Below are 122,780 nucleotides of genomic sequence, written 5' to 3'. Positions count from 1 at the left end.
GAACTTTGTTCTGAACTTAAAATTAATTAAAAGTAACATTTAACAGATTTTATTCTCCAATTGTTGTCTAACGCTAGAAGGCTGCATCGGAAGCTACCAAGTAGGGTGATTTTTTAACGAGAAAATTAAAATAGTCTGCCAATAAAAGCTCTTTTTTATTAATTTTTCTTCCTTTTGTTCCCTGCGTGGGAGATGTTGTAGTATAAAGGGACAGCCTAATTACTGTGTTTATATATATTATCTAATAAATATATATATAAATTTATACCTACCTTGGCTATACATACTTCCGCTTATTATAGCTAATACCTGTGACAGTGCCATTTTAGGATTAACATAGTATTGGTTACACAGACTGATATCTTCGAGAACTAGTATACTATAATATAAGTATATAATATAGGAAAAACGAAAGATAAAAAAAAACTGTGGTAATTTATTTGACAATCTTTAACCCTTCCCAGAGCGTTGCACTTCAAACCAGGAGCGAGTAGGTGCAATACAAAAAAAATCTGGCCAACGCGTGCCAACTCGATTGTAATACCTCACATTACATACAAGAGTTAGAACAAGCAAAATTACCAAAGAGTGAGGCTAAATTGGAATATATTATGGTAACATGCAGGACGCGATTTAGCTTTCTTTCTCTCTCCTTCGCTAGGTCGTCCTTACCCGTTGTGTGCGGCTGGACCTTTCCTAGTAGTAGTATACAGGGACAGTTTAATATATTTTTTTAATGTTTGCTTATTTATAAAAGCACAAGAAGTTGTGTTTTTGCTTGTACTTTGTTATTTAAATGTTCGCCAATTATTTTTCGAAATGTTTTTAATCCCATATTTTCACTAATTATGTAATGTGTTAGATCGAAAGGCAGATGGAAAATATATTTTTATTTCCGTTTGAGTTATCTTTATGGAATAACATCCCCACTTCAAACATTGCGCTTACTAAATCCGGGTTTTTAGCATCTTTATAACAAATTCTATAATACGAAAATTTCAAATACAAGTTCAAGTGTGTTATCTACACCGTTTCTTTAAAACTTTGGTTTGGAGGTGATTCCTGCCCTCGAGTAACTTTGTGATAGGGCTTTAGGATTTACCGGTCTACATTGTTGCAGTTTGTTTATTATATCTCGCCTCTAATAATTAGGGACTATAAATTTATTCATAAGTAATTACTTGACACAGAATTAATTAATATATCATATGGGGTTACTGCTAAATATAGCAGGGTTCCAGCGGTACTTCCAGCAATCTCTTACCCATTCCTATTTTTAATTTTGGCTAGGTTGACCTTCATCAGACTTAACCCCCATTGCTTAAACTTACAGTTTATTGCTTAATTCACACTGTTGTATACTGTTGCAGTATATAATGACTTCAGGAAAGGTTCTTTTATTCATGATGTCTCGCCTAAATTATCATATGCTTTTAGTTAAGGCTTATACCTGCGGTATTTTCCAGGTTATCCCTAGTTACCAAGTTACTTTCTCCCCAAGAGTTCCATCCGGGTACTTTATTTATCGTTTACACCAATTATCGTAAATATAACTAAACACTTTTATTGCCTTAAAAGTAATTAGTAACTCGGATTCACTAACAAAACTTCACCCCAATTCCATTCATGATAATTTTGACAAAGTTAAAGGGTAACTAATTGTTGACTGCCTTCCAGCACATAAAATCGCTTAACTTTAAATATTGTTACCTTTCTATAATAAGCTAAAAGTAAGGAATATATTATTAGAGTTTTAAAAACGCTTTTTTTCATTTATTATTTTTGTGTATATATAAGCTTCGCATTTTTTTTTTAAGATTTTGGGTTTGCCCTACTAGTGCTTGATATTATTTATCAAAAAATACTGATATTGTGAATTCTTTAAGTAATATCTTAATATAGAAAACTTATTTAGCCGCTTGAGTTAAGCTTTTTCAGTTATTCAACATATACATACTTCCGTACCTTTTGCCTAAAATCAATTTTTATTCGTATAAGTTTTTAGTAATTTTGCAATCTAGCGTAAATAAGTAAATACCAATAAAATACCACATATTGCATCTTTATCGTTTTGCTGCTTATCCAAATTCGTATTTTTTGTGTTTTTCTTCTAGGTTTTTAGAAGGATGTACTCTTAACAATCAAACAAATTGTCCAGAACAAGAGCCTAAGAACATCTCTTCTGGTTCATCAACCTGGAGCTTACGGCAGTCGTTTCAAAGACAAATAAAAGAACTTTTTTGCTTATCCATCCTTAAAAATGATTCGCTGACTATCGAAAAGCTCCTTGATAGAGACTATCTAGGTTTTTATGAGTTTGAGTCGGAAATTCTTTGATACACATTTCATCTTTCTCAGAGCAAGCAGTTCAAATTTTTTCTGCTAACGAAAAGTATTTAACTACTCTCTGTTATAAATTTTTTAAAGAAAGAAGGTTGGCAAAGTTTATGAAAGCTGATTGAGAAACGTAAAAATAAGTTTATTTGCAGTTACTCCTTTGAATAAAATAAACTACATATGGGTTACTTTGTATTTAATAAAGCTGGGAAGAGCTCGATATTGTAAACTTTGTTACGCACCAAAGAACAACTTACTGATAGCAAGACGTAGTTTCTTAATTCATCTTGGGGCCAAAGTGGCGTGCAAAATATGTTAAGCGAATATAGTTATGTCGAATCTTAAAAACTTTTTACAATTCTTGTAACAAATAGCTTCCGAGAATTTGACTCTTTAATGTTTATATTGTTATTTAGTTAATAAAATAACCATTTAAAAAGGCGGCCACCGTGTTTTTTTAAAATCGCCTTTACTTTTCACAGAAGGCGTACGTTTAGCCTTTGGCTACTAAAAAAGTCGGATATATAAGCCCTTTCAGCCCTCCCGAAACATTAGAAGAATTCGCGTTATATAGAAAAGGCAAGACTAACTCCACAACGTCCCTATAATCTGATATACAGCTTTTTTTGCTAGTGACACATAAGTTCGTCATAAAATTACAATTATAGGCAAAGCGTCTAACTAGCATAATAATATTTTCCTTACAAAGGATTCAAGTTAACAGGGTATATAAAACTAATAATATTTGTTTAAAGGCGTGACCAAGAGAATTTACCCCTCCTAGTTTTTATTAGACACACTATAATGTAACTAATCTAATACTTCTGCGCTTATTATAAAAATTTTATTTAGTCAACTTTAATCTTTTCTTTTCTTTTTCAAGCTTCTCTCTGCCTTTTAAGGCATCTCTAAAATTGTGACGATATTTATCTTGTATGAAACTGTCTATTTCGTACCAGCTATTTTTCATATCCAGCTTTACCCTTGCAGAAATCACAAAAGTTGACATCCTCTCTGGGTTCTTGACCAATAGCGATTTATATTTATTCTCTATATAGGAAAGAGCCTTCTGTACATCATCTTTAAAATTATATAAGATAAAGTGAGTCAGAGCACATGTATCAAATAACCTCCTCCTTCATATTCGGGAAATAGATTGCTAAGCGGTTTCTTCCGGATTAAATTTTCAAACAAGTCCTTCTTGTTTAATAACAAAAATATGTGGGTTTGGGAAAAGATTTCGTTATTTAAAGTGTCTTTAAAAACATCAAGGGACTCAAGAAGCCGATTCACAGAATGATCCTCGTACAAAACAGTCTGATAGCTATTCGTAACGCAGAATACCATAATTTTATAATAAAAAAAGCAATAAATCAAGTTTTTAACCCAGCGAGGTTGACAACATATAATATAACGGAAACATCATCAAAGCAGTGGATCCACTTCCTGCGCTCGTTACGCTGCCCACCCACGTCAATTATTCTTATAATTATAAAAGGTTAGCAACAGTAATTACAATAATACAGAAATGTTCTGACGCACGTGTATTTCAATTGTAATTCCCGATGCAGGGCACAAGGAGTAGAAAAGCCCGTTGTAACGATGCCGGTTGTAATAATCCTTGCAAGAACACAATCTTCTTCTTCGGGTTCAAAATTTGGATCCACAAAGCGACACAAGTTATTAAAATAGCTATAAAAGAAGGAAAGGGTTGGTAAGCATTTTAAGGAAATAACAGCACCAAGGAATACAGGTAAGCATGAGTGAAAAATGATCAATAAGCCATAAGCCCAATTAAAACGACAATGTGGGCTTTACTGTGTATAAAAAGCTAAAGGAATCTAATAAAAAGCTCGGAATCCTAAAATTTCGCGACCGCAGAATTACTGTCAAAAGTAACTTATTTACAATTACAACGTAAACTTTTATGCAACAAGTAGCAAATATGTACAATTTCGTGAACAAAAATGTAAAATTAAAAATAAAGATACTAATAAATTACTAATCGACGCCATCTAGACACCAAAACTCGGAGCGACGCTCCAGTAGAGCTTTAACGGGTAGAGAATTCCACAATTTTTCTATAGCAGATTGTATAAACAAAGGGACTTCACATTCCTCATCTTCGAAAGAAAACTTCTGGACTACGTCCTTGCATTCTTTTAACTCGTCGTTGACTTACGTTAAAAAATAGTATAAGATTACTCTTCGTTTTTAAACCGAGAAAATAAAAAGCCAAACACTTAAATAAGCAAAAATTTTACGCTCAGGCGGGTTTTTAACGTAGCCGAATGCGTCCAAAATGGCTTGCATACTACTCACAGTGTTCCGCCTTAAATTAATGGCGAAATTTTTTTTTTCTTCTTGGGTAAAAGTTATTTTGTTTACTAATTTAAATTGTCTTAAAATAGTGCTTTTTCCAGATTCTCCAGCACCTGAAGGTGAACGTAAGATGATATGAATACGTAAAGTACGAAAGAGATAAATAGTGACTGGCCGTAAACAAAAGGTTGAAAAACTTTATACCCAATAATAGAAGCTTAAAAGAGAGCAAACTCTCAATTCGAGATTCCTCTATGAGTATATCGGCTTCAGAGAGAGTTCCTTTGGAACTTTTACATAATAATAAATCGAAAAAAGGCATGATCAAAGATTTAACTTTTTAGCACTTCATAAACCCTAAAGAAAGAAGTAACAATTTAATTATAACTTAAAAACTTGGATAATAAATTAAGTTTATAAAAAAGTCATAATAGCTTATATAATACAATAAAAATTTAAAATAACCACATAGTTCTAAAGTAAAAAATAAGTTGCTATCATCTGCATAGCACTAAGGGGCGTTAATAAACCAAAAAGCTTCTCTAAACCTATGAAAACTTGAACGGACGGAACGATAAAACGGGTATAACGCTCAACCAAATTTGGCTAACCTCAGCTAAATTGGTTAACTAATTAAAAGTGGTGCAAAATACTTATAATGACAACAAATTCCTATAAACTACCAGAAAAATAATTAAACCAATCACTACCTTTGCTTAATTTTTAACGCGCAATAAGTCTACTAAAATGTCTACTAAAATCTGCAATTATATTTTTTTAAAATTTCAATGCAATAAACTTTTATATTTTTTTTAAGTTGTTAACCCCTTATAGGTTACTGGTTATCAAGTTTGTTACTTGTCGTCTAGGTTCAATTTGCAAGAGTAGGTCTAAAGAAATTGACCTAAACGACAGGCTCGGGCTCTGAAACAAACTCTGGTAAGTTTGAGTACCATGTTCCAACGGATTAAACAGCCCAACAAGACATAAAAAAGTGGTAAATTTTTTTTTATTAGTGAACTTATAACAAATCTATTTTAAGTCCCAGGATTTTCCCCATTAAAGGGTTAAGATGGGATGTTTCTATTTAGCAAATAAAAGAGCGGACGGTAGATAAAAAGTTATAATTGAGGGAAACTAAGGAACTGACTTTATAGCTTAGAAATTATATGGAGCAAGTAGGCTTAATAAATAAGGTTATCAAAAAAAAAGCCAGAGCTGCAAAAGACCACAAGATCGTTTAAAATTTTAAGATGACTAAGGAGAGAACTTAAACTTAGAATTAGCTTATAAGTTCTTTTATACCAAAAAAATAATAGGAGCGAAACTTGGGATTACTAAATAGCTAACAGTAATTACCGCTTTAATTATCTGCCATTTAAAATTTTAGTTTCATTTGAATAACACAACTTGCAAGATCGTGCGATAAGTATCCATACACTGTAAAGCTTATGGTTTGACAAATTATTATAAAACGTTTATCAAGCAAAAAGGGTTAATATTAATTAAAAGCGCAAGTAGATTAACTTCTACAGGTTATTGGCGTTGTACCTAATAAAATTCGTTAAATACAGCATTTAGCCCATCAAAACTTTCATCTAAAAATTAAGATGTATGAAAACTTTTCTGGAATTTTTTTGTGTACATTACTTTTTGTCTCGTTAACATTTTATTTAGTAATTGTCTTCCAGGGAAAGTAGATTTTTTAACTGGGTTTACTTATAGGACAACTTAATGAAGATTGTTAGCTCCTAATATCAATAATAACATTTTTCTACTGCTATGCCGCGAAGACAGCTCTTAATAATGATAGCATGATTTATATATCTAATCTGCTTATTCATCAAGTCGGTCTTTGGCTGATCTTAAACACCCTGTTTTCGTCAACTGAAAACTTTTGTAGCCCTTCGGAGGATACAAGTCGTTTTTAAACATGATTTATACTTCTCAAAACCTGCTATCGTGGTTGCCTGACACTATTATTGGAAAACTTGATTTTTTTTTAAACTTATAGGTCTTTAACTAAAGTCTGCTTTACCATTGTGGGGGAGGTTGCTGAAAGTGAAGAGATTAAAGATCAGGTGATATTTAACTAAGTACGCAGTAAGGTCGAACCCCAGCTGGAACTGGATAAAGGAAGGAGCGCTGGAAAGTAGTGGGAAACTAGGATTTTTTTTAAATCAGTTAAATAGAAAAAAGTTAAACATGTTAATAAAAGAAAGTCAGGTTTAGAATTTTATGTAGCGTTCTTATCTTTTTTTATGGTCTTAAATCCTTTAGTACCCTCTTCGAATAATGATTTAGAACAACTTTGACCTTTTCATTACCTTCTTAGCGGGCTCACAAGCTTTGTTAGGTTTTCGTACGTAACAACTTCCGCCTTAAAATATCACCAGCAAAACTGATCATGTTATGAAATAGTATTAACATAGTTCTAATATTTTAACATATTAACGGTTCCATTACAGTTTTGTATGACCTAACCCGAAAAAAAACCGTTTCTTTTCTAACTATACTAGGCGCTGCCTTAATATTTTTCAACTTAATTTTAGTATTATACAAGCTACAGTATTGAACCGAAAAAATAATTTTTTGCAAGTTAGGTGCATCTGTTTTTAATTATTAACTTAGCAAAGCAGACAATCTTCTGTCCAATTAATTACTGTGTTTATATATAAATTAAAAAACTTGCTTATCTTTTAACATTAGAAGCGGCGTTCGATAATATTCTTGTTAAGAGCTGCATTTTAGTAATAAATCATAGAAAATGTTAAGCAAGAAATTTATTTATGCATTAGAATATTATAATTAACAACTTTTTTTTAACCTCCAAGTTGTGTAAGCTTCTAATGGACACTTGCCATTTAGTCATAGCCGAAATATATGTTGAGCCTTTTATGACTAAGTTTTAATTTTAATTAAATTTTTTTATACTTAAAAAGGCTGAAGCAGGCAATAGTAAGGTACTAATGAATCGTCTCTCAATAGATTATTTCTGCGTTCGGTAAGCTGCTCGAAAGAGTATATTCATTGCGTTCAAAGGGGATATCCGGAACAATATAGTTGGAGGGTGTCAGCTCTTATTGTTCCTCAAAGCAGCGAGTAGTTGGCACGGGCAACGGGTGAATTTTTCTAGAAACCTTACATGGTTTCCGCTTTCTTACGACTAGGGCTTGCACTTTCTTCAAAGTAGACATATATAGAATGGGGCCTGGCCTAGAGTTTAGTCAGTGCGTGATTGACGCAATCAAAATAACTGATATGTCAATGAGTAAACCTTATATAGTTGGGGAAAGTACCGGGTTACCGCGCCGGCTATGCTCAGTGGTGTACACTTGTACATCAGAGTTCGCTTTGGAGGGCATGTAAACCTAAACACTAAGATCAGAAAAGTGTGTGCTGAAAGAACAACGGTTATCTTTTGTTACATTACGTTTCCTTTTGATAAAAAGTACTTGCACTTTACTGGGTTTGCGACTTCTTTTGGACAAATAAGCTATAGAGCTGCTTTTATTTTATAAATGGTATTTCCTGGTGCTTCATAGGGACAAAAGATCGAATTACAAGCTTTTTTCAAAGGATGATGGTGTATAAACTTAATTAATGCTCTAAGTAAAGCAGTCCCCTCTAGCCCTAACTCCTATTTTAAATACACCATGAATCCAGAGTGCTTTGCATGGCTAGTGCGTCCTTCCATGACTAGTAACTATTTTCTTTGTAGTCTATTAGTGTGCTAGGCAAGTCGTCGTAAGTGGTACTCGGTTATGAGGTGAGCAACTTGTTTGCATCACTTAAAGCTAGTAGGCTATAGCTGGTAAGTTGTAGTTCCAGGCAGCATTTCCGTATGTCATGCTTGGCTTGATACACAACGTATATTAGCATCGCTTGTTTGCAACAAGATTTTTTTCCTGACACAAAGTGAGGCCGTTTTTAATTTCGCCGTTACACAGTTTACGTGAAACCGCGACAAGAGCCTATATTAATAATGAACCCCACATTATTTCGTTTCGTAACATTGCGCATTCTTATCAGTACGTACTTACAAGACTTTGATTGCTTTGTCGAAAGCAGAAGAGAGAATAACAAACCGGTAACCTTTTCACAGTGGGGGGGGGGGGTCGTGTCATTTTCGGTAGAAAATAGTAAACAGAAACACGGGTTGATTAAGACATTAAAAAATAAAAATAAGCCTGATATCAGCAGAATAAAAATATCCCCTTTGGTTATTTTCATAGTAAGAGTTAAATAAGATAGATCTCCTCTCCCCCGAAAAGAGGATGCTTACCTTAAATGGCAAGATTAACTTTAATCAGCACGCTCTACCTTCGTTTATTTAATGATATTCATATAATTCTTTTTATTTAATATACCAATCCTGTTCCTATACTCAATAATATATTTTACAAATGACCTGTAGTTCATCTTTTATCGTGAATAACGCGGTAGTTATCCGTGAGAGTGACTTCCAAATTATCAGTGAGCAGTGTAACAGAAAAATGTTATTAGTTTTGCTGCGCCATATATACATACAGTTGGAGTAGGCATTGTTACCAGCTTACCTAATACCTTGGGGGGTAAGGCCTTAATATATAGCTGGTATAGGCAATAATATAACGGAGGCATTAATAATGGATAGAACTGCACATGAGTTGGTATATGGGCGTTAGTTTGAGAAGTAGAAAACACTTCACGGTCATAGTATATATGAATAAGGTTTAATGACAAGGCGGAAAATGGCAAACTTTAGAGGTAATTACGCCTAGTGGGGCCGCTAATTTAGTACTAAGTGCATAGAGTACTCTTGTCTTTCAATTCGAGTAAGATAATAGTATGCGACTCAACGACTAATAGTTAAGTGCATCGTAGTGTAATTCGATGCATTTGCTTAGCTTGCTAGAAGGTTTGCGCCCTGCAAATCAAGTCGATCCAGCATGAAAAGTAGGATTATATCTTGTCTAACTTGAATCGAAGAGGATATTGCCGGTCAGTCGTTGATCCCGGCAGCAGACGCTTATGATATGATTGGCCGGATACACAACACCGACAGGCGTCGCTTGCTTCCACGAAAGTTTGCTTCTAACACAATAACAGGAACATCACTTAATAAAAATACAAAATTGACATTAAAAAAGTATTATTAGAACGGATATACGCATAATAACACAAAAATGTCATTTGTAACATAGTTACCTATCTTACACGAGTAAGTTCATTATTCTAAAAAATGATTAACAAATAATATTATTAATGCAAAGTAAATATACATGAATACCGTATTCACTATTCAATAAACAACATTAAAAGGTCAAAAATAATATAAAAGCAAAATAAATAACATTGATTATATTTTAAAGAAGACAAGCCAACACAGATTTTGTTAAGGAAGCCAATGATAGAATAGAGCTATAACATCTGATAAACTAACCACAAATTATTATTAACCAACAAGAACAAATTAAAAACGAAAAAGCAAAATAAATTATTGAAGAAATTATTAAGAGGGATAGACACTTTAAAAAGCATATTATTAACAGCGAATTTGAAACATCTGATATGCAACTCGAAGTTTATAAATATTGATAAACGTATCAGTCCTGCTGGCTCTTTCCTTCGCTTTTTGATGCACAACAATAAAGGATAGAAGGTGTTCACTGTCATTGGAACTTCACCTCAGGAGCTATGAAAATTAACCATCAACGTTGACCCAAAATTTTCGCCTGTTGTTACTAAGGAATACCTTGCTTTTAAAAATTGGTGGTGATGGTCCCCCAGTGCGTTCTTCGTGATTAAAAAGGGATTTGCTTTTTTCCGCATAAGTAAAAATTTTTTCAACAGAAGTCACCAGTTGACGAACAGCATTAGAGAGTACTGCAGCTGCTGGCGCAGTGAGCCTGCCGAGTTTGAAGAAGAGGAAATCGCTATCCCCAGCGTAGAAAGCAACCCGGGTATGAGGGTTGACCGGGCTATAAAAAAAAAGAAAGTCGCGCTACTATAATGCAAAAGGCTAATATGAAGGAGAAGCCTTGTGAAACCCCTTATGTTAGTAGTTTTGAGGGTGGGATCCTCAAGGTACAAAATGAGCACGTTAAAAAAGCGGTAGAGAGGGTCATTGCTCGCAATTTGTGGAGCAAGCCTTGTGCCAAAATTGGTCAAACTTTTTGTCGAAGTTAAAACCTAAAATTAAACGCAAGAGTCTCTATTCCACTCAATCAAGAAACTGCACTTAGGAAATACAAATTGGCACTTAGCCGGAAACGGCTACCACCAAAATATGCTTTCAAGCGGCCAGTAAGTGACTTCCCCTACTTTGCCAAATGCCTACAAAAACCTGATAGGCCTGACTTTTGTTAGCACGATAGAAGAAAAGGGAATTTTTTTGTTGCGTATGTAGAGGGCTTGTGAGTAAAATTTGCAGTTGTATGCCAGAGGGTGTGTTCTTCACCTAAGTTTGCTTTTGTGCACTGCGCAGTAAGGTGACTCTCGCAGCATTTAACACTTGCACTCTGCTCGAAGACCTAATAGCGTATGGGAAATAATGAGCTTGTGTTGCGAAGCTATTAAACGCAAGAGGCGGATCATCATAAAACAACCACGACCGAAAGGAAAAAAATTGCGTTGTGTCACTGGCCCAACTTAATAATCATAATACTCCTGTATATTAGCTTTCACTAAATAACATGACCTTATTAATTACAGTTATCCCTAGTGAGTAAGCAAAAAACGTTGCCTATATATAGTAAATTCTATGCTCAAGCTGTTTTTTAAACAAACCCGAATCGAACCTAAATGGGGGACTATGTTATTTTTTTAATTGGCATAAGTATTATTTTAATAATTCACTCGAAGCGATCTATGCACCAATAATCAAGGAGTTTGACCTCCGTTAAAATATATACCTTAAATAAATATAATTTGTCATATATTTCTTCTTCACTAGGAGGGTATAGAAGATGAAAACTCATATATATAACAATGGGACACCGCCACCGCTCTTAACAGGTTTTTTTGTATACCTTTAGAGAAATGTCATAAAATGCCTTTATGTTTAATATAACACAGTACTTTGGCTAGAATATATTTTTAAGAAAAGTGCGGTTATCAAGCCGACTGAGTTTAAAATATTTATTAGTTAAGGCGTGTGTATTCATATTTACAGTAATTCAAAGAAGAGTGTTTATATATTATATTAATTTTATTCTTCTTGTTTACTGAGAATTAAGTTGATATGTTGGTGGCTTTTTCTTTGCTTAAAAGTGGGTTTTCTGTGTTTTATGTTCTGTAGTAACATGCTTTTATTACGCTTTGATTATCTCGTACTCCGAATGGTTGGTTAACTGTTAAGTTTATCGACACTAGCTACTATAGTAACTACTACAATACAAAGATTACTTGAATGGTTGGTTATATATTTATTAGTAAGAGTGCTTTAGACCAGCAGCTTACAGCCCCTCAAGCTTGTAGATGATGAATAAACGAAAACCACAAGAACCTTTTTTTCTTCTCTCTTCTACGCTATATATTAATGCGTTACGAGACGTAATAATATAATATTATAAGGTATAATTTTTATTTTTAAACTGATTGAGCTTTATATATTTTACCACTGGTTAAGAATAGGACGATTGGTACTTAGAGTGGTTATATTCCCCACATTTATACCGATTCGAAGCATGTCTTACCCTTCTTCCCGAAAGCTGTAGAGGAAGGGTGGATTATTCAACCACACTTTACTTTTCTGTCTATTATGCTGTTATATTTCAAATTTTTTTGTATATTTTCATAAACCATGAGTTATAGACTTTTTCTAACTGATGGAAGTGGTTAAGATCTAAAACAGTGTAATTAAAGTTGTGATTTCCTTGCTAACAATATATTTGACATTCGGTTGAAACTTCCCCACTGATGAAGTAGATTCGACCGTGCTGAGTGGTCGATAAAAACTATCGACTAAATTCTAGGGGATATGGCAAAAAATGTACTAGATAAATAAAATAGTATATAGTGCTGGTTATATAATCAGAAAATACTTGCCTTAATTTTTCAATAACGTTTTTCTTAGTTTCTCCCTTTCTAAACGCTCTTTTAACATCAACCCTGGGGTCAGAGTGTAACTTTTTAGTTTAGACTCTTTCTTTTGCAAACCTTTTTTGGTTCTTTAGTTTTGGATAGGGTCAAATATTTTTTAAGGATTTTTTTTTGTAATTTCGTTGTGTTCTAGATTATCACTAGACAGAGTTGATATGCCACATTTATTAAGGCAGTAAATAGTACTAATAGGCGTTTTAATTTCTTATGCTCGAGGTACCTTGTCGAGGAAAGTTAGTGAATCAACTTTGGCTGTGTTATATGCATTGTCTCTGATTGTGCTTAATACAAAGTTACATTCTGAAAAAGCAAGTCTGTTAATAGACCACAATCCAGGCTTTTTGCATCCACTAATAATTTACTTATGGTAAACGTTTAAAAAAACACAAACATTATCTTCAATGTCTCTAATGGTAACTATTTATCCAGGATGAGAAGTCGTTTAATCGTCATATGCCTATAATAAAAAGTCGAATTACTGGGCCATAAACTCCCACATCCCCGCGTTCAGATACTAGAGTATGTGGATTGTGTAGGTGTGGGAGGGAGCGGGAACAATGGAAGCGTAATTCCATTAATGGATTCACAGAGGTATGGGATTCATGATTGTTAATGAGTGGCAACATTCTATGGTTTGTTAAACATTTGGTATATTAAACGATAGTTTTATGACTAATTTTTTTTCCCGATCATCTAGACCGATCTATTGCTTAAGACCAGGGGATACGGGGCCGTCAGTTAAATATTCCTCGGGGTGTCTAACCCGTAGAATTAATTACACAGGAGGAATTATTTTCTCTATTACATTAATAATTCTTACTAATGTTACTATTTCTCCTTCTCTAGAGGACATCTGAGAAACTTTTATTTATCTTTCATGGTTAACACGTTTACAGGTCTCACAACTGTCGTTGCTCCTGTCTCATTATGATTGCATATCTGTTTAGGTCTAAACTTATATTTGTCATTAAAAAAACACAATTTTTAGTAAAATCCCCACCCCTTTGCTTATTAAAAGCAGTACTTTCATGAGACTAGTACTTCCTGGTTTTCATAGTGATTGAGAGATATGAAACCTTTCAATCTTATCAGTCATTTTATTTACAGCCCAAGCAGAGGGCTATTTGCGTATATGTAATGCCTTTGCAAACTCACATCCTAGCATACGTGTTTGACTGTATGGAAAACCGTAGTTGAAATTTGATGAGTTCTTTTAATTATGCGCGAGTTGGGCTCCCTCGTGTTTTCTAACTACTTGCTTAACTGCGTCTTTGTTTCTATGTATTCTTTTCCCAATTCCTTCCCTTCTCCATCAGAATCTGAGTTTTTTAATAAGGTTTAGTTATTTTAAAAAAATCTACTTTACCAAGCATTGTGAGTTATACCATGATTTCTAGCTGCTTCTCTAGTACCGTATTTTTTTCTCAAGCAATCTTATATTTTGCTTGCTTCATCATTTGTTCGTTTACTCCCCTATTTGTCTTCGGAACATATCTTTGAGGAATAAAGAATAAATTTAGAGTTAAAACAAATTATTTATTAAAAAGTACAGGACGTAGATTCTCTCAAGATAAACTATACTATTATATATCCACTCTATGAACTAGGTACTTACTAAAAACTAGATTATTTTATCGATTATTGCGGAGATTAACCTATACCAATATATATATTTGTGTGCTAATCCTAAGATTTAAATTAATAACAGTTGTCAATAGCCACTTCGCTTACTGAGGACAAGAGGTAACATGAGCAACAAGGGACCACATGAGAAATTTTTGAGTGCGATACATTTTCTTTAATTATATTTCTCATACTAACGGCTCAGATTTTCAGTCCTCAAGAAAATGGGAAGTTTCATTAATAATATATTAAATTTCAGTCTCTTCTTATTATAATAAGTTTATTACTATGACCTCATGATTCGCGGATTAAACCTTTGAATACATTTTTTTGTGCATGTTATATTTAAGTTTTCTGACGTTAACTAGCTAACTTACAAATAAGCAAAAAGGAAATCAACTGACTCGAGTAATGACTCGAGTAAATCATTAACTATTAAAAGTATATTAATAACCTAAAAAGAGAGTTCACAGCTTACAAACTTCGTAAAAAGTTCAACAGCACCGTAAAGAGGTATGTAGCGCTTGGTATTAATTTTTAATAGTCGGTCCACTAGTGGGCGAGATGAAACCACCAGAACAACCGAACATTTTCTTATTTAGTGAAGGCGTAAGACAAGATCTCAAAGGGAAAAGACTAACTGTAATAATAATCAACCATTAAATAGCTAATCAGCCCAAAATAATTTTGGTTTATATTCGTTTCTAAAGTTACTTTTTTAATTTAATATTCTACGATCCTGTATTCTACATTATTTCGGTGCAATTTACTAAGTTAGCTAATTTATTTGTATTTAAAATTTAAAGTCTTCTACTTAAATAACTTGTTAATATTTTAACAAATGTAAAAAATTTACTCTCTCAACATGCGTGGCATACTACTATAAAGCTAATAAGTTAGCAAAGGTTTATAACAAGTGTACTTAGTGAGTGTATATAAGTTAGTGAGGGCTAAGTTGTAAAGTTGTGTATATAAGCCCGGCCAGTGGCGTGGCCCGTGATCTTCTACCGCATACTTGGAGGGTGGTCTTCTTCTTGCGTTGAGTAGGGCCGCTAGGCTAGTGAAATTAATAAACTGTAATACAAAGTTTTTGTATTACATAATCTTTATTATACCTTGTTCACTGATGAAAGAGTGTTAGTGTACTAAAATAACACAAAAACATGTTTTTTTTTCTTCATTATTTTTTTTTATAATTTTAAGTCAATCCTCAGATGGATCTGTTCCGCTTACTCTGTAATCCCCCCTTCCAGAAGGCCTAGGCTGCAAGGTATTGGAATTTAAAAGGGCGAGGTTATATACGCAACCATTAAGACCGAAAAAGAGTGTCACGACGGATGGGAATCGAAAACCCACGACATTGAGTATGCGCGTCAGTACTTTTTAACCTCTGAGCTACGACGAATCCTTAATCCCGTTTTAATGGTTTTACACGTATTTAAACCGTTTACAAGTGCTCAGCAGGTTTCCTTCAGAAAGAATTATATAAGCTGTCGCGAGGGTCTAAGAAACTTAGCAAAAAATATTGGGGCATATGTCCTTTATTTGTTCTAACATAATGGAAAACCGCTTAAAACCACCACCAGAGGGGCACCGAATGTTGCTCAAAAGGTATATATATTATTAAATTTTGTTTATAGGGAAGTAGTTGTACAAGTGGTCATTAAACCAGAAAATGAGAGTTGGCACCGATGAGAATCGGCTCCGCGGCCTTGAAATTGCACCGCAACGGTTTAATCACTTAGCTAGGGTGACAATTCAATTTCTTGGTCGAAAAATTACGTATTCATCTTTTGTTGTGTATAAAAGAGCACTAGACCACCGACTCAACACTAACCTCAACGCAAGCTCAACCACACGAGAATGCTTGTAGAATAGAATTTATGATAGAAAAGTCGAGTTAAACTTTATTATTCTTTAGCAAACTCAAACAAACGCTTATTTAAACAGCGGTTTCGTGCTATATATATAGTATTCTTTTGGATAATATCGTAAAACCCTGAGCAATCACACTAATTTTTTTACTTAATGGGGTTGTCGGAGTTTTTTAATTATACTTAAGTAAATTTTGGTTTCCTTTTTTGTTAAAACACCAGAGGTTGTGTTTATGCTTGTTCTTTGTTATATGGAAAAACTATTAAATAAATGAATAAAATATTTGTTATTCCGGTTATGTTAGGTAAAGTTTGAGTAACACGCTTATTGTTGTGTGAAATGTGGTTTAGTATATACTTATGTTTCTGGGGTGATAATTTTTTGGTTTTTATGTCGCTAGATGGTTATGGGATGATATGTTTGATTTTGTATAGGAAATTTCTAAGTTATTCTTTTACATAGTGGTATGCAATGTCTATATAGCGCAGTCTTCTATTAAGATCGTTTCCTTAAGTGACGTTGCTAAAGGGTTCGTTGTCTGTGTAAATTAGCTTTTCAACTTTTTGTTTTTAAAAAAGTTTTTTTTAATAAAGTTTTTGAGGGCTTTTACTCCGGTAATAGCTTTGCTCAAGGCTACATCTTTCATTAAAAATGTAGATTTGTGTATTCTGCTTCTGTCTACTTTTCTCTTCCATTGCACTAAGTTATACCTAATGGTGATGTGACCCATGGTTGTCCTTCTGTCGTACGTATTTACCCAAAATGAGGCTGAGTAGCATCGTATTTGCATAGGAGCCGTGGAATTGTTATCTTTTCCAAAATATATAGAGTGCCCTTTGTTGTCTACTAGGTGAACTGAGCACCCGTTTTGCTGATACTAGATGAGTATCGTCATAGTTATGTCAAAATCTCCCTAGGTGAGAGTTGGTAGAGGAGAGTTCCAGGCGTGTGAAGCCTGCAATATACCTAAACTTCATATAAAACGAGCATAGTCTCTGTTTAATTCATTGTAATCTGGGGGTTTGAGTTGGTTTTCGTTAGTAGTGGGGATTTAATTTTCTTGCAAAGTATTTATTTATTTCGTGGGCTCCGCCTATTTGTGTTATGAGGGCCCCTTGATTAATTAGTATTTCGTTAATAGTCTTCTCATGTCTGAGCCTAGAATCCCTCTCCTGTGTTCAACGGGTACTACATAGTAATCTTCCTGAAACTTGTTCATCAGATAAGATTGGTCTCCAAATAGAAACAATCATCTACGTAGGTTCCTATTATTGTTTCACGTTCGCAGAAATAGAAGACGCAGTTGTCAATGAGAGAGTGTTTAAATATGATGTTTGATGTCTTGCTCACTCCTTTAGTGCATAAATTGCAACGTTAATTTGACACACATTTTTGATTCTTTTGGTAGTGTTGCTTGAGTAGGCAACCCTTGCCGTGGGTCTAATGTATCCTTAATTAGATACATGCCTGGAAGTATATGATCGCAGAGAGAATTTTCGAGTTTTATGTGTAAGAAAGCTGTGCTTATTTCGGCTATGTGGCATATTTTTGAGCTGTGCCATAGTTATCAGTATCCGAAGTGTGTACTTTTGTCGAGAACTTAAGAATATGTTTCATGGTAGTTGATGCCTTTCTTTTGCATATTTCCCCTGGAATTGAGTTCACCTTTATGACGGTTGTCATGCATTATATGTAAGACCTACATGTTTCGGAAATCTTTTAATGTCCTGGGAGATTTCATATCGACGAATTAATGTGAAATCCTTGTGCCTCATGGTTGATTTCAGCTCCAACATAGCAGCTTTTTTAATAGTCCTCTCTATCAATGTTTTCTATAGCTTCTACATAGGTAAGTAGTGAGCTGTATTTGGCTTCTATGTCGATATCTGAGTCCTATTTAAAAAGTATGTCTGTTTTAACCTTTTTAGATTATTTAATCGGTGCTTCATTCTGCTGCGCTATTTGATAGCTAGTAGTTTCGACTCATTAGTTGACCGTTTGTCTATTTTTTTGGACTGGTGGGCTTTCGTTCTAATACTGTGTGTTTTAAATCTGATGGACTTCCTGCGGTAGTCCCTTAAAGGATGTTGAGTGGGATGATGCGGAGTCTTCGATGTTTTTGGTCTGTTCTTTTATATTTATGTGTGCTTGTGGTTTTATTAAGGGATAAAGGTCGTTAAAACTGTTTTGTTTTGTAACTGTTCTTCTTGGGTATCTTTGTTCGATCTTTCTCGTTAAGTTTTTGTCATTGTTGCCAATTTTAGTCCATCTAACTACTATTTGTTCTTTGTTATTTTCGATTGGTTCCATGACTTTTGTTTTGGTAGTGTGTAAGTTTAGCTACTATTATTTGGTGTGTTTTCCCTCTGTAAGTGTTATACTTGTGTCTAATTCTTTAATCTTGACGTCTTGGTCTATATTGCGGAATTCAGTGAATTCCTAGGCCCTTTGACCCTTTCTTGAAATTTGTGGAGCTTCGAGTTTTCTTAATTTTTCCATTTTAGCAGTTTGGTTATCGTCGAAAGTGACTTTTTTATTGTCTTCAGATCCTTGTGTTGTATAAACTGTATTTCCCGTTCTTCTTGGAGGACTTTGCTCAATTGGTTCCTCATCTTTAATTTTTATGTGGCAGGTATTTTTCAAAGCTCATAAAGTTTTGTGATTTAATTATTTTTCCCTGTTTCTAAGTTTAAGATTCTGTATTCGTCATCTGCGCTAAAATTTTGGTGTTGATAGCATAATTCCGTTTATTATACGGTCTTCTGACTCTGTGTTTTCTGTCTCGGATTGTATATTTGACTATGCATCCAAGGGGTTTGTAATGTTGAATAGGTTTCTTCTCAGGGTATCAGTTTCGTTATTACGAGGGAGTCGATTAATTATGAATACTGCGTTAGTCATCGCTTCATCCCAGTATTCAGGGCATGACCCAGATTGTTTTAGAAAATACCTTATCATAATACGGAGTGTTTGAATAGATATTGCTCTGAACATATACTAATGAGAACCCTTAAGAGCAGTTGATATTACATTTTCGACTTTATGAATTCGTTTTAAGATGTCTTCGTTAATAAATTCCGTACCATTATCAACTCTGATTGCTTTGGGGATTGATGGGTTGTTAAGTATGTACTTATTATGAGCCGATACTGTCGATACTCAGCCGTAAAGGGTGTATTTAATTTGATCTTAGGCTCTGATGAACTTAATAAATATCTGGGGTCTAGCACCTGATTTAATTATAGCGTGTCGAATGTCAAGTTTCGAGATTTTGTCCCACTGCGGTGTGTCGATGTATAGCAGTTCGCCTGGTTCCTTCTGTTTATAAGACTGATGTACTTATTAACCTTTTCCTTTTTTTATTTCATGGCGACACAAAATGTCATAACCTTGGTTCCTAAATGGTTGTAATCCAGGTATTATATATTATAGATGATTGTAGCTTGTGTCCGTATTTTACGTATTCTAGTAGGACTGTCTTGGTCGGTATGTATTTGTCGTTCAGGTTTGCGAAATTTCTCTGGTTAATTTAAAAGTTATGATTGTGTGGAACATTAATATGGTAAAGACCGTTTCTTCATCATCCCACTCATCACTGCTTGTTCGTTTATTGGGTTTATTGCGGCTGTTTTAGCGTTGATCGTGGTATACCCCCTTTCCTCCAACTTTTCGACTGATAAAAGATTGTGCTTGAAGAACTTGTCAAAGAGAGCCATGCTATGATTAACCATGATGAGTTTTCCTGCTTTCTATGCGTGCATTTTCCTCCCCCCCTTCCTTGTATAATGTTTATGATGTTGTTTTCGTCTTTAATATCGTATATTAGTTTTTCATCCTTAATAACGTGTGGATATGCAGCCGTGTCAAAAGTCTGTGTGAAAGGGCGCTGATCCTTATGTCAGAGGGGAGGGCTTAGTTAAAGGTTTAATTTTAAAGAGTTGTAATGGCTAGTGTCGTGCTGGATTCCAGGTTCACTGTCATTATTTATTAGATTTCGATGGTCTTGAAGTACTGCTGTGTTTGTGTTGTTAAAGTATGCATTTCTTCTTTTCTTTTTTTCAAGTTGTTTCACTGTGCCCTATGTTGTGGCAAAATGTGCAATGGGAAAATTTAGGCCTACAGTATTTATGATTGTGTAGGGCGATAAATATGTAACGCCTGCATGTCGTCTCTGAGTGTCCAATATTTTGACAATAGGTGCACTGTTTGTCTTTGTATTTGCATTGCTGTGGAGGATGATTTCCGTTGAATCTGAAGCATTTTGTGTTATGGCTTATTTTTTTGTGGTGCCATGATGAGGGCCAATGCGTTTCCGCTGGTGTCGCTTTTCTTTGCGTCTATTACTTCGTAGATATTTATGTTATACCTGTTTTTGGCATGAGGTAATGAGTTTAATGCATATGCATAGTCAATGTTTTCATTGTTGTTACTGTAGTGTTGTTCTAATGGTATTGAATCATACTTCTATTTTTCGCCGCTTCGATGGATTAAGGCAATCCTTTTAAGCAAATCAGTAAATTTAGGTAGGTTATTAGTCATCTCTTCCACGGTGCACTCCTCTTGAATCATGGCGGCTAGGCGGTCAAGCCTGTTGCGAATTGCTGTTTGCTTTCTTTACTTTGGGTTTGTTGCATTGCTAAGCCCCCTGGGCTTTACCATTAAAATAACTAGTGATTGACCAAATACATTCTTGACGGTTTGAACGGCTAATTCTGGTTTGGTTAGGTTCAAACCTTTTAAATCTGGTTTTCTATTGCAAAGTGGACAGCTTATCACTCTTATTCCAATCGTTGACTTCTTTAGTAGTTCGTTTTTGGGCGTGGGCTCCTCACTAAAGAAAACGTCATGCATGCCTTGTTCAGTTAAAGCTAGCTTAATATCCAAGAGCCATTCTCACAGTTGACTGCTTTCCTGCAGTATTGGCAGTTTTTATAAGAGTTCATTATTAAGTGTTTCCCACGCTCAGTGTGTTTGATAGAGGCCAACGTACTAGAATTATTGACTGAGAAACCAAGTTAAACCTTAGCAAAATTTAGCAAACTCGAATAACGCTTATTAGAATAGCGACATTCGTGCTCTATATATATAGTACTTCTTCGGACAATTTCGGGAAATCTGAGCCAATCATTTTAAATTCAATTTAAATTTTTCTCTTAAGGAGGGTGCCCGAATTAGAATTAAACTTTTCCTTTCTTGAAAAAACAAATGAGGTTGCGTTTATGATTGTTCTTTGTTATATGGAAAAGCTACCAAATATTTGACTAAATGTTTGTTAAACTGTTTCTCAGGTATCATTTCCCAGCGAAAATTTAGGGGGTTTAGGTTCTGTGTTTTCAATATTTTGTTTTTAGAGTTGTGTTTTAAACTGTGTCTTAGGTGTTTTTGTGTACTGTGTGATTGTGTTACCGCATTTAGATTGACATTTATAATAATTAAATAATACTACAGAAGAGCTCGAGCCCTTAACTGCTGCAAGGCTGAAAGGTTTTACAACCTTGTGTTCGTCTCCCTCTAGCACCTAATCGCGGGCAGATTATTAGATAAAGCTCAGATAAGGTTCCCTGTGCTTTCCTGGCATAGCAAAAATCTATATAAGGCTTCACCCCACTCTCGAACCTTTTTTTAACTAGGTTGGTTGTCCTCCATGGCCCCTGCGAATTTGTGGTTCCTCGCGTTTACAGTTTCCTTTTCACTTGTCTTTTGTTTGCCGTCAAAAGTTGAGAATGGTAGCCACTTATCAATGGCTGACTTGAAGTTTTTACAGAAGAAGCTCTATCAAGGGCCTATAACTTACAATAGACTTGAAGATTTTGATAACTTCTTACAATTATAAAAATAAATCAACTGTATGTTATTAAACTTTCTGTGAGGCCTTACCTATTTAATCTGTATACCAGAGTAACTTATTGACTAGCACTTAATGTCTAGAGGAGTATTTGAGATCCGTCTATTACCTTACTAAAATTAGACGTCTTTTACTAGTTTAGTTACCTTCCTGTTATCCGCTCAAATTATTTCAATAATATAAGTGTTTCGGGTTACGCTTGTTTTTGTTATCGTCTTCAAATTTTGGAATTATATGACACTTTATGAAACTTTTAAATTAGTAAAGACGTGATGTGTATTTTCAGGGATATACCTGACAGCAATGGAGAGAAAGGATTCGCCTTTTGGCGACGAGCAACTTTTTTTTTAAAGCTTCTTAACGTACCGTTAACGTATAACTGCTGTACAAGCCCTTTTCTTTAAAATTTAGCTCTTGTAATTTTGAAATTTAATTCTTTTTTTTATTAATAGCGCCACATATAGTATATGGAACAGTATATATTCATTTTTTTAAGTACTCACTAATTTTTAATAACCTAGTTGTTTTTAAATAATAGTTATCCACTAAAAGTAGATTATACTAACAGGTGTTCGTAGAATTGTTTTCATAAAGGGCATAGAATAGTATGTTGGGTTTATTGTGGGTTTAAGGCAAGAAGGCATATAACTGTTTCTTTTTCTACTGGTAAAACAAATAAGCAAGAGAACCACTTTGGTAAATTACTGTCTGCCTTTATAATGAAAGAATTCGTGGTCAGGATTTAAAGGTATAAGCCGCTATGGTTTAAATAATTCAAAATTGTGCTTCTAAGTAAAAGTAAAAGTAAGGAGAAGTTCAGCAAAAGATAAAATAGTTATTAAATAATAGCTGCACCCTTAAATTCTCTTTTAAAAAGACCAACATATTTTAATGCAGGTCTTCAGAAATATAGGATATACTTATATTTCTCTCAAAATAACGGAAAATTATTTAAAGTTCAGGCGCTTGAAAAATTTAAGCACTTAATGCGTTATAGTGCCGAAAGGAACGGAACTGCAAAGTGCACATAAAATACTAAGACTGGTATAACTTTTGAAATTTTTATTGTTAGGAAAGTTCTCTAATCGCTAGGTTGTTTGTAAGCTTGCAGAATATAAGAAACAATTATTTTAACAGCGTAAACATTTAGTATAAAATCTTTTTTACAGAAATAATTTTGATCTAATTTTGCAAAATAAACGAAGAAATAATCTATCTCTTGCTTCCAACAACTAGAAAACCCAAGATAAACTATGCTGTGCATGCTACTTCATTTTCTATGGTATGTTGTCTTTATACTTCACGATGTATACAGAGCGAAAACTTTTGTTATTACAACAATATTTAGATCAGCTTTTGACCAACACAGGGCTCGTACAAATTAGTTGCAGTAAAAGAGCAAAGCTACCTTATTTTGTGTTCTTTTTGGAGTAGTTGTCTCTACTACAAGGTAGTGTTATTACTTTATAACTTTAAATCCACGACCACAAACCATTTAGTGAGGAGACAGTGAGGACCTCTAAGGTGGGGGGGGGGGGTGGTGGTGGTGGCATTTGTATACAAATTTTATTCACACTTGACACTTGTTAATAGTAACAGGTAAATCCTACCGGAGTGATCATTTCTATACAAATTAAAATACGAACCCCTTCGTTCAATTTTATCTACCTTGGGCCTTGTAAGTTATATATTACATTCTCTCAGAAAACATTAGTACATGTATACTTTATATTAATGTCTAATAGAAATTATTTATTAAATACTTACAGTTAACTTTCATAGTTTACGGTAATTAAAATAATAAATCAGTGCCTTTTTTGTAAGAAGAATTTTTTTTTATAAGTTTTTATTTTTTACTTACGAGGTTTCTCATAACAATTTAAGTCTTTTTCCGTCAATATAAAATGTGTAACATGATTTTTCATTTTTTATTTTTTTGCTGTCATAATAAATTCTACTAAAAAGGTTTAAATTAACCCTTGACTGCCTAATCGAATTTATCTTTATGATAAATGGGGACCTCCGACTTAAAAAGACAACCAACAATAGCTTTCAAGTTTTATTAAAAATAATATCTTTTCTTATTTTGCGGTTTCAACAGCTCAAGATACTTCCATCACTTTATCAAAAACTATTAATATTGTAAAAACATAAAAAAATTATAAAATTTCAAGTTTCTTTTCAGTTTAAAAAAGTGCCTCACTTTCGGTTTGCTAAAGTTTAATAAATATTTAAAAAACCACGTTAAATTACCTTGTATGGTGGATGGGCAAAAATAAGGATAATTTCAAGGCAACCTAACCACTATATACACTTACATCTTTTTTTTTGTTATTTACAACTACTTAAGTTAACAAAAGGTTTATAATTTTATGCCGTCGAGCTTCATGTTAGATCTTATATTTAAAAGAACGGCATTTTTTTTGGCAAAAACAATTATACATATAAACTTAAAAGCATTATCTTTTAAAAAATTACAAGCATTTTGTCAATAGAATCTAACAGGTTACATACGTAGAACGGTCGCACTGAGATTTTAAATTGTCCTTGTACCACAGCGATTGTGAGTATTGACGCGCAACGCTACCCTCTTCGGTTTTTTATAATTCCGTGGTCTTACCTTACACCCACAAATTACAACACGATTATAGACATTTAAACAATGCAAGGTCTGCATATCCTTTGCTAAAATCAGTACATCCAAAGTGCCACGTCACTTTTTTATATCTTTACAATATCTTTAATAGTCAAAACAAAAAAAAAAACAAGAAAACGTAAAAGTGAATCTATTATGGTCATAATATATAAAAAAACTCCTCCTAGTTTGATATTAGCTTGTATCTTCACTGTTTCCGAAAAAACTTAGACAATATTCTTAGGTAATATTAAAATTTTATTTTTAAGCGCATCAGCATATTGCCAGGTTTAATATGTAGAGCCAAGTTTTGATTAGTCAAAACCATTTTGATTGAGCTAATGACGATGGCTTAGGATTTATATACCAATAAACTGTTAGCTTTCCCAAGAGGGGGGGCCATTAATTTAGGTATGGTCTAACAGGCAGGCTCAAGGTTTGCACTCCCTCCACCAGTCCGCATATCTTTTTTTAAATTCATGGACCTTTAAAACAGATTTTTAACAACACTTGATACATTACTAAAACTTATTTTAAGTTGATCCATCTATCTAACTGCAACTTTATTATAAATATAATATACGGGATTTATTAGGATGGAATTTTATATTTTAAAATATGTTACTTAGCTTTTAACAATCATTTTAATAAAATATTATGTTTCATCAATGTCTTATTTTAATAAAATTATAGCATTACAAGGGTTATTTGAACCACTTAATTATCTTGTTTAGAGGTTTCCTCATTGGCATATAGCAATTTAACTAATTAAAAGTACTGATGAAACTTTAGGCCCCAAAGTTTAAAAAAATTTAGAAATTAATATTTATGAGTGTATATAAAGATCTCTAGAGCATTGTTATATATGTTAAAATAGGCTTGATAATGAAAAACGAGAATTTTTTCTTTCTTGGGCGTTTGCCGTTATCGCTTTTGCGTTGACTATATGCGAGCTTCAAAATTACTAATACCATAGTCTAGAAGACCAAAAGTAACTGTAAACCTTTTAAACAGATAAAATTATATAAATCAAACCCAAAAAGATTAAATTTTAATACAAATTTTGTGTGCAGAAATTTAAAATTAGGCTCAATATATTATTAAAATAAAATTATTAAACGTGAGATAGAGTTAAAAAAGAGAGGAATTATTCTAAAAACTTTTATTATCATCACCACATTTTTTAAATATTATCTAAATTACTATTTTTTGGTTACTATGGGGTAATGCAAGGGATGGCCAAGGATAGTAAACCTTGTGAAAGGGCAGAGGGGCGAATATTTTGACTTCTTCAAAAGTGTAAAAATTATCTTATTGTCCTCTAATATGCTGTGCTACCTCTCGGGAAATTTATTTTTTGTCGTTGATAAAATCCACGAAACTTTTAGTCTTACGCATTTCAATTATTATTTTATATCACCATCCAATATCAGCGTGGTAGAAACTAAGCATTTTTTAGCAAAGGGAAAGGGGTACACTAAAAGACATTCCAATTAGCAGGCCTTTACTTTTGGGTACTTAATAATCTGTGGCTTTCGCAAAAGTTTTAAAGCTTAGCTTCCAGTTGTATTAGCAATTGGGTCGCTTACAATATTACTGGGTTTAGATCTATCTTGCTGTCAAACTGCCTTTAGATGTACTCATGAAAGTCCATATAAAAAGTATTATCTACTATTGTAAAAATTTTGTACACAAAGATAATAGCTAGATTTTTAAACCCTATAAAGTTTTACTTTATATATAAAAAAAATTGGTTTAAAAAGTTTATATTTTTTTTTAAAAAGTGGCACGTATCTTTAATAATAAAAAATACCATAAAAAGAATGGAATGCTGTAGCTGCCTGGACTTGGAAGGTTGAAGGCGAGGACACTTGTAGTATCTGTCAAAATAAGTATGATTACTGTTGTTCCGGATGTAAAAAGCCTGGTGATGGCTGTCCTTTAGGTTTAAATTTACTCCTTATCTTTTTTTTTTAAACAAATGCTTTTTGTATATGTTATCCAGTAACTTAAACTGAGGCCCAAAAAACTCTTAGCAATTAGTAATATTTGTAATTTTTTTTTTAATAAGTTTTATTAAACGTTGATTATTACTATATTTAATTCTTAAGTAGTTATTTTGTTAAAAATGTTATGATAGAATACAATAATTTATTTAAGATTAATTCTGACAGTAATATTCTTAGCCACTTTATTTGTTAAACATTAATACTACTATTTTTTACAATAAATTAGAAATTTTTTTTTAAGATAACGAAAAACTTTCTGCCTCAATAAATTATTTTTTTCCGATACTTTAGTTTAGCTTTATATTAATTTTATTTAAATACAGTCTGGGGTGACTGTAGCCACTGTTTTCACTTGCACTGCATTTTGCGTTGGGTTGATGAAGATCCCTCGCACCCTACGAACCAGTCTTGTCCAATGTGCCGACAGCCTTGGAACATTCAAAACGAATAGCTTGCCTTCATCACATATTTTGTTGGTAGTCAAATTCTAGCATGTAAATACATATTTCTGCTTGTTTTTAAAACATATAGATAAAAATGTTACGTACTTTACTGTAAGATATAAACTTTTGTTTGTGTTAATACAAGAATGAAATTCTGCCTCTTTTCCCATCACGCATGATAGCTCAAGTATTTTACGGTTATTGAATATATTAAACATAATAGTTACCTTAAATGTGTTTTTAAGTTTTAGCTTTCCAGTTTTAAAGAAGTGGTACTTGAAAAAAACTTTTTTAAGCTTATGTAGCAAATTTAAGTAATACTAAAATTTTATTCTCTTTTAATGATAAACGGATATTTGTTTAATATGTTAATAAAAGAGGTCACGAGATAGAAAAAAAAATAGCAATTTCATTGCCTGGTAAATAGAATTGCTTAGAGATAAAGCTGCCCTTATTTTAAAAAATAGGAGTGCATCAGAATTTTTTAATACCAAATATATATAAAGATGTATATGTATACAAATAAATAACAAATAAATTATGAATATATATAACGCTTCACATGCGGTATAAATTAAACCTTAGATAAACTGAGTACAGTTGGGACAGCGGCCCACACTCTTACCTTCAGAGTCATACCAAGCAAGCGGTGCCAACACTCATTTCATTATAATATTATTGATATTACGTGCGCACGTGTGCTCTATTTATCTTTACTAAAACACTACAAAAGTTAAAATATTCCATCGTTGTAAAATAACCTGCTCCTACCCAAAGTATAAATTCGTATCCATTTTAGTGGGTGTGAAAATTTTTTTAGTTGGTTTTCTGTAATTTGTTTCTAGTGATTTACTTTTGGATCATTTCTTTTTATAGTAGGTAAATTTTGTTTGTTTTATGCGTTCTGGTGTTTGATGTGACTGTTTAGTGTTATTGTACTTTTTGTTTCATATTTGTTCAACAAGTTTTTTTTACTACAAATTTATGTTAAAGTAATGCAAATTTATATAATTTTAGTGTAGATTTTTGTGTTTTTGTCTAACAAGTAATAAAGTAAAATAGTTTTTAAAATTTTTACTGAGGTTACATGTTTCATAGTTGTCCCTTTGTAATTCCTGTTTAATACGGGGATGATATACTACATATCGAATTCTTTAACCGGATGCATCGCTTCTGCTGAGTTTTTTTACTGCTTCGTTATCTATGTGAAATTGTTCTTTTTTTAAGTAATAAATCATAAAGATTTTCAGTTTTTTGCACGTATATTAAGTATATCGTTGCCATGCTTATTGACATATATTCAGCTTTGCATGATGACTTCTGTATTTTGCAGGGTACAAGGTCCCCCTTAATTAATATCATGTGCCCCATGGTGGTGCGAAAGACCTAATTATTTGCCACGAGGCCACTATCAGTATATCCTGGTTTTCTCTTTCGTAACGCTTAATACTTATATTAATATTTTTTGTTTCGTGGAGTATGCAGTTAATTCGTTCTATCATCATTAGATTTATTTAAATTGCTGTTATGCATGGATCTTCCAGATAATGTGATTGTATATATGCAATATCGAGTCTTGTACAATCCCCGTGTTTTTTTATAAAGCCTATTAAAGTATTAATATTCCGTATATATTTCATTGTCCTCTATGGAGAAAGGAAAGGGTGTTTGCATCTCTTATTAGCATCAATATTGCTTTTTTTGGATAAGCTGCTTAAGTTTGTTTTATAATCAAACTGGTAACTGTACAATCAAAAAAAAATTTTAAAATAAAACATGCATTCTTTTATTTCTTAGTATGTCATCATGTAGTCTTTGAGCAAATTCTTTGTAGAAAGGTTAAGCGAATTTTTAAAATTATATATAGCAAAGTCGAGTACATTCCTTGCATAATGAATAATGCTCAGACTTTAAGGCAATAAATCTTCAAAAAAATTTAAAAACGGAACAAAAGAAATTCATACGCAAGAGCAACATATCAATACAATTTAGATAAAAAAGCGTGTGAAGTTCAGCTAAAAATACAAATGCTATGAATATCTCCCCGACTAGTCCACACAGCAAAGTAGTCAGGATATCTGCAATCCACTAAAGGATACAAAACAAACGCCAAAGCTAACAGCAGTTTTAGAAAGCAAAAAGCCAAAAGTTTAACTAAAAAAGCAGCACTTAACAATGTTACATCGCAAAAAAATGAGGGGTACACGGATGCAGCACTATAAGAATCTAATAAAAGAACACTAGCGAAAATGATAGCCACAACATGCAGAATGCACGATAGAAAGGATTACCTATAAGACTCGCCCAACTGCCAGAGGTTTTCTGAGACTTCAGATATTCACCTACTCCAACGAGAGGCTCATGAAGACTAATAAGCCTAGTAGACAACACAACGCATTTTGCGAACGATCTAAATAAGCAATGTACGCATTTCTCACAAGTTATACTGTCTATGATATGATTACCAGCACGCGGCTCAAAAACTGTCGCTCTTTTAGTATACACACCAATAATAGAGCTGCTTTGAATTTTAACAACGTTTAGCACACACGAAGTAAACCACAACCATTTTGAATCCACCATTATGTAAATGGGTACTAACAGCATATCCGCGTATATCTAAAATGCACTTCTCAAATCGAGTGCAGCTGGTGACAACGCAGTGGTAAGCACTTGACCTCAATGGCATTACTAATGAAATACTTAATAAGTTGCAATGCGGGTGACCACCTTTCCTGTTTCGCATGTCGCTTGGCTCCCTCCCAATACTGTTGCAATGCTACCCAAGACCCCGTGCGCTTCGCCAGATCCCAGTCCTTTTAGACTGATTTTAGCAGTAGATAAAGCTGTAGAGGCAGTTCGTATTCATTTGCAGAAAAACATGAAGCGCTTCCGGTAACCTAATTTAAAATCGAGGAGACCACTCGGCATTACGATTAATTGTGCGCTGTGCAGAGTGGAATAACTCGGATGTTAAAATAGGAAACCACGGGGGTCTTCTTTCTCGGCCTTGAAAAAGCTTTTAATCGTGTGGGGCGAGTTAGCCTATTCTAACTATTAAAGTTTTAGTAAATTTATGATCTTGGTCAAGCTCTAAGATCCGAATCCATAAACTTACTTAGCAGTAAACTTTTATTTTGAGACGAACTTTAAATCCGACAACAAGAAAAGTGCATATAACACAACTTTATTTTAATTTTAGTTGTGTGTAATATAAGCAAATAAAGTTGAATGAACATGGTAGTCTACCTAATACCAAAGCTTATGTGACACTCAAAAATAAACTTTACCGAAACAAGACCAACTCTAATAAGATGCACATACCTAGATAAATAAAATTCTGGTCTCTAAAATTACATCGCAAAACAACAGAAGACCTTCAAAATATATAAAATAATATAAATACCATCATGCAATACATAAAGGTTGATCTCTGTAATGAGCCTCTAAAACTGTTATGCAAACAAGAAACCACGCCTTCGAGCAAATTCCTTTAAGAGTTTGCTCGAAACTATAAGAACTGAGATTAGCAAGTCCGTTGAATATATGATGCAACTATGCAAAGACAATTAACTTCATTAGCAGGCCATATGCAATTATCTATTCTTTAAGCTCTTGCAAAGATAACGAATAGCAAATAATAACGTATAAACGACAATATACAAATAGACTACTAACACGTGAAAGTAATAACGTTAGAAGTTTAAAAATAACAATTATACAACATACACAAAAAGGTAACCAAAGGCTAGATAGCACGGCAAACGTTGCCACGTTACAAGTACAAACTTCAGAAAAGCTGAACCACACTGAACACGGAATGCCTAAACATAAACAATAAGCACATTCTGCATAACAACGTAATGTAAACTTGTAAGTAACAAACTATGCAACTCTTATAAGGACTCTTTAACGAATGATGAATTAAAAGGTAAAATCTAGGGAAATATACAATCCGCATACCCACACTACGTTAATAATAAACGTTTAATAGCAGAATTTAAATAAAAAAAACAGACAAACTCTATGGTGGTAAGCCATGAGCCAAAAGTAACTTAATATTAATAGCAAAACTAGACGAACGAAGCAATACTTAGCAAAAAAGTAGAGATGGGAAATACACAGACTCTTTCCTGCAAACAATTAAGTATAACTTTTACATAACACAAGAACACTTTATAGTCAAGCGCAGCATAAAAGTGGAGCATACCTTTGACGCACGACTAGTAAAAACTCGAGCAGACAATAGATCTTCGACAGGTTCTATCTTACCCGTGATCTTTAAATGTTGAATTACTCGTCACTGTCCCTTTATGGGAGGTAACTAGACAAGGCATTTATTTTCAAAAAGAAATTATAAACTGAACGAAATGTGCACCAAGTCCTTAAAATCTGAAACTATATAACACCTAAACAACGATACTTAAAGAATTACGAAAGGGCATAAACACTTTTAACTAAGAAAAAAATTTACAGAAAAAGAAGGAGAGTTATTAAAGACCCCACAAATTACATTTAAGCAATTTCTCAGAGAATTTTAGGTGGCGCATAAGACATAACTTTATAAAGAAAGACAACAGACAAAAGTAAAACAGCAAAAATAATCTTACAGGGCCAGGATCAAGGAAGAATATTGAACTTGTGGTCAAGCAAATTTGATTTAAGGTATCAGATTTTCTATGCAACTCTTTTTTAAGTGCATAAAGATGTATATAAGTTGAGGTGTTACTACAAGCTAATTAACTGTATTTTTTAATTTAAATAGTATATGGCTATACCTCAACTGTTAATAAGAAATGAATTAATTTTTCATTTACAAAAGTTACAAACCAACGCGATAAATCTTTGTAGCCCTACGTTTAGAGGTGCCGGCCTATTAGGACACGGTGGGCGCATGCAACTTTTGCCTAAAATTTCTGCAACAGATGCTTAGAAACAAAGTTCACTTAAAACTTCTTTCGCCCCTCAACAATTATTGCTCGAGAGGCCAATAGTGATGGAGTAAAAAGTTTTATTAGATATTAATATTAGTCTTTTTACAACCGATAACTACCAAGACCTAAAAAACATACCACACGAGCCGAGAGTGGAACTGCAATCATCATTTCTAAGACCTTACTATGAAATTGAACAGGTTAAGGTCGCTGTCGTAGCAGTGATGCGCGCCCTTCAAGTGTGGATTCGAGCCCCTTTTTTCAGGCATTTATGGTTGCGTATGTAACTCCGCCCTCATTTATTCTAATAGCTTTTAGTAACATTTATTCTATTTTATTGAAATCGTGCTCTAACACGTGACGGCTCATTCCTAGTTGAAAAGAGAGGTTACTTTTTTAATTGGCGATTTATGTTTTTGGTAGTGAATTTTCATTTATAAACGATTTAAAGCTTATTTGTTCTTGAACTTTGTTAAATATATCTACATTATTTATAATTAATAGATACATCTCTCAAGAAGATTCATAGCTGATATTTGTTATACTACTAATTTTAGTACAATTATAATAAGGGGAAAAATGTCTGTCAGTTCTTTAGAAATACTGGATCCCAATGGTTTTTACTTACCTTTTATATTATTATTTTAACTATTAAAACCTTATATACGTTACGTGTTTAGGACGTTTTCCTAGGCGTGATATTTTACGTAGTTTAGAGGAATCCGCTCAGAAAAAATGGAAGGAAAATAAAATATTTGAATCTACTTTGCCTTCTGCTTCTAATACTTCTCAGGAAACTTTTTTCGTTACATTTCCGTACCCGTACATGAATGGAAGGTAGTTAGTTGTTTATATTTTATAAAAGTTTTTTATTTAAATTTTATCTTAGACTTCACTTAGGACATGCGTTTACTCTTTGTAAGGCTGATTTTGCAGCTAAATACGAACGTTTAAAAGGTTTCGAAACGTGAAAGTACTATAAAATTACCATTTTAGTATTTTTGCAGGTAAAAACGTACTTTTTCCTTTTGGACTACATTGTACCGGGATGCCTATAAAAACATCCGCTGATAAAGTTTTTTTATGTTTAATTTGATTTTCTATAACTATGTTAAGCTTATTCATGACTAAATACAGATCAAGTTGGAATTGGAAAACTACGGAAATCCTCCCCAGTTTAATATAGATACTTTGGACGAACTGAAAATTTCAGTGCATGACATATCTAAAAAGGTTTTAATTAATTTATATTGGTTCAAAATTTTCATAACAGCTTTATTTTCTTGGCTTGCTTTTTCTATTTTTTATAATTTAATTTTTGATTGAGATTTTTATATCAAATTATGTATTTATACGTTTTTATTTATACTAATACTTCCATATCACCAAAGTTGATTCAAGTAAATAACATATCAAGTTTAGTAATATATTTTATTAAGTTTTTTAATTTTGGTGTCATGAACTTTGTATTGAAGGAATCTTTTTTAAAGAAGAACAAACCCAGCAAAGTTGCGGCAAAAGCAGGAAAAAGTAAGTTTCAATGGGAAATTATGAAGTCTTTGGGACTGTCCGATGGGGTAAAGTTTTAACCTTTTTAAAGTTTATTTGGTCTTTTTAATATGTTCATCCGTTTATGTATTAGAATATTATTTGTTGCACTTTTTCTATATTTATTGTATAAATAGTTACACAGAAATACAAAGCTAAATATTAATGAGTAAAAGTTCATATTAATTTTGTTTTGAATACTTTCTTATTAAGAAGAACTTCTAAATTTATATTATTGTTAACTATAACATTCACAGCCCTACAATTTTTAATAAAAGTTTTTTTTTAATATTAAAGGAATCCTTAAACTTTATATACATTTATATTTAGTTTTAACACACTTTAACGTTTTTGTTAAATTTTATAAATAACGTAACTTTTTATAGGAAATTTTTATTACGATAAAGTAAGTACCTCCTATGTTGCATAACTTTATGATTGAAATTATATAAAAATCTATATTGTTTTTTAATTTTTAAAAGGCGAAGTGAAAATATACTTCCATTTTATTAGTGCTATATAGCGATTTAATAATAACATGATATACTGATTATAGTTTATTGTATCAGCAATTCGCAGGTGGACAAAAAAAAAAGTAAATAGTATATATAGAAAATTAAAGAATATTTATTACAATATATTTCCTAAAGACAATATTTAATAGACGGTGACTTTTATTTGTATCTTTATTATATATTACTGATAAATAGTTAATTATTAATAATTTAAAAAGTGATTATGAGAATGGAAATCCAAGTTCATAGTTATTTTATAAAAATTTACATATATTTCCATCTTTTTTATTAATATATAGAAATAATATGAAAACTGAAAAAAAAAATAAAAACATGTATATTCGTTGACTTGTTTTTTTTTTTACTGCTATACTACGTATGACAGTATCATCTTCCTTTATGTAATAAAAATCTGAAAAATTAACTATGTCAAAAATTTATAAGGGAAATTAAAAAAAAAAATTAATAAATAAACTTAACACAACTTTATTATTTATGTAGTATAATTAGAACTTTTAATGGTATAATAATATGAAAGGGAGAAAGATATATGAAAATACATGAATGCTGCAACTCTAACGTGATTATTATTAATTTTAAAAACTTTAATAATATTATGAAGTATTATAAAAGACTAATAATAATTATTTAAAAGGTCTCGACCGAAGGTGTTATTTATTTTCTATTTGACTTGTACTTTATATTTATAGCATTATACCCATTTTTACCCTTATATGTGCAAATCTAGAAAACTATTAATGATAAAATTGTTTAATAAGCAACTAGAGAAATAGCTTATTAAATTTGAATATATTGTGCACCTAACGGGCTCCCCCTTCTTTCTTCTTTCTCCCCCCAATTTTTTTTGGTCTTTTTTATACAGTCGGGCCCCAAAGACGTTCGCATGCGTGGAACTTTTTTTTTTTTTTGCAAGGAAAGGGGGGGGAGGGGGAAAGAGGAAAGAGAGAGGTGTACTATTTTTATTTAAATATTAAAAATTTAGGTTATAAAAAAACCGTAGAGTGAACAACTTATTAATTTTAGGTACTAATTTTAAAGAGAAGTTATAATTATTTTCTACTTTTATTATAAAAACACGTTAATTATATGAGAAAATGAAAACTTCGACTATACTCTTATTATTACAATGCTTTTTATGCTTTTTTATTTCTTTTTAAACATAAAAGACGTTTATAAAGTAATTTGAAAACTGTATTCTGGAAAATAAGGAAATATATCAAACTTTGACTATTATTTATAAATATTTTTTTTGCTATTATTATTATTGAAGTGTAAAAATAAAGAAACTACAAAATGATAATGAAGTGTACTTCTAGCTTTATTGTAAATTTTTATTAGAAAACTAATAATACCTATTTAAAAATAGAAAATATAAATAACTTAGCCTTTTATTGGATATTTAAAATTTATAACGCTGTTTTATACGGAAATTATTAACCTATAGCTTTTTAAATTTTTTCTTTTGGTATCATTTACGAAAAATTTGATAATTGCAATCCATAATTTTTCATTAACTTTTGCCCCCTTGGTTGACTATTTTTCAGGAAATTGCGGCCTTCAGCGATCCCCTCCATTGGCTGTACTTTTTTTCTCCGCTCGCCGTGGTGCATTTATCTAATTAACTTTATATTTTTGTTATTTATTAATTTATGAATCCTCGCTTTGAAAATTTTGAATGTTTATGTAAACTTTTTAATAGAAAGATTTAAAGAAGTTTGGATTAAGCGTTGATTGGCGGCGCACATTTATTACGACGCCTGCTAATCCCTATTATGATTCATTCGTTCGATGGTAATATTTATTATGATGAGTAAATATTATAAATATTTGTGGTACTAGAAATGAAAAATATTAAAATAAAGTAATAGTAAATATCAATATTAATAAATAATGACTGATGTTGATAATATTATACATTAACTTTCAAGAAAAATGAGGAATGATTATTTTTTTCATATTGTTTATATATAGTACTTATCTCTCACATAAATTTAAATAATAATTTATGTTTTATACCAATAATGATCAAAGTTAACTCTAAATAATTATAAAATATTAATATTTTGTGTTAATAATTATAAGGAAATAATAACACATGGTATGAATGTTGCGTTACATTAATCATAATTACTGGTGAACTTGATTTTTATTTACAATTGTTTATAGTAATTTTCTTGTCAACATGAAAATTATTTAATAACTAACACTACTAATAGCGAATAGTAGTGATAAATACGAATTATCATATTTAGAGTATTATAATATTTATAGTGAAAAAATATTATATTTGTTAAAAGGAACAGTTTTGGGTATTATGATAAAATTAGTAGTGAGTAAAAGCTGTTCGATACATGTCATTTTTGATAATATAATACTATGTAAATTGTGATAACATATTATAAATAAGTAGTTTATCAAATATGAATAAAAGTATTATAATACCATACTAAAATAAAAAGGGTTTTTGAATTTTTTCAAATATAATATTTAGAAAATATTATAATAGTGTATATCATTGGGTGTATGGGTATAAGTCATTTATAATACAAATTTAATATAGTTTATAATATATATAAAATTAAAGAGACCAACACATTTTTGTTAAGTGGATATATTACTTAATTATACATAATATAATTATATTTTGCTAAACTATTATACTAATTAATATAAGTTGCAGATTAATGATTAATACTTTAATGCTGTTTAATATTTTTTTTTTTTTTAAAAAAAAAAGGCAGATGATTACTCTGAAGGAGCGCGGATATATCCTTTTTGGGAAGCGCCCCACCGTGTACTCCCCGCTCGACCGGCAGCCCTGTATGGACCATGACAGGTCTTCCGGTGAAGGTTGGAACTCCTTTTTTATCAAGTTTCTCGGTTTCTGCTTTCATTATTTTACTTGTTTATTATTATTAATGGTTCTCTTTTCTACATTTATTCCTCCTATCAGGTGTTGAGATTACCGAGTACACGTGTGTTAAACTAGAAGCCCTAAAACTCCCTGCGCCCCTTTCATTTATTAATGGTACTTGTGTTCTTTATGATTATATTTACGACAAAGTAACTTTCTTTTAGGGCCGAGAGTTTACTTTATTGCAGCCACCTTAAGACCAGAGACGCTGTACGGCATCACAAACTGCTTTGTCCATCCCGAAATTGACTACGGTTGCTACGAAGTCAGGTCAGGGACCCGATTCTATTTGATCCGATCAGCTCATATTTTAATTTTTCATTTGTTTTAGTGACTTGCTCACGTTTCTTGTTTCAATTTTTTTATTCAATATTAATAGTAAAAATGAAGTTTTCATATGTACCCGTCACTGTAGCAGAAATTTAGCGCATCAGTTAGAGACTTCCTCTGGCTTTGGGTCCCTTTTTTTTCCTACTTATTATTATTATAACCATTAAAAGATATTAAAGTAAAATAAAAGAGTTGGCCATTATATCTGGAAGAGAACTTTTGGGCTTACCTGTGAAAGCACCTCTTAGCTGTTATGAAAGGATATACACTCTACCGATGCTAACTATAATAGGCACAATGGTTATCATTTGGTCACTTTTATAATTATTACTACATCCTTTTTTAAAGGGAACTGGAATTGTTATATCGGTCCCTTCGGATTCTCCAGATGATTATATCAACTTTATTACTTTGAAGCAGAAGCCGGAGTGGAGGTTTTTTTAATAGGGATATTAATAATATTAATACTAATGTTAATAAAGTAATCAACTGTGTTTGCTATGAAATTATTATGAGAAGTTTTTTTATTGATGTAGTTTATGTTATATAAGAAACTGTTTCTATATTATTACAATTATTATTTAGATCGAAGTGGAATATTCACGATTCAATGATTCTTCCCTTTGACCCCGTTCCTATAATAAAAACTGAAGGGCTCGGTAACCTCCCAGCCGTTACCGTTTGCCAAAAGTATAAAGTAATAAGAATACCATAATAATAACAATAGAAACTTCTATTAAAAAATCATATAAAGTATAATAAAGGAGTTTTTTTTACCCACGTTATTAAAAACTGTACAAATATTAGTATTGAGGGCTCCTTATCAATAATTTTTTACAAAGGTTGGCGGCCCCAACGACCAGGCGAAACTGGCCGAGTGCAAGAAGCACGTGTATGTTAAAGGCTTTTATGAAGGCGTGCTGCTCGTTGGTACACTATATATTATGTATTATTACTATTATTTATTTGTGGTTAGGTTAATATTTAATATTTTCTTCCTTTTATATAGTTTATTATTTTTTTTTGAAATATTTTTTTATTAATTGTAATATTTCGTATTTATATGATACGTTATTTATAAAATCTATTATTATTAATATTTTCATTTATTATGTTTTGTTATCTTTAACACCTTTTTATACTATGTTTTGGTTTATGTTATTAATTTTAAATATTAGCTATTTGTTTTTTTTTCTTCGTAATATTTTTTTTAAAGGGTGGGGTTAAGGGTAAAACAATCGATAAGTTATACATATTTATATCATAGTTATTATTTATTTTTTACATTATTTATTATTAATATTATTAATAAAAAACTTTATAGCTAATTTCTATATATTACTCTAGTTTTTATTAATTTATAGTATTATTTTTAAAATAGGCAATATTTATTCTTTTTTCTTTTTTATATTGTGGATTATTTTAATTATACCTTAGGCGAATATTCTGGTCGACCTGTTCAAGAAGCCAAACCCAAAATCAAAACTTTTCTCTTTGAACATGGTTTACTTTATTATAATTCTTATTTATATATGTTAAATAAGCATTAAGAAAACGATGAAAAGCATAAAATGTATTATATGAAAACATTATATCTATTATTAACACTTATAGATTATTTTTATATTTTTAGGAATTGAATAATAGTAGGCCATGAATAAATATAAATATATTTTTATTATAATAAAATGCTGAGAAATTTAAACTTACACTAATTTACATTTCCATGTTATATGTGAAGACAACACTAAAATTGCAATGATGTTTTGTATATAATTATAATTTAACAATTATTTTTTTATGGGAGTTAACGAAATACTAAGAGAATAATAGTTCAAATTACGTACTATATATTAAGCATCAGAAAATATCTAATATAGAAGTTACGATAAAATTAAACATGTTATAGTAATATATTATTTTCTTCTTTATATTTTCTTATTATATATGAAGAAATATTCATAAATAACTATGGTTTAGGAAAGTTTTCAATATTAAAAAACTGAATATTTACTTTATTGGTCATTTCTATTATTTCTGTAACATTTTATGAATCTAAAGAAATTAAGTACAAATGAAACAGATAATTCTAGTTATCTACACATTTTATTTTATTTTTCTATGTTATGTAGTTCTTATATATCATAGCGTACTCTTCTAGTATGTCTTAATATTTTATTTTGCTATTTTTGTTATATTAGAACCCGATAATATGATACTATAATATACTTATAAAGAATTATATACATCACTATTATTACTCTATCGTTTTCATGTTATTATTTGGATGGATATAATAACACTAAAGGTAAAGTTTGAGAAATTATTATAGTGTTAATTTTATTTTAATTTTTATTGACTCGATTATACTTTTCGAGTAGGTTATGCCTTTTCCTACGCGGAGCCCTCTGAACCAATCATATCCCGTTCAGGTGATACGTGTGTAGTGGCACTGGTAGACCAATGGTATACTTATATATCTTTTATAGGCATTTCATCATTTTTTTATTATATAAGGTATGTTGACTATCGGAATGCTCTTTGGACCGAGCGGGTCTTATCACTCCTAGAAAACGTCCGCTGTTATGAGTCTGATACGCTAGCGCAGTTCAAGCAGCAAATCAGTAATTTGCACGAAGTTCATTATATTACATACATTCCTTGCCTTCTTTAATTGTTGGGGGTTGTGTGCAGTGGGCGTGCTCACGTTCCTACGGTTTGGGCACCAGAATTCCTTGGGATGAACAGTTCCTTGTGGAGTCGCTTTCTGATTCGACAATATATATGGCCTATTACACGATTGCTCATTTGCTTCAAGGTGTTATTTTAATTGGTTTTCTTAAACAAGTTGCCATAGCAACTACAATAGGCGAGGATAACATCGATGGCTCGAAACCTTCTCCTATTGGTGTACGTCCTGACCAGCTCACCAAAGGCACTTGGGATTATATATTCCTGGAAGGACCGGTATTATATATTTATTTATTAATGTTTCTATTATTTTTATATCTCTTTTAGCTTCCAACTGATTCTGATATTCACGAGGAGAAACTTCGACTCCTTCGACAAGAGTTTCAATACTGGTATAGCAGTTTGCAGAAGTTTTTGTTTCTTTATTTTTTATTGTTGTTGATACTGGCCGCAAATTTTAAATATCAAAAAATCGAATGTATTGCAAAACGTCAAAAATAATAATATAAATATAAAAAGTATATAAAATATATGTTTCATTATAACATCAAGTAAAAATTATACAATATTAATAGTGATGTCTGGAAAACTTATAATAAATAAAATATTATTTAAAAGTAAATTTAAAAAAAGTTTTTTTACACGTTTTACTTTTTTTAATTTTTTATTATTTGCAGAAAAAATAATAAACAATTATAAAAGTGAATAAAATAAAAAGTACTCAAAAATAAAAAAATTATAATACTAAAAAAAAAGAATTTTATATATTATAATATAACAATAATATTTTAAACTTAATTCTCAAAAAATATATCAATAATAATAGAATGTCTTTATTACAATAATATTTATTAGTAAATTTCATTATATATACAAACTTAAAACTTATTGTCTAAGAAAACATTAAAATTAACATATTTATGGAATATTACAAAAAAAATTTATATTAAATAATAATGAGTAAAAAAAAGGTACCCGGTGAGCCTGCGCGTTTCCGGTAAAGACCTTATCAACAACCATTTATCTTTTTTTTTATTTACCCACGAGGCCATGTGGGGACAAAAGGTTTCAACCCTTTTGCTGCACCATTTTTAAGTCTATGATTAACCACTCGACTTGTTTTTTTTCGTTAGTACTTTCCCAAGGCCATTCGAGTCAATGGCCATTTGAAACTTAATAATGCCAAAATGTCTAAATCTACTGGTTAGTGTGTTTATTTTTCTTTTCATTGGGTGTTTATTTTACGTTTACCAATAAGGAAACTTTTTGACTCTTGAAGAGTCTATCAATTCTTTTGGCTCGGACGCCACGCGGTTGGCCCTTGCAGACGCCGGCGACACGCTCGACGGTGTTTTTGAATAAACACTTTTAATTATATATAAATAATAATTATATAGGAAAATTTTTTAGTTAATTAAATATTAATTTTAGTATAGTTAAGATAAATATCTTTTACTTTTTGTATATTGAGTTGTAGAAAATGCTTTTCTCATAATTTTTATAATTATTGTATTAAATATTTAACTAATGCAATAATTATAATAAATAGTAACCGTTATTATAAATTATATTTAATTTGTGTATTTACATGTTCCTCGGAGCAATTATCATTTATAATTATATATTGTGAAGAAATAAATATATATTACGAGTGCTACTAAACAATACTAACATTTGTAATCATATAAACTAAAAGATGTCACACTTGTAATCTATACTGGTTTACTGTGAAATTATGTGTTTTTATGAGTGCCATTAAACAACCACAATAATAGTAGTAATAATATTGATATCCACTAAACAGACGCGAATATCAACTATGCTACTATGTCCAAGCTAATTCTCCGACTTCATGCCTTTTATGAGTACTTCCAGGTTTTTATGCTTTAAACATCTCTAAAAGACTGCACATCTATTTTTTATATATATATATATATATTTATGAACTTTACATATCGATATGTATTACTCAGCTATTTACTATAGTTATGTATATTATTTAAACATAATAAATGAAATTAATAATTAACAAAATAAAAAGTGCGAACATTAAATAGAAAAGTTATATTAACGTTTTGTAATGTATTTATTATCTTTTATTTGGTTTAACTCATTTTTTTATTGATTGGTAGTACATTGGGGATATTTTTTAGTGTTTATTGGCTTTTATTAGAAACTACCATAGTCTGATTGGTTATATAAACTCACTGTACCTAAATGATTTATTTTATTGGTTTTTATAGTTTATAATAATTTTTTTAAGAGAATATGTGTTATTGGTTACCTATATAATATTTTTATATTTCTTTTTTTATATTTACAAATATGTTTGCTCTCGTATTAGTGCTCATAAATTATTATTTGCTATTTGGTAGCGTTTCGTTCAAGTAAATTGGATCTTTTGAGCCATTTTTACTTATTTATTTGGTTTTACTTTATAATTATCATTAGATTTTACGACTATAAACTATTTTTTATTTCGAATCTTTGTAGGCATTTTATTTTTATATCATTCATATCTATAACTTTACTTTAAGGAGTTGATTAGCGCTAAAAATGTTGATAAAATGCGCACTGACGAATACAATTACTTTGATAAACTTTTTGATAATTATATGAATTATCATATTCGCGAAGCCGATAAGTTTTGCGGAAAGTATATCACTTTTTATTTCACTGATGGTTTATAAGATAATGATTATAAATATTATATTTTATATATTTTTTATAAGTATGCTCTACCACGAAACACTGAAGCATTGCCTTTTTGGATATCAGAATAGTTTAAGTCTGTACAGAGAACTTTTGCACGATATCCCTTTTCACAGAGGCACGTGGTTTTTTCATTTTTTATTCGTGCTTTATTCGTGTGCTATATTTTTTACTTTTAAGCTGTACTGAGTCTTAAAAATACAACTTTTATAATACTTTAATAATATAAAAGTATGTATGTACCATAACAAGCAGAAGATACTTAGAAGCACTTGATTTTTTACACTATTTTCACATGTTTTTTACGGCACTTGGTATAGTCATGTGGTGTTTATAGATAATTTTTTGATGGAATTCACCAATAAGCACTATGTACTTGTGTTTCCGCTGTATGTGGTTGGTTAAGACACAAAGAGCTGCATTTGACTTTGTGTGGATTTCGGCGCCTATTTTTTAAAAAAAACGTGTTTTTAAATTGTAAGTGACTTGTACGTTGAGGATGTTTCTTTTCGCCAGAAACAAAATAAAGTAAAATTTTTTTTATTATATTATTTAACTTAAGCATTTATGATTTTTTTGTGGTTTTAGACTTTTAGTAATAACTATTATTAATTTAACTATTTTCTGATCCTACTTATGCAAAATGTATATTATAACATATTAAACGTAGGAGTACCGCCTTTTATTTACTATTTAATGAGTTCTAGAATTGTTAAGAGAAGTTTATTTTATATATAATATCCTTATAATTTATTTTTAATTTTCCGCAGCGCTGATTTGGAAATATCTCGAGTCGCAAATTGTTATGCTATCCATATTTTGTCCGCACCTGTCAGAGAGATGTTGGGAGCTTCTTGGTCACCCCGGAAGCGTTTTAGCTGTATTTTATTTTTTTCCAGTCTTTTTGTGACTTGATGAGCACTTTTGTAGACCACGTGGCCAGCGTCGGAAGCGGTGGACATTAATTTATTCACTGCGACTGGTTCGTTTATTTTTACGTTTGATTAGTCGAAATTTTTTTATGACTTTTTTGCAGTGCATTTGGAAAATGTTGCGAATGAAATTCGTGGGAAACTGCTTGAACTTCAAGAGCAAAAGGTAAATTTGTTTTATTTTTTGCTTTATAAAAACTTAACGTCTATATTTTTTTTCCCCAGTTTTATTATAATATGATTTCAATGTTATTGTTTTTTAGAAGAAACACAATACAAAAATATCTCCTAAGAAAGTCACTATTTACGTTGCAAAAGAGTATAAGAATGAAAAAAAAAAACTTCTTGATTTGATGTGTAAGCTTTACCATGAGGTACTTAGCATTATTATAAATATATGATTAAAAAAGTAATAATAAATATTGTGAGCAGTGTATACATATAAACGAGTGGGTAGCATATTTATTCTTGTATGAAATAATTAATAACATAAGTGAATATATAACTATTGTATTAATAAATTTTATAATTATTTAAACTATTTTACATTCTAGTTATAAAACTTTTATAACATGCATTAATGAATATACTATTGATAAATATATATAATCATTATTACTGTTAATAGAAATATCTGATTTTAAATATATCGTTTATAACTACAAAATGGTACGGATAGGAAGAAATACTAAATACTATATATATTAAATATTAACTGAAATTAACATCCGTTAATAGTTATAAGTTAATTTAAAAATAATAATCATAAGGACCCTGAAGTTTTCAACAACAAGAAAGCGATGCTTGAGTTGATCAGGTGTGATTCTGAACTGAAGCCGTTCCTTCCCAAGTTGATGCCGCTCGTGGCTTTTACTCAGGTCTTTGGGCATTGGTGTAATATCTGCTTCCCCGTATTATAAAATAGGGCTGATTATATCATTATTTATTGTAATATTTGTGTCGGAAGTTATATATTATGGGCTAATGCTACCAGAAATAAATTGGAAAAAGAGACTAGTTTATTTTATAAGTTATTAGCTGTTTATTTATTTGAGCCTACAAATTTTAAACTTTACCAAATTATTAAGAAGATTGTATTTAGCATTCGTCCGGAATGTAAGTATGTTTATGGAAGTATAATGGTGGTAAATATTAGATTTCGATTTAACAAAACCAAATTAAGTAACCTATCAATAATATTGGTTTTTTTAGAGCGACAATTATGATCGGTTTTTGTTACAAGTTACTGATTTATAATTATAATGCATTTTATTTTTTTTAATATTTTAAAACATTTAGAAAAAAATTTATATGACATAACTATATTATCTAAAGCTTTGTAAATTGTATATCCTTATTCTTAAAATAGTTTAATTTTTAGTTTTTTATTTCTTTTATTCGTTTTAATATAAACAAAAGTAATATTTGTACCTGCTAAATAAAACTTTAGAAAACTTTAAAATTATCTATTAAAACAATGGAAAGATAACTCTAACAATTTTTCTTATAAATTTGCTTAACAACAATTTATAATCACGTTAAATTCAGGTATAGAATTACTTTTGATAAAGTGAATATCATAAAAATTCATTTATTTCTTTTTAATATTATAATTCAGCAATTATTTTTTTAAAATTAACAAAGTAATTATTGCTTACAGCTTGTATTAATACATTCAAAAGTTTATTTTTTATATTATATAATAGTCATTAATATCTTTTAAGCTCAAACAAATAGAATAAATGTTAATATTTAAAATTGAGTTTATTAATGAGTTTTAATTAGCAGTTTAATATAGAGATGTGGAAAGTAAAAAATTAGAGATTTTTTAATAATACAACATATAAAACATGGTTATTTCTAACAACTAATACTAAATATTATTACTAAAAAAAAAGTGCTAATCATCTTAAAGGTATGATATATAAATTATTATTATATTATACTATATATAAATCTTTTTATAAAAAATCGAATGTTATGCACTATTGAGAGTAAATTTATTTTATCACAGTTAAGAATAAGAGGACAATAATTATTATTAAATTAAAAATGTATTATATAACCGTATCAAAAAGTAAAAATAAATGATTAGTTTATATTAATATTGTAGCGAAATTTATAATCAAGCAGAATTTTGTATTTAATTTGTTTTTAATATTTTAGAGAAGATTTTAAAGTTTTTTTTTTCTTTTAGGAAGAAGTCAAGAAAAAGGGGCCACGTGTTTTGTCCACGGAAGCGTGCTTTGACGAATATGAGTTTTTGAATATTGTAAAAGACTATTTGAAGCGCACTTTGCCTCTGGAAAATGTTGTACGACTTTTTTACTATTAATATTATATTTATATTTTTAATATAATACTTTTTACGTGTTTTAGGAAGTTGTAGCCTTGGGTGATCCGCTTCCTGGAGTTGATAAGTCTATCATTGAAAAATGTGAACCGATGCGACCAGTGCCAGTCTTTCATTAATTCGTGAAACGTGCGGGGACATCGATTGTATAAATAGAAGAGATTGTATTATTATTAAATATTTAGTAAAACTTTTTGAAATTTATACAAGCCAGAGTTTTCCGTAAATTCTCCTTCCCTTCACAAAACTTATAAAGCTTTAATATCTAAGGATATATACACAAATTAGCTATTAGTTGAAGGTGCTGTAAGTGTTAGATAATTCGTTCTTTGCTTATATCGGGTTGAGCGACATTTTATTAAAGAAATTAGAATATGTTAATTTACTTTGTTGATAAACTGTTAAAGTTGTATATAAAAGAGAATTAGCAAGTGATAGTAAAGCAAATGTTTTCAAAACCACGTGGCCTTTAGGTGATGCTTTTTTTACAACAATTTATCCTTGCTTCCTCGTATAGCGGCTACGGGTTCTTCCGTGACTCGGTGATGTTTTTTCTTAACGAAGCATTTTATATGGGAATCCTTTCGAAGATTCTTAAAATATTATCAAAATTGGGTATAAAGAGGTGAAGATTTAGTTTTATTACGTTATTACCTCGTTGCCTTTTTTTTTTATTTTTCTAGAAAATAGAAATTTAAAGCTGTGTTGAACCCAGTATTTTTTTATACTACACTGCACGTAAATAAAAACACAGCTTCTTATTGTAGTTGGATGACGAGAATTTTGTAAAAAGGGGCCTTTCCTTATACCTTTTAGGGTTTTTTTCAGTTTGGAGTGCCTATATAATGGGAATCATCGCTATTTTTCCATGTTACAAAGAATTTTTTTTATAAGATTTTGAAGAGCAAAACATCATAGCTTAGGCCATAACATTCTGCCTTATCTGCTGGTAGCTTTATTCGCATGGAACCCCCAATTCGCGTGGTTATTTTTTTTTTGTAATTAAAGTGTGGATTTTCAATCAAGTATTTAAGGAATGGGTAACCATAACTTTTTTTATATTCGATTTCTTTTCATAAAGTATTTACGTATGTACAGTTTCTTGCTTTTAAACAATTTTAACTATTTTGTAAGTTCGAGGCGCAAACAGGATTTTATGTCGCGCGTTCGCACTAGTTCCAGCACCCTGCTGGAGATACTCATAATACCATTATAGCTGAATTACTTTTTACAGGACTCAAGGTCCAAAAATTAATCGTCATAACCGTGAAGTAATATTAGTATAGCCTACTTCACAAATACCTATCATAGATTTTAATTTAGTTTAATGTGGAGAAAATAAAAAAAATTTGAAGTTTTGAAATAACTTAATTATTTGAAAACATTTGCGCTACTGTAAAAAAAATAGTAAGATTTAACGTGTAGTATGCGTGCCTCTCTCTGATAGATGATAGGAAAAAAGTTTTCATTACGAATACATTTTTAATAGAAAATTAACATTTTTAGACCTCTGTGAACATAATATGAACCAAATGCACTGATACTGGAGGCATACTTTTTCATAAAAACGAAAGGTTAAAAGTTATGTTGAATTTTTTTCATATTTACTAGTTGCAGGCAATCAGTCTCGTTAATAGAGTAAAGGGCTATCGTTTTTTGTATAAACAAAAAACAGGAAAGTATACTTGCTTCTAGAATAACTATTAGCTTACAATTAATTTATTTGTAAGCAAGTCATTATAAAAATAAAACTTTTTTACAAAACCAATGGCCATACTATTAATAGTTTCCAAGTAACAAGCTGCTAGAAAACCGTAGTAGCCGTAAACCACTTATTTGTTAATGTAACATCTTTATCAACTGATTTTACTCATTGACTACTAGCTTAGATAAAAGGTACTACTTAAAAAATTAATAGTATCACCAGAGAAAAGTCATTCGAAACAGTCCCTTTAAGCGCCAGCACTCAATTTTTACTAGGGTTCTACAGCTCTTCTAAACCTCTGGATACCTCCTCTTTCCCTTCCTAATATCTATAATTCATTAAACCTAAAATATTTAATACATAATTATATTATCCCTAAGCTGGGTGTCACTTTCTGGTCTAATGGGGCATCTAATATACGATAAGCATATTTTATAAATTAAACACAAACACAAATGCAGTTCTCTGCTAAAAAACTTAATTAGGCCCACATTGGAAGTCTATAAAAAGATAAACCTCAAAGCCGTAAGCTTGCTAAAGGAAGCACGGCATGTACTAACAATGAAATTATGGCAGTTATTAAAATACTTACTCCTTTTTTTCTATAAAATACTTATAAGCGCCTCCTCTAAGAAGTATTGGTAAGCAAAAGATCAGATTAAGTGGAGCACGCCCTCAAATGATATTACTGTTATAACCTAGTAGGTATAGACTTCTATGATATTTATAAGTGTTCGAAATAGTACTGAGCAGAGTGGAGAGTTAAAAAAGAGCATTTTAATTTTGGCGCAGTCATGGATTCTAATCTAGGTTAGGAACATTATTAAAAGTCGCATAAGCTAAAAAAACAATAGTTATTAAGTCTTGGGAGAAGAGCGTTTAAATTTAAAAATATAACTTGGTTTATTCCTTTAATAATAAGGGAGTACTGACTTTTATAGCAGTGCCAAACTATAAAATAAGTTTGTAACAATAAGTAGCATTCAGGTAAGGTAAGATTTCAAGTATATGCATTTATGCCACCAAGTTGTGAGTTAAGCTCGCAGCATTTTCCTTTAGTAGGCTGTAAGGCAGCGCAATTACAATGATTGTTATAACTAAACAGTCGTAAATGGTGTAAATATTTCTTTAATATATAATTAGAAAGACTCAATTCCAAGGAAAGCACAAGTGGAAGATTTTTATAAAGAACGATAGTTGAGCATAAAATGATTACAAGTCGTACCACTACTCGATGTTTTAGTAAGAGAAGAGCTCTACAAAAAGCTGGACTTTCTAACCGTTAGAAAAAAGTGAATTTATTGATAAAATTGTTTCTATTATAAGCATAGTGAACCAAGTTATTAAAATTAAGTTAGCAAAACGAAAGCTTGTTTTTATTCAATATTTAACACGCCGTGTAAACAACTTAGCTTTTAAACAAGGACCTCCACGCGTAGAGCTTAGCTAAAAATTGCTGCGCATATATTTATCTCTTTATTCGGGTGTGGCCCGTCGTTCTTCGTTTAGTTCTATTATATTCTTCTAGTTCTTCATGTTTCATGAAAAACAAGTTTAATTTACATTACTTTCCTGTCTGCTTTACAAAAAATATTATCTTCTATCTTTAAAGGAATAACAAATAAACTTTTTGGTTCGTTAAATTTAAGGTTAGGTAACCATTCATGGAGTCTTGGGTTTCTAATGGTTTCATGTAAAATACATTATAACCTACTGTAGATTCTGCTTTTCATTTTATTTTTTTGACTACTCACTAATATTTAAAAACTCTTTATAGTTCCAGCAGCTCGACTTTCTTGGCGTTGCACGCTGATGACAATTTACAGCAAAAGTCGCAGTTGACTCCAGGACTAGTCCCAATAACCATTTCCGGGCGTTTAGTTGCTTATAACACCACGGGCTGTTTCTAAAAGAGCTAAGGGTGCCCTTAGTACCTCGCTTACATGTGAAGCAATAATTTTTTGCTATAGTCGTCTATGCTGTTGGGGGACTGGTTGTGGAAGAAGCGTCCGTACACCATAGCAGCCTAAGGTCACGGGGCATGTTTTTGCTGATCAATTATGCGCTGATCATGGCGAGATGGACTTAAGAAATACTTTGAACATCCGCGGTGCAGTACGGTTTTCTAACGCAATAACACAGTATACACAACACCTAAGGCAGAATTTAAAACAAAAGATTCAAAAACAGAAATTCAAAAAACACAAAGTGCAAATAGAAAAAAAAAATACACATAGATTACAAAAACATACTATATAATATATTAAGGATTAAGTACACAACCATAAAACACATACATAAACAAAAATATAAACACAAACAAACCAAAACAAAGAAAACAAAATAACCCTCTAAAATTCCACATGAAAAATGATCCGTTATAATCCAATCGAAAACCTGAGAAAGAACTAATAACATAAGAATAGAGAAATTAAACAGAAATTAATATTTCAACACAAAAAATTTAATTTGACCTAATTAATTGGATCACAAATTAAACAAAGTATTTGGTTCGTCTAAATTTACAGAGCATAAATGGAAATATTTCGACCCTTGTAAAGGTATAAAAAAGACAGAAACTGGTCAATAAACGCATCCTTCATTTAATTTACCTTTTTATATACAGCTTGGTAATGTTGTCTCAATTATCGCACTTGGCGAACAACTCGCGGGTCTTCCCGCACTACACAGTTAAGTAGACTTCTCTACACTTGGCGCAGGTTGATGTTCCATTCCAGACTTAAATACTATTTCAAAATTATAATCACAAAGATCGGCTGTCCAGGTAGCTTGCCCGCAAAAATTTAGTATTTGTTTTCGAATAAAATAATTTAAATTTCTACGTGCTCAAAAGGGAAAAGATAGTGACGTCAAATTTTAAAAGTCTCTGCTATTGCCAGCAACTCTTTATCAGGGGTGTGATAATTTATTTGGGCACACGTAATTGCTTAAAGAGAAAGCAAGCCGGGTGTGACGTCCCTTCATATAGTTGACTTAGTATGCAACCATATGCAAAATTACTGGCGGCGGTTTCTATAATTAAGGGGAGCTCTTGTGTAAAGTGTCGAAGGATGGGGCAGAATAAATTTCGACTTTAAGAGTTGAAACACTTCATTTTGTTCAAAAGTCCATATAAACTTTCGTTCCTTCATAAGGAGAATAGTCAGGGGTTTAATTAATATAAAATAGTTCTTTATGAAGCGTCTATAAAAATTCGAAAATCCAAGAAACTGTTGCAGTTGCTTTATCCTTTTAGGCACAGGCTACCCCTTAATGCACTTAACTTTTTTTAGATCCATGCTAATCCCTCCATGAGAAATAATATCCAAAAAAGCCAATACTTTTTACATCTAAAGAACGTTTTCTTGAGATTAACTACAAGTTGGTGATCTCTTTTTCATTTTTGCTAAATATAAGTACATCAAGGTAGAAAACAAATTTGCCAAGATAGTCCCTAAATATATCATTCATGAAAGCTTGAAAAGTAGACGGAGCATTCGCTAGACCAAAAGGTACAACTTGATACTCAAAAAGACCATGACGACAATGAAAAGCTGTTCTTACAAGATAATAAGCGTCAAGGAGGTCAAATTTAGTGTAAATCTTAGCTACTGAAAGTACATTAATTAGGTGATCTATTAAAGAGAGAGGAAACTCGTTCTTTATAGTAATGATGGTCATATCACAATGACCGACGCACAATCTTAATTCATTGTTTGGCTTCTTAACAAAGAAGCAAACAGCGCCCACTGGACTAAATGAAGGCCTTATCCAGCCCTTTTTCAATGCCTTTTCAATGTAGTCCTTACGTGTCTTAGAATTACCTGCAGATAGCGGCTACAACTTGCTGCAGGTTGGCAAAGTGGCTTCTTGAATGAACACTATATTAGTCGTATGGTCTGTGGGGAGGGAGACCGTAAATACTACAAGGATCATTTTTCAAATGAAATAAGTCGGAGTAACGCTGTATTTCATAGGTATACCTCGAGAATCTATAGGAGATTGAAAGGAAGCATACTTTTTAACCATGGAAACCGCGCAAAAGTAGACTGGTAATCCTAAGGAGTTTTTATCGAAAACTTCAGCGCTACACATTCTGATTTTGGTTTCTTTTGAAATTTGTTGGGCTTCTCTTAACTATAACAGACATATTCTTATCCATGTGACCCCCTCAATATATGTGTTGAAACTTCATGGACACTGCTCCAAAAAATTATAGGATTGTGCTTTAGAAGCCAAGGTAGCCCTCGCAAAGGGTATTTATCCAGTTTAGACACGTAACATTATACTTACCCGTTATGTGAACTTAAAGCAAGCCGAATTGACTTCGTCATATTATAAATAGGTTCCTTCGCATTAAAAACCATCGGATAAATCTACGTAGAATGCACATTTAAGTAATGAAACCTTAAGTTATTACGTCTTGCAAATCCGGAATCAATGACAACATATGCAACACAACTACCGTCGAGAAATAATTCCAAATTAATATTAGCTAAAGTTGCTCTTAATATAGTTTTCTGAGAAAGGTTATCCGTACAAGTGTTAAGGCCTTCGTTAACAATAAAAGAACGTAAAACCCGCAGTTTAATACTGCTACCAAGGTGTTTTAGTTGTTGACCCGTGGCCTTTAAACGATTCTCCTCCTTTACAAGACACGCATTCAATTTATGGGCAGGATCACCACAATGTGCACAAAGAATTTCCCGCCGCCGGCGGCCTTTTTCTCAGGTGACAAAGACATCTAAAAAGATGTTTTGCAACTTCGCATGAACCACACTAAAATTATTCATACAAGTTGTGTATAATTTGTTACTTTTAAAATTAAAGCTTTTCTCCACAGCTTCTTCAAATCACAGATTGTCAACTTGCATGCAAAACTGTTGCGAATGACTAATTGGGGTGGGTTCCCAAAATGTTAGCAAGAATATCTTTCATTTCTTCTGTAAGGCCAATTAAAAATTATTGCTTCAAGGCAACTCTAGTAAGCCCAAATATCACTTCGGATAAATTAAAGTTAATAACGTAATTGTCTACTGATCCTGACTGATGAAGATATAAAAGCTTGTTTTTAACATCCCTACTTCATCAAAAAAGCCAAAGCTGGCCTTAAGCGTGATAAAAAACTTCTTAAATGAAAGTTTTTTATATTTATAGGCTTTACAATGAAAACACTTAAAGGCTGGGCCGCGGAAAAAACTAACAGCGTAAAGGACTTTTGGAAACCTTGAAAAAATTTCCCCCAGAGCCTTAAAAGTTATAAGTTAAAACAAAAAAAGTATTTAAATGTTCTCTGTCACAAGGAAAGAGGTTTGGTTCTCTAACGGAGATAATGTTGAACGTACATTGGCTGCTTTGAAGTGCAAGTTGAAACGGCTGAAAGAAGGCTTTAGTTCCTCGTATTTGAAGTGAAGAACGTTTATATGTTCTTGATACTTCAAAACTAAATCCTCTATACCCCACTTAATTTAATTTATTCTGAAATAAACTATAAGCTGTTTCTTTGACTAATTCTGACAAAACTGTTTGGTCAAGACTAATGATACTTAACGAAAAACAAAAGATTAAAAATGAACAATTGGGGTTTTGTTATAATGTTATAATCAAAGTAAGTATTATAACGTCCTATTGAGATAAAAAGCTCAAGAGTAACAGCAGTTAGAGCAATAGATTTTTAAAGACTGGATAAAAATTAATAAAGTAACTAAAACGTATAATAGTAACCAAAAAATATGAAAAGAGCAATTATATTAAATCAAAACTACAAGAACAAAAGTAACAAAGCGCTTTATTATAAAGAATTCAACAAAAGCGGAAATCCTTTCACCATGAGGGAGGCTTGCTATAGAAACTCATCCGCGCAACAAAAACGGAACGTGCCAGCCAAATTAGGTACTTCAGGCCCTTTAGGGCTATGAAAACAATGTGCCATGTGGATATTCGTTCCCAGTGATTCAACATTTATACAAAGTAATGGTTGCTACGTAAAAGGTTAAATTTGTAATTTCATAATATATCTTGATAGTAACCACTACAGCTGGCAACTATGGTTATTTTAAGGAATGCATAAGGTTATCTAACTTAGTAAAAATGCATAGAAGTAGGTATGCTACAACGTTGCTCGTTTAAGTCTTTAAAAGATGGCGTCTGACCCTACATAGCGTAGGTCAAAGTGTGATTCGAGAAGACCGCAAGATTTCTTCTTAGCTGACTCTGATGCTAGCTAGTTTCTACATATACCATTATTACTATTTTAGAAGCGGTTGAGCCACCTTGATTTTTGCGACATCTAAAAAGTTAAGCTAATGAGACATGGGTAAAACATACAGATTACGTGCTTTTCAAAAAGAATAAGCCAACTGCGGCCTTTTAATCTTGCCTTAATCTAAAGAGCAAAGTTAACTAAAAGGCAAAGTAGTATACCTAATAAAACAATAATTTGTCCCTTTTAACCTTAGTTTTTCTTGTTTGGGGTTACTGCTTTTTAAACGCATCGAGAGAGTATAAAAGTATTTAAAAAAGCGGTTGCGAATGTTTAACAATGATCCCTGGCTCAATTTCACTAAAATATAATATTGAAATTATAAAAGAGTACATTAAAGCGTTGGCATGAACACTATAAAACTACGATAAAGGAATAAAGGAACGGGAGTTGTTTTACTATAAGCGATCAAGCCTTTTGTATAACTTTATAAAAAGGTTAAAAAGCCTTTCCACTAATATATATATTTGTAGATCAACGGTGGTCAAATTTTGTTCAGGAGTGCCACTTATTTCACTAAAATATTTGACGCGCCACATTTTTTATTTCTACATTCTTCTGAAATACAATGCATGTACCCCTACCCTACTAATTCATCTGAATCGGGTAATAGGTTAAAAGTTTTTACCTTCCTAAATTTTTTTAGGTAAATAATTTTATTGTCAAGCTTTTTATTATAAAATTTATGAAATAAAACATTATCCCACTTGTTCAACCTAAAACTGGCCTTAAACACTAGATTACTATTATCAAAAAACCACATTATCAAACACAGATCACTCTGTTATTAAATAATCTAAATAAAATGTAAATATACTTATGCTTATGTTAAAAAAAAAGGCAATTTGTGGGGACCCGAGAAGAATAAAATTTTTTAAATCTTTGTCGGTTAATACTGCGCGATATTTATTTTTAATGATATTCATAGTTAAAAATGTTTTCTCACAAATATAAGTGCAGTCAGTTCTACAAAAGTAACGGAGCGCAAATTCAAATTAACTTGGATAAATCAGTTCTGGGTAGTAGTTTTCAAACGAGGCAAACTTTTGACTGGAAGCGTTTCCTAGCATGTCCTTAGGTTTTCCATGCAATGTCCACTTGGGGGTGAGCTGGATAAATAGCAACCCCGGTAGATAAAACTGAAAAAGGATTTGAGAAAAGCTGCACAAAGTTAACATCCTCTTGAAAATCGGTAGATCTCCCTTCATAGGATTGTTTTAGGAGAAATACTTGTTTTAAAAAATTCGTGAAGTTTTGAATTTTTGTTTTTGCCATTAGTTCTTGCATTCGAGCAAAATGGTGCAGTTCGCCTTTACCCAGACGCTCTTCGGAAAGTGACAGTTTAGATTTGAAAGATAGAAACAAACCGAACAAGATGGGGAAAAAAATAGTTTTGCCTTGCAAACGCTCATTTAAATTGTTTAAAGGACTCATAATATCTGCCATAAAAGCTAAATTCACAACCAATCTTTATTTTTGAGAAGTGAGCACTCATATGGGAGTGAATCACTCTCTTCTAAATATCCCACAACTAAGTTTTTTAAATTTCAAAACCTTTTTTTTTTCAAGGGCTTTACCTCAAGATAGCCAACGAACCGTACAATGTAACAGTAATTCAAGCTTTCTTCTCTTTCATTTAAATTTGTGAGAAAAAATTAGTGAAATCCCCTTCTTTGAAGAACCCTGGCTTGAATGTGGTTGAAAAATTGTATCACAGGATTAAAATAGAACGAAAGTGTATATCCTTGGCACAGAGATCTTCTTGGTGAATAATGCAGTGGTATTTAAGAACTTTGCTTTTTAAATATTCTTCCAACAACCTTACAAAACCTTTTACCTTCCCGGTCATTGCCGGGGCTCCAATTTGTCCCAGTTTAATTGATAATTATCAATTACATTTTTAATTTCCTTGAAAAACATTTTCTCCTTTACTAGATTTTAGCTGCCGCATTTTGAGAATTTCTTCTTTAATATCGAATTGTTCGTTGACACAACGCGTATAAATGCACAATTGTGCAGTGTCAGTTACATCGCAGCTCTCGTCCAAAGCAAGATAAAAGTAGGAGCACGGTCATATGGTGAAATATTTGTTTACCAACATCGTCGGCCATTTCTTCGAGTTTTCTTATAACAGCGTTTCTTGAAAGGGTGATATCATCAACCAGTACAGCACCAACGCAATAGTTACGGCTCTCGACCCACTGGTGTGTAAGTCACTGCAGTGAGTGGAGGGAGGGGGCCGAGGAACCGCATGCCACATAAAATGATTTCGCGTACCACGGTTGGCACCCCTTGTTCAAATGAAATTTAAGATTCTTTCATTTAATTCGGTTCCGTTTAAGATGCGACAGAATCGATAATACCCGTATTATATACATAAATAATTGGTTTACGTTGCCCCCGATGTATATTTATAATCGCTTTTATTTTAAAAAATATTAGTTTAGGACATTTTTAGTTGGTTTATCCTTTAGTCACGTTTTCTGTGTAATTTAATTTTGTTTAGTGCATGTGTGTAAGTTGTTTGTTTGCGATAAAAATACCTTTATTACTGTGGGTGAACATAGTTGCCCGTGGTTAAGATGTTTAATAACATATAAAAGAGAAGATAATCTAAGCGTCCCCCATAGCTATTTAAATACGCAGTTCCGTCTTACCGGAATCGAGAGTTCTCCTCGTAGCTCAGCGGTGACTTGAAGCGCATACTCATGGTCATGGGACCAATTCCCCACGACGCGACTCTACTTTTCGGTCTTTAATAATCTTGTATTGAACCTTAGCCTCATTAAATTCTAATACCCTAAATCAAGACCTGCTTTGCGTAATTAAGTAGTGACTATCGATATAAATAGCAAGTTAAAAATCATTCTGACTTGAGTAATTAGAGATGAAGAAGAAAAAAATGTTTAATTTGACTGTCTATTGTTAGGGAGTAATAAAGTCTGTAAAATGAAAAAAATTATAAAAAAGGTGGAAACAGTGTTTACATTGTTAGTGTTTTGATTATATAAAACAACCCCTTAAGGCCTTTTAAAAGCTGTAATGATTTTAAAGACTTTTAAAATATAAATCTTTAAAGCGTATTACAAACTTAGTTACAAAGTAAATTATATGTATTTTTAAAATAGGAATGTTAAAATTTTAAGGTCCAACTTTCTTCCTTTAGTCACGAATATGCTCACAATAAACTTCATGTAACTATGTTTGATCGCTTTTAAACAGAGTAACGTACTGAGATTAAAAGATCTTAAAAGTTATAATAATAAAATATGACCAAAGTCACGGAAGTGCGTCTAAAAGCTATTGTAAGAAAGATGGTACAAAGGAGTGACGTTAATAGCACCATGCACCGGTTCGGAGCCGTCAACATGATTCGATCACAACCCTGCTGGTGATGTAGTAGTGCTAGTACAAAGAGACAGCCATACACACAATTCGACACCAGCACGGTTCTGTTTTTAAGTTAAAACAATTTTTTTTGCCGGCACAGTAAGGCGTAAATATGGGGTCAGCGTGCACCTTGGAAACGTCAAGGTTACTTTTTTTAACCCTTTAACAAGCAAAACTCTGGGGCTTAAATTGATTTGTTTTAAGTTCACTGGTAACTAAAGTTACCACTTTTTTAATTTTTGTTGGTTGCTGTCTAATCCGTTAGTACATGGTACTCAAACTTACCAGAGTTGTTTTGGGGATCGCGCCTGTCGTTTAGGGTCTTCCATAGACCTCCTTTTGCAAATTAGACCTAGGCGACAATTGCTAAAAATAGTAACTGGTAACCTTTGAGGGGATAGTCATAATACGATTATGAACCTTGCAACTTACGGCGGTGTGTGCGTGGCATAGCGTTTATGTGTCCTCTAACAGTTTATCATCAAAATAATTGTTTTAGGTTAATATCATATATATCTCTTTTTTCTTTAAAAACCTTTTTTTTACTTATAATTATAATTATTGCATTTCTTCTAGTATATATTTTACATAACTTACCAAATTATATCCTTACTTTTTACATTTCTGACTACTTTTAATTTATACATACATGAACTTTTTAATCCTTTAAATTTTAGTGAGAAACTAAATACAGGCTATAACTTTGGTCAATTGCTTAAAAGCTTAGAAGATTCTTTAACTTATTTAGCTATAGATAAATCTATTATTGAAATAATTGTACAAATTTTTTGCTTTTATTATTATCGTTGAATTATAAAACATTTTATAAGCTAGAGAACGAGAAAGAAATCAGTAAAAAGTATAAAGAAAATGGAAAAAATATTGCAATAAATCCTTTCAAAAGTAGGTTAATAATATATAGTAATAAAAATTTTTTTAAGTTAATGAAAGAATTAAATTATATTGAAAGTGGTAATAGAAATATTATATTACATGTTATCAACAACACTGACATCTATAATAATTATTAATAATAAAGAATTTATGGTCAATCCACTGAATTTTATATCACATGAATTTCCAATTACTTCTCTTGATAGTAAAGATGGTTCAACTATTTTATATCATATCAGAAGTTTATTTATTTTTGCTTTTAAAAGGTTTAATTGCATCCGTAGATACTTTTGGAAAATGCAAATTGTCTTCTATCCATGTATATTATTTAATTAGAACTAATCTAATCTTTTTTAAAAGACTATTTTTTATTTCGTAAATTTATTTACTAGAATAAAAACTCAGTTGCTTTTGAAGAACTTGAGGATTCCTATTATCCTGAATTTGGCTGGAGTGGAATCAGCATTATTGATTCTCATAATGTTTTCCTTTTTATGATTTATATATAATTAATAGATTTGATTCGAAATTAGTTTGTCTCTGTGAATCGCTATAGAAGAAGTCTAATTTTTTATGCTGATCAAAATGTTAGTAGGTTCATTTCGTTAGCGCATTGCCCTAGGTTTGTTTAGTTTTTATAAGGATTTAATAATTTCTTAGAATATTATTGTCTATAAAATCTTTACTTGTCTTTTTACTTTTAGCAACATAAATATATTTAATTTTTTAAAATTTTTAGCATAGTACATGATTTACATAGAGAGTGGTATATATCTCTTAAAAATTTGTTTATTATATTAATCGGATTCCTACTATTTATATTTGCCAATAAGTTATTTTTTTTAGTTTTTCTTTAAAATATTTTAAAAATTTAAGCTTTTAAAATGAAATTTGGTATAGAGTAAGATTTTATTACTTTTTATTTGTTAATAATTTATGTTTTTTTTTAAGTTTATACTAAATATTTATAGAAAATTGTCAGAGAGCTTTTTATGAAAAATATATTTAAAAACTCTTTGAAAGTTTATATACTTTTTTTTATTTTTTTTAATACTTTTAAAGTTTTTAAAATATTAGTTGTACTTATTTTTATATATGAAGCACTTCATAATGTTTTCATAGTTAACTTTTATAACCAGTTTTTTTGCTATAATTATTTATTAACTTTTAATAAATATATATACATAGTTTTTTTTAATTTTTTAATTATGTTAACTTTGTTGTAAGCTTTTAATTTTTTGTTATAATAATTTTAAGTATCTATAAATTATATTTTTTTTAATTTTGAATAATTATATTATTTTAATAATAATATTAGTTCAGTTTGTACTCTTGACTTTGAGCAAAGCAGTAATACTCTCACGGCCGTTACAGAATTTAATCAAGTTAGTATTTGGGACCATCGACTTTCCGAAAAGGAAGGGCACGTGTCGCAGCTTATGGTTTTTTTATGAATATACTATTTTATACTTTTATAAAAATATAATATACATAAATCAATTTAGTTTGTATTGGCTATTCCTCTATTAGTTTTTATTTATCTTATATATTTTTAAGCTTGAAATACTGTATTATAATAATATTTCCTGTGGGAACAGCTTACAAATCTTTGTATTTTTTTTTATTTATTGCAAAATTTTTATTGGTTATGTTATGAATGAAATCCCCTAATTAATGTGAGAAAAATTGGAACAACCCTAATTTATAACCATTTTTTTGCTAATTCTATATCATATCGGTTTTCTCTTTTCGCTAGTAAAATTCGTTGTTTAACACTTCACAGTTGTCTTATAGAAAATTTTAACTATAATGCTTTTTGCTATTCATTAAGGTTATTTACTACACTTTGGAGCGCTTTTTTCTAAAGCGAAGAATATTTTATTTGATAACAATTGAAAGTTTTTTTTTGTAGATATTATAATTTTTTTTACTACATTTACCTTTTTATAGTTATTTTCTTATGAATACTGTTTGCATATGTATATATATATATGTTGGAATACTTCTTTTTGTTCAGTGTGCTATTCTTCTTTTGAAATTTTAATACTTCGTATATATTTTTTTTTAAAAAACGTTGAAATCATTTATAAATGATGTTTTACTATAAATACCCCTTCATTTATTATATTTTTATTAATTTTTTATAAAAATGAAATAATTATTTTATTATAAAAATTTGTTTTCTTTTATATATTACTGTTTTTATATTAAATATTATTTTGTTTTTATAACTGTTTTATAAACTTTTTAAATTTCTTTTTATTATAATATAATGATTTTTTTAATTCTTTATTATAATATTACTTTTAATTTGTAAAGAACTATAATTATATGTTTTTCTCTTAATTTCAACATTATTTACTTAAGTATTTTATGTATTCATATCGATTTATTTAGTAATATTTTTTTATAATAAATTTAAACTTTTGTTATTTTTTAAACTTGCAATAAAATTTATTATTTTTATTAATAATAATATCTATGGTTATTTACTTATTTATTATAAATTTATATATATATATATTTATATAATACTTTTCAAACCTTTATTGTTATTATTATGATATAAATATTAATTATTAATTTTTTCATAAACTGTTTTAATATCTATTACCTTTTTTTACAAAATCTTTCTATATTATCTTCAATTATTGTTTTTAATATAGCTTATTATATATCCTAATTTTTAACTTATTATAAATATTTATTGTAAATGTAAATTTTAGACTTTTTTAATATCATATATAACTTTTCTGCACAAATTTTTTATTATTATAAACTTTAAACTTTTATATATTATTACATTTTTTATAATAATATTTTGTTTCCAGACTTGTTAACTTTTATATTATTTAAATACACTTTACTTGTTATTATAATATCTCTAAATTTTAACTCATAAAACATTATTTTTAAATTGTCATTATTTATATTACAGTTTTTGTATATTGCTGTATCTATCTACTTATTATATTTATTGATTAACTTAAAAAATTTTTTTCTTGTTCTGGCAAACTTTATATGTTTATAAACAAATCTAACTTTTTAATGTTTTTCTAATGTAATTAAATTTATATTAAAGACTTTACACATTTTTATAACTTATAGTTCTTATTGATAATTTATAGCTTTTTAAATGAATCCTAATTATTAATATCTATTATATCCGTATTATATAACTTTAACCTGAAAAACTTTATGCAGTTCTTATTTGTTACAAACTCAAAATTTTATTCGTCAGCCTGGAAATAAAGAACTTTTTACTTCCGCTGGGAATCGTCAAGCCCTTGCGGTTGCAGGAAAAGACAGAAATGTTTATATTTATGACCCACGCAAGTGGGCTGTTCGTAGTGTTTGGAAATCGGCCTTGAAACACGAGGTCCGTTTTATATTATTAATTATTGTTATAAATTCATTATTATAAATATTGAAGATTTTACGTGTTTTTCTATCTGAAGCACGAAATGGTTTTTGCTATGCATTCGGCAAAATTGACGGAGAGGTAAAGTATAATTCCACTATATATTTATATTTTTCCTGATATATTATTATGAAAAAGTTTGCTTGTACCTCTTTGTCTAGAGAAGACTCGAACACTTCTCAATCAAAAACTTTTGATAACTTCCGTGCTGAAAGTCGTTGGATTGGTGCTTCCAAGGGAAGTTTTTTTATTAATTTAGTATATAATATTAATATAATTCTATTTTCCCGAAAAATGTAAACTAAAGATAAACATTTATATTAATTCATTGGTCAAGATTATTTTTTAATGTTTTAGTTACTTATGGTTATTATTTTGATAATAATCATAACATGGTAAACGTAGTTTTTTAAATGGTTTATTATTTTATCCATCTTTCTATTAGTTTTAAATATTATCCCAACAATGAATTATTAAGCAATTTTTCCGATTGTAAAACCCTCATGAGGGCAATAAATAATTTTTTTATTTGATTCGTTAGTGAAATCCTCTATTGGCTGCGTGGTCATTGCAATGTTGTTTGGGAAAATTAATTATTGTTTCTGAATATTCCAGCTTTTCTTGTCTGGCGATCTGTCTTGCCTTATAGCCACTAGGACTGTTTTCCATGCAATACCTTTATAGAAAAAAACGTTACATTTCAGTTTTTTTTTTCTCGGACTTTAATAAATCCTCCTGTGCTTTGTTCACTAAACATCTGCACTTTTCACCGGAGGAGAAGATAATGTTGATGCTTAATGTCGTTACAAGGATACAAATAATATATAATATTATCTATACTTGAAGTCTTTTTCTTGACACACACATGTATTCAGTATACATATTTACTACTCTTGTGATAGCTGCCAGCTCTATTAATAAGGTCCTGTTAGAGTATTGGTTAATGGCTGGTGCAATCGCCCGTGAGGACTGCTCATGGGCTTCTATGTGAGACCATTATTATAGAAATTGAGAAACCTGCAAAACTATTAGTATTAAGAAAAAATAGATTTACCATTAACTGCTCTATATTAACTCTCAATTGCTAGATAAAACAATTGCTATTTTCATATAAAGCGAATCGTAATTTTATAGTAATGAAATTATATTTAAATTTTTATATTAATACATAATGAGAGGTGCAACTTTTAACAAGCTATCATTTATTGTGAACCTCGTCTACGCCTTGTTAAACGTTAAATACTTTTTTTATATAAAACTTAGAGTGCAGTTTCCCTCCACAGCTTTTTTAAAAAAAAACGTTTTATTTCATTTACCACTTTTTGTTAATGTGTTTTTTTTTTTTTCAAGTTACTAATACTGACAACGTGCAGGTTTAGAGGATTTTCATATTTTTTAACTATACCGACACGTTTATAAAAATTGTAAAAATTTGATCACAAGTTTTTTTTGTTGCATTTATAATATTTTTAGTGTGGTAGTACTACATGGGGGAATCTAAAAGAATCTTGTGAGCCCCAAAGCTTTTGAACCAATCGGATTAAATAAAAATTTGACATCGTGTGGATTATACCAATTTCGAATTTGTGTTTTTTAATTTTTATTTATTAATATAATATTTAATATTATTACTTATTATCAATTTTACTAAATTTATATAATATATAATTATATTTTTTAAATTTTTTTAATCTCTACATATAATTCCACTTTATAACTTTGTATTTGCTATTATAACATGTTAAATATATACATGTATTATATACTTACAAGGTAATTCAAACTTGTCTAATTTTTTTTCTATAATAATGTAAACTTTTATTTTTTTATATATACTGTAATTATAAACTTTTCATATCTTTCTTTTATATATAGATTCCGCACTCAGATAGCGTGACTGGAATATGTTCCACCGGAGCTTTTTATATGCTGACCTTTTGTGAAAGTTAAATAAAAGTTTATATTATATTAAGCATCGAATATATCAATAAATTATATTATTATTTTTTATGAGTTATTAAAGTTAAAACAGTCCACAGACCTTTGATATACCTTTATTAAGATCGAATAACTTTTTTGTGATACCTGCAAGCACAGTACTAAGTTGTTTAGAGCTTTTATAATTTTTCTAGTTTTTCCTAAATTGCGTATAATTATTGAAAACTCAAATAAATTTATAATATTAAGCAACTTATAACTATAATTTGCGCAATATATTTCTTCTATTTCACGATGCCTTAATAACTTGTGTGTTTTGCTTTTTTTATTAATTTTATTGGCTTAAGGATACAGTAATTTTAGAGTAAACAGTGTTTGCTATTTTTTAACTTTTATTGTACTCGACTGGAAGTAATCTTTTTTTAGAGGTATCTCATGACTTCACTTTCGCTGCGCAATTATCACTTCGCTATAGCACTTGTGAATCGGAACAGGACTAGTCTGTGAGCTGTTAAAAATTTGAACTGAAAAACGGAAACAAAGTTGGAAATAATTTAACAACTGCTCGCACTAAACTATACTGAAGCGCCCATGTACTTTTTTTACACTGAATCCTTTTGTGCACCAATAACCAGCTTATCATAAATTAAGCCGAAAAAGACTGCTTTTTTAATTATAAATATAAACGGTATATTCTGGTGCTCGATCGAGTCAGCAAACGCTTGAACTTTCGAGCTGTCAATTAGGTTAAAGCTTGCAAAATAAAACATATATTAGAAAGAGGGGAAGTAAACATTTTTAACTCAGTTTTTTCTTCTTCTACTTCTTACACTAAGATCTATTCTGATAATAACAAAACTGCAAAGTGACTCGCGCGAACAGCTCATTGGTGAACTCTTTAGCCGGCAGTGCGAGCGAGATAGCTTGCGCTTAAAGGGGATATTCAGCAACGTCTTGACTCGCGGCAGATGCGTATACATGATCGACTTCTTTCTATTAAAACCAGGCTAATCAACTTGTTGGAATTTATGTTAGTATAGTAATAAATTTTCTGAATTTTATAAGGATTGTTACCAAGGTGGAGGAATCTGAGTTGTGTTTTTAATAACTTTATAAAAATTTATTGCGCAAATTTAAACTTTAAAGTTGAGTAAGACTCCATCTTTACAAGAATCTTTAAGGCGCTCAGTTAATGTAAGTTATTATTTATAATATAAAAACGTAATAGTGAGTTTTTAAACGAAACCATATATATACGACGCACAAGCCTTGCTTAGTAACAATATACATGTTGTAGCAACTATAATTAAATAAAAATTAAACTTTTTATTTATAAATATTATAACATTTTTTAAATAACTATATGTTGTAAATTATCCGAAATTGAATTAGACGTTATCTATTAAAATTTGATCTTGAATAGAAGTTTTCATTCCATAATAGTTTTGAATAAGCTTCTAGTGAATTATTAATGGTAATGGTTCCGCTCTGAGAGTCTCCAAATCGACAGCATCATCTTCATCGACGTCGATTCCGCCTACTAACGCGATGTTATCGCCGCGAATAAGTTGCAAGCCGAGCTCATCTTTTTCGACTCCTGTATGTAATGAGAAAATTCTTTCGTGACAATCTTTTAATATAACATTCACTTTTTGATCAAAACCTAATAAAAGTGGGCAGGTTACATAAAGGTAATAAGTTTATTCTAGTAAAATAAAAAAGGTCCAAAACTTTTCAAATTGATATAATAAAAGTAAAATTATATATTTTGAGTATAAAGTAAAACCCAAAAATATATTAATGCGAGTTAAGGTTAAATAAACAAATTAAATAAATTAAATTACATCAGAAATAAACGTTCGCTTAAGCAATAAAGTAGTATTGCCCTAATACGATAAGTTAGTAGTAGATTTTTTTTTTTCAAGTTTATAAAAGAAAAACAAAAAAGTTGTATGAAAGAAAAAAATGCACTATACTTAGAAACGCAGTAATAAAAAAATTTTTAAAAATATAAAGAAATTACCACGGATGGGGAAAGAGAATTAAAATTATAATATGTACTAACAAAAATTGTAAAGAAATGATGGCCAATTAAATCAGTTAGCCAACTTATGTAAAAAAGCTTAATATCCAAGAAATAAACCAAAATTATCTTTCAAATTAAATTTAACAGGACTAAATGATGGGCCTACACCTTGCAGTGTCCCCACAAGAATTTTGCCTTCATTTGTTAAAATTAATACTCTTTCTTTAATATAATCTTTAAGAGATGCCATGATACTACTATCAGCAATACAATGGTAAATCTAAATGTTCTGTGGATCAAGTATTAGACTTAAGGAAACTACTAAATTAAAATAAAGCAAACAATATAATATAAAAAACAGTTGGTAGCAAGTTAAAGGTGAAAAGGTATAACATTTCACTTTTCACCACACATGTGCTTGACAAGGGCTACAAGTTGCCCTTCCCTACCAAATTATTAAAGAAAATTATAGTCAATCATAGCATAGATTTATTTGTATTGTAACTTTGCAATCCTCTCCACCACCCCAATAAAGTAGCGAGTTTATAGATCTGTCTATTAAAATTTATGAGGGCGAGGTTAAAAAACGCGATAATCAAAGACCGAAAAGGAGACTCGCGCCGGTGGGAAACGAACTCACGCCCTTGAGAATGCGCATCGATGCCCTTAACCGCTGAGCTACGATGACAACTCTCCATGCTGGTATGATGGTTTTTCCTATTTTAACCTGTTAATGTCAGCACTTACCACTTTAATATAGAAGTGCCGTTTTACCATTGAACTACACGTGTCTAAACGAGGAACATAGCTAACTTCTTTACCTACTAATTAAGGGATGTTATTAGACTGCTTCAGCTTATCTTTACGTTACAAACACATCCCTTTAAAATTAAGCATCGGACTCTCCTCTTATTCTTTTTCTCTCGTAGTAAAACCTTTAAATATAATGTGTATATCTTAATAATAGAAACAAGGTAGATTTTAGACCTGATAGAAAGTTTATAGACGAATAACATTAAAGCTAAAAAATTAGGGGTATGCTACCCATTTGATACCCCTCTAAAAAGGAATGAAATTCCCTTTTCGCGGTCCCATTTAATGGTTGTAAAGGATCCGCAAGATTTATTAAATAAGATACTTCATCAAAAGAAAATAATTAAAACAGGAGATGAATAACAACTGAACTCTATCACCTTCCTGTTTTCGTTAAGTCCCCTAAATAAAAATAGAAAAGGGGACTGTTTTCTTCGCTAACTATTTGCACACACCGAAAAATAATGCTTTACACCGTTAAAATGTCTGAATTTCCCTGAAATCTTCGGATCAGGTTAAGGCTTAATTTGATAAATTTTTAATTAAGCAAACGCCAGGGAGGGCAACCACAATCTATTCTTTACTAAATTTAATACGCACTAAGAGACCTGTATACTGCCGACCCTTCTTATCAAAATTGTAAAAGCTTAACATCTCGAAAAATCTAGGCTAAAGCTTCCTCCAACAAAGATCCTATATTCTTAACTAATTTAGACCAATTACCCTTCAGAAAAATTAACCCTTATCAAAAATAAACCTTAATTAATGAACTGATACTCAAATTTTACTATATAGCATAACATAGGGATGAAAAGAAAAAATATAAACGTTTTTAATAAATAATATCGATCGCAATAAAACGTTATATGAAGTGAATACCTTTCCAATGCTTTGACTCTAGAGGGAGAGAGTTGAACAAGTGGAAAAATCCTTTTTTGGAGTTGCGGTAAACTCGGCTGTCTTAACCCTTTAGTATATGTATAAAAAAGTATTTAAATTAGCTTAAAATGGTTAAATAAAGAAGTTACCATATTTTAACGCTCTTTGAAAAATTTATTATACCGTCTTTTATTTGTAAATTGCTTATAAAGAAATAAATGCAAGAAAGCGAAGTAATTTATTAAAGTTCAATCAATCTATGTCTACAATACTAATTAGTTATAATATTAAATTTGTAACCACTATATTTTAATGCATAACTTAGAGTATAAATAAAACAGTTGTATACAAAGATGAACATAAAAATAAGCTTTATATAAATTAATCAAAAAGAATTTTTTACTATTTTTATTAATTTTAGAAAATTTTCCTTTATTGCCATACAATATTTTATTATAATAATAATTTTATTTCGGAATTTAAATTGAAATTACATAACTAAATGCTTTTAAAAATTCAGGGAAAAAGCTTAACATGTTATAGTAAACAAAGCATTGTTCTATATAATTTTTTTTTGGGCGATATAACCTCCAATCATTGACACCTGTTAAAAGGCTTATGTACTGATCTTTTCTTATTAATGTATGACGGGATTGCTAATTTATGGTTGAAGGCCTTTTCTACTCGTCGGCGTGCTTTATTTACGTTTCGTGTGGTTACATGTTTATTATTATTAAATATTATTTGTATTTTTAATCTATTACTTATAATTTTAAATAATAGAAAGTTTTTAAGGTTTATCGTTGTATTATTAATTATGTCGGCGAAAGCTATTCGTGAGTACGATGGAAAGAAAATTATCTACAGGTATTTTGGTTAATCATAAGTATATAATATCATAAGTATATAATAATATTTAGAATACTAATATTATAAAGATCAATCATTGTTAGAATTTGTTGGAGTTAACTATACTTTTTTTTTACTCATTAATGTTATTAGGTTCTGTTAGTTTTACACACTTTATTATTTTCGTTATTTTTAAATTATATTTAACAAATATAAGGCCTTTTAAAAAATACTCAAATTAGTTAAAAAGACAAAAAATAGTAGGTTAAATTATTTAGTATTTTATAAGGGTTTTTGAATTTTTTTATTATTATAAAATTTATTTTATTTTTTAGAGCATTTCAAGATTTTGGATATAATAGTAATTCTGAGTTTAAGTCGGTGTTAATTTCCCCTTCGACTTTGTTGACCCATCTTCCGGTTTAATTATTATATAATATTTTTTAATTATTAATTTTTTTAAGAGTTGAGTTTTTTGACTATATTTTTTTATAAAAAAAATTGTAGAAGGACCATCCTTGGCTTACCTCCGAAAAACTCGTTGTTAAGCCTGATCAGCTCATCAAGCGCCGTGGCAACTTTTTTTTTTGAATTTATTTTTAAATTTTATTATATAATTTTTAAATGTTTAGGAAAATTGGGGCTGGTCAAAGTAAATTTAACTTATTCTGAAGCTTGTCAGTGGATTGAAGAAAAGCGTGGATCTGAAATAAAAGTGAGTACAAGATTTATTTAGAAGAATTACGATATATTTTTTTAGTTTTACTTAAAGTTATATATAAATAAATGGCATTACTTTTTTTATATTTTTGGAAATTGCATTGTTTTTTGAATCTACTCTTGCTTTTTATTTTTGTATATATTTTTTAATAATTTTTTATAATATAAATTTTTTTAAATATTTGTTCACTATTAAAACAGCTTATTTAATTTTGGACGGTATAAGGTTTATATTAGTGTGTTCTATTTTCAAAATAAAAATCTAATTTATATAGTTTTCTTTTAAAGAAAATGTAAATGTAATTGTCGTTTATATAATTAGTTTGTGTTTAGTAGAAGTTTTTCTATACAAATATTTTAAAATTTTTTAAAAATAGTATAAATTAAATTATTTTTTATTTAATTTGTTACTTTAGTTACTGCTATCTTTTTGTGAAAAAAAATAATGAATTTTTTGTTATAAAATTATTATGATCAAATTTGGATTATTTATATAACTTAATACTTTAATTAAAAGATTGGTATATGTTTATAGACGAGATTTTTACTTTATGCTTTGTTTGCCGTAGTTAATAATCTTACTACTATTAGTATAAGAAAGTACTTATTGCTGAAGATCTTTTATGGAGATTATTGTTTTATAACTTTTAAATTAGATTGGCAATCTTAAAGGAAAACTGGAACATTTTATTATAGAACCTTTTTGCTCTCATTGGCAAGATGAAGAATACTATATGAGGTTTATATTATTATATATTACTATTTATATTATTATATACTACTATTATTATTATTTATCTTTTTCAGCATCTACAGTGTTCGTGAAGGAAGCAAAGTACTTTTTTACCATGAAGGTTTGTTATATATACATAATTTATTGTTCTTTATGAACTTATTATTATTATATTACTATATCAGGTGGCGTGGACGTTGGCGATGTGGATGTTAAAGCAGAAAGTGTTACAGTTTTTAGTGGAGATCTGGTTTTATTAATAACTCTTATTTTATTTTTTATAGAATATAATTATTAATTACATATTATATACTTTTTTACTTTATAAATGTTTTTAAAGTTTAAATTATTTGTTTTTTTATAACCTGTTTAATAAACTTATAAAATAATGAGTTCGTTATCCCCGCTAAGAGTTTATAGAAAAGTTTAAAATTTATTATTTTATAAATTTTTTCATTCTCACATTGATTGTTGAATCCAATAAGGATCCTTGTGTGTGACTAAACCCTTATAACTATTGTAGTCTTTTTCATTATATTTTGACTAATTTAGAATCGACTGATATGAATTTTTTATTCTGAGAGATTTTGTATACTTAATAAATTTTATTAAAATTTTAGAAAAACAATATTTTTATATTACTAAATTTGTTAAAGTTGACCAATGAGGATACATATATGTACGTAATTAGTCTAACTATTTAGTTATACTTGATAATAATGAAAATATGTAAGATATTTAACCTGTTCAAGATTTCAAATTTAAAAACTTCAGCAAATTTTTTAATTTTACTACTTAATTTAATAATAGTTTGTGGATTTATTCTCCAATGGGGATTCTTACATATGCCAATACTTAAACTTAAATAACTCATAGTTTAGTACGAAAATTTAGTTTGAATAGTATACTTGAATCATTACATCATTAAAGTTTTGTTAAAATTAGAATAAAATTTAATTATTTTATAATATATTTTTTATATTAATAATAATATTAACTTTGATTACAACATCAGAAAATTTTTATTATTAAAAAATATATAATATAATATTAATATTATATTTTAGGCAAATATTTTTTTATCTGAATTTATATATAAAAATTATTTATCTATTTTATTAATAAAATCATGATCGTTAATAAATATCATAAATTTTTACGTAATTTATTATTAAGTCGATATATGCGGATTGTTATATGCGACTAGAAAATTAAACTTTATTAAGTTTTTTTTAGGAAAGTAAATATAAAATAATATTATAATAACTTTAAAATTATTTAGTTGACTGATTCTCATATTTCAGTTCTTTTAAAGAACCTTTCGAAGTATCAACGTGAACTTGTTGGTAAGCTCGTGTTTTTATGCTTATATATTTCTCTGGTGTAACTTGTTTATTTCAGGCGTTTTTTTGAAATTAATCTTCAATGTTTATTATGAATTGCATTTTACGTATTTGGAAATCAATCCTTTTGTTGTAAAGGATAACAAAGTGTTGACTTTTCAGAAGCGTCATGCTATTTATAACAATAATATTTACTCTTCCACGAGGTCCATCTTTTGGATTTAGCCGCCAAGCTGGACGAAACCGCGCGCTTTGAAGTTGGCACCCGTTGGGGGGACATTGACTTTCCCGCGCCGTTTGGGCGTATGTTAACTACTGAGGAAGTTTCTATTGCCGACCTAGACGCCAAGACTGGCGCCTCGCTTAAGCTGGTTGTCCTTAATAAGCATGGTCGTATATGGACGGTATGCTTGGCTTTGCCTGGTAGGATAATACTTGTTAACGTGATTGTTCACGACCTCTACATATTGTAGATGGTTGCTGGCGGGGGAGCCTCGGTGGTCTATGCGGACACCATTTGCGATCTTGGATTCGCTAGCGAGCTTGCCAATTATGGTTTTCTTATAACAGAATTACTCTTTGCAATAAGCCATGAGCAATGACTTTTTAAAATTCATGTCACTGGGGAAGGTGAGTACTCTGGAGCGCCTAGCACTCAGCAGACTTATCAGTATGCCAAGACTATTCTTTCTCTCATGTGCGCTGAGCCTCATTCCTCCGGAAAAGGCAAAGTTTTGATAGTTGGCGGCGGCATTGCCAACTTTACAAACGTTGCAGAAACTTTTAAGGGTCTTCCTCTTATTTTATTGGTGGGCTTACTATTAAAAAACACTTTTTAAAGGTCTCGTTATGGCATTGCGAGAGTTCGATACTAGACTAAAAAGAGTGAACGGAAAAATATACGTCCGTCGCGGCGGCCCTAATTATCAAGAAGGTTCCGCTCTTCTATATAATAACCGTTCAGCATTAAAAATAATGACTACTATTTTTACTTAGGATTGCGTATTATGAGAGAATTGAATGCCGAGCTGTCCGTCCCTATAGAAGTGTACGGACCGGAAACTCACATGACTGCTATCGTTTCTCTGGCTTTGGACCTTAACCAAAAGTCATTATTTACCTATGTTGCTTTTTATTGATTATTTATTTTTGTTAGTTAGGTAATATTGTAATATTTCAAGGTTTGTAGTGCTTTTTTTATTATAGCGTCGCTCCCTGTCCGCCGGACGATGACGCGTTTCCTTGTAGTCTATTGAGTCTTGGTGACGTAAAGCCGCAGAACTCACATGAGCGGAAGTCTCTGAATAACCAGGAAAAAGAGGTAGTTAATAGCCTACCCGCGGAGGTTTTTCCTATTGGTTTATTAACCTTCTACTCTGCTCACTGTGTATTATTACTTTTTTCTCGAAGCCAATTTCGTCCAATAGCGCTTATTCTGGAGAGCTTTTTACTCGAGACACCACCTGCTTAGTATATGGCATGCAAACACGTGCTGTGCAGGGTTTTTTCTTTTGCTAGTTTCCTTTATAAGCCAAAAAACACGTGTCCTTCTTGGCGAGTAGGAATGCTCGATTTTGACTACATGTGCTTACGTGAAAAGCCCTCTGTTGCTGGCATGGTAGGTGTCCATTTAAGTTTCTATTGGTTATTACCTGATTTCGGGTTTGCATTAGGTGTATCCATTTGGCGGGTTTCATACCCAAAAGTTTTATTGGGGTACCAAAGAAATATTGCTACCCGTTTATCCAAGCGCGAGCTATGCCATTGAAAAGCATCCCTCAGTAACTTGTGTCATCAACTTTTCTAGTTTCCGCTCGGCCTATGATAGCACGTCGGAGATTATGAAGTACCTTTTTTAACCAATAAGAATAAATTGGTCCACATGGCCCTTGCAACCTACTGTTTTTAGATACTCCAATCAAATTAAAGTCATTTCTATTATTGCCGAAGGGATTCCTGAGAAGCGGACTAAAGAGCTCAATAGGCAGGCTAGGATGGCCGGGGCACGTTTACCAATAATTATAATAAAGAAAATGAATTGAACTTATTAATAGGTGACCATTATTGGTCCAGCTACTGTTGGAGGCATAAAGCCTGGTTGTTTTCGGATAGGAAATACAGGCGGTAATGCTGTTATTGTGTTGTAGTAAGATTATAATAATGATGATATTTTCCGCGTGGAAGGCATGCTGGACAATATTCTAGCGGCTAAACTCTATCGCCCCGGCTGCGTGGCCTATGTTTCCCGTTCTGGCGGCATGAGCAACGAATTGAACAACATTATTTCCAGGTTTCATCTACTCTCCCATGTTTAGTGGATGTCATTAGCTTCATTATCGCTATTTTGCCCATTAGAAACGCCGATGGGGTATTTGAAGGGATTGCTATTGGCGGAGATAGGTTCCCTGGGTCGACCTTTATTGAGCACCTTCTTCGCTATGAAAAGCAAGATGGTTGGCTCTTTTTCTTTCATTCTTTTTAATGTTAATATCGCGCACGAAGGCTGTAAAATGATGGTGCTTTTGGGCGAGGTCGGCGGGGTCGAAGAGTATGCCGTGTGCGAGGCTCTTTCCTCTGGTGCCATCACGAAGCCGGTCTTCATTTCTATTGGCAGCATGGCGTTTATGCGTTCTTTATTGGTTACTTACCTTAGGTTGTTGCATGGTGTATTGGCACTTGCGCCAGTCAGATCGCCTCTGAGATTCAGTTCGGCCACGCCGGCGCTCTTGCTAATGATGAGCAAGAAACTGCTGTCGTGAAGAACCGAGCTCTAAAGCAAGCGGGCGCACATGTTCCTGAGAGTTTTGATTCGTTGGGGACCTGTATTCACGCGGTCTACTGTAAACTTTTGGCTGACGGCGTCGTGCAGCCATTGGTTGAGCCGTCTCGGCCGACCGTTCCCATTGACTATGCGTGGGCGCAACAGCTGGGCTTGATTCGAAAACCAACTTCCTTTTTGGTATATATTGAAATTTTTTTCGAATTACAAGAATAATCAAATTTTTTCATGTATTCAAGTGTTTTTTTTTGAAAGTATAACAATATCTAATTTGAAATAATCACTCTTTTAAAAATCACTGGATCATAATCCTCCAGTTATATTTAAGTATTATAAACCATCAATTATAGTCGTCGATTTCTGATGAACGTGGCGAGGAGCTTATATACTGCAACATGACGATTTCCCAAGTTATGGAACAAAATCTTGGGATTGGCGGTACTTTGTCGCTACTTTGGATGAAAAAGAGGTACATTATATGCCCAAATCTGAAAGCGCTTCCAAGTAACCCTTTTTCTTATTAAAGACTGCCAGATTACGCTCATAAATTTATAGAAATGTGCCTTATTATAACAGCGGATCACGGTCCTGCCGTTTCCGGCGCCCACAACACCATCGTCACTGCGAGGGCTGGAAAAGACCTAATTTCCTCCATTGTCTCTGGTGCCCTTTGCTTTAGTTTTTTTGCTGATGCCTTATAACCAACCAACTCCTTTAAAAACGTAAGGAATGCTGACTATTGGAGATCGCTTTGGCGGGGCATTGGACGCAGCGGCCCAGCAGTTTTCGCAAGCGTATGACATGGGCTTAACCCCGTTGGAATTTGTTAAGAGGATGCGGGACGAAAAAAAGTTGATCATGGGTTATTTTGTTTATGGCAACTGGGGGATTTTTTATTATGAGTGCTCAATCGCTACCAGGCATTGGTCACCGCGTTAAAAGCGTTAATAATCCTGACAAACGTGTCGAGCTCATTAAGACTTTTGTCAAAAACCATTTTGTGAAAACTCCTCTTTTGGATTTTGCTCTCGACGTCGAAAAAGTTGCTTTTTATAAATCCTTTTACGCAATTAAGTATTGAATGTTTTTTTTAAGTTAACAACAACTAAAAAACCAAACCTTATACTCAACGTGGACGGATGTATTGGCGTTGCTTTTGTAGATCTTCTTCGGTTTTGTGGAGAATTTACACCTGAGGAGGCTGACGAGCTGATTGGCGCAGGAATGCTCAACGGACTTTTTGTTTATGGTCGTACTCTCGGTTTCATTGGCCACTTTCTTGATCAGAAGCGCCTTAAGCAAGGCCTCTACCGTCATCCGTGGGACGACATCAGGTTTGTTATAGTAATAATTATAAATGCTGTTTAATAAAATAATGTTTATAATAAACAGTAAATTAATAAACAGGAAATAAAGAGAGTTATAATAAAATCTTAACAAATGTATTAAACTTAATAAAGAAATAAATATAAATAGCGATAATAATTTAATAATAATTAATAACTATACAGCTATGTAATGTCGGAATTCAGCCATGAAAATTGAAGTATTGAATCATCTGCACAAGTAAAATAAGATATTAATAAAAACTATTATCATATTATAATCACGTTTTTTTGCTCTAATTTAGGAATAATAGGCGTTTTACTAGATTTCATAAAGAATGTGTTTGTGTACATTATAAAATATATGTTCGGAATAATTTTAGTTATTGAAAATCACGATTTTTATAAAATCCCTCTCAAGTTTTTTTTAGTAGGACAAGCTAACTTTCATCTTCAGAGTGGTACTTAGTTTTGTCTATTAAAAGAGATTTCGAGCATCTGGAAAAAAAATTTCTTATTGTCTTTTTACTCACGTTAGTTCATTTCTATACTCAATTCTATATTCACATGTCATTTTTGTATCTCTTATACGACCTTTTAACTCGAAGTAATCTTGTTGATCTCTTAGCATTGCCACCTTGACATCCAAGTTTTGAAGCTAAGCCTTGAACTACCTAGCTTGGTAACTACTAAGTTGAGACAACCACCTATACCTCAAAACATCCTCCGGTTTTACCATGAGCTGTCCTTATTGTGCTACTGTCTTTATTGCTTTTTATTAAAGAAATATCACTATAAGTTTGAATGGTGACTACCTTTAGTAAATAATAATAATTAATAACTATAATATCCTATTCACTAGGACTGCTCATCTTGAGATTAAATGGATAACCAAAAATATATATGGGTGAGAGATCTTCCCGAGCATGCATAATTTAAGGTGTTTTAAAGGGAATTAGATGCGTAAATCAGTTATTATTAGAGGAAAGTAATTTAAAATATAACATCTGCTAGTTTCATCCTAGTAGTTATTAAAATCCTTAGTATTAAATAAAATCTAATGTTATCTGTATAAAGCCTTACCTAAAATATTGGTATCTCTCATAAATCACTAGGTTATTGATTGGTGGTTTAATAAACATAATACAATCTGTTTGGTCAAACACACTATCTCCTAAAGTAGTTCAAGGCTTGATGTAATATGAGTTTAAAGATCCTTTTTACAATTAGAATAGTTTCTATTTGGTCTAAGTACTGGAAAGGAAATAAAAATTAACTTTAGTTTTAGGTTAGCTTACTAAGTTACGAACAACGCAGAGATAGTAGGATCAGTTCGAGCCGTGAGTTCAAAATTTTCCGAGCAGGTATAAAGCTATATCCTTACTGGTAACTAGTACTAACTGCTAAAGTTTAATGGGCACTAAATTGACACCGTTCCATGAATAAACCGAGTGTAAAATTCCCTGAAATGATAAAAAATTAAGATAAATTATATGATATAACAATAAATGATGATACAAAAATAATAATGAATTACTCTCAACGAAACATTTTTCACCACAGAAAGGGTGCTTTGGGGTACGATGCTGTCTTAGTAGTCATTATGAGTCTACTACTAAGGCTAGACTCCCGTGCTTCTGTTGAACTTAATTAAATTTGACCAATGTTCTGATTAAAGTAATAACATCTAAACGGTACTAAATATTTTAACAGAAATATAACGAGCTTGGGTTAAATAATTAAATGGGAGCTTAAGGCCTAGTGTAGACAAGATTACTGTCTTTTATAGGAGCCTTCCTCATTAAATGATATTATTATTAGTGGGAATATTTGGGGAAATATTTACATTAGTTAATAAAGAAAGAAATAAATAGATAGTCTTTCAGCTATTGGTAGAGTTCTTTAATTGTAGGTTTCTACAATAGTAAAAAAAGCTAGCCTAATGAGTAAAATATTAATTACGTTCTTAACTTTTTATTATGACGCTGGAGCAATAGATACCCGTTGATGCAAGGACTATATTAACTATAAGGGTTTTAGGGTGCTTACCTATCTAAGGATTTTACAAAATTATCAGTTCGTAGTGCTAGTTTACACCTCTGACCAAAGAAGCATGTTAAAATTCCATGAGCTAAAAGACTATGTGGAAGGAAAACGATAGTTTTCCTGAAGTGTAAATGGTGCTTAAGTTAATAGAAATGTTAACTTATTAAAGTTATTGCCTGTCTGTATCCATTTCTTACACAAAGGCTGGGCAGAACTACTAATTGTACATGGATTTACGAGCTAACTTAGTTGGGTTAGTTCTATATCAAGGGAGGGATTGTAATATTTGCTGACTGACAACCAGTTATAAATTTAAAAATATATACAACGCGAGCTTAGCGCAACAGAATGTTCAAGCCACACGTTGCGCTTGCATTTATTTATTATTAACTTCATATCTATGTGCGAGCATTCATTGGACTTTGACCACAGCGATCTAGGCTATTACACGGTCATGATCTAAAGTTAATTTTTTCCATTTCAGCTGTGCTGAGCGACCTCATGGCGAGAACACCGTGCACTTGTTTAGTTGTATTCGTTTGTTAGCTATTCTCGGTCTTTTCGTCTACTGCTTGTACACTCTTTAGTTTAGCAAGGATGTTTTTGGTCTCTAAGACACTATCGTATAAAAAGTCCATCTAAGAGCCAAGCCCATAGTTAAAATTTAGTAGTTTTTCTACTGAGTTTCCAGCGATCTGCTTGAAGGAGTCCCAGGCTTTGTTTGCTCTAATCTCGACATTGATCCGCCACTTGGATGTGCATTTAAGGGTGGATTGCATTGTGATGACTTAGTAATGCTCTACTATCCTTGGCTTCTTTTGCCTTAAGCTTAATAGTAAGGTAAAGTTTAATCTGTTTTTCATCTGGTATACAAAGTAGAGCACTTCCTGTGGTATGTATTAACTTTTATTTTAACCTCTAAAGAATGCTCACAACCCAAGGAACGCGACTATGGTTTTCGAGCTATTAACTTATGCCTTTATAGTTGTCGTGTACCTCGGAGCTCTCTAGCGTTGCTTCACATACGGTTCGTAAGACTAGCTCTTAATGGTAAAACCTTGCTTAAACAATAGATCTTAGGAAGGTGCTAACTTTCCTCCAACTGGTACAGGTTGTGTTATGGTTCTGGTTTCCCTGTGACGGTATTTTAGCGGAAGAGTTGTGTATGCCGCTGGCCTCTTGTCTACTGATGCCACTTTTAGTATACCAGCAGTATTACCCACCTTTCTCGGGATGTCGTCTTTTTTACGAACCCCGCGAGAACTTTCAAACTAACTTAATGGAAAGAGTGAGTAACTTATGTAGTACTGCAAGACTGGTGAGTAGGGCTCTCTTTCTTTAATGTATGTAGCTGTACAAGTATGCTCTAATGAGTGCAACCCTCTTCTTAAAACTATGTTTTATTTTTTTAGGGCCGTTAGTTAGGTGGGTGTAATAATTTTGCTAAACAATAAAAAATTTAATTAATCGTTTTTTGGTAATTTTTATCATTATTTTAAAAAAGTTAAACTCTCAACTCTATAATTGCTTAATTATTGTTTCTAAAAGCGTTTAGTACATTAAGTTAGGTAGTAGTTGCCTAATAAAAATGGTATTGCTATTGACAGTTAGTATATTAATATATGACGAAAAGGTTATTTCTTGTATTCGAAAAATAAAAAAAAAATTACGTGAAAAGTATATATAATAAACTCTATTTCAGACTTCACAAGAGTTCATGCCCAGTTTAAACAATTCATATAAAAATAAAATTTAAGACAGTTTATACATTAGAGTAAAGGAGTTGCTTTTGATAAAAAAAGGAAATTAGTTAAATAAGGTAAAACGGAAGTTAAAAGGTTCCTGATTATTATAATAGATTATCCAAGAAATATGCTAGATTTTTTCTTGAAAGAGATAGAACTAAAAGGAAGGAGAAAAAAAAAGCATATATTTCTTCTCTCGACTTTTATTCTGCATTAAGCATTATTTTTTTCCCGCGTGGCTAGGTCAAGTATTAAAAAATTTTTTGAAGAAAACAAAATAGAAAGAGAGGGGAAACTTAAGCAGTTAAAAGAAGGGTAAATAAAAATAAAATAAGAAATTTAATTTTCTGAGAAATAATAAGGTAGGCATAACCTTTGGTTTTAGCGGTGATTATACTAGTGACAGATTAAAATATTAACTCGCCACAAAAACAAACCCAAAACAATCAAAAATTGATTAACCCTTTTTTGGTGCTGGAAAATATAACTCTTTGTTAGTGTGCTAGAAATAAAAGTACCATTGTTACTGATGGGTTTTTGCAAATAAATTTCTCAATTTTTTGTAGTAAGTTTTCTGCCTGTATCATTGGTATGGACTTTTACTTTTAAGTTGAACACTTTATATAATTTACGCACACCACTTTATCAGGTACGGTGTCAAATAGTAGTAAACGAAGGAACCAAGCCTTTGCTTTTAAAAACTAAAGAAGGATTAAAATTGAATATGTAACGGGTAGCGAAGCCGTTGGTTCGAGAAATTGTAAATTTATTTAATTGTTAGTTAAGACCCTCACTCCCTTAGTCCGAGTTGACTGTAGCGCTTATAACTATTAAATTGATTTAAAGAGAGGTAGTAAGTTTATTGATGTATTTTGCAACTGCACCTAAAAGAAAAAGATTAAGAAATTGGGCCTGCAATTCATGCGTATAATACATAAATAATTAACTAAATTAACTATATGGTAATGTGTGTGTACCGTAATAAATTTCCGTGCTTATAACGTGATAAAATTATATAAAGAAGAATTACTAAAAAGTTCTATTTATTAGTTGGTCGCTCCTCTTCAGACACTGCGGACTAATGAACTTCGAGACCTCGGCTAATAAGCTTCCTTGGTTTTTTATTGTTTTAATTAAAAGATTTTTTGGGTTTTCAAGCTCAACCAATGATCTGGCTTGCTGTTGCTTTTCTATATATGGCAATTTTTAATTATATTATTGTTTTAGTTTGTGTTTTGTATCGTCTTAAATTTTTATTCATCACATCTTAATGTTATGTTGTTGTTAATAATTAGTTTTCAGTGGTTAGTTAAGGATTTTTTGGTGTTTTTAATTGAGATGATTTTTTAATCATTATATTTATATTGTTAGAGGACGGGGTTTCCAAAAACTTTATAGTTTGAGTTTTTACTTTAGCGATTGGTAGGCTGTATCCACGTGTCTAGTCTACTATTAGGGGCCATCGCCTTTAATTATATTGCGTACTGGCTCGTTGTCAGTGAACATGGAGGCATTCGTTTTCTATTGATATATTTCCTTTATAAAGTTTTCCAGTGCTTTAACGTCTGTAATGCTCTTGCTCAGTGCTATGTATTCAGATTCGCACGTAGACTTGGTTATTTTGCATCTGTCGACATTAGATATCCATGAAACTAAGCTATAACTGACCTTTATGATAAACCCATGGTAGTACGTTTACCTTAGGTATTAGCCCATGAAGAATCCAAAATAGCATCTTACCTCTAAAGAGTTGTCGTTTTTGAATATTAGGGAGTGTTCCTTTATGTTGTGCAGGGAGGAGAGTACACGTCGAGCTGATTTGTGTGACGCGTTATTATGTAGAAATCTGTCTAATTGTGAAGTTAAAGTGATTTATCCGGACGTGTAGTCTGCATTGTATCGAAGTTTTCCAACTAGGCTAGCATACTCTTTATTTGTGCAGTTTGGTTTCAGGTTGGTGGAATTTTGCAGGGGCCTCTTTTATTATCAGCGTTGATTCCGTAGGTTTAGCATAACTTTAAAATTAGGTCTTTTCGGTTGATAGAGATTCCCCCATTTTTGTGTTCAAGTCCAACTCCTAAAATCCTTTCAACACAATTATTAGTTACTACATCATAGTCTCTTCTTAATTTATTAAGTTCTCTCTTATTAGGTATATGCCATGGGGAACTTGAATGTATACGGGCTTTTCCAGTCACGTGGAGGAAGACAATGATAATAGCAGCTGTGTGGAAATTTAAGTTATTTAGTTTAGCAAATTATTAGGGTTCGGAGCATACTTTTGTTGCGAACAGGAAAATAAGTTTCGTAATAGTCCACGCCCTTTTCTTGCATACAATTCCTCTCATTAAGTCTTCTTTTATTTTCTGTAATGTATTATGTGAAATCACCATGTAGATGGTAGTACGTTAGCGCCTTCTGGTAGTTCACACTGCCTGATGATTGTAAATCCTTTGTGTTTAATAAATGAGTTAAGTTCAGAAATGTCCGCCTGTTTGTAGTCTTCCTGGTGAGGCTCCTGCATGGCTTCACTGTAGGTTAACAGAGAGGTAGTTTCTACTATCTCGAGTTCATCGTTTATGATAGGTTCTTCTATTTTAACCGTTTCCTTGCTTCTTGAATCTATTTTGGTAAATATATTCGGTAGCTAGTGTTTGATTTTCTTGTTTGTGAAGGTTTATATTCGAGTCTTGTGTGTCTTGATTTGTGTTGAGTGCGGTGGTGAGTAATTCTACTGTAATTCTCTTTTCGACGTGTCTAAGTTTTTATTGTGGCTTATACTCTTCGTTGGCTGATAACTGCTCTTCTTGCTTAGTAGTTTATTGTTACGTGGACTGGGATAAATGGCGGTATTTTGTGTTTTTCTTGTTCGAGGACAGTTGGCGTAATTTAAGTTGTTTGCCATAATTGTAGTTGTAAGGTCTATTCTGGTATTAATTCTATGTGTTAACTCTATGTAGTTGTTTAGTGTCATATTTTAAATGTACTTGATTTGTGTCTTTGTTAACCGTTTTTGGGTTCTGTTATTATGGATTCTTCTAATGTTTATATCCTTATTTTTAATATAACCTTCCTGAATGATTGTACTCTAATTCTTGTTTCGCTCTTGTCCTTTTAGATGTCCTGCGACGAAGTAGCGAAGTGGCTAATGACAAATGTTGTTTGCCGTTCATTTTGTGCAGGAGTTAAAAAGGTTGTCCACTGCGATTAATTTGCTTTTGGTATGCCGTATATTGTTTTCTTCCTCTCCACCATTTTGCACTTTATCTGGGATCAAAGTACCTATTATTTGATTTATGTTCTTTATGCTCTTCTCTTTGTTTGCGCCTCATAACAGTCCTTTCTTCGTGTTTCATACGGTGCGTTGCTAGTTGTATAATTAAGTCATTGACGATGGATGTAGGCTAACTTATTTAATAAATGCACGTGCCATTTTGTGTTTCTAATTTTAATTCTTTTCTTTCATAGTATCGTCTACACTGTATTTTAGGGGTTATATGATCATAGCATACTATGTTTTTTGATTTTTTTGTCTTTAGGTTAAAAATTCCATGTGTATCTGCTATGCTATAGGAAGGTATAAAAAACATCATTCCAGTAATGGTACGGTCTTGGATTTGGTTTTGTGCTCTGGGTTATGAACGAAAACCTTGCATGCAAGGGGTATATAGTGGTTAGTATGTTTCTCTTTAATTCCGAAATGATTTTTTTTTGATCGGGAGTTAGGATTTCATCGTCGTGAGGAAGTCTATTTGTTATAAAAACTGCATATCTCATTGCTTCATTCCAGTATTGAGAACTCAGTCCCTGCTTGTTTGAGGATGTTTCTTGCCGTGTTAGTTAGTGTTTGAATGCTTCGTTCACTATTCAAGTATTGGTAGTCTTCTGGTGTAGTGGGTTAAGGCGTCGATGTAGTTCATTGTTAATGAACTTTGGGCTGTTATCGACTCTAATCTCTTCAGTAAATGCCGGCTTTTCCTTGTAATTGAGATGTCTATGCAAGATATCAGTTGTGTGCAGTGATTAAATCAAATTATTTAATGCTTAATTTGCTCTTTGGTTCTCGAAAACCTAATCTCTAACCTTGCTGCATATTTGCTGCCCAATTTAATTTTCATGCCCCATTGTAGTGTGTTTATGTTTGGTAGTTCGCCCGGATCTCTTTGGTTGCGAGTCGCGTTGTGCTTGTTTACTTTCTCCTATTTTAGTTTGTAGGAATACATTATTTCGAATTCTTTATTATTAAATGGGCGGATGTTTGGGTATTATGTGTTTCAGTTTTCTGTAATTTCATGACCGTATATATAGTGTTCAGGAGGAATCGCACCGTTATTTTTTACATCATCATGTTTCATGTTGATCTTAACTGAGTAATTAGTATCTTGTTTGGTGTTTTGGGGATGTAAAGGCCATTTTTCATTGTCCCTCTAATAGTGTCTCCGTTGGTTAATGTTACTGTTACCGTTCGGTTTTTAAGTGGATGTGTATCCGCTTTCTTCTAGTTTCGCGACAGAGAAGGGATTATGTTTAAATGGTTGGTCACAGAGGGTCTTTCCGTTATCTAATGTAATTAACCTTCCAGACTTTCTTGTGCAAATTCTTATATTCTAGTTATTATAATGCACTCATACTTAATTTCATTTAATAACTCTCTATCTCTGATAATATACGTGTAGGCGAGTTTGTCGGCTACTATAGAGAGGGAGCGGTTGGCCTCATGTCAGTTCGAGTGTTGATGTTGATTTGCTGTGGTGAATGGGTGGTTTTAGTGTCCAGGGTTTCCTTAGTTTCTTTGGGCTAATTGTGGTGAAGCGTGCTTTCATATGTTTTGTTATAGTTATGGGATCCTCGCTGATGGACTCATCTTTAAAAAAAACTCGTGTATCCCCTGTTCCGTGCGTAGTAGATATATGTCAACCAGTCACTAAGTTGAGAGGCATACTTTAATAGTGATGTTGTCAGTTAGTCTTGTATTCATTTCTTAGTTACGTTAAATTGTTTTGTTAGTTTTCCTGCTCAGTTGGTTGAAGCTTTGTGTTTAAGGCATATCATATTTTTGTTTATAGGGCTGTACTCGTAACCAAACTAGGAAAATGTGAGTTGGCGCCGCTCTAAACATTGAGCTACGGTGACAACTCACATGTTCGGTCGATGAATTACGTATACAACTTTTATTATACTGGGTTTTCCACGTGAATCATTGATGGACAACAATATTCAGAGCAAAAAAAACTACAATAATATGAAACCTCATAGACCGAGACCTGAAAGGTTGCACCGAAAAAAAAAAATTTAAATAGGGTACACCTTCCTGTCAATGAAAACAACCCTCTAGGAGGCGTGACTGCCTATTTATTTAATGCAGAGGGGTTAAGGTTTTTCCTCAATCGCTGCTAAATGCTATTAGTCTAATCCCAGGAGACTACCCGTAAAAATTCAAATGAATTTGAAAAGCTTTCTAATATATTTATCTTTTGTCCTTAATATATTAAATCTTGTTTCTTTTGTTTAACCTACTTTGTATTATTTTTTATCCATTTTCTATATTTTGATGATACTGACCAACTATACCTGAGTTTATTATTAGAAGATCAGCTAAGTAAAAAGGGAGTTACTAAAAAACACTAAAACAACTTCTATAGTTCCTACGAATTTATTAAATTTCCTTGTTTTAGAAAATTTATAGGAGATTGAAAATTTTTTCAACAGAACATTTGTAAAAAAAGTGTCTGGTAGGTAATTATGTATTGTAAAGAGTTACTCAAAAATTTTAGAAACAGTGTTGGCTATACCCAAAATATAGTTTTTAAAAAGATTTATCATATCAAATAGATGGTTTCGATTATTTAATAAAAGAAACCAAAATAAAGGTATTAAGAATATTACAAGTCTTGTGAAAAAAGGTTTAATTTTTTAAATCATTAAACTTATTACAAAAAAATGGAGTGGTAAAAATGAATTTCAGTACTTTCGTGTATAACAAAATACATATAACAGTTGAATAGATGATGCTATTTACAATACAATTAAATATGCAATTAAACGTGTTTAATATCATCGATTTATTTACATTGTTGAAATACACTCCAACTTAAAAACAAAGCATATGCAGGCTTTCTTTTTTTCGCTCACCACAGGTCACTTAGGGACAGGCCTAAACCTAAGTAAACCCATGGTTTTCTTTGTACTCACGCTTTACTAAATACCGGGTAAAGAAGTTATACTATAATTTACTGTGGATAAACAATATTAAGCTTTATATTAATAAACTTTGTTCATAATAAATAAATTCTTTAAACTAAATGAGCGTAGATTATAAGCTTGAGCCTGAAGGGGTCGACTCTGCACTTACTTTCAAAGATGCCTTCTCGAATTTTTTACTAAAAAGTGCTTTTGGGCTTTTAACTGTCCCTTTTGATTCATCCAAAGTTCTTACTCTTTTTATGATTTTTTATATATATTTATATTATTCATTGAATGTTTTAGTAGGTTATACTGCAAGTTCAAGTCGCTAAAAGCTTTGAAGATAAGTTAAAATTAGCAAGCAATTTATCTAATTATGATTATAACGTATTTAAGGAAGTAAGTAATACTACACTCTGTGAAACAAAGACAAATAAAGCTCAAAAGCGTAATAAAAGTAACTGCGATAAAATATATAAAGATCGGGTAGATATTATTAAAAATCTTGGATTTGCCCACCTTTACTCGGGTGTTTCTTCTTATTGCTTGGAAACAGTAATTTTTATTATTGAAAGTTACATAAAATAATGTATATACCTTTTATAACTAAGAAAAATAGATTGTAAAGTTAAATTAATTATCTTTGTTGCAAACATCTAGATTGTACGCAGTCGTTACTTTGTTAATTTACTTTTTGTTGTAAGTTATTTTTAATTAATATAATTTTCTGTAACGTTTGACTTTCAGTGATAATAAACAGTACGACAATTATTACTTTTAGGAGGTTTTGTAAATTATCTGGTCTGTAAAAGCTTTTGAAACATAACGTTTAATTTGCGCTTATTGTAGGAAGCTAGCCAATATTATATTATATTACTAGGCCAGCCATTCCATCCTTGTTGATTTTTTCGAAAATCTTCTATTTCCAGAACTATACGTAGACAATTTTGATTCTCCAGTAGTAAGCCAAAATTTTTACTAATTCTCATCTTTATTTTGATGCTATATTTTAAATTTGTTGTTATAGTACTAATTTTTTTAAAAACATTAAAATTTTTTTTAATATAACTTAAGGAACTTCAAAGAGTTGCCGAACTTTTTCATTTCTCTAGTTTAATCTTTTCTCACTTATTGGCTTCAGTTATAACGTCTCCTATTGCTTTAATTTATTCGCGGTAACTTGTAACTTTTTTTACCGAAAACTTTTAGTTTTTACCATGAATAATTATGTATACAATTACATTTCGTTGGAAGTAATATTTTATAACGTAAAATTTATATTATTGATGTACTTTATTTAGGTATACTTAAATTAAAAAAACCTCGAAGAAAAATTAATTTTTATGAAATTTTGAAAGCTTACGATGATTTTATATTCTTATAACTTTTTTTTTTACATTTGGTTCTAATATTTGTACTATTAATTTTTATTAATAAAAAAAGTATTTTACTTTATAATTTTTAAAATATGAAGAAATGAAGGAATAATACATAAAAAGATTGTAAAAATATAATTTTTTTTTTTAAAATAAAAATATATAAAAAAATTATTTAATAAGTTAAAGAAAATAATTATATTATATATAATATCTAAAAAATGTATTTATAATTCTAATAACTTCTTGTAAAAAGGAAGTACTTGTAAAAATATATAATATTTAATATTCATAACTAATATATAAATTCTTTAATAATTTTTAGGAATATTAATTATGTTTTTAAATATATTTTGTAAAAAAAGTTATTTTTTTAAAAAAAACGGATACTTCTAAAAGTAATTTATACTAAATATAACTGAGAATAAAAATATTTTAACTAGTTTATATCTTATATAATGTTTTTCATATATATTTCAATAATAATTTATAGGATATATTACATATATCTGATAAAAAATACATTAATAAGTTTAAGAAAATTATATCATATACAATTGCTTATATATATTTATAATAATAAATTTTAAAAAGAAGGAAATAATTTCAAAATCACTATAAAAGTTCAAAATTTATTAATAATAATTATAATAATAAATAAATAAAAAAGAATACTTTAAAAATCTTTAATAGTAAATATAACCATAAATAAAGATATATTTTACTAGGTATTATTTCTATATAATGCTTTATATATTTCACATTAAAATTTTAAAAAAACTTAAAGAAATATTTAATAGTAAATATAACTGATTTGAGAAATATTATCAAGTTAAAAAAATTTAATTATATTATATATAAAGCATTTTTTATATTTATTATAATAATAAATTTACTAAATATATATATTATCAAATGTACTAAAAAATACGAAATGTTTTAGATAGTTATATTTTTTAAACGTTTTTTAATTATTTTTATAATAATTATGTAAAAAATGAAATATTCGATATTATATATTAATTATATTTTTTTAGATTTTCTAATATTTTATTATAATTATTATTAAAAAAAGTAATTTACATGGTTTTAATAAATATTATGAGAATTTTTTTTTGCGTTCGATAAAGGTCATTAAAATAAAGAAAAAATATAAAAGCTTAAAGAAATCTCTATTTATTTTAAATAAATAGAAGTTTTCAAAAACATTAAAGAATAATTAAAAAAACGGTAATAGTTATAATAATTGTAAAAAGAATTTTAAAAGAAAAATATATTTTATATTTTAGTTTTTGAGTTTTATAGTATTTAATATAAAATCTGGGGAATTTTTTTTTTAATTTTATTTAAAAATAAATGATACAATTTAAAAATTATGTTAAATAAAAAAGTTAATAAATAAATTGAAATGTTTGCAATATTAAAGAAAACTTTTTATAAATTCTACTTAATATAAAATTTTATTTTGCACATTAAAATGTTTAGTACTTATTATTAATGAATATTCTGTTTATATTAACTATTTCAGGGATTCAAATAAAATAGGGAAACCATCTTTAATACAATCGAATAGTTTAGAAATATTTTAAATTTCCTACGATTAATTTGATAATATTAATGATTAATAAAAAAAATTTATAAATTTTAGTTTTATTTTAACCAAGAACATATTAATTAAATCCATAGCGTTAAAGTAGACTAAAATTTTGTGTCCAAAAAAATGTTTGATAAACTTTTTTTGAATATTAAGATACTTAACACCGCTTTTTAGAGGTCATTCTCTTTTATTATAATATTAAAAAAAACTTTATAAATATTATATATTATAAATGAGCTACAGAAAAAATATTTTGTTAAATTTATTAAAACTTGTTTCCACCATACGCCACGAAAAATTTATTATACTAATAAAAAAATTAAATGTTGTTTATAATAATTTTCTTATTATAAGATGGTTGTAGCTTTAATAATAATAATATTTATAAAAATTATTAAAGCATATGCTATTTAAAGAAACTAATTTTAATACATATATATGTGCAAAAAGAGACTAATTTAAATATGTATATATGTGTAATGAATTTTATTTGCGCTTTAAGGTAATTTTTTTTATAGTATAGAGAATTCTATATTTGAAATTTAATGAATCAATATAATTTTTGTAATCAATAATATATAGTAAAGCTTATTCAAAAGATAAACTTTATATAAATTTTTAGGTATTTTTCCATTATAGTAAAAAAATATTAATGAATTTTATCCAATATTTTAACCAATAATAATTAATCAAGTTTAATGCAAGAAAAGACGACTAAGTTCTAATATGCTTCATTAGAAAATCTTTTATTATGTAAAGAAAATAAATGGAAATTTTTATAACATATATTTAAAATAATAATTCATGGTTTATGCGATCAAATAAGACTAATTCAATTGTCACAGCTTTATATATGCGTGTGTTCTTATTTACTTTTTAAAGTACTTTACTTTATTCGTAAATAAATTTTTTTAAATACATATTTTTTAAAAAATATATATCTATATAACTTATAAACCACTAATATTTAGTAAAGTTTATGCAATCCAATAAAGTTGACTAATACACAAATTAAATTATTATAAATTTTATTTACCTTTAAAAATCTTTTACTCAATTGGAAAACAAACCTTTTTTATATATTAAGAATATTTAGAAAGTTTATATATTTTTTAATATAATGATAAGTAAAGTTTATTCAAAGAAAAGAGGCTGCAAATATTTAAAATAAATTGTATTTACGTTTAAATTTTTAGCTTTTTCATTAAAATATTTTTTTTAGTACAATAAAATTTTAAGTAAACAGTAATTAATAAAGTTAATGCCTATAAAAGAGGCTAATTTATACTATAAAATATTTAACTTTATCAAAAGATTTATTATTTTTTACTATATTAAAAAAATTATTGAATACTCATATAATTTTTTATCCAATAGTAATTAGTGAAGAATATGATATTAAAAGAAGCTAACTTTCTCGAATATTATAAAAAAAGTCTATTTTCGTAATTTTTGGGTTGTACTAGAAAAACTTTTAAAAATATATGTAACCTTTTAACCAATAATAATTAGTAAAGTTTTGACTAATTTTTTCTTACAAATTTATTCAAATATGAATTTTGTTCACATTTTGAATTGTATAATTTTTTTGAGAATTTTTTTTATATTAATGGAGAACCAAAAAGAAAATTTATATATTTTTTATTAGTAATAATTAGAAAAGTTTATGCAATACAGGATATGAATATTATTTACGTTTCAAAGTATTTATTTCATTATAAAACCTTTTCTTTATCGTAATTATACAGAAAATTTTTTATTCTGTTTAAAAAATAGTTCATAAAAATTGTACACAAATTTATAACCAGCAGTAAATTTTGAAAAATAATGCTTTAAAAAATATTATTTTATATATAAAACTTTATTTAATTTTTAATCATTTAACATAAAAATTTATAAGACTATATTTTATTTTATATTAATTTTCTAAAAAATAATAAAATAACAAACAAAATTTCTAACTCAATAAAGTTTTTTATATAAAGTTTGTTATGTTTTTATAAATTTAATATAAGCCATAAATAAAAAAAAATTTTCAAAGAAGTTTTTATAATAGAAAACTAAAATTTACTAAAAAAAAAATAAATTTATAATTCCTAATTTTAAATTTAATAAATGTAATGAATTTTTTTATATATGGATTTTAATGTTTTAAACTTTTTATGACAATAAATAAGTTAAAAGTAAAATCAAAGCCTTATATATGCAAGCCAGTGAAAGTTCACTAAAATTTGAGTATCCGATGAAATTATTATCTAATGGCGTGGTATAATATAACGCTTTGAAGTTTGGAAAATTTTTGCTAATTGTCTTTTTTCATGATTTGTTATAATTGTTACCGTTAGTCTTAAAAAGTCTTGATTTCTCTATAAAAATATGATTGACTGACTGTGGCTTTTATTTTCGAATAAAAACGTGGAACAAAAATAAATTTTACTAATTTTATGTTATATAGAAATTTAGTAGTTTTCTAAAAAAATAATTGGCTTCAATAAAGTTTTTAGAATTTTTTTTTTCGATGCTTTGAAAAACTTTTAGTTTCCTTAATAATAATGAACCCCATTTACAATTGAAGCTCGGCTTTCACTTCATTGGTTGTTCACTTTTTTAAGTAGCAAGCAGAAATCTCAATCTTTTAACTTATTGGTTGAACGTCTTTTAATGCCCCAGTAAGCACATTAAAAACGGTATAAGGCAAACACTAATTGGTTAAAACATAAATTGAAATAGAAGATTTCTTAGTAAAGTGAGTAAAAATTTCGTTATTATGTGTGCTATACGACCAAAGGTCTATCGCAAAACTTGTGGAAGGAAAAAATAGTTATGAAAAAGGGAAGGCAGAGTTCTACTACATTCTAAAATATACTTTTTATATTTTTAATAATATATTAAAAAAAATTTAAAAGAATGAATAGCAGCTCTAGCCATGTGACTTTAAATTCTTGCCAATAAAATAACGCGAAAAAAGTATATATATAGCACATGAGTAGTAACCGAGCATATTAACTTCATTAACGAAGAGAAAAACATAAAGAGTAAAGTAATGCGGATGCTAAAATTTTTTAGAGGACTTTTTATGTTTTATGGAAAAAGAAATATATGTATATTTGATTGCACCGGATAATAATAATAATAATAATAATAATAATAATAATAATAATAATAATAATAATAATAATAATAATAATAATAATAAAATAAATATGCTTGACAGTTAATAAAAGTATAGCTTCACATTAAAGGCATAATCTTCTACAAAACTTTTTATAATATTAATTAATAATACTTATATTAATTATCATGTAATTCTTCACTAATACATAATATTATTTTCATAATCCGTATTTATTGTCTTAGAAGTTTGCTCATATATTCTTTTTGTCTTTATTTAGTTTTTAGCATAACAGCGATAATAATAAATACGAGGTATTAGTAATAATAAAAAAATTATAAAGTTATTAATTTTTTTCCTAATTAAAGTCTTTTTTATTACATATTCTTATTAATAAAATATTAATAGAATTTTGCTGTCGAGAAACTGTACTTCTTCAAACCGCTCTAAAAGTTTTTTAGGCACATTTTTTTCGATTTATAATGAAGAAGGATTTCGTTCCTTTTATGCTGGATTTTTGCCAGCAGGTATCATTAATAATAATAATAATAATAATAATAATAATAATAATAATAATAATAATAATAATAATAATAATAATAATAATAATAATAATAATAATAATAATAATAATAATAATGAAAGTTTTGTGTAATGCGTTTATTAATACTATAGAAATTAAAAATTATAAAGTAAATAATATTTTATCATTTTTCTTTGACAAGTTTTAGTTTATTAGAAAAACTTTTTATAACAATAACTTTGCACAATGCGATTTTCAATATTATTAAGTGATAGTAAAATTTATGTAAAAGTTAATAATATAGGTATTTTTATATTATTAATTTTTAGTTTATTTCAAAAACTATTATCTTATTATACTTTTATGTGATGTAGTATATAATTATAATTAAGTAGAAGTCACATACAAAAGTTTATAATGAAATTTTTTTTTAATATTGGTTTATATAAAAAATTGAATTTAGTTATGAATAATTTGTTTACAATTATTGAGTAAAAGTAAAGAATATATAAAAGTTTATACTATTAATATTGTTTACTTAAACAAGCATTAGTCTTTTAAAAAAATTTTCGGTACAAATGATATTGATAATAAATTTCTTTTTAAATATTATTAGGTAAAACTTAAATATTATATAATTAAATAAGTTATAGTTTTGTAACTTTTATATAATAATAATAAATTTGTTTAGTGCCATTCATAAATTATTATTGAGTAGAAGTAAGAAATATATTAAGGTTATAATGTTATATTGTTTACGTAATGATTATTAGTTTATAGAAAAACTTTCGTTTAATAAAAATTATAATTTATGTTATTACAATAATTGAGAATAAATAGAACGAGAAATTTATTAAAGAATATTATTACAATATTAAAGTTTTAGTTTTAAATTTTTTTTAATAATAAAATTTAATAAGTATAAATAAAAGTTTTTTTTAGAGTAATAATAGTTAATAGTTTAAAAAAGTTTATATCAAAAAATACTTTTTATAAAACTTATTTATTATATTTTTGTTATAGGTTATTACGATTATTATAATTTTAGTCTCTTGTGTTTTTATTTATATTTACTAAAACTATAAGCTTTTATATACATAATAAAATAGTTCTTTTTGGTAAAAAGTTATATAAAGTTATTAAAATACAAAACTCTGTTAAGTTTGTATGACAGTAATTAGTTAAAAAGTTTCTATGAACTATAGAGTTTAGGAAATTTTTTTTATAATAATATTTTGTAAACTTATTATTATAAATAATGCAATAATCGAAAGTGAAAATCACATTTTTTTTTGTTGTTTTTAAGTGTTATAAGAAAAACTAATGTTTACATATTGGTAAATATTTTTTTCCATTATTATTATTTTAAATATAAGAAATATTTAAAAGTTAAAGTAATAAGTATTATTGAATGTTGTTTTTAAGTATCGCAAGAAAAGCTATTAAAGTTTATATATTTATAAATATTACATAATTTTTATTATAATTATAAAAATTATTCAAAAATTAAAGTAATAAATATTTTTGAATGTTGTTTTAAAGTATAATAAGAAACTAATAATATTTATAAAAAATTGTTTATGTTAATATAAAATATATACTATTATTAATAATGAAAGTAATATTATTTTCGAATGCTGTTTATTTTATGAAAATATAATTACATTTATAAAATATTTGATATCAATATGAAATCCTAACTGTTATTATTATAATAAATATAGTAATTATATAAAAAGTTATAAATTTTGTTTATTGTTTATATTAATATAAAAAGTATAACATTATTATTGTGAATATTTTTAGCTGCAGGTCATATTTTTTACAGCGTTTTTAACGAGTACAGCGACTTTTGTTTGGAATATTTTTTGGGTTCGTGTCTTCATTACGGACTGCAAGATTATAAAGTTTCTATTTATACCAATTTTAATTGGTCTATTTTTAAACTTATATTATGTGAATACTATAACAAACAAATTAAAACAATAATTATGATTGGATATCATATTTTCATGTTATTCTATTGGTCGTTTTTTAGTGTCTTTACTTTTTTGGGGACGTATTTCTACATTTAATTCGGATCGGTCTCGTTTCTGTTTGCGAAACCGTTTCTCGAAGGCTTTACCTTCAAAGTAAAATTTTATTTTTAATATTTTTTTTTTAATAAAGTAGTGAAGATCTTCTTTATTATTATAATAATATTCATTATTATTATTTTCGAAATAATAATTATATGCAATTATAACATATATGAACAGAAATGGCCTATAAAGCTTCCTTTAAAAACATGAGCTCTGTAACTTTTAGCAACTTAAGATACGCTGAATCTGCCCGTCAAGATTATATTGTTCCCATTTGTGTGCCGTTTTATAACAATTCGTTTGAATGCGTCTCGAGAATTCTGGCAGAAGAAGGCATTTTTCAACTTTTTAGAGGAGTTCTTCCTAGCATTTTCTTTACGACCATTTCTTTAGGCTTTTATTATTTTAGCTAAAAGAACTTTTACTTGAGATTATTATGTAAAAAATACAAAAAAAAAGTAAACTGTAAAAATTTAATTTTTATTAAGAATTTTTTTACTCTTTGGGGCACCTTTCTGGTTAATTATAATAAATCACGTGCCCACATCCCCTAATACGTTATGCCGTGTGCTAATATATCACGTTGTATTCACATGTTAATTTCTGTCCCACATTTTGTAATATCTCTTTCTCTTCTTGAAAATATCTATACTCTTTTTCTACGAAACAATAAATCTCCATTTTTCTTATTTTTTTTTCCCGTTAAAATACATTTAGAAAAGGTGAGTAGCACACCTAAATTTTTCCTTTATTTAAAGTCATAAGGAGTGTTTGATTTTTAACTATTCATTGTTTTACAGAACACGACGTTTTTTTTTATTGAAAAAAGATAGGTTTTAAGGTCATGCGGACTCTTAAAAGTTTAATACCTACCGGAAGTGCTTTAGTTATCGCTCATAACCAACATGCTGTTCGCTTTCTTTTTCAAAGAGCCATTTTTTCTTAAAAAAACTTGAGGGGTCATGGTAACAAAACTTATACTCAAAGCTTCGTATACTACAGAACCTCGAGTTTTTTTACAAACAATTTTACTAAATTTTTTATTGGTGGTTAACTTACTATTATAACAACGTTGACCATTACAAATTTAGGAAGAAAATAAAAGAAAATGAGATAAAGCGTATACATAGATGACATATATTAGTTTAGATTGCGCTTTTACCGCTCCATTTATTTATATAAAAAAAGATCCTTGACTACAGTTAGTAGGCTATTTGATTATCCATTAAGGTCATTCGTCTACGTAAAATTATAGGCTATATCGTGGATCATTTTATTCGCTTGCCAATATGTATAGTATAAAGCGTATTTGGCCATATAAATGTGTAAAACTCTCAACTAAATAAATTTAATTTTCCGTCGTTTTCAATTTAACCAATTTATATTAATATGAAGCATATATTAAACCGCCTTTGTAAATTATTTTGTTAATTAATTGAGAAAATAGAGATAGAATCGTTAGCAATTCAGTCTAAGCACAAAAAGGTAGAGTATATAAAAGCAGGAACAAATAAAATCCCAAGCAAAAGAGAGTAAACTAAATGTAATGAGAAATATATTTAATAAATAGTCAGTTAAGCTGTATTAATATTATTTCAGAAAAAATTGTTTATCTTCAATTTCCTGCATTAAATAATAAAGATTATGTTCACTTCATTAGTAATGTTTATAGGCAGCATTATTTTGATGATTGCCGGTTATTTGTGTAAAATATATTGCCATGCAAGGTAGAAGGTAGATAATTCGATTTGTATTTAATCTTTCGTTTATTTTTACACTACACCGCCATGTGAGGGGTGTTGAGATGATACGTTAACAGGTGTTTTCCTTCCTCTTAAAGAGGGCTCTTATGCTGTGGAGTATATATTACACGAAAGCTACCGTGCACTAAACTAGTCTCAAATGCAAAATAAAGGGATAAAAAAAAATTGAGTTAATTTATTAAACAACACTTCGTGCGTAAGTTGATATAATACATTAATTTGATAACATATTGCACTTCGTTTCGAGTCCGCCACATCATAAAAAATAAGTTTATTAACTGAAATTGCATGAATAGAAACAATATAATGATAGTATATTGTAACATATAAGTAAAGGGGCGCGACAGGACTTCCACTTTTAATACTAAACTTGTTACCTAAAGCTTTACACTGCAAAAAAATATCGTCATGTTCATAACAAGACTTCAAAAAACCGTTACAACTTTATAGATAATCACTTTTAAGTGTAGAGAATACACTGTATTAGACAATGTACTACTTTCTGTTTTTATTGTTTGCCGGCGATAAAAAATTCTACATCTCTTGGTACTCCACGTCTTCCCCCAGCCTACCCCATTCTGCAGTCGTCCGCAGTTATATTATGTACTGTAATTTAAGCTCTTACATCGGTTAATCGCTACAAATATTAAACAACTATAAAGATCGACAAGTTTTTATATAATTTTAAACAAGGGAATCATCGTTGCCAAGATTAAAAACTGCTTTACTAAATTTATCTTAAACTTTTAATTTGTTAAGGCACTTAAGCGTCGGTTTAAGAAGAGATGGTAGCCAAATCCCTCTTCATAATTAATAAAAAATTATAAATCATGTGTTCTTTATGATATTTTTTAACCAGAAAGATATCTGTAACAATTATATTTAGTATTATAAACTTAAATTAACCCAGAAATTTTCAACTTATACCGTCATTCATGCAGTTGATATATTCGCACGCCTGTATACTTAAACTTAGTAGTTTCTTTGAAAAACAGTTATTTTTTTCATATTGTAAAAAATTGTGATTTCTACTTTAATTATTTTTATTATTCCAAATACTAGAGAAAAAAACTACATTAAGTAGTTTTAAGGCTGGCATGGCTTTTTAAGTCCTCATGTGTATAACGTCGTGTTGCAAAAGATATGGAGCCATATTAGTTACTATTGAATTTTATTACCATTTTGCTGCTAATGAGTGTATTGAGTGGGAATCCCATTTATTTTAAGCACCGAAAATCACTTCCAATATTTTTTTCTCGAGAAAAAATTTTAAACTTTTTTAAAAATAATAAGACCTTCATTCTCGTGGGGGAAACCGGCAGCGGGAAGACAACTCAGCTTGTTCAGGTTGATGTTATTATAATTTTAATTTTAATATTAAAAAAAAAGTAATATAAATATTAAGTATTTATTAGATTCTGAATTATGTAATAAAGTGATTGCTTGTACGCAGCCTCGTCGAGTAGCTGCCATTACTGTTGCAAGGCGAGTTGCCAAAGAGAGGGGTTCTAGATTTATTCCTTTATATTAAAACTTGAAAAATAAATTAATTTAGAATTTTTTTTATTACAAATATAAAAGGAGTCCGACTGGGTATGGAAGTAGGCTATACTGTTAGATTTCAAGATGTTTCATCTTCCAAAACTCGTATAAAATACTTAACCGATGGGATGTTGCTAAGAGAAGCGGTGGCCAATCCTTTGCTAAAGTGTTTGCATTATTTTTGCTTATTATATAATATTATATATTTTTATCAGAATAATAATATAGTTTACTTTTTTATAAGTGTGTGCTATTATTTATCATTATCTCTTTGACTTTTGTACTACAGAAAATATGAGGTTATTATATTAGATGAAGCGCACGAACGAACTCTTCATACTGATGTATTATTTTCTATTGTAAAGGATCTCCAAACTAAACGAGAAGATTTGAAAGTTTTAATTTCTATTATATCTTTTACAACTTTTTTATTATTAATTACTTATGAGGTTATCATTATGTCAGCCACTTTAGATGTATCTAAATTTTCTAAATATTTTAATAATTGTGAAACTTTGCATGTTTCAGGAAGGCAATATCCCGTTGAGGTCTTAATAATTTTTATTCGTAATCTTCGAGCAAATTTATAATAATTGTACTTATTTTTTAAATTCTTAAAATCTCCTATATGAAATGTTAATTTTTTATAACTTCTATATAATTTTTTTCTTAAGCTTTTTAAACGGCTAAAATACTCTTAATAGTGTATATGCTAATTTAAATTTTTTAACATCTGTGTTATATATTACAATTTTATTAATGCTTTGTTTTGTATATTTCTTAACTTTTTCCTGTTTTTTCTGATCATTTTTAAGTCTTCCATACTTATTTTTAGTAGAAGAAAAAATCTTAAAAATAAATTCTATAAATTTTAATCTAGTTTGATTCTATAAGTAATAACTTTAAATACAAGTTTAATTTTATTAATAATTTAATAATTATACTTTAATTTTTTAAAATAATTAATAGAGAAGAAGAAACTTTTTTTTGAAATTTAATAATATTTTTCTGACTTAAAGAATTTAACACTAATTTTATTTTTGAAATTTAAATTAATTTAAATTAATTTCTTTAACTTTTAATTTTTTTGTTATTATTTTTACTTTTATTAGATTTTATACTGCAAGGAGCCGGAAAATGATTACGTTGATGCCACGCTTATCACCGTTTTGCAGATTCACTTAGAAGAGCTGCCTGGGGACATTCTCTGCTTTCTTACTGGTTGATTAGCCTTCATTATTTTTTTTATTCAGATATTAATTTTTTATAAGTTCAATGATTTTCTTTATTTTTTTCTTCCACAGACCAAATGCCCGGTTTTTTATTTAGAAAGATGCACAATTTTTTAAATGATAATTTTTACAAATAGTAACAAAAAGAGATTTGGAATGGGCTATGAAAACTTTATTTTTTTTAATGGATAGTTAAGAATAATAACATTTGATAGAAGTATATTACTTCAAAGAAAGCATGAAAAATATATTGAAAAACTTAATATAAACGATAGTAAAGTTTTTTAACACTAGAAAGTTAAATAAGAAATACTAATAATAATAAAATAAAATAATAGAAAAGTTTTTTGTATTTAGTATGAAAAGAATAATAAATAAATAAAAGAATATTTTTATTAATAAATTTTTATTATACTGAAACACCTGAATATTTTTATATTTGAAACTGAAATGTTATAAAGTAAAATGTTTATAATAATAATAATAAAAAGAAAATAAAGTTGTTAAGTATATTATTAAATTATTTTTGTTATTTAATAACTTAACTTTTTTCTTTAATTTTTTATTATTATAAAAATTAATGATATTTTATTTAAAATTTTTTTTTATAATAAATATTATTATTATAAAGAGTTAAACTTTAATATTTTTATATTTAAAAAAAAAAGTTATTTCATTTATTAATAATTTTATCTATATAAAATAATAATAAATAAAATAAATAACGAGTATTTTATTATTTATATTAATTTTAACAAATAGAAATAATATAATGAATTTATTTATTATTAATAAATTTTTTAATTACTTTTTCGTTTTTTAGTAGTAATAAAAATAATAATATTTATATAATATTTTTAATAATAGCTTGAATTATTTTTAAATTTTACATAGTAAGAATAAATATATTATTATAGTAAGTTAAGAAACATCAAAACTTATGTTTATACTTAAAAAATAGAATGTTACTGAGATTTATTTAGTAAACTTATTTTATTTGCTTAATAATTTTGAATATAAAGTAATAAAACTTGAATATTATATAAATATTTATTATAAAAACGTTTCATATAATAATTCAAGTTAAATATTTTAAACTAAAAAAAAATATTTTTATGCAATTTATAATAACAATAAATTAATTGAAATAGTTTTATCATTAAATATATTTTAGAAAGTTTATATATTATTCTTTTATACAAATAATTTTATGAAAGGAAAATTATCCAATTATTATCAGTGTATTATAATGATTTTTATATTGGATTAATAAAAATGAGCGTCTCGAATAGTAATTTTTATCATATTATAAATAATACTTTTTTTTTTTCAAGTATAAGAATTTTTTATTTACTTGAAAATATATTATTTAAAGTATTATCCAATTGTAATCAGTATAACTTTTATTATCATTTTTCTTATTTTTTATAATATAGGAATTAAAATATATTGAAAATTATTTACTTGCTATTAATATATTTTATAATATATAAACGTAAATAATATATGCTCTTAACAAATAAATATTATAGTAAAGAAAACTTGATAAACTTTTACTATAAATAAATATGTAATGTTTTTTTTAAATAATAGTGAGAGTTAATTATAAATATTTGTTTATTTTTTTATTAAAAAATTAGCCAATCATTATTAGTATATTTGAAAATCCTTTTTTTAACTTTATTATTTTGGCTTATATTAAAGGACAAGAAGAAATCGAAGCCGTCCTTCAAAGTTTAGAAGAGAAAATATTGTATTTGCCTGAATCCGGTTAGTTTTAGTATAAAAAAGTTATATTTTTTCATTTAACTATTATTATATTAAACATTATAATAAAATTAATAAGTAAATTAGCTTTTTTTACTATGCAGGCTTATAAAAACTTTAGTTAAACTTTTTATTACTAGCATTTTGTAATATTTATTGAAAAAAGCTTTTACAATTAATTATATCGTATAATGCAAAGCCCTATATATATTTTTATTAAACATCACAGTATATAAAACTGTATGTACAAAGAAAAATAATGAAAATAGTACAAAAGTTTATTTAACTTTTTTGTGATAATTATTTTTATATAAAAACTTTTAAGGATGATTATTACTAGTGCGAGTTGTTTGTTTTTTTTTCTTGTTTACTTTTAGAAGTTTAATTTTTTATAAATCTTACCATCTTAAACGTTTTAATAAATATTTTAAATACGTCTAATTTTATATAAAATTTATAGTGAAAGGTTATATAAAGAAAGTTACATAATCATTTTACTATAAAATATATATAAATTAATATTATTTGCATTTTTTTTACTTGTTTAATTGTTTGTAAAAATATTTTTATTTAACTTTTGTTTAGCTTTTTTTATATGCATATCATATTTTGTTATTACTATTTATTAATAAACTTTATTAGTAAATAATAATTTATAATTGTATTAATTAGTATTAAAAAATTTACTGAATTTTAATGGTAATTTTTACTTGTTTTGTGGATTTTTTTATTTCACTGTTAATTGTGATTTCTTTGCTTTTAGCCATTTTCTAAAAGTATTATAACTGTTGTTGTGGTTATTTTTCGAAATACTTTATTATTGGTTCACGTGAATTGTTTTTTAGCGTTGAGTGTAGCGTTTGTAATAAAAATAATTTTTAATTTTTTGATTGGTTGGTAGATTATTTTTATTTAATTTTGTTTGATACATTAATTCTGTTGATTCGTTTATAATAATTATTATAAATTGGACTTTGTAAAACTTGAATAACAGAATTTAGTGAATAAATAATTTATATGTTTTTAATATTTATATTAAATTTTTGCACTAAATCTACTGAATATAACAAGAAACTTCATTAAAATAATTTTTTTTATAATTTTATTAAAATCAAACTTTTTATTGACCTTTATAAAAAATTTATATAAAATAAAGTAACTTTTTATTTTATTTTTTCAACATGCATTTTTTGTTAATTATATGTGAAACATATTTATTACATTATTTTTTTTTCCCTTTTTTGTTATTTTTACTATTCGTTTTGCGTAATTTTTTCATTATATTTATTGCTACTGAAATTTTTATGAATTTATTAGTTCTATTTTTAATTTTTTTTAATATTATTAATATTAATGTAAGCACTTTATAAGTAGTTTTGCATCAGTTAAATGATTTTTGTTTTTTTTTTATTCAGAGAATATTAAGAAAATTTTTTTTAGGAAATTTTTTTGTACGAATTAAAATTTTTTTTTTTATAGTACTCTTTAATGAAAGGATTTTTATATTGTAGTATTTTGTAAGATATAAATATTTCCAGCTCAAAAGTTTTAACGAAAGACTTTTTATGAAATAATATTTATATTTTTTCTGTTGAGTATTTTATAAAATATTCTTATATTTTAGTAATTTTTTATAAAATGGATGTTTTGGAATTTTTTTAAATATTAGATATTTTCAGCTCAAATTATAATGGAAGTTTTTTACTTTTTATAGTTATATCATGAAATAATTCTTATTGATTGCGCTCAAAATTTACCGAAATGAAAATTTTTCATTAATAAATTTGTAGTTAAATTTTCATTAAATTTACTGATTATTTTCTATATTTTCGTAATTTTACTTAATTATATTAACTCCAATAATTTTTTAATGGTTTCTTTTAACAACATATTTTGACCTAATCGTCTCTTTGAAACTTCTTATACTTTATTGTTTGATTACTAACTTCACTAATTTTAATGAAACTAATTTTTATATTACTAAATATACTATTATTGGTTTTTCTATTTAATATAATTATTTATTTGATTTTTGAATTTATATAACTTTTATTATATTTTTAGCTCTAAATTTACTATTTTTGATTATGAAATAGTTAATGAAGAGTTTTTTTTGCTTGTGGTACTAACCCCTGATTGGTTTTTTTTAAAAGTTATATTAATTTTAGTGATAAGCTTTACTACGTTCACTACAGTTATTGTATATTACTTTTATAAAAAATATTTTTTTATAACCTAAATATTTTTAGTTAATATATTATTTACTTACATTTAGCAACGCCCAGCCATTGACTGCTTTTGTTCACTAAATTTTATGTTTTGTTAACTATTAAATTATTTATAATAATAATTTTTTAATGTTTCTTTTTAAATTTTGTAATATTTATTATTTTTTTTCGGAAGTTTTATTATTTTTATAAGCTTTCTCTTGGTTTGATCATAATATTGTCTATTTTTATTTATTTTTAACTGTTTTTAAGGATACAAATAATTTTTTTTGCTTATGTTGTTCGTTATAATAACTTTTCCCTTTAATTATTTTTATGCACTAATATTTTTTTATTATTATTGTTATATTTATCGTATTGTTAGCGCTATCTTTTTAAGTACACTTGTTTTTTTACGGCATTATTCCATATATTTAATGAAAATTAGTTGTTTCTATTTTATTTTTTAATTTCATTGAATATTATGATAATTTTATTATAGTCATAATATTTTATTTTTTTTTGTTTTATGCATTTTTTAACGTTCTTAAATTAGTAGAAATATTTATTAGTCAATTATTTAATTTTTTTATTTTATAAAATTTTTTTAACTTTATTTAAATGATTAATAATATTATTGTATTCATAAAGTTTTATTTTTTTATTTTATAAATTTTTTAAACTTTATTATATTAATTTAAAATATTTATTAGTCATTATATTACATTTTTTAATATAATTATTTTTTAGGGTTCATTAAATTAATGAAAATATTTATTACATATTTAATATTTTTTATTTAGGATTTATTGAAAGTATTGAAGATATTTAGTAATCATTATATAATTTATTTATTTAATAATATTTAGCGCTTTACTGAATTTATTTTAGAAATTTTTAATATACATAAAATTTAATGAAAATTTATTTACTCGATTTTTTTAAGTTTATTGAATTTAATGAATATACTTATAATCTATTATATCGAATTTTTTTATTCTATTTTTTAACTTTATTAAACTAAATGGTATTTTAGTCATAAAACATTTTATTATTAATTTTTTTTAATTTCATTGAACTAATTGATAAAATTTCTTTAGTCTTGAATATAATTTTTTATGTTACAACTTTATTGACAATATTTAAAAGTTGATCCGTTTTATATAAATTTAATTTGAATTTTGTTAAAATTAATGAAATTATTTATTAGTCGTTGAGTTGCATTATTATATTTAATTATTTTTTCAACTTCACTAATTTGATGATAATATTATTTTATTATTTAATCAATTTTTATTAATTCACTAAATCTAATGAAATATTACTTTGGTCATCATCTTACATTTTGTTAATTAAATATTTTTTTAACTTCACTAAATTTAATGAAAATAATATTTTTAGTCATATAATATTTTTTTAATATTAATTTTTTTATAAATGCATTAAACTAATTGAAAATATTATATTGGCATTATATTAGTTTAAATTATTTCAACTTCACTAATTTAGTGAACATATTATTTAAGTTATTCTTTGCTATTTTTTTTATTAGTATTATTTTCGACTTCATCAAATTAATTGAAAATATTATAATGGCGAATCATTATTTTAATTTAAATATTCTTTTAACTTCACTAATTAAAGTATTTTATAATAAAGTTAAACTTAAAATTAGCAAAATATATATTAAATTAAAGTGATATAAGGAAGAAGAATAAAAATTCTCATTAAAATAACTTACCAAAGTTATATAAAAAATTTTGTATTTTTTAAATTATTTATGAAAAAGAATACAATTAAAATAGTTAAAGAGAAGGTTTATTAGTAAAAATGCTTTTTATACTACTTTAATAAAGTAATATAATAAATTAAATATTGTATATTTTATATAAATAATAATAATTAAGTAAATTAACAAGTATATTTAATTTTTTTTTATAATTATTTAGCCATGAAGATGTTGGTTTTACCGCTTTATGCTGCGTTACCGGGAGAAGCTCAAATGAAAGTCTTTCTTTTTTTCTCTTTATATTATTATTATGAAGGAAAAGTTTACGTGACTGCCTTTTATTATCATCTTTTTTATGTAGTGTTGTGTTTTGCATATTTTTTATATTATAGTAAAAACTTAAAAGTATGGTTGATACGAAAATATAATGTTTTATTATCATGACATATAGAAAGAAAATATTGACCTACCTTTTTTTCATTAGCCTTTTTATATATATTGTTGTACTTTACTATTTTTTTTTATATAATAATGAATACTAAAAGTTTATATAATGAGGAAATACTTTATATTAGATGACAATAATTATAATTATACTACTAATAATAATTAAATTATGTCAGGTGTTTGAACGAACTCCTAGTAATTATAGAAAAGTTATTTTGGCCACTAATATTGCAGAAACTTCGATAACCATAAACGGAATAAGCTATGTAGTCGACTGCGGATTGGTCAAAGTCAGGTAGTTAATAATATTATTAAAATATAATGAGGTAGAGTGGATAAATTAGTAATAGTAGTAAAAATAGTAATAATAATAATAATAATAATAATAATAATAATAACAATAATAATAATAATAATAATAATAATAATAATAATAATAATAATAATAATAATAATAATAACCTTTTTTTTATGTATAAGAAAGTTTAACCCAAAGTCTGGTATCGAAGCTCTTTGCATTGAGCCCATTTCAAAAGCCCAAGTAATATAATTATACCGTTATTTTCATTATTATTATATCATTATTACTATTTTATTATAATTATATTGTTATATTATTATTAATTTATAAGTATTATGTGATTTTATTATTTCATTACCATTCAATGGTACTTACTTATTCTATTCTATTAATAATATTATTTGACTTTTTGTATTATATTACTATTTATATATTATATTATATTATCTCATAGTTATATATTTATTAATTAAATTATATTATTATTTTATTACTATTTTATTATAATTATTATATACTATTAAATTATTTTTTTTATTTTATGACTATTTAATATATTATTTTATTATTATTCTGCTATTTGCCAGGCGCGTCAAAGGGCGGGACGGGCAGGCCGGGAGGCTAGTGGAAGATGTTATCGGTATTATTATTTGTATATAAATCTTTTTTGTGTGCACGTGTTAAAATTACTCTTTTTAATGTAGGCATGATTGTTTATAATTTTATTATTATTTATATTAATAAATATAAAGATTTTTTATCAATTTTTCAATATTTTGTTACATATATAAATTTTTTAAAAGTTTTCTATAATGTTTTATTATTATTATGTCTTTTTATTATAATTTAATTTCAATGTTATTTTTTTTTATCATATAATTTTAAATTAAAATTATTTTATATTTATATATTTCTTTTAATTGAAATAAAAAAACTTTTACTTTTTGGATTTATTATATTATAAAGTAAACTCGGGCGCTTTTTTAAATAATTGGTATTAATATAATCTCTTTTTGGCATTTTAGACAAATTTTCGCACAACGTAAGATGGAATATATTGCCGTTGTGCAAGTTGTTTATTTCTTAACTTTTATAGATTTGGAACCAAACTGTTTTCTATACATTTGTGCATCACGTGGTACATTACCAATAGAAACGGATAACATGGTACTACTAATATTGGTGTTCAGCTTTCCGTTTTTTGAGCTATTTGGCTCCTTATAGAAATTGTATATGTATATTTGGCCCAATAGCATTCGTTGCTAAATACGCGTAGTTTTAATCTTAGTTTTCATTTCAATAAACCGAAATATACGTATTTGGTTATTTGTCAAACTTGCATTTTGCGGCCTTTAAGATAAACGCGTTTTTTAAAGAATACTATAGTTTACCAAGTTAGGATTAGGGTTGGATTTACCAAAAACTTACATATATTAAAACTTTTTTTTGCATAATTTTAGTATATATATACGTGTTTTTAGATGTTGGGTACATGCAGTACAGCGTATTTTTATAATAATTTATTTCCAGTAATTTAAGGTGCCAACTAATAAGTTCTAATTCGAATATCTATGTTCAATTATTTGAACATGTGGTGTATTATGCAGCATTTTTAAAATAGTAACATGTGCTTTAAATATTGTTTTGACTTCACACGTGTTTAAGTCGCAAACTATTTCCCGTCATTCGACGTGTGCTACCTGGTTAACTTTTAGTTATTGATAATTTATGATTTGTCTAAAAATTTTAACACGTGTATTGTCATGCAGTTTGTAAAAATCATTTTAAAACGCACGTGCTTTGGAAATATGACAAATACCATTTTGGGCACATGAGCACGTGTAATTAGCCAACTTTTTTTACATATTGATATCTATTCAGTCCCAAATTTTATACATTATCTCATTTCGTTGCCTATTTGTATTTTGTAGCTTTTTAACATGTTAAATTCACCTGTCAATAAATTGAACTTTTTTATTATTAATTTTTTTTGTATTAAATTTAATTTAAATTGCATGATTTTATATTTATCTTTTACAAGTTTTTAACACGTAACTCATTATATTTTTTGCTGGCGCCAGTCTTTATACAGAAGACGCTTTCTATTCCTTGGACGAGCTAAGTAAGCCCGAAATTCTTCGCTGCAACCTCACGACTGTCGTACTACAGCTTTTGGTTTTTGTATATAATTATTATACTTTTATAAATAATAAATTTACTTTTTATTATTATTTTTTATCTTACTTTATCAAATATTTGTAGAAAATATTTAATTAAATTTTTATTAATACTTTAGTAAAAAATAAAATTTCACTCTATTATTTATTTTTTATATATATACTTTAATAAATATTTCTAGGGAAACATTTTTTTTATTACTTATTATACTTGAATAAAAAATAAATTTTGATTATTAGTTTATATGTTTATATATGCCTTATTAAATATTTGTGGAAAGCGCTTTAATATTGTATATTTTTATGAAAAAGAAGTTTATTTTCTACTATTATTATATATATTTTATATGCTATATTAAATATTATAAAGTACTTTTTATATTTTATATAGTTATATAAAAGGACTTTTTACTATATCATTTTTTTATACTTTATTAATAGTCATGAGCGATGCTTAATGTAGTCCCTATTTTTTATACTTTCATAAAAAATTTAATCACCTATATTATTTATTAAATAACTTTTACTTAATTATTTATATATTTGCTATATTAATATTTTCAGAAAACTTACTGATCTCCATATTTTTTATACTTTCATAAAGTATATATTTACTTTGATTTTTTTTTTTTTTTTTTAAATTACTAAAAATATTTATTATTAATTACCTATTTTTTATTTTCATTAATAATTGTGTCCTGCATATTTTCTAAGTCTTTATTTTTATTTGACTTTTTTTTATCATTTTTTTCAATATTAATTTATTATAACTTTTAAACTTATCATTAATATTAAAAGTTATTGTATGAAAAACTATTATTATTAGTAGTCTTAATAATTTAAACTGTTCTTAATATTATATAATAGGCTTTAGGGGTTACCAATATAATGAATTTTGATTTTATGGATAAGCCCGACGTTTCGGTATTATTATTATTACTGTTATATTCTTGTTGTTATTACCGTTTATTTACGGTTCTTTTATTTTTTATTACTTTATTTATATTTTAATTCTATTTATTAAGTTTTTTATATTATTATTAATTGTATTAAAGTTTTACCCACTTTTTTATTATTTTATTGTTTGATTGTGGTTTTTCATTTAATTTTTATTATTATTAACATTATTTTTATTCTATTTATTATAATATTTTTAACTTTTTTATTGAAGTGTATCCAGGTTTTACGTAATTTTTATATCTTACTAACTTCTCTATATTATTATTATATCATTATTTTGTTTTAATAGTATAAAAGTTTATATACTTTTTTTATAATTTTATTAATAATTTACTTTTTTATAATATTAAGTTTATTATAAACTATTTGTATTGGTAATAATCATTATAACTTTATAATAGTCGTTGAAGGAAGCGCTCACTATTTTACTCAAACTCGGAGGATTGGATGAGAAAGACGGTAAAATTAATGAGTTGGGGAAGAAATTGGCGCGCTTTCCTCTGGATCCGCCACTCGCTAAAGTTACTAAATAGTTTTTACTTCTAAATATATAATATAAAATGTTTATAAATAGTATATTTAATAAAACTATGATAAAAAAAATAATAAATTAAAAATTTGTTAAACTTTAGTTTTACTTAATATATTATAATATAAAATGCTTAGAAATAGTGTAATCATAAAATAATAAATAAATAAAAACTATTAAAAATAATAATATATTTAAGATTTATAGTTAACTTTGTATAATGTAAGGGGTAAAATTTATTTTTATTTTTATTGATATTATAAATATTATAAATATTATAAATATTATTAATGTTAGTTTTTAGTAAATATCAAATAAAAATAAGTGGAACTAATAATAAATTATTATGTACATTTTTCTTAATATTAATATTAATAATACGTTTGCTTTTTATTAAATAATAAGTAAATATAAAAATTATTATTAATATTTATAATTATCATATATATATGTTATTATCTATATTATTAATACGACTTGCTATCATTTTCATGATCAAAGAAATTTATTATTATTATATTTTAAACTTTTTTTAATAAATTATTTATATTATATAATTTTTGTAGAGTATTATTATTAATATTAAAACTTTTATATAATATTACTTGTAATATTATTAATTTATATTGAAAAATAAAAATATTTTATATAATTTATACGTACGTATGTAATATTTTTATATAAGAAGTTAATAAAGTCATTATTATTACTTTATATAACATTATATACTAAATAATTATTATAATTTATATTTTAGTTACTAAAAGATAGAATTATTATTATTATTTCTTCTGGTATTATTTTTATTTATAAATGTTATTATCCTTTTGTACTTTTGTAGGCACTAATGAATTTTTATTATTATATAAAGTTATTGTTATTATAAACGCTATGTATATATTTATATAAGCTAAAAAGTTTATGATTATTATATTTTCTTTATAATATTATTAATATTATTGCGTCGTATTTTTATTTATTTTTATACGGTATTTTTATATTAATGAAGTTTTATTACTATTATATAATATATATATATATATTATTATATTTATTACATAAACCAGTGAGATTGTCTTATAATTACTATATTCTATATTACCTTGTTAATATTTATTTTTTTATAAACTATTGAAGTTATTATATGACTGTTGTTATTTTTATTTACTGTTATTATTAATTTGTATTATTATTAATATTATTATTAATTTTTATATAAACTAATAAATTTTTATATTATTTATAAATAATGTTATTATTATTATCGGTTTTGTATATTTATAGAAACGAATGAAGTTATCAATATTACTTTTAAGAACTTTTTATTATAAAATATATTTCCTATTATTTTTTTAGTATCATTTTTATTATCTTATTATTATTACTTTATATATTATATTAATTTTAATTTTTTATCTTATGTATTATTATTGGTCTCACTTTTTAAACTTATTTTTAGTATAAAATAATTGTATTTATTTTTTATATTAGTTTTCACTTTCATATATTTTGATTAATTATTAGTTATTATCATTGTACATTTATTTTTATTCTTCTCTACTATATTATATAATATTATCAATTTTAATATTATTTATATATAAAATAATATTTATTATTATATTCATAACTTTAAATATCATTTCTTTATTACTTTTGATGTTTTTATTAGTAAATATTTATTATTATTATATTAACAGATATTTTTAATATTATTATTAATATCAAATTTTTTATTTATTATAACTATAAAAATATTTATTTTATATATTTTTCTTTATTATTATAACTTTGAATATCTTTTTCTTATGAATATTTATTTTATTTAATGTTGTTACTTTTATATTATTTTTATTGTATTAAATTATTTGTTATTACCATTACTTTTAAAATTATTCTTATTATATTTTATTATCAAACTTTTCTTTACTTATTGTTTATATTTTATTACATAAAATATTCTTATATATTTTGATGTATTTTACTATTTTTACTTGTAATATATCTACATTTATTTATTGTTATAATGATATTTACTATATACTTATTTATATACTTTTGTTTTTTTTTGATATATATTTTTTATTATTATCATTACTTTAAATATATTTTTAGTATTTTTATTACTATTAATATAAATTTATTTTACTTATATTATTGGAAGGTACTTCTCTCTGCTTGTGATTCGGGCTGTCTTGAGGAAGTTACTACTATTGTCTCTCTTCTTTCTGTGCCGTCTATATTTTTCCTTCCCCTTCACCAGCGCGATGAAGTTTTTATTATATTATGCTTTATAAAAAATTATTGTTTATTACTACTCTCCTACTTTTTTATTTATAGTAAATCTATAATTTTTTATAAAAAATTTTACTGTTTATTATTTATATTTTATGTTATTCGTAATCAAATTAAAATTATATATTGCTTGTTATTATTGTTTTTATTTATATCTATAGAACATATATATATTATATTTTTATATTATATTTTAATTACTATTTATTATTATTGTTTTATTTTTAATTATATTATATAGTAAATATGTTTTTATATTTTTTATTATTTTGTAATATAATAATTTTTAAAATAAATATTGTTTGTTGTTATTTATTATTGTTTTATTATTATTTATAATAAACTTATAAAAGTATTATAGAAAAGGGACTTCTGTTATTATTTTTATTATTAATTTTTTTAAATTACTATAAAAAATGATTTTGTTATTATTTTGGTTTAGTTTTATTAATTATAACTTTATAAAATAAAGATTAAAATCGATTATAGTTTGTTATTTTTAACTGTTAACTAGTAGCTTATATAAAATTTCTAATTTATATAAAAGTATATATACAATAATAAGGCGTAACGCTTTTTTCATTATTATTTTTACTTTTTATATTTTTATCAAATTATATTACTTTCTAACTTTTTTATATACTTAATAATATTATTATTAATAGGATATTTAAAAGTAAATTATAATAGTTGATTATTTTAATTTTGCTTGTATTTATTTTAATAATTATTATTATGAAATACACGAACAAGAATCCAATGTTTTATTATTTTGTTTAAATAAAGTACCTTTTTAATTTTTTTTTTTTTGTTTATTTATTATATTCATATTTTAAAATAATTTTATTAATAGTTAATATTATTTTTATTATTTTAAAATTTTTTTTTAAAGTCTTCTTTATTTCTTATTATTTTATTATTTTTGTATTAAAATATTATTTTGTAGATGATTACTAATATTAATGCCTTTATTATTACGTTCATTATTGATATATATAAAATTTATAAATAAAAGTTTATATTTATTATTAATATTACATTTTTCACATAATAAATTTTATTTTCATTAACAAAATAATTATACCTTTTTTTATTATTATAGTTATTTCATTTTTTATATGAATGTAGTAAATTATATTTCGAAGCTGAAAAGTTTTTATATTTTTATTATTAAAAAAAATGATATCATTTATTTATATTTATTATTATTATCAATCTGTTTTATATAATAATAAATATTATTGTTATTAGCAATTTTTTAGGTGTTTTTATTTGTTATTTTAAGTAATATATTTTTTATATTAAAATATTTTTTTTAGTAACATAATAATAATATAGAAACTTTATATTATTTTTATTTTTATATTTTTAAAATAATATAATTTTCACTAAATATTTTAATAGTTAAATACTTAATATACTTTTATTATTTTTCTTTTTTTTTATCATTTATATATTTTATGCGTTTTTCTCTTTTTTTTTTTTTTACTTTTATTTTTCTATTATTTCTCTTTTTTATTTACTTATAAATTTTATAATAAATTATTTTATTTTTTTTTTTTAATACCGTTTTCTTTATTTATTATTATTATTTTTGAATAATATGTTATTGATTTTTTTTATTAGCATTTTTAATGTTTATATTTATATTGTATTTCTAATTTTTGTTCAATATTTACTTTTTTTTCCTCATTATTCTTTATTTTTATTATTTTGTTATTTCTTTTTATATTTATTTATAATTTATACTATTTATTTATTATACTTTATTTACTATATTATTATTTATTATTTTTGGTTTTAATTATTTATATTTATTATTCTTTTTAATACTTTTATTTAACATTTATTATATGTTTTCTTCATTATTCTTATTTTTATTAATCCATATTTTTCTGTTTTATTTTATATTTGCTTATTTATAATTTTTTTAATTTATATTTTTTTTATTAGTATTATTTTTTAAGCTTTTTTTAATAATTTATATTATATATCTTCCTCTTTTTCATTATTTTATATATAAATTTTATATACTATTATTTATATTTACTTTTTATAATTTGATTTATATGTTTATTATTTTGTGTGGAGCTTACTCTTTTTAGCATTATTTTATTCATTATACAAGTTTTTTAATTATATATTTTTTTATTTATATATTTTATGCTTTATATTTTAATTTTTTTGTTATTTATCTAATAAATTATTATTTAATATATTTTTACTATATGCCTTATTTTTTACTTTTCATTACTTTTATTTATTTGTATATTTTTTATGTTTATTATTATATTTCTATGCTTATTATTTACTTTTTTATTATCATTATTTATGTTATACTTTATCATTTTTTATTTCTTATTTATACTTTTATTCTTTTTTTTTATTACATTTTTTAGTTTTATCATTAATGTATTTTATATTTTTATTTATTTTATTTTTTTTTTTATTTATATTTTTTTTAGATGCTTGAGCAAAAGAAAAAGTTTATTTCTTATGAGGGCGACCATTTTACTCTGCTAAACGTTTATCGACATTTCAAGTGTTTACTATTATTATTAAATAATACTATTTGATTTAATCTTTTATGGATATTATATCTATATTATTTTTACATAAAAGTTTTTTTGTTACTTTATTATTTTTTTATATTACTATAAATTTTTTTTTTTATTATAAAACTTTTTATTTTTCTTTAGTTTTTTGAATTGTATTATTTTTTATTTAGAAGCGAGAAATGTGCACATAGAGTTACTATTTTTACAATTACAGTTGTTATTGTTATTATAATTATTAACCTTTTTCAAAATATATATTAAGTTATTATTATTATTATTACTTTTATAGTTACTATTATTATAATTAACTTTTTCATAGAATTTGTAAAGTTGTTATAATTATTTTTACTGTTATTATTATATTTTTAAAAAAGTTTAAGTTATTTTTTATTTTATTAATTTTAAGAAACCATCAAGGAGATCCAAAATGGTGTCGAGAAAATTTCATAAACCGTAAAATAATGAAAACCGTTTTAGACACGCGAAAGCAAGTAATAATTAATAACTTTATTATTAAATCTTTAAAATTTTTTTTTCAATTATAATAAATTTTTTAATAACGCTATGAAATGTGTAGTTTATATCACTTTAATAATAATGGTCCCCATTTATAACCAATTACAATTGTGCTGGGGTATGACGCCCTCTCATTTTTTTGGTGCCGAATAATAATTTTTTTTAAAAATGCACTTGAAAACTGTAATTTGGATCGTTTTGTAGGATATAAAATAGTTTTTATTATAATAATTATAACAATAGTTTTATTATTATTTATTTGAAAAATAATTAATTTTTTATTATTGTTGCATTAATATATCTTTATATATAAAGTAATAAGCATAACTTATTTGTATTTTTTACTTTTATTATATTTATAAATATTTAATTTTTTACTTTTTTTATTTTCTTATAAAAAATTATACCATATAATATTTAAAAAAATAATTATATTTCTCATTTTTTTAATTGCTATATAGCTGATAAATTTATGCCAATCACTGCGCATGCGGAGTTGTTCCTGCGGAGACGATACTATATTAATTCGTAAAAGTTTGATAGCTGGTTCCTTTTTTATCTATTTATTTTTTTTAAAAACTTTTTAAAGTAATCTTAAATGTAAATAATAATTGTTATAAAGTTTTCTTTAGATAATAGTTTTTATATATTTCATTAATATTTTTATAAATAATATAATCAAATCGCTTAATAAAATTTTTTTTTATCCCATCCGAACTGCTAGTGTAATTCAAGTAGTCCACGTGGTTATTAATCAATAGGTTAATGTGCTGTCACATGAATGTATCTGTGGTTTTTAACCATTAGATGTCACATATTCTAATAAATGTCGATTAACCAATTAGCTAAGATTATTTATTACCATATATGGCATTTGCACATGGTCGTCTATTAATTATTTTAACGTTTTTACTACTTTAAAGATTTTTTACGAGAATTATTATTTAACTGTTATTATTTTAACGTTAAATTATTATAATAAAATGTTTTTATTGGTTAATTATTTCAAAAATTATTATTATTTATTATAAACCAAAAATTTTATTATAATTTTGTTTTGCTATTGTAATAAATTTAATTATTATTAGATTTCTTTATAACTAATATTTTTATTGTTTATTATCTTAAAAAATATTATTATAGATTTTTTACTATTATAGTTATTACTGCTAATTATTATCAGTTAAAAATTTACTTATTATTATTATATTTTGTTATAACCTATATTTTTGGTGGATTTTTATTGTAAACAAAATATCATTATATTTATAACTATTATTATTATTAATAATAAGCAATGTTTGTTAACATTCTATATTATTTTGTAACTTCCGTTTATATTTTTGTTAATACAAGAAATAATAGTATTTACATATTTTTCTTTGTAATTATTATTAATGTTAAAAATTATTTTTAAAGAACTTATTATATTTATTATTATTTTTACTTATTAATTATTTATACTATATCAATGCTAATTCTATAATATTCCGTTCTAATATATATTAACTTATTACTACTAATTTTTTTATAAAAAATTGTAATGTAGTTATTATTGTTATTTTAATAACTTAATATATTTATTTAATAATTTTACTTAGAAAAATTTAGTAGTATTATTTTTTTTAAAAGTAAAAGTAATAATAATTTTATTTTGCTTATTACAACTTTTTCATTTTTATTATAAAATCTTATAAATTATTAATATTTTGCTGTAAACAATTCAAGTGTTAATATTTTTTAAAGTAATAATAATTTCTTTTATAAATTTTATAATTTATTTATTCTTGGAAATAATTTTTTTTTATTCATTATTTATATTTTAAACAATTTAGTAGTATTATTTCCTTTTTAATTATTATAATGTGTACTAAAAATATTAATAATAAAATCATCTATTAATAAAATTTTTTTAATTATTTATTAAAAATAATTATTGAAATTATATTTGATAGTTTTATCAGTATTTTTAAAAATTAGTTTTTTCTTGTTTAACTACTTTTTTTAAGAAATTGTTTTTATTTATACTTTACATAATACAATAATAATATTCTGTTATATAATTTTTTATAATGAAAATTATAAATAATTATTATTAATAATATTACCCTAATAATTTTATTATCATATCATTCAAAAATAATATTTTGTTTTAAAATATATTACCATTATTATTTTTTACTAATAATTTTCACTATAAATAATTATCTCTACAATTATTTATTATTTTAAATTATAATATGTTTATAATAATCTATAATTATTACCTTAGGTATAAAATTTTTTAATAATTTATTATTATAATAGAATAGATGAGTTCATTTTATGTATTTTCTTGGTTAGCCATGTGATTTTAACTATACTACTCCAATAGTACATTACGTATAACTGCGCACCCTATAAGAAGTTAGATTGAAGATTACGTGATACTATATGAAATTCAATGACATTATTTGTAAACATATTTACGTGCACTTGCGCGCAAGCAGCGTGCAAAACCATAAAATATCCAACTTTCTTTAGAGGATATCACCTTTTGGGTGTAGTGCGAAGTGAAAAGAGTTTTACTTCTACATTTTTATTATTATATAGAAATTAAGGCGCTAGAATGAATCTTAGAAACAACGCGAAGTAGTGTTAAATTTTTTATTCATAAATTTGATATAATAATTTCCTATTAAAATTTTTTTTATAATAATTAAGAAAAATTATTAACCTCAATATTAATTAAATTTTTTTAAATTTTCTTTATTATTAACAAAAGTTAATTATTTCCTTGTAAGTAATATTTACTGTAAATAAATATTTATTTTTTCTTAATAAATTTTACTTCAAGTTATTTATTGTTATTTCTATTTTTAACAATTATTCTTTTTTTATATTTTTTTTAATTATTACCTTTTATTAATACTTTGTTATAGTAATTTAATTTTACTTTATTGCCTTTTTAATAATTTTTTATTATTACTAAAAATTAATTATTATATTTTTTTAGGTGGTGTTAAACTTTTTATATTAATAAATTTTAACATAATTTTTTTTGAATTTTTTTATAATTTATTTGTTGATAATTATTATTTTTTCATATAAACTATTTTTCATGTAGATATCATTTATTATTAATAATTTTGTTATTTCTACTTTTAACAATTATAAATTTTTATAATAATTTTAATTTATTAGAATTTTTCATTAATAATTTAGTATTACATTATTTTTTTTTATAATTTATTTCTTGTAAATTTATTATTTTAAATTTTTTTTCTTGTGTATGCATGTAACGTGAGGTTTGAGCGCTTGAAGGCACATCACTCATGGTGGTATAAGCGGGAGTGGCATGCACACTTATTTTTTCTCTTCTTTTTATTGGTGCTCTTCAGACAACTCGAGAGTTAGTGTGTAAACTACTACAAAGTTTACTATTTTTTTTATATTTATAATATACAGTTTTCGAAAACAATAAGCTTTTGAAATTCTTGTGGAAATAATTTTATTATTAATAATTATATAGTTATATATATAGTTATTTATAATTTCTCAACTTAAATTTTTTTTAAATTAACAATTATAACTTTATATATATTATTAATTACTTTTACTATTACTTTATTAAATATAATTAAAATATATATTATTACTTTAAATTAATATTTTTTTTTTCTTATAAATAATTTTTCACTTTAAATTATATATTGTTATTTATATTTGAGCATTTATGAAATATTATTATTCTTTTGTTATATCAGTTTTTAATTTTTAGTTTTAATTTTTTATTAACTTTTACTTATTTTTATTTATATAACTATTTATAGGCTTTTTTTTTAATATCGCTTGCCTTCAACCTGATAATAGCTACCGAACTTTGTATAATTTTTATATTATTATATTTTATAATTTTTTTATAACTTTTTTATATTACAATTAATATAAAACTTCTAAATTACCCTAAAACTATTAATAATTTTTAAAGTCTTATCCTTTTTTTAACAACAATTATAACTTTTTTATTGTTTGTATAATTTGAAAATACTAAACTTTTTTTTATTAATTTTTTTTTTAACTTTTACTCTCATATTATGAAAACTACAAAAATATAAATAACTTGTAATTATTATAAAAAATGTTTTTTAAACAAAAAAGTTTTAATATTATTTATTATATATAATTAACCGATCTTAAACTTTAAGCTTCATTATTGTCTATTTCAGACTTTTTTTATTTTTTATTATACAATTTTTTAATATATTTTATTATTTATTTTTTTAAAAAAATTAATAAAAATAATTTCCTTCTAGGCAATCTAAAAAAGTTGTACACTTGCATCCTTCTTCAGTCTTAATAGGAAAAAAAGCAAAATATGTACTTTTTCACGAGTTGGTTTTCACTAAAAAAGCGTATCTCCGGAACGTCTGCTCGATCGAACCTTTGTGGGCTCTCGAAGTTGTTCCTAAGCACTTTTCCTGTTGATTGGATAAACCTTTCGTGGAGGAATATTAATATTAATAACAATAGTAAAAATAATATTAACATAATTTTAGTAACACTATTATTAGACTTGTTTAATAAGCTCAATTATTAATATAATAAGAATATTTATTAGTAATATAACACTTTTCAAATTTTTAATAATATTAATAATTGAGCATATGAATAAAACGGCTAATAGCTCTAATTATCATTGAAGATATTACTTTATAAAAGTTTAGTAAATACTTTTTTTAATCTAGCTAGTGATATGTACATTTTTTATACTTTTTATTATTATTTTTATATATAATTATAATTATTATTATTACTATTATTACTAATATTTTTACCTTTGCCGACACGGTTGCTATTATTATATACTTTTGGACAATATACTTCAATAACATTTTATAAATATTATTAGTTGGATTGGCTAAAGTTATATTATTATTTATATTATTATTATTACCGCGAACTGCTATATTTAGGTAACTATATTCTTGACGGAACCAACTTATGTATCTATTTATTGAAAATTCGCCACACACTTTTCAGTTCGTATATCGATTAGAATCAATTAAACGTTATAAATTTATATTGGAATGTTTTCGCGCGAATAACTGTAACTATGACAACGCACCCCCACTTTTTGAATTTTTTTTTAATAAGTATAATAAATGGTAATAAGCAAGTTTAATTATTATTATTATTATTTATATTAATAAAATTAATAATATAAATAATTTTAATTTTAATAAATAAAATAAAATTATAATAACAATATCCAAAATATCAGCAAAGTCAATATTTTTTAATAAGCTTATTTCTTAAATTATTTATTACGCGAAGTGGGACACGTCAAGAAATGATCCACCCGCAAACTGCGGTATAGAGCTGTTTGAACTTTAGCTTTGCTTAGCAGAAATATAGGAAATTCCAGTTTTTTTTAATAAAATAATACTGGCAACCAAACTATTATACCTACGTATCTTTCCTGGAAAGTTGCCTCTTAAAAAAAACAGATTGCATTTTTTTCTCAAAATTATTAAGCCAACGTTGATCTACACATATCTGCCGTCACCCGGTAATTTGGGCTCTAAAAAAGTTTATCTTCAGACCTTCCACTATAAAAACCTGAGTTCTCAAAAAAAATTTTGTTATATAATTAATATAATTATTAGAAATATTTATTTCATTATTTTTATACTTTTAACTATAGTGTCTAATTTTTTCTTTATAATAACTTAATTTAAATACGTATTACTGTTATTATTTTTGTTAAGTCATTATTATTTTACCTTTTTTCTTACAAAACCCTATACCAAAAACTGCGTTAAATGCGCTATGGTTTGTTTAAGCTTTATCTTACGTCGCGACTTAAATATCGAAATTCTATTTCAATATTATTAAAACGTACCGGCCAGGAAAGTTTTATAGGAAGTTTAACTCCTTAAAACTTCATTATCTATTCAAAAAGTTACTTTGTTACAAGCTTCTTTATACAAGAACAGCAGGAAACTTTATCAGCTACTTGCAATTGTTATCTGGTGAGTACTGGTCTATCTAACCCGAACAACACTTAGAAAATTGTTCCATTCGAGGATATTATCAACTTTAACACTTTTTCTTTAGACGGTGCTAAGGAGACTATTTGCCTGAACTTTCTCTTTAAAGAAGGGTAAGTTGATCCGTTTTAGTTATATTAAAATGAATGATTGTAACATGCCAGCGCAAGAAATAAATAAGTAAAAAATATAAAAGAAGCGTGTGGCTTAAACTTTTTTTTTTGCGTTCCTTCTCACATATATTCCGCTATTAATATGTACTATATTTTCGTTAATAATCTAGAAATATTTTTTTAATTCTTTAAATTCCAGAGTTCATAGAAAATAAATGTTCCAGAGAGCGTTTAATTTTAAGGTCAGTCATATAAATAGTAGTTTAGAGAGATTTCTAGAAACTATATATTTGTAATTTAAGTTTACCTGAGAGGAAAAAAGCATTTGGACGCTCCGTTTTAAAGGATAAAAAATATATAAGTAACAAAATTATGAAAAAGCACTTTAAAAGTTAAACAAATTTACTAACAGAAACCAAGCAGAGGCAGGTTATTATAGGTTGAAAGCTATCATTCTTATAAAATAAGAGGCTTTGCTAAACGAAGGCGTTGTGTCTTTTATCGAGTTTATATTAAAAGTATGAAAGATAAAAAGAAGAACTTTTTTATGATTGATTTTTCATTATTAATGTTCAGCTTCTGTCTTTAACGTAATAAAAAAAGATAAACACTACTATTAATGTCTTGTAAGTTTTCTTTTGTAAATAAACAAAGTATATATATTAACAATACTTAAACTTGTGTGGTAATTTAGATAGGTTAAATGCGCAATTGTTTTATATTTTTATGTAAATGCCGTCTTGCAAAACAAAGTTAGTGAAAGTTTAGTGCATATCCATCACAGTCTGTACTGCAGCTTATAAATTAAATTAGCACAACTTTGAATTACATTTTTTATTTTTAATAGATTCTTAAGTAGTTTTTAAAAATTATTAGGTCGACAATAATATTTTTTTTAAATTTTATTTCATGAATAAACCTTTTTGTTTCTGCTTGGCCAGTAGTTATTTTTTCTCCCGTTATAATTTTTTTATAACTCGGTTAGAGCTTCGTACTTATAGCGATAAAGAAATGTTAGCAGAGAGAAAAAGGTTTTAAAAAAAATTCAAGGTTATAACCGCATTATTAATGGTAATATTTCTTTATTATTAAATTAAACATTATCTTTTTATACTTTTACAAAGTAATTATCAGAAAGTTACAAGCCATTTACTTTCAATCAAGAAAACTTATCAAATTTAGCATATACAATTCCTATAACAATTTATATATTTCTAATCTACTTAAGAGAAATTGAATTTTTATAAGCTTAAATATTACAATTTTCAGGTTTGTCTTAAGATTTTTAAATTATATATAGCCTGCAATAAAAGTGCTGTTCTGTGCATCCAATCTTTGCCAAGTTATATAAAACCTTAAAGAATTTATTTATAGATTTTAGATTTTATTTATAGATTTTAGATTTAAAAAAGATTTTTAAATATATATAAACTGCTAAGGTAAAAACGCTATTACGTACTTTTAAACTTAGTCATGTTATATAAAAACTTAAAAACAATAGATAAATTTAGCATTAATAATCGTGTTAAAGCATTTAACATTGCGTTCGTTACTGTTTTGCTATAGTATATGGAGAGCTTATCAAAGATATTTTGAAGAAACAGCACGTGTAATAGTTAAAAAAGAACAAAAAAATTATTTTTTTTAACACTAGTAAACTTTATTCTTGTTTTAAGTCAGTGGTCTATTAAAATCGCGAAAGTATAATATATGCTTTTGAAGTCCGAAAACGGTTAATTTAACTATATATTTTAGATTTACTTTTAAAAAAAATGTTTTTAGGCTTCTCTGACTGTGAGGAAACATATGTGGACTTAGAAAACGAAGAAGTTGTTGAAATTTTAGATGAGAATTCTGTCTTGCCGAGCGACACTAGCGGGGATGGAGAGGACATAGCTAATACCAGCTTAGCTACTGCTTTTTTTTTATATTACTACTTTTTTTAAGTGATATTATTTATACTGTTAATAGACTAACTTTAATTTATTAGAATGCCGAAGCGTCTGATTCCTTTGATTATTTTGTAAATAGTAAAAGAGATGATGCAATAAGGACTTTTTCAGGCCACACCGATTCTGGTATATATGAAACTTTATAATTAATTCTCTTATACTTTTTATATTTAAATAAGTTTTTTGCTTTGCTGTTGCGGAGTCTGTTATAATATCAGGAGGTTGCGATGATCTTGCCATTATATGGAATAAAGCAACTGGAGAAATTATACACATTTTAAAAAGTATTTTTTACTTTTAATAGTTAAAAGATATCAACTTATTTAAAAGTTTAAAATTTATTTATTTTTTCGAAGAACATTGTGATTCCATTGTTTCTATTGCCATCAGTTGTGATGAAAAGTTTTGTGCTACGGGCAGCCTCGATGGTGCTGTTTATATTTGGAGCATACCTACAGGATTTCTGCTAGCTCATTGCGAAGTTCATATTTATAATATAATTAAATCTCTTGATTTATACTTTTAATATTAATTTTTTTAATTTTTCTTATTTTTCATTTGTGTATTATAATTATGTAGTCATTTTTATATTTATTTACTTTCTTTAATAGAATTTAAATATTTTTACTTATTACTATTAAACATTTTAATGTTATAATAAATTTATTTTAATATTTAATGTTTTTTATTACTGTTATTTTATTATATATTAAATACATATTAAATCATTCATAAATTTATATGTATATAAAAAGTTTTTGAAGTAGAGGGTTTGTTACTATATTAATAGTTTTAA

The 122,780-nt window shown here is 27.5% G+C and overlaps 4 protein-coding genes and 4 long non-coding RNA genes across 9 annotated transcripts; 6 read left to right on the top strand and 2 right to left on the bottom strand.

Moving 5' to 3' along the window:
- Nucleotides 1-1,320: 1,320 nt before the first annotated feature.
- LOC135119988 (uncharacterized) lies at nucleotides 1,321-2,431 on the top strand. The gene is made up of 5 exons (XR_010278459.1): nucleotides 1,321-1,391; nucleotides 1,438-1,513; nucleotides 1,579-1,651; nucleotides 2,115-2,305; nucleotides 2,359-2,431. It is a non-coding gene; the product is annotated as an uncharacterized LOC135119988 (long non-coding RNA).
- Nucleotides 2,432-3,181: 750 nt separating this feature from the next.
- On the bottom strand, nucleotides 3,182-4,969 carry LOC135120010 (guanine nucleotide-binding protein alpha-8 subunit-like). Its single transcript, XM_064044369.1, has 7 exons — nucleotides 4,864-4,969; nucleotides 4,602-4,772; nucleotides 4,340-4,514; nucleotides 3,880-4,029; nucleotides 3,724-3,819; nucleotides 3,468-3,661; nucleotides 3,182-3,417 (listed from the first exon to the last, which is right to left on the bottom strand). The coding sequence occupies exons 2-7, from the start codon at nucleotides 4,648-4,650 to the stop codon at nucleotides 3,182-3,184; spliced, it is 900 nt and encodes a 299-aa protein (XP_063900439.1). The 5' UTR covers nucleotides 4,651-4,772; nucleotides 4,864-4,969.
- Nucleotides 4,970-26,266: 21,297 nt separating this feature from the next.
- On the top strand, nucleotides 26,267-27,283 carry LOC135120032 (uncharacterized). The gene is made up of 3 exons (XR_010278476.1): nucleotides 26,267-26,383; nucleotides 26,545-26,667; nucleotides 27,055-27,283. It is a non-coding gene; the product is annotated as an uncharacterized LOC135120032 (long non-coding RNA).
- A 3,200-nt stretch (nucleotides 27,284-30,483) lies between these two features.
- On the bottom strand, nucleotides 30,484-31,873 carry LOC135120031 (uncharacterized). The gene is made up of 3 exons (XR_010278475.1): nucleotides 31,785-31,873; nucleotides 31,385-31,498; nucleotides 30,484-30,998 (listed from the first exon to the last, which is right to left on the bottom strand). It is a non-coding gene; the product is annotated as an uncharacterized LOC135120031 (long non-coding RNA).
- A 797-nt stretch (nucleotides 31,874-32,670) lies between these two features.
- On the top strand, nucleotides 32,671-46,272 carry LOC135120000 (leucine--tRNA ligase, cytoplasmic-like). The gene is made up of 35 exons (XM_064044356.1): nucleotides 32,671-32,724; nucleotides 32,789-32,945; nucleotides 32,998-33,065; nucleotides 33,116-33,183; nucleotides 33,246-33,341; nucleotides 33,599-33,685; nucleotides 35,737-35,796; nucleotides 35,892-35,983; nucleotides 36,930-37,042; nucleotides 37,146-37,220; nucleotides 37,271-37,376; nucleotides 37,486-37,563; nucleotides 37,616-37,736; nucleotides 37,785-37,870; nucleotides 38,022-38,133; nucleotides 38,279-38,366; nucleotides 38,874-38,939; nucleotides 39,818-39,902; nucleotides 39,954-40,074; nucleotides 40,131-40,254; nucleotides 40,306-40,403; nucleotides 40,455-40,519; nucleotides 41,099-41,192; nucleotides 41,261-41,330; nucleotides 41,386-41,475; nucleotides 41,932-42,002; nucleotides 42,665-42,783; nucleotides 42,860-42,957; nucleotides 43,610-43,719; nucleotides 43,770-43,821; nucleotides 43,876-43,937; nucleotides 44,035-44,145; nucleotides 44,542-44,649; nucleotides 45,969-46,085; nucleotides 46,151-46,272. The coding sequence occupies exons 1-35, from the start codon at nucleotides 32,688-32,690 to the stop codon at nucleotides 46,241-46,243; spliced, it is 3,198 nt and encodes a 1,065-aa protein (XP_063900426.1). The 5' UTR covers nucleotides 32,671-32,687; the 3' UTR covers nucleotides 46,244-46,272.
- A 12,507-nt stretch (nucleotides 46,273-58,779) lies between these two features.
- LOC135119992 (uncharacterized) lies at nucleotides 58,780-62,023 on the top strand. Its single transcript, XR_010278462.1, has 6 exons — nucleotides 58,780-58,857; nucleotides 58,909-58,997; nucleotides 59,694-59,817; nucleotides 61,617-61,754; nucleotides 61,809-61,877; nucleotides 61,935-62,023. It is a non-coding gene; the product is annotated as an uncharacterized LOC135119992 (long non-coding RNA).
- Nucleotides 62,024-68,135: 6,112 nt separating this feature from the next.
- Nucleotides 68,136-75,457, top strand: LOC135119993 (uncharacterized). Of its 2 annotated transcripts, XM_064044352.1 has the most exons (31): nucleotides 68,136-68,167; nucleotides 68,236-68,319; nucleotides 68,637-68,721; nucleotides 68,809-68,875; nucleotides 68,934-69,016; nucleotides 69,678-69,760; nucleotides 69,829-69,875; nucleotides 69,940-70,004; nucleotides 71,037-71,100; nucleotides 71,156-71,244; nucleotides 71,304-71,501; nucleotides 71,571-71,652; nucleotides 71,728-71,886; nucleotides 71,939-72,031; nucleotides 72,094-72,205; nucleotides 72,304-72,442; nucleotides 72,508-72,598; nucleotides 72,660-72,715; nucleotides 72,771-72,943; nucleotides 73,007-73,100; nucleotides 73,152-73,221; nucleotides 73,282-73,387; nucleotides 73,453-73,550; nucleotides 73,600-73,691; nucleotides 73,751-74,056; nucleotides 74,227-74,345; nucleotides 74,403-74,539; nucleotides 74,604-74,738; nucleotides 74,797-74,918; nucleotides 74,972-75,210; nucleotides 75,388-75,457. In XM_064044352.1, the coding sequence occupies exons 2-31, from the start codon at nucleotides 68,270-68,272 to the stop codon at nucleotides 75,419-75,421; spliced, it is 3,288 nt and encodes a 1,095-aa protein (XP_063900422.1). In that variant the 5' UTR covers nucleotides 68,136-68,167; nucleotides 68,236-68,269; the 3' UTR covers nucleotides 75,422-75,457. The 2 variants fall into 2 exon arrangements, with proteins under 2 accessions (XP_063900422.1, XP_063900423.1); XM_064044353.1 differs by lacking the exons at nucleotides 74,797-74,918; nucleotides 74,972-75,210; nucleotides 75,388-75,457 and having other exon boundaries at nucleotides 74,403-74,532; nucleotides 74,604-74,678.
- Nucleotides 75,458-96,818: 21,361 nt separating this feature from the next.
- LOC135120009 (uncharacterized) lies at nucleotides 96,819-100,176 on the top strand. Its single transcript, XM_064044368.1, has 7 exons — nucleotides 96,819-96,974; nucleotides 97,033-97,132; nucleotides 97,209-97,335; nucleotides 97,459-97,564; nucleotides 97,619-97,717; nucleotides 98,282-98,390; nucleotides 100,106-100,176. Exons 1-7 carry the CDS (start codon nucleotides 96,819-96,821, stop codon nucleotides 100,174-100,176), a joined length of 768 nt encoding a protein of 255 aa, XP_063900438.1.
- Nucleotides 100,177-122,780: the final 22,604 nt, after the last annotated feature.

The sequence above is a fragment of the Zophobas morio genome, unplaced genomic scaffold (genome assembly GCF_036711695.1).
Source record: "Zophobas morio isolate AGI-343-1 ecotype UQ-CSIRO unplaced genomic scaffold, CSIRO_AGI_Zmor_V1 ptg000329l, whole genome shotgun sequence".
Taxonomy (NCBI): Eukaryota; Metazoa; Arthropoda; class Insecta; order Coleoptera; family Tenebrionidae; genus Zophobas; species Zophobas morio.
Note: the sequence above shows the minus strand (reverse complement) of the source record. Positions and strands in the feature narration are given on the sequence as shown.

What these genes read in the sequence shown, in the direction of transcription:
- LOC135120010 (XM_064044369.1), bottom strand. Translation starts at nt 4,650, where the DNA reads ATGCAAGCCATTTTGGACGCATTCGGCTACGTTAAAAACCCGCCTGAG. An exon ending in CGTTAAAAACCCGCCTGAGC is followed by an intron (nt 4,515 to 4,601) that starts GTAAAATTTTTG and finishes TTTTAACGTAAG; the next exon opens with TCAACGACGAGTTAAAAGAA. An exon ending in TCCCGAATATGAAGGAGGAG is followed by an intron (nt 3,418 to 3,467) that starts GTTATTTGATAC and finishes ATAATTTTAAAG; the next exon opens with ATGATGTACAGAAGGCTCTT.
- LOC135120000 (XM_064044356.1), top strand. Translation starts at nt 32,688, where the DNA reads ATGTCTGTCAGTTCTTTAGAAATACTGGATCCCAATG. An exon ending in CGATATCCCTTTTCACAGAG is followed by an intron (nt 42,958 to 43,609) that starts GCACGTGGTTTT and finishes AATTTTCCGCAG; the next exon opens with CGCTGATTTGGAAATATCTC. An exon ending in ACCCCGGAAGCGTTTTAGCT is followed by an intron (nt 43,720 to 43,769) that starts GTATTTTATTTT and finishes GCACTTTTGTAG; the next exon opens with ACCACGTGGCCAGCGTCGGA.
- LOC135119993 (XM_064044352.1), top strand. Translation starts at nt 68,270, where the DNA reads ATGTCGGCGAAAGCTATTCGTGAGTACGATGGAAAGAAAATTATCTAC. An exon ending in GCAAACACGTGCTGTGCAGG is followed by an intron (nt 72,599 to 72,659) that starts GTTTTTTCTTTT and finishes CTTGGCGAGTAG; the next exon opens with GAATGCTCGATTTTGACTAC. An exon ending in CATCCGTGGGACGACATCAG is followed by an intron (nt 75,211 to 75,387) that starts GTTTGTTATAGT and finishes ATAACTATACAG; the next exon opens with CTATGTAATGTCGGAATTCA.
- LOC135120009 (XM_064044368.1), top strand. Translation starts at nt 96,819, where the DNA reads ATGAGTGTATTGAGTGGGAATCCCATTTATTTTAAGCACCGAAAATCA. An exon ending in GCGAGTTGCCAAAGAGAGGG is followed by an intron (nt 97,133 to 97,208) that starts GTTCTAGATTTA and finishes CAAATATAAAAG; the next exon opens with GAGTCCGACTGGGTATGGAA. An exon ending in GAAGGCAATATCCCGTTGAG is followed by an intron (nt 97,718 to 98,281) that starts GTCTTAATAATT and finishes TACTTTTATTAG; the next exon opens with ATTTTATACTGCAAGGAGCC.